The sequence below is a fragment of the Oncorhynchus mykiss genome, chromosome 2, assembly GCF_057628025.1.
Source record: "Oncorhynchus mykiss isolate SJ-2025 chromosome 2, ASM5762802v1, whole genome shotgun sequence".
NCBI classification, from domain to species: domain Eukaryota; kingdom Metazoa; phylum Chordata; class Actinopteri; order Salmoniformes; family Salmonidae; genus Oncorhynchus; species Oncorhynchus mykiss.
The window spans coordinates 94,984,449-95,128,627 of NC_143023.1; the positions used below are offsets into that span (position 1 = coordinate 94,984,449).

A 144,179-nucleotide genomic window follows, 5' to 3' on the forward strand; every position below is an offset into this window, starting at 1 on the left:
CTGCTGACACACTCCAGCCACATGGGGTCTAGCATTGTCTTGCATTAGGAGGAACCCAGGGCCAACCGCACCAGCATATGGTCTCACAAGGGGTCTGAGGATCTCATCTCGGTACCTAATGGCAGTCAGGCTACCTCTGGCGAGCACATGGAGGGCTGTGTGGCCCCCCAAAGAAATGCCACCCCACACCATGACTGACCCACCGCCAAACCGGTCATGCTGGAGGATGTTGCAGGCAGCAGAACGTTCTCCACGGCGTCTCCAGACTGTCACGTCTGTCACATGTGCTCAGTGTGAACCTGCTTTCATCTGTGAAGAGCACAGGGCGCCAGTGGCGAATTTGCCAATCTTGGTGTTCTCTGGCAAATGCCAAACATCCTGCACGGTGTTGGGCTGTAAGCACAACCCCCACCTGTGGACGTCGGGCCCTCATACCAGCCTCATTGGAGTCTGTTTCTGACTGTTTGAGCAGACACATGCACATTTGTGGCCTGCTGGAGGTCATTTTGCAGGGCTCTGGCAGTGCTCCTCCTGCTCCTCCTTGCACAAAGGCGGAGGTAGCGGTCCTGCTGCTGGGTTGCTGCCCTCCTACGGCCTCCTCCACGTATCCTGATGTACTGGCCTGTCTCCTGGTAGCGCCTCCATGCGCTGGACACTACGCTGACAGACACAGCAAACCTTCTTGCCACAGCTCGCATTGATGTACCATCCTGGATGAGCTGCACTACCTGAGCCACTTGTGTGGGTTGTAGACGCCGTCTCATGCTACCACTAGAGTGAAAGCACCGCCAGCATTCAAAAGTGACCAAAACATCAGCCAGGAAGCATAGGAACTGAGAAGTGGTCTGTGGTCACCACCTGCAGAACCACTCCTTTATTGGGGGTGTCTTGCTAAATGCCTATAATTTCCACCTGTTGTCTATTCCATTTGCACAACAGCATGTGAAATTTATTGTCAATCAGTGTTGCTTCCTAAGGGGACAGTTTGATTTCACAGAAGTGTGATTGACTTGGAGTTACATTGTGTTGTTTAAGTGTTCCCTTTATTTTTTTGTGCAGTGTATATACAAAGAGTGTTCTGTGTGGTGTGTTCCTCATCTTTCTCTTTTTAACTTTCTATTTCTGACACGTGTGTTTGTGTGACAGGCATATCCATATTCACCCTGAAGGAGGTTCAGCTGCAGAGAGATCCAGGCTATAGGAACTCTAACTATCCTGAGTCAGGTTAGTGGAGTCCGTCAGGGATCCAAATTAGTACCACTTATATTTATTATTATTATTATTATTATTATTATTATTATTATTATTATTTATTTATTTTTGGAAAATATATATTTTTTATATTTTTATATATTTTTTTACTAACACTCAAAAACACACCGGTCCCTGAAAATATATTTTATAGCGCCTCTAAATAGTCTCCATTGACCTACTTTATTAACATTCTATTCAGTTGACTTAGCCCTCTAATACGCTACTGCTTTAACATAAAAACAATAATAGTCTTGTAATTATTCATTTCTACTTTTCGTTTTGTTGTTTTTGCTACCTTCAGGCAACGGCAAGAACAGAAGGCAGAGCATGCTCTTCTAAAGACTCCTAGCGGTGGTGTGTTCAACAGATGAGGATGTTATACAGACAGAGATGGTTCAGTCTCAGAGATGGTTGTCTACAAGGGGCCACAGGGGGGTGGGGGGGTAGGAGGACCAGCCCTCTGTGCGTTCCCCCTTTCTGCCAGGGGCCCCTATCTACAGTACTGTTGGACCCCTGGGGGCCCAGGCCAATGTGAAACTGGCTAAAAATAGAGATGTTTATACATTTTATATTTATTGGGGATAAGAGAGAATTTGCTGCTACAAATCCAACTACTGTCTAGAAGATTCTAACTGGCTCAGTCACTTTAAAAGAAAACATGCAATGTGTATAGATGTTTTATTATTTGGAAGTGGTGGCATTGTGGTGGTTTTGTCCATTGATTTCCATTATTTCCACCTCAACACTCCAACTGTGACAAACAGACAAACCGAGATCTTTGCTGTAGCAGAGTCTGACGTTTTGGGATTTTCTCTGTTCTGTTGCCGTACGTGGTGCTGTATTCAAACACCAACCTCCCATATTTCTGGACCATTCAATACACATCACAAGATACTGTTGAGGCCAGTACAGCCCTAGTGGATGGTGACGTTCATAGCGATTGTTCTATCTCTATGGTGACCATATCCACCTGCTTCCAACCTGAAAGACTGTACCTCAATTTTGATAGAAGGTATGGGAGCAGTGATCGGCTTGGTGAAAAATGGTTCACATAGTTGTTAGTAGGTACAGTTGAAGTCAGAAATTTACATACACCTTAGCCAAATACATTTAAACTCAGTTTTTCACAATTCATGACATTTAATCCTAGTTAAAATGTCCTGTTTTAGGTCAGTTAGGATCACCACTTTTATTTTAAGAATGTGAAATGTCAGAATAATAGTAGAGACAATGATTTATTTCAGCTTTTATTTCTTTCATCACATTCCTAGTGGGTCAGAAGTTCACATACACTCAATTACTATTTGGTAGCATTGCCTTTAAATTGTTTAACGTGGGTAAAATGTTTTGGGTAGCCTTCCACAAGCTTCCCACAATAAATTGGGTGAATTTTCGCCCATTCCTCCTGACAGAGCTGTTGTAACTGAGTCAGGTTTGTAGGCCTCCTTGCTCGCATACGCTTTTTCAGTTCTGCCCACAAATTTTCTATAGGATTGAGGTCAGGGCTTTGTGATGGCCACTCCAATACCTTGACTTTGTTGTCCTTAAGCCATTTGCCACAACTTTGGAAGTATGCTTGGGATCATTGTCCATTTGGAAGACCCATTTGTGACCAAGCTTCAACTTCCTAACTGATGTCTTGAGATGTTGCTTCAATATATCCACATAATTGTCCTTCCTCATGACACCATCTATTTTGTGAAGTGCACCAGTCCCTCCTGCAGCAAAGCATCCCCCACAACATGATGCTGCCAACCCCCGTGCTTCACGGTTGGGATGGTGTTCTTTGGCTTGCAAGCCTCCCCCTTTTTCCTCCAAATGGCCAAACAGTTCTATTTTTGTTTCATCAGACCAGAGGACATTTCTCCAAAAAGTACAATCTTTGTCCCCATGTGCAGTTGCAAACCGTAGTCTGGCTTTTTTATGGTGGTTTTGGAGCAGTGACTTCTTCCTTGATGAGCGGCCTTTCAGGTTATGTCGATATAGGACTCGTTTTACTGTGGATATAGATACTTGATAATATATAGATAATTGTACCTGTTTCCTCCAGCATCTTCACAAGGTCCTTTGCTGTTGTTCTGGGATTGATTTGCACTTTTCGCACCAAAGTACGTTCATCTCTAGGAGACAGAACGCGTCTCCTTCCTGAGCGGTATGATGGCTGTGTGGTCCCATGGTGTTTATACCTCCATACTATTGTTTGTACAGATGAATGTGGTACCTTCAGGCATTTTGGAAATTGCTCCCAAGGATGAACCAGACTTTATATTTTTTTAGGTCTGATTTTGTCTGATTTCTTTTGATTGTCCCATGATGTCAAGCAAAGAGGCACTGAGTTTGAAGGTAGGCCTTGAAATACATCCACAGGTACACCTCCAATTGACTCAGATGATGTCAATTAGCTTTAGAAGCTTCTGATAAGCTATGTCATCATTTTCTGTAATTTTCCAAGCTGTTTAAAGGCACAGTTAACTTAGTGTATGTAAACTTCTGACTCACTGGAATTGTAATACAGTGAAATAATCTGTCTGTAAACAATTGTTGGAAAAATTATTTGTGTCATGCACAGAGTAGATGTCCTAAGCGACTTGCCAAAACTATAGTTCGTTAACAATAAATTTGTGGAGTGGTTGAAAAACGAGTTTTAATGACTCCAACCTAAGTGAATGTAAACTTCCCACTTCAACTGTATATGTAATGTAGTAGTGGAGCTTCTACCCTAATGCTCCCAACCAAGATTTAGAAACCCGTACTGGTCAGATCCAGAGGGGAGCCGTTAAGGAGAACATTGAGACTGGATGGTTCCTTTGTGACGTCAGATCATTCCGGAATGATGTGGCCTCTTATCATCATGACTCATGACCAATGAATGAACAAAAGCAGTATGTCAGAAACTTGGCTATGTGGAATTTATGATATGGACATTACAGGAAGATGTCAAATATCTGACTTGAATTTCTATTCTTCATAACACCCAGAGGCATTGGCCATGTTCCAGGTCACCTACATTGCGGTTGAGTTGCTCATGTTGTTAGATTATTAAGTTGTATTGAGGAGGGTTCTTGCAATATGAAATGCTACGTACTCATTTGCAGAGAACACATCCAATTGGTCATAGATGAGAAAGTAGTATATATATTTTTTAAATTGCAGTATATCTATAACTTAACAATCTGATTGTCTGTGCAACAGGACTGCACTGTAGGCGACCTGGAACATGGCCACTACCACCACCATGATGACAGTTTCCTCTTCTCCACTCTTCTCTATTGCACCAAGCTTCCTGTGTCTGTGGTGAAGAGTATGTGAGCGGAGATGAAATCTCACTGTCAAACCAGGCCAGATAGTGAAGGGGAGTGAAACCAGGCCAGATAGACTGAAGGGGTGTGAAACCAGGCCAGATAGACTGAAGGGGTGTGAAACCAGGCCAGATAGACTGAAGGGGTGTGAAACCAGGCCAGATAGACTGAAGGGGTGTGAAACCAGGCCAGATAGACTAAGGGGGTGTTAAACCAGGCCAGATAGACTGAAGGGGTGTGAATTACCGACCATTATGTTTCTACTCTGCCATCCATTCTCATCCTACCTTCAAACAACCAACTGGAAAACGGTTCCTTGTGTTGGATTGCTTGTATCATTGTGTTGCCTGCTGTGTATGGGGGAAAGAGGAACAGACAGTCACTGAAGCCCTCGGCCCATAATGGTACCCTATTCCTTATATCATTCCAGGAAATGAGTCCCTTCTAGGTAGTGTAACTTATTTTTAAAAAATAAACATTTTATTTCACCTAACTTTAACATTTTGTAATGAAGAGCACATGTTCAATTTAGGATTTAAAAAAATTATTATTATCTGTACCGGGGCTGATTGTACCGGGGCTGATTGTACCGGGGCTGACTGTACCGGGGCTGACTGTACCGGGGCTGACTGTACCAGGGCTGACTGTACCGGGGCTGGCAATTTAAACTTAAATCAGCCATAAACCCTTTGTGACAGGGGGAATGGAAGCTTGAGGTGTGCATCAATAAAAATTGATTTGTTAAAACATTTTTTGCCTATCTATGGATAATGACAGGGTTGACGTGGTACGCTCAACCCGCTTGGTTTTCCACCACAAAACACCAGAAAAATGGAGGGTTGACCTTTAAAATGAATCACCAGTCTCATTAAATCAATTATAGTCTTGATTTGTCAAAGCAAAAAAAAAAAAAACTAGTACCTGAACCTAGACCAGCACTCCTACTCTGAACTCCCTCATGATGTTATAGCAGTGCTGATCTTGGATCAAGTTTTACCTTTACAGGTAATATCCAAATGGGATTACGTGGAATGGGTGGACGTGGTCCTAGATCAGCACTCCTGCTCTGAACTGCCTCGTGAATACGGGGCCCAGCTCTCCTAGTGAACACAGTAGGGAGTCGGTCGATTTAACAGCGTTACATACCAGATGTTTGGTATGATATTATTACTTTGACGTTATTTGTGGATCATTATTATTAGTGTGGCATGTCATAAGGGATGCCCTCCTTTTATATTTGAGATTTTTTTTCAGAGTAAGAAAATTAAACTGAAGATTATATGTAAATGTCTGGTCTGTTAGGCTCCTGTTCCCTAGTGGGTCGGCAGGGTGGCCTAGTGGTTAGAGCGTTGGACTAGTAACCGGAAGGTTTCATGTTCAAATCCCCGAGCTGACAAGGTACAAATCTGTCGTTCTGCCCCTGAGCAAGACAGTTAACCCACTGTTCCTAGGCTGTCATTGAAAATAAGAATTTGTTCTTAACTGACTTGCCTTTCAATCCTTGCAACAAATTAAAATGACACACGATACACTCTGCTGTATAACTGAAGAAGGCAGCGTTACAGCATTCAATGCTTCAGTTTTATTCAAAACAAGACCAATATAACATTATACAGAATATATACTGTATAGATCCGCTCCAGTATAAACAAAGAACATTACAAAGAACATTACAAAGTGTTACAAAGAACATTACAAAGAACATTACAAAGAACATTACAAAGTGTTACAAAGAACATTACAAAGAACATTACAAAGAACATTACAAAGTGTTACAAAGAACATTACAAAGAACATTACAAAGAACATTACAAAGAACATTACAAAGTGTTACAAAGAACATTACAAAGAACATTACAAAGAACATTACAAAGTGTTACAAAGAACATTACAAAGAACATTACAAAGTGTTACAAAGAACATTACAAAGAACATTACAAAGAACATTACAAAGAACATTACAAAGTGTTACAAAGAACATTACAAAGAACATTACAAAGAACATTACAAAGTGTTACAAAGAACATTACAAAGAACATTACAAAGAACATTACAAAGTGTTACAAAGAACATTACAAAGAACATTACAAAGTGTTACAAAGAACATTACAAAGAACATTACAAAGAACATTACAAAGTGTTACAAAGAACATTACAAAGAACATTACAAAGAACATTACAAAGTGTTACAAAGAACATTACAAAGAACATTACAAAGAACATTACAAAGTGTTACAAAGAACATTACAAAGAACATTACAAAGAACATTACAAAGTGTTACAAAGAACATTACAAAGAACATTACAAAGTGTTACAAAGAACATTACAAAGAACATTACAAAGAACATTACAAAGAACATTACAAAGTGTTACAAAGAACATTACAAAGAACATTACAAAGAACATTACAAAGTGTTACAAAGAACATTACAAAGAACATTACAAAGAACATTACAAAGTGTTACAAAGAACATTACAAAGAACATTACAAAGAACATTACAAAGTGTTACAAAGAACATTACAAAGAACATTACAAAGAACATTACAAAGTGTTACAAAGAACATTACAAAGAACATTACAAAGTGTTACAAAGAACATTACAAAGAACATTACAAAGCTTTTTCATTGATTTTGGAACCCCGTCTTCATATATATATATATATTTTGGGGGGGGACAAAAAACACGTCAATGGTCTTTCATTTTCAAAAGGCACAGCCGGCGCTATTTGAAAAGCATAGTGCATTCAATACAATTCAATATCATACAATGAAAACAACAATGTTTCACATTCTGTAATGATGATCACAATTATACTTCTAGAGATGGGGGAGGGGGGTTCAGAGGGGGGTGAGATGGATGGAGGGGTAAAATGGGGGAGGCGGGTTCAGAGGCGGGGGGGGGTTGAGATGGCTGAGGGGGGAGGGGTGGGTTGAGACTCCAAATCATAAGCAAATTTGGAAGAAAATCAAGTGAAGGCTGATGGGAATTCACAATGAAGAGTTGCTGATGCAGGAGGCAGTTGGTCCAATGGGCTGGATTGGGTTTTTGAGAGCCTGAATCATGACTTGTGATTGGCAGGGGACAGGAGCAGGGGTGAGGGGGACCCGTCCAAGTTTGGCATGGGGAGGTGTCCATTCATTAGACTGGGGAACTGTGGACAGAGAGAGAAAGAGGTGTATGGGTTTAGCCAATGCTCCTGAATTTTCTAAATCTAGTGCTGGGCAATGAAGAAGAGACCTACACACTGCATATAATGCTGTCCCATAGTGTTTCAATCCTTGCAACAAATTCACAATGTTTCCAATTCCTAGAAGCCTTGTCCAGGGGTGTATTCATTAGTCAGACTCTGTTGTAAAACGTTTTGCGACGGAAACCATTTACTGTTTACTTTAGGAATCAAACTGAAAGGAAATGGGGAGGGACCTACCTGGAAAACGTTTTAAGTTTGGAGTAAACGCTTCCCGTTACAACCACCAAAAGGTTCTGCAGCCCAGGTCTCTGCTACCACCAGAGGAACTGTAATCCTGGTTTCCTGTTGCTCTATGGACTGTGCCTCTTCCCTCCCTCCTCCTCTCCCTCCCTCCTTCCTTCTCTTCCTCCCTCCTTCCTTCTCTTCCTCCCTCCTTCCTTCTCTTCCTCCCTCCTCCTTCTCTCCCTCCCTCCTCCTTCTCGCCCTCCCTCCTTCCTTCTCTCCCTCCTCCTTCTCTTCCTCCCTCCTCCTTCTCTTCCTCCCTCCTCCTTCTCTTCCTCCCTCCCTCCTTCTCTTCCTCCCTCCTTCCTTCTCTTCCTCCCTCCTTCCTTCTCTTCCTCCCTCCTTCCTTCTCTTCCTCCCTCCTCCTTCTCTTCCTCCCTCCTCCTTCTCTTCCTCCCTCCTTCTCTCCCTCCCTCCTAATCATTTCTACCACCCTAACAGGCTCTATAGAGGGTGAAGTGAGTGAACTATGCATTGTACACAAAGGGGCTGCTTAGGTGTGTGATGCTGGGAAGGGAGGAGGAAGAGGAGGGCTGGATAGCTGCAAAAAAAATGAGGAGCGGGTCTGTGTCCCACACTGCACCCTATTTCCTACAAAATGCACTAGTTAAAAGTAGTGCACTATATAGAGGATAGGGTGCCATTTGGGATGCGGCCCCAGGATCAGCCCTCGACGAAACCAGTTCAGACCGGCTCGGCTCCCCTGAGCTCAAACAGGAAGTATTCACAGGATATCTATCCCTCTCTGCCTATGTTAACACTGAAACTGGAGGTATACTGACATCGAGACGAAAGAGCTTCTCCTAATGTTACAAACCCAGCCAGGTCCGTCTCTGTTATTGCAGTCAAACTCACTTCATTCACACACTGAACATCTAAAACAAAATGACCTGGAATGTAGAATTACAGGTAAATGTACTTAAGATCAAATTGATAGAGAGGGATGTGATCGAGAGGGATGTGATCGAGAGGGATGTGATCGAGAGGGATGTGATCGAGAGGGATGTGATCGAGAGGGATGTGATCGAGGGGGATGTGATCGAGAGGGATGTGATCGAGGGGGATGTGATAGAGAGGGATGTGAAAAAAGGTTGTACATTTTACCAGGGCAGGTCAGGAGGTTGGAGAGCGGAAGACATGGAGAGAAATGCGAACATTGATTCTACCTGACACACATTAGCATACATGTGAACTGTTTGGTCATCGTTACAGATGAGTGGAATTTCAACAGTCTAAGAACTCCCTCACCTATCCATCCTCAGGGGGAAACCAACAGGATTCGGCGATCAACCCAACAAACACTGTCCATTCAGCACTTCTCTGTTCTTTAAGCAAATCTGTCTCTTCCTCCACTCCTGTCTCTCTCTCTCTCTCCATCCCTCTTTCTCTCCCTCCCTTGAACTCTCTCCTTCACTCCTGTCTCTCTCTCTCTCTCCATCCCTCTGTCTCTCCCTTTCTCTCTCCTTCACTCCTCCCTCTCTCTCTCATCCCTCTGTCTCTCCCTCCCTGAACTCCCTCCTCAACTACCCATCTTGGGGAGTAAACAAAAAGACACAGTCCATTCAGCACTTCTGTCTTTCACTCCCCCCCTCCAGTTTTTACCTGAAACAGTGATCCGTGTCCTTGAAGCCTGGCCGGGCTCAGAGGGGCTGCGGGACTTAGGCTGCTCCAGAAGTGGACACCTGATAACAGAGAGCTGTGGCCCAGCAGCAGACCAGATGGAGTCTAGGGAGGGAAAATGAAAAAGGGCAGAGAGAGCAGGGGGGCAGAGAGAGTGAGCAGAGGGGCAGAGAGAGCGAGAGAGCAGGGGGGCAGAGAGAGCGAGAGAGAGCAGGGGGGCAGAGAGAGCGAGAGAGAGCAGGGGGGCAGAGAGAGCGAGAGAGCAGGGGGGCAGAGAGAGCAGGGGGGCAGAGAGAGCAGGGGGGCAGAGAGAGCGAGCAGAGAGAGCGAGAGAGCAGGGGGGCAGAGAGAGCGAGAGAGAGCAGGAGGGCAGAGAGAGCGCAGGGGGGCAGAGAGAGCAGGGGGGCAGAGAGAGCGAGAGAGAGCAGGGGGGCAGAGAGCGAGAGAGCGCAGGGGGGCAGAGAGAGAGAGAGCGCAGGGGGGCAGAGAGCGAGAGAGCGCAGGGGGGCAGAGAGAGAGAGAGCGCAGGGGGGCAGAGAGAGAGAGAGAGCAGGGGGGCAGAGAGAGAGGGAGAGAGCAGGGGGGCAGAGAGAGCGAGAGAGCGCAGGGGGGCAGAGAGAGCGAGAGAGAGCAGGGGGGCAGAGAGAGCGAGAGAGCAGGGGGGCAGAGAGAGCAGGGGGGCAGAGAGAGCGAGCAGAGGGGCAGAGAGAGCGAGAGAGCAGGGGGCAGAGAGAGCGAGAGAGAGCAGGAGGGCAGAGAGAGCGCAGGGGGGCAGAGAGAGCGAGAGAGAGCAGGGGGGCAGAGAGCGAGAGAGCGCAGGGGGGCAGAGAGAGAGAGAGCGCAGGGGGGCAGAGAGAGAGAGAGAGCAGGGGGGCAGAGAGAGAGGGAGAGAGCAGGGGGGCAGAGAGAGCGAGAGAGCGCAGGGGGGCAGAGAGAGCAGGGGGGCAGAGAGAGCGAGAGCGAGCAGGGGGGCAGAGCGAGCGAGCAGGGGGGCAGAGAGAGCGAGCAGGGGGGCAGAGAGAGCGAGAGAGCAGGGGGGCAGAGAGAGCGAGAGAGAGCAGGGGGGCAGAGAGAGCGAGAGAGCGCAGGGGGGCAGAGAGAGCAGGGGGGCAGAGAGAGCGAGAGAGAGCAGGGGGGCAGAGAGAGCGAGAGAGAGCAGGGGGGCAGAGAGCGAGAGAGCAGGGGGGCAGAGAGAGAGGGAGAGAGCAGGGGGGCAGAGAGAGAGGGAGAGAGCAGAGGGGCAGAGAGAGAGGGAGAGCAGAGGGGCAGAGAGAGAGGGAGAGCAGGGGGGCAGAGAGAGAGAGAGAGGGAGAGCAGGGGGGCAGAGAGAGAGAGAGGGCGGGGGAGCAGAGAGAGGGAGAGCGGGGGGGGCAGAGAGAGAGAGCGGGGGAGCAGAGAGAGAGCGGGGGGCAGAGAGAGAGAGAGCGGGGGAGCAGAGAGAGAGCGGGGGGGCAGAGAGAGAGCGAGCGGGGGGGCAGAGAGAGAGAGCGGGGGGCAGAGAAAGAGAGCAGGGGGGCAGAGAGAGAGAGAGCAGGGGGACAGAGAGAGAGAGAGAGAGAGAGAGCAGGGGGACAGAGAGAGAGAGAGAGAGAGCAGGGGGCAGAGAGAGAGCAGGGGGGCAGAGAGAGAGAGAGCGGGGGGCAGAGAGAGAGAGAGCGGGGGCAGAGAGAAAGAGGGGGTAGAGAGAGCGATGGATAGGGGGGGCAGAGAGAGATGGAGAGTGGGAGGGCAGGGAGAGAGAGCAGGTGAGGTGGGGAGGGGAGGTGAGGTGTGGTGGAGAGGGGGATAATTGTTGTTAAGGTTTCACTGTTGTGGAGGGACCCAGCCCTGCATGACTGGTCTGCCTGCCTTTCCCTTCATATTAATGGAATGATTGGAGCATATGGTATCACTTAGCCCCCCACCTCATACCCTCTCTCCCTCTCTTTCATACCATCTCTCTCTCTCATTATCTCTCTCTCTCTCTCTCTCTCTCTCTTTCTCTCTCTCTCTCTCTCTCTCTCTCTCTCTCTCTCTCTCTCTCTCTCTCTCTCTCTCTCTCTCTCTCTCTCTGACTAGGACAGGATATGTGTAAATCTCTTGCTTTTCCTCTGATCTTCCTTTGCATCGCTGTAAACAGTGTTTCATTTGTTGTTTCTGTATAAGCTGTACCACTGTCTGTGGAGAAGTCAACGTCTTCTTTCTAATGATGAAAATGTGGTTCAGCGAAGCCTCATGATTTTTTTTACACACAAACTAAAACACACGCTGAAATATCTGTAGTTGGATGTGATTTTTTTGAATAGTGCTTGAGTTTGGATCGTGTGCTCCGTTACATTAGTACTGTAAAAATACCCATATCATCTAGAAGACTGGGTCCGATGTGGCTGAGCGGTCTGGGCCTGTGGCACGGCAGTGCCTTGCTGCTCTAGCTGGGCTTTGGGGACACTGACGTAATGGTCTGGATAGACTCCAGCCCCCATCTCCCCGTAACCAGGCAGGCCTCAGTACAGTTAGGAAGCAAAGAAAAACACTATTCTGCAACACTATTCTCTATCTCAGAGAAGATCAACTAGCATCACTCACGAGTGAGATGTCTTTCCACAACATCAACCAACCTGATATGGAGTGGAATCAGTTTACCTGACTTCTTCATGTTGTAAATAGGGTTTTATTAACGATGCTAGTGTTAAGTATTCCCTGGGGCTGTGTCATGTCAAGTAGTGGTATAGGTATAGGTATACCATACCTGTGCAGTGAAGAAGGCGTGGGTGAGGGATCCGGACGGTAGGGCGGGGCTATTGAGGGCTATCGAGCCGATGTCACTTCCTGTCAAGAGCAGGGAGGGGGCGGAGATCTCTAGGGCTTTGGGCTTATTGGTTTTGGGTGGGAGTCCATGACAACTGTCTCCATGACTACTACCACTAACTCTACTACCACCACTGGTCCTCTTCTCCGGAGGCTGCAGGGCCTGCTCTCTCTCTCTATGCCCAGAAGAGAGATTCAGAGGCTGGGCTCCCTGGTCTGAGTCCTCCCCCTCCTCCTCTTCTTCAGCCTCTGGGCTCCAGCCTCCTCGGCCTGGCCCTGGCTGGGGGTTATGGCTGTGGGGGGAGGAGGAGGGCGGGGAGTGGCGCTGGTGTTGGTGGTGGGTGTAATGGTGGAGAGGGGAGGGTTTGGATGGCCTGTGGGTGCTGAAGGATTGTGATGAAGGCTCAGGCTTGATGAGGGACGGTGAGGGTGGAGTACACTCGGTGGTACCCGTCCCAAATCGGATGACTCCGGAGCGGGCCTCGTCCTGCTGTCTCTCCCTCAGGGCCCGGAGCAGCTCCTCTGGAGGAGAATGGAGGGTGTTGATGCTGAAGGAGGAGTAGAGGCCAGAGCCGAAGTACTTGTTATGACACGCAGCCTGCTGGGCCGCCGCAGCCACCTCCAACGCCGCCCCCAGGGCCCTCCTCTGCTGCTGCACCTCCTCTTCTTCCTCCTCCTCCTCTACATCCAGGTCCTGGAAGTCCTGGTCTTCGTGGAGCGTCACCCGACCGGAAGCCAAGCCCATCTCTACTGCTGCTGGGTCCATCTTTAAGATTTCCGGGAACGAGACAAACTTGTAGACAAACTTCTGTCCGATCACCTTCTTGATAATGTTCTGGGGCACATGGAACATTATTATGAGATTAGTGTGCAGGTTCAACCGAAAAATGATTTTGTGAATTCCCTAATATTTTATTCATGGATGTAATTACACATAAAATATTTAATACACATTTATGAGCTGATAAGACAACATATATTTTCATTTTCTATTGTCAATAAATAAAATAACTCTAAATTATCAATGTTGAAGCAACCATTTTGATTTCAACATTTCATTCATAGAAAAATGAATTGCCACCAAAGCCATCGAAAATGATTACAAAATGTCTGAAATTCTAGTGTGTGTGGGTATGTGATGCATCATCGTCTCTGGGCTACGCTGTTTGTTAGGTGAAACAAGAGGAAGTGGAACTATGTGCCAGTGGGGATCTTCGTGTTGAAAAAGAAGAACAACAAACAACATGAAGTTACCATGAAATGTCACATCGACCGAAATGCCAAATAAACAGTGCAGAGATAATTGTCCGTGGGAGTATTCTAATTCAAGAGAGCTGTACCTTGAGTGAAGTAACATCAAAACCAAATGTCAAACAAACAAGAGGTCTGTACCTTGTCATAGTAGTATCTCAGGGCTCTGCTCAGCTTGTCGTAGTTCATATTAGTCTCATTTATTTCTAGTAGTATGTCTGGGTGAGTAATTGTACGTTGTGGTAGTAGTGTTTAGTTTACTGTCTGTGTAGTATGAATGTAGTACCTTGTCATAGTAGTATCTCAGGGCTCTGCTCAGCTTGTCGTAGTTCATATTAGTCTTGTTCTTGCGGAGCCCCCACAGCTTGGCCACCTCCTCAGACTTGAGCAGTTTAAACTCCCCGTCGTTCGACGTCCAGCAGATCAGGTGCTTGTGGCTCTGGTCCAACAACAGCTGCAACAGGAACTGCCACAACGTGATGGCACTGTCCATACCTAGAGGGTCACAGGCCATTGATGTTATCCACATGGAATCAGTGCAGTGGTGTAAAGTACTTCAGTAAAAATAATTTAAAGTACTACTTAAGTAGTTTATTTTTGTATCTATACTTTACTATTTATATTTTTGAAAACTTTTACTTCACTAGATTCCAAAAGAAAATATTGTACTTTTTACTCCATACATTTTCCCTGATACCTAGAAGTACTCGTTACATTTGAAATGCTTAGCAGGACAGGAAAATTGTCAAATTCACACAGTTATCCATCGAACATCCCTGTTCATCCCTACTGCCTCTGATCTGTCAGACTCACTAAACAGAGAACATCCCTGGTCATCCCTACTGCCTCTGATCTGTCAGACTCACTAAACAGAGAACATCCCTGGTCATCCCTACTGCCTCTGATCTGTCAGACTCACTAAACAGAGAACATCCCTGGTCATCTCTACTGCCTCTGATCTGTCAGACTCACTAAACAGAGAACATCCCTGGTCATCCCTACTGCCTCTGATCTGTCAGACTCACTAAACAGAGAACATCCCTGGTCATCCCTACTGCCTCTGATCTGTCAGACTCACTAAACAGAGAACATCCCTGGTCATCTCTACTGCCTCTGATCTGTCAGACTCACTAAACAGAGAACATCCCTGGTCATCCCTACTGCCTCTGATCTGTCAGACTCACTAAACAGAGAACATCCCTGGTCATCCATACTGCCTCTGATCTGTCAGACTCACTAAACAGAGAACATCCCTGGTCATCTCTACTGCCTCTGATCTGTCAGACTCACTAAACAGAGAACATCCCTGGTCATCCCTACTGCCTCTGATCTGTCAGACTCACTAAACAGAGAACATCCCTGGTCATCTCTACTGCCTCTGATCTGTCAGACTCACTAAACAGAGAACATCCCTGGTCATCCCTACTGCCTCTGATCTGTCAGACTCACTAAACAGAGAACATCCCTGGTCATCCCTACTGCCTCTGATCTGTCAGACTCACTAAACAGAGAACATCCCTGGTCATCTCTACTGCCTCTGATCTGTCAGACTCACTAAACAGAGAACATCCCTGGTCATCCCTACTGCCTCTGATCTGTCAGACTCACTAAACAGAGAACATCCCTGGTCATCCCTACTGCCTCTGATCTGTCAGACTCACTAAACAGAGAACATCCCTGGTCATCCCTACTGCCTCTGATCTGTCAGACTCACTAAACAGAGAACATCCCTGGTCATCTCTACTGCCTCTGATCTGTCAGACTCACTAAACAGAGAACATCCCTGGTCATCCCTACTGCCTCTGATCTGTCAGACTCACTAAACAGAGAACATCCCTGGTCATCCCTACTGCCTCTGATCTGTCAGACTCATTAAACAGAGAACATCCCTGGTCATCTCTACTGCCTCTGATCTGTCAGACTCACTAAACAGAGAACATCCCTGGTCATCTCTACTGCCTCTGATCTGTCAGACTCACTAAACAGAGAATATCCCTGTTCATCCCTACTGCCTCTGATCTGTCAGACTCACTAAACAGAGAATATCCCTGGTCATCCCTACTGCCTCTGATCTGTCAGACTCACTAGACACAAACGCTTTGTTTATAAATGATGTCTGGGTTTGCCGCTGGCTATCTGTAAATAACATTAAAAAAACAAGAAAATCGTGCCATCTGGTTTTGCTTAATATAAGGAATTTGAAATTATTTATACTTAAATATTTGAGCTATTCCATGTACTTTTAATACTTAAGTATATTTAAAATCAAATACTTTAAAACAATTTTTACTCAAGTAGTATTTTACTGGGTGACTCACTTTTACAATAGTTATTTTTTTATTAAGTTATCTTTACTTTGACTGACTTAAGCGTGAAAATGGGGTACTTTTTCCACCACTGAACCAGGGTTGTTGTCCTGTCCAGGAGCAGGCGGCAGCCTGGAGGATGGAGAACATGCCAGCCACCGGAGCGTGACCCTGGGCTGTTCCTAGCCTGTTGCCTGTGTTGCATGGTGTCTACATACAACACACAATGTTTCTATAATGTCTCAATCCAAATGTATTGTATACCTAGTATAACACTGTAGTAGCCTACACTGTGACGTGTGAAGACACGTCACAGTGTGAAATAGAAGCGTGCAGACTAGTATGTGTAATGTAAAGTAACAGAGGAGATGGTTGAAAAAGTAGGAACGACAGCTCAAGCCAGACGTATGCTGCGGTCCAACCTGGCTGAGGCTACAGGAAGTATGCTACGGTCTAACCTGGCTGAGGCTACAGGAAGTATGCTGCGGTCTAACCTGGCTGAGGCTACAGGAAGTATGCTGCGGTCCAACCTGGCTGAGGCTACAGGAAGTATAATACGGTCCAACCTGGCTGAGGCTACAGGAAGTATGCTGAGGCTACAGGAAGTATGCTGAGGCTACAGGAAGTATGCTGAGGCTACAGGAAGTATGCTGAGGCTACAGGAAGTATGATACGGTCCAACCTGGCTGAGGCTACAGGAAGTATGCTGCGGTCCAACCTGGCTGAGGCTACAGGAAGTATGCTGCGGTCCAACCTGGCTGAGGCTACAGGAAGTATGCTGCGGTCCAACCTGGCTGAGGCTACAGGAAGTATGCTGCGGTCTAACCTGGCTGAGGCTACAGGAAGTATGATACGTTCCAACCTGGCTGAGGCTACAGGAAGTATGATACGTTCCAACCTGGCTGAGGCTACAGGAAGTATGCTGCGGTCCAACCTGGCTGAGGCTACAGGAAGTATGCTGCGGTCTAACCTGGCTGAGGCTACAGGAAGTATGATACGTTCCAACCTGGCTGAGGCTACAGGAAGTATGATACGTTCCAACCTGGCTGAGGCTACAGGAAGTATGCTGCGGTCCAACCTGGCTGAGGCTACAGGAAGTATGCTGCGGTCTAACCTGGCTGAGGCTACAGGAAGTATGATACGTTCCAACCTGGCTGAGGCTACAGGAAGTATGATACGTTCCAACCTGGCTGAGGCTACAGGAAGTATGCTACGGTCCAACCTGGCTGAGGCTACAGGAAGTATGCTGCGGTCCAACCTGGCTGAGGCTACAGGAAGTATAATACGGTCCAACCTGGCTGAGGCTACAGGAAGTATGCTGCGGTCCAACCTGGCTGAGGCTACAGGAAGTATGCTGCGGTCCAACCTGGCTGAGGCTACAGGAAGTATGCTGCGGTCCAACCTGGCTGAGGCTACAGGAAGTATGCTGCGGTCCAACCTGGCTGAGGCTACAGGAAGTATGCTGCGGTCCAACCTGGCTGAGGCTACAGGAAGTATGCTGCGGTCCAACCTGGCTGAGGCTACAGGAAGTATGCTGCGGTCCAACCTGGCTGAGGCTACAGGAAGTATGCTGCGGTCCAACCTGGCTGAGGCTACAGGAAGTATGCTGCGGTCCAACCTGGCTGAGGCTACAGGAGGTATGCTGCGGTCCAACCTGGCTGAGGCTACAGGAAGTATGCTGCGGTCCAACCTGGCTGAGGCTACAGGAAGTATGATACGTTCCAACCTGGCTGAGGCTACAGGAAGTATGCTGCGGTCCAACCTGGCTGAGGCTACAGGAAGTATGATACGTTCCAACCTGGCTGAGGCTACAGGAAGTATGCTGCGGTCCAACCTGGCTGAGGCTACAGGAAGTATGATACGGTCCAACTTGGCTGAGGCTACAGGAAGTATGCTGCGGTCCAACCTGGCTGAGGCTACAGGAAGTATGCTGCGGTCTAACCTGGCTGAGGCTACAGGAAGTATGCTGCGGTCCAACCTGGCTGAGGCTACAGGAAGTATGCTGCGGTCCAACCTGGCTGAGGCTACAGGAAGTATGCTGGGGTCTAACCTGGCTGAGGCTACAGGAAGTATGACGGGCCGAGAGAGAGAGGGGGGGAGACTAGGAGGAGCGATCAGGGTGGGTTTTGTATTTTAATGGAGGAATGTGCAGTCCTATGAGTTCCTGTCTGCCTGGTTAATCACAGTCTACACACTAGCACACAGGCTGACTAGTCTTGTCTGAAGTAGTGCACTTCAGGGGAATAGTCTTGTCTAAAGTAGTGCACATCATTGGGAATAGTTTTGTCTAAAGTAGTGCACTTAATAGGGAATAGTCTTGGAAGCTGTTCACTGGCTCTGGTTTAATACGAGACACTCGGACAAACTCAATGATCGGTGTTCTGATGAGGAAAGTGAAATATTATTGACCCTGATCAATGAATACATTATCAAACCTACACACACATGCACCCACACGTACGTATGCACACACACACACACACACACATACGTACACACACGCACGGACACACACTTATGTAGTACACACACGTACACACACGTACAGACACACACTTACGTAGTACACACACACACATATGCACAAACATACTCACATATCGTCAGAACACATTTCCGGCACAAACTGTCCCTAGAGTTATCTATCTGTTTTGTCAAACCACAAAACTGTCAAAGTCAGGACTTCCTCCTATTCTACTGTCAAGGACACATTAGTAGAGAGAGGGGGGTGATCCAACACTATGGGTCGCATTTCCCCAATCCTGTTCCACTTTCAACTCACTGCCTGCCTGGGTCATGAGATCAAGTCAAACTGTCCCTCTCACACTCCCCCCCCCCCCCCCCCCTTGGACATATACTGGGACAAAAACAAATGACTGTTTTGAGAGGGAATTCTATGTTAATGGTTCCTAGTGGCCAGGGGACTTTAATGCAGAGAAACTTAAATCAGCTTAACCTAATTTCAATCAGCATGAGGGGGAAAAAAAACTTTAACTTTACTTCACACACAGAGATGTGTAGAAAGCTCTCCCTCACCCTCCATTTAGCAAATCTGACCATAACTCTATCCTCCTGATTCCTGCTTACATGCAAAAATTAAAGCAGGAAGCACCAGTGACTCGGTCTATAAAAAAGTGCTCAGAAGAAGCAGATGCTAAACTACAGGACTGGAATATGTTCCGGGATTCTTCCCGGAAGAATCAAGGACGTTGTCCCCACAGTGACTGTACGTACATACCCCAACCAGAAACCATGGGTTACAGGCAGCATTTACACTGAGCTAAACCCGGAAGCTGCCCTCCGACCATCAAACAGGCAAGCGTCAATACAGGACTAAGATCGAATCATACTACACCGGCTCCGACACTCGTCAGATGTGGCAGGGCTTGCAAACTATTACAGACTACAAAGGGAAGCACAGCCAAGAGCTGCCCAGTGACAAAATCCAACCAGACAAGTTCAATTACTTCTATGCTCGCTTCAAGGTAAGTAACCCTGAAACATGCATGAGAGCATCAGCTGTTCCGGACGACTGTGTGATCACGCTCTCCGCAGCCGATGTGAGTAAGACCTTGAAAAAGGTTAATATTCACAAGGCCGCAGGGCCAGATGGATTAAAAACCTATTCCCCCTCAGGAGACTGAAAAGATTTGGCATGGGTCCTCAGATCCTCGAAAGGTTTTACAGCTGCACCATTGAGAGCATCCTGACGGGTTGCATCCCTGCCTGGTATGGCAACTGCTTGGCCTCTGACCGCAAGGCACTACAGAGGGTAGTGCGAATAGCCCAGGACATCACCGGGGCCAAGCTTCCTGACATCCAGGTCCTTTATACCAGACGGTGTCAGAGGAAGACCCTAAAACTTGTCAAAGACTCCAGCCACCCTAGTCATAGACTGTTCTCTCTGCTACCGCACGGCAAGCGCAACCAGAGCGCCAAGTCTAGGTCCAAGAGGCTCCTAAACAGCTTCTACCCCCAAGCCATAAGACTCCTGAACAGCTAATCAAACTACCAGACTATTTGCATTGCCCCCCCCTTCCCCTTCTACACTGCTGGCACTCTGTTATTATCTATGCATAGTCACTTTAATGTAACCTACATGTACATATTACCTCAATTACCTCGACACCGATGCCCCCTCACATTGACTCTATACCGGTACCCCCTGTATGTAGCCTCGCTATTGTTATTTACTGCTGCTCTTTAATTACTTGTTATTCTTATCTCTTACTTTTTTTTTAGGTATTATCTCATAACTGTATTGTTGGTTAAGGGCTTGTATAAGTAAGAATTTCACCTGTTGTATTCGGCGCGTGTGACAAATAAAATTTGATTTGATTTAATTTAATTGAGTTCAACTTTCCACGTCACCTCAGCAATCATTTAAACACAGTTTTGTGCAAAAACATTTGTCACCTTTTGTAATATGAACCATGATCTTCCTGGTTATTCAGAGTTCACACAAAGCCATCCAGTGTTTTGGGGAACGGAAACTCCTAATGTGATTAGGTGCTGTGTGTGGAGACAACTTAACCATGACTAAATCTGCTCTCTTCCTGTTCACATTCACAGTCTGTCGCTCGCTGGAAAATCCAACCACCGATTTGCGAGTGAACCCCACAGTCGTGACATACGACCAGCTTCAGAAAGCCCAAGCGGTGTTTTGAGTTGAATCTGAATTTGCTCTGTATAATACCCATCTTCTTTTTGATGATCTATTAAACCCAACTGTCTGTCTCGTTCTCTTACTTTTGAATAGAATAGTATGACTGAAACACGATTCACACGGGAGATTATACAGAGTTGAAATAGACAGACTCCAATACTGTCTATTTCTTTTTCTGTCTCACTGACACAGTTTGAAGATGTTTTCTCTACCAGACAGATGCAAACCGGAAGCTCGTAGAAACGTTGTGTGGTCTACTGCAGACCAGACAAACTAGAAACTCTCTTGCTGAAAGATCCTATTCTATTCCTCTGTTATCACTGAGTTTACAGTAAAACGTGTGAATAAACAGCAACAATACATACAGCTTTATGTCTGTTGAACTTTGGTATAGACTAGAAAAAAAACAACCTGTCCACCTGTGGCCTACTCACACACATAATCTACAATAACTGAGATCGGGTTTACCTAATTCATCAACCTACCTTTCAAAATCCATGTTGACTTTTCACTATCAAAGAAACAATGAAAAACCATAATAACTTAACATAAAACACAGTCACTTGTTTTCACATTTACCTGCGATCTCTTGTTTGCCTTTCCTTCCACTCCTTGAAAACGTTTATGATGAAATGTGTATGACCCCTTGTTTTTCCATGCTGACTGACTGCCGTCTAGCTAGGCTACACGGCTCTGCTGGACTGAAATAGGATCCTGGCTTCTTTTTCTCTTTCTGAGCAGGAAGTTGGAGCAGGCAGACAGAGAGCCGGCTGGCTTCCTCTTCCCTACGATTCCCCAGGCGTTTTGCCGTCTATGTAAGCACGCAGTTCCTCCTCTCTCTTTCTCTCTCTCTCTCTCTCTCTCTCTCTCTCTCTTTCCCTCTCTCTCTCTCTCTCTCTCTCTCTCTCTCTCTCTCTCTTTCCCTCTCTCTCTCTCTCTCTCTCTCTCTACGCGCCGATTGCCAACATTGCTCTCGATTATAACACACATGGTAACTCTCCAACTTACTCAACAGTTAAGCTGACATCAAATAAAATACAATTGTATTTGCCACACGTGTCGTAAACAACAGGTGTAGACTAACAGTAGCGATGTTTCCATTAAGTTCAGTTATTTTTCTGTGGATATTTAGAAAGTTCTTGTGTCGATATATAAAAACAGCTGTAAAAAACTAAAAGTGTCCAATAAAGATGTAGTGGTTGAAGTATTTCCATTACCCATTTAGACAAATTACACGTGAATAATTTGGCCAACCCGTATGCCCTCCCATCTATCTGTTTCATGTCTCAGGTATACATAGTCGCAGGAAGTAGGGGTGCTGAGGGTGCTGCAGCACACCCTGAAAAATCGGAATAAAAAATATATATATAAAAAAAAAAAAAATCTCACAAAAGTGGTGCACAGAGCCTTTAATAGTTCTGTATTAGTGGATGATATAGCAGGCTGCAGCACCAGCATGGACAGAAAGATTTGTACGTGGTGACATGTGCCCTGCGTACCTTCAAAAATGATTCTGCAATCATCATTCATAAAAATAAAAAAAACACCATTTACCACATCATTTGTCGCATTAAATAAAGTAAAAAAAAAAAAAGGGTCAATGCAGATAGTCCGAGTGAGCTTAAATATTTAACTAAGTATTTTGCAATCTTATGGCTTGGGGGCAGAAGCTGTTCAGGGTCCTAATGGGTCCAGATTTGGTGCATCTGTACCGCTTGCCAAGTCAATGACTTGGGTGACTGGAGTGTTTTTAGGGCCTTCCTCTGGCACCGCCTGGTATAGAGGTCCTTGATGGCAGGGAGCTCGGCCTCAGTGATATACTGGGCCGTATGCACTACCCTCTATAGCGGTACATAGTCATAGTACATAGAACATACAGTATAAAACATAGAACATACAGTATAGAACATGGAACACATAACACAGAACCTACAGTATAGAGCATAGTCAAAGTTATGGCTTATTCTAAAGTAGAATAAGGGAGGGGGGGAGCAAGAGAGAGAGAGAGAGAGTTATTTAGCCAAAATAGGATAGTATCTAGTGAATAGATATTCTAGGTAACTCTTTACATAGTCCAGTTTAATTATATTTACATTGATATCAAAGGGGACACTAAAAGACATTGTCCACTGCTCAAGGTTGTGTGCACTATGGTGTGTCATTATTGGGGCCAGGTACATTGATTTTGGAACTAGCCTAGACCAGAGTGCGTACATGAGGTCAAATATCAATTTGACCTCTGTGCCAAACATCGATTTGAATACGGTGAAAGCAAACCTATTGAACACGAGAGCCAACTTTTGACAAGGTATTTATTTAGATATCGAACAAATCAAATGTTATTGGTCACATACACATGTTTAGCACATGTTATTGGGGGTGTAGCGAAATGCTTGTGTTGCCACAAAGTTGGAAGCACAGAATCGTTTGGTGGTAAATGAGGTTTGGAGTCAAAGACATAACAAATTTGCCTGCAGGACCTATGTGTAAATAACTGGATACAGGATATGTTAATTTAAATCTAGCAAGGATATATTCATTAAAGAACACGATTTAAAAATCAATAGGTTAGGCACAAACATTTAGGCACAAAAGAGAAAAATGGCCGAAATGCCTACAATTTCAATTGGCCTGTTGATAAAATGAACATGGTGGTTTTGTTATTACACATAGCCCTTAGTATTGACAGCACCATCCCACTGGGCACACACTGATTGAATCAATGTTGTTTATGAAGTTGAACCAACGTGGAATAGACGATGAAATGACGTCGGTGCCCAGTGAGGTACACTGCATGACCAAAAGTATGTGGATACCTGCTCGTCGCACATCTCATTCCAAAATCATGGGCATTAATATGGAGTTGGTCCCCCCCTTTGTTGCTATAACAGCCTTCAGTCTTCTGGGAAGGCTTTTCACTCGATGTCGGAACATTGCTGCGGGAACTTGGTTCCATTCAGCCACAAGAGCATTAGTGAGGTCGGGTACTGATGTTGGGTGATTAGGCTTGGCTCGAAGTCGGCATTCCAATTTATCCCAAAGGTGTTCGATGGGGTTGAGGTCAGGGCTCTGTGCATGCCCGTCAAGTTCTTCAATACCGATCTCGACAAATAATTTCTGTATGGACCTTGCTTTGTGCACTGGGGCATTGTCATGCTGAAACAGGAAAGGGTCTTCCCCAAACTGGTGCCACAAAGTTGGAAGCACAGAATCGTCTAGAACATCATTGTATTCTGTAGTGTTAATATTTCCCTTCACTGGAACTAAGGGACCTGAACCATGAAAAACAGCTCCAGACCATTATGCCTCCTCCACCAAAATGTACAGCTGGCACTATGCATTCGGACAGGTAGTGTTCTCCTGGCACCCGCCAAACACAGATTTGTCTGTCAGACTGCCAGATGGTGAAGCGTGATTCATCACTCCAGAGACGAGTTTCCACTGCTCCAGAGTCCTTTGTCGGCGATCTTTACACCACTCCAGCCAACACTTGGCATTGCGCATGGTGACCTTAGGCTTGTGTGGTGCTGCTCGGCCATGGAAACCCATTTCATGAAGCTCCCGACGAACAGTTCTTGTGCTGACTTTGCTTCCAGAGGCAGTTTGGAACTCGGTAGCAAGTGTTGCAACTGAGGACAGACAGTTTTTCCGCGCTTCAGCACTCGGAGGTCCCATTCTGTGAGCTTGTGTGGCCTACCACTTTGCGGCTGAGACGTTATTGCTCCTAAGACATTTCCACTTCACAATAACAGCACTTACAGTTGGCCGGGGCAGCTCTAGCAGGGCAGAATAACAGCACTTACAGTTGACGGGGGCAGCTCTAGCAGGGCAGAAATTTGACAAACTGACTTATTGGAAAGGTAGCATCCTAGAACGGTGCCATGTTGAAAGTCACTGAGCTCTTCAGCAAGGCCATTCTACTGCCAATGTTTGTCCATGGAGATTGCATGGCTGTGTGATCGATTTTATACACCTGTCAGCAACAGGTGTGGCTGAAATAGCCAAATCCATTCATTTTAAGGGGTGTCCACATACTTTTGTATATGGACTGTAGGACCTACACCACTAAGGTTTTCCATGAGTCCAGTAAATTCCACTGCACCTTGGAACAAGCTAAACAATGAGGCGTGGTTCCCGTGCACACCCCTGATTGGCTGTTGCCTGTTTGGCCCCTGAACCTGGTACCTTGGATAGCGAAAGAGCCGAGGGTCATTTTAGTACACTACACTAACCTAATCCTAACTGACGCGCCATGCCTCGCTATACGGTTCACATTCGGGATGAGTGGCTGGCCGTTCCCTGCCGCGACCCGACCTACACCATCCAGTGGCTGGGCTACGAGGCGCTCAAACGCTACACCAAGAACAAGCCGGACAACGGAGGCATCAACGCGGTGAAAGACATTCGTTTTGTCGCGAGGAGGTGCCAGGGACAGGGGCTGTTGGATGGTGATGACACCATAGAGGATGTCCTCGAGGACAATGACTTCGTCGAAATTGGTAATTAGTTTATATTCAATATATTTTATTTTGTACCACTTAGAAGGTAGCCAGAAGAACGTATTTTCTCCCTTGGAAAACTTCAGGAAACATGGCATGGTCTACAATAGAATAGGATTTTAGTGCGCAATACAATAGAAAGTCTATGTGTTTTTGTTGTTGGTAGAATGTCTATTAATATATTGATTTTATATAATCGATTTGTAGCCATCGAAGGGGATACCATGTCTCCAGACTTCATTCCGTACCAGCCTGGAGTTTCACACCTGTATCCTTCTTGTGTCACATTGAACTGCTCTTGTTAATGTCGGAATGGAATGTATTAACCAAAGTCACATTTGGATTATGAGTATAATTTGACTACAAATGTGTATCATAAAAATGCTAGAAATCTCATATTAGCTAGTCCTAAATGGAAGATAGGTAGTCATTATACCCATGTCAGAATATGTCCTAGTAGCCTGATTATGCCAGGTGAGTACTTAAGTTATTGATTGAGGCATTATGCTGTAGTCATCGGAGGGTTAGTAGAGCGTAAATTCTGGTCCATATCCCTAACCATTATCAAACAGGACAGCTGCGTACAGAGAATCCGACGATGTGAGTATTACTGACGTATAACACTGTCTCACATGCTATTTCATTCATATCTAATCAGTTCATAAGCAACACGCGCTTTCTTCTCTTCAGAACCTTTTCCTAGATGGCAACAGCCTGACTTCGACAGACCTGGTGAATTTAGGACGGGGTCTGTACAAGATTAAGGTCATTATTTATTTCAGATTTTCCCTGGTTATTAGATAGATATTAGATAGATATAACTATATATATAGAATAGCATATACATATATAAATAATATATGTATTTATTTTTCCATTTTGGGGCATTTCTTGGAAAAAGTAAGTTGTCTGTATTTACCCTTTTTGTAACTGTTTCAACAAAAAAAACAACTTATGAACAGTTGATCACCAAAAACAGATTTAAGGTAATGATCAACAAGCTTGTAGTCTAGTTGTGCTATCATGTCCATGATGTGCTGATCCTATCATTACTCAATCTTTCTCTTCCTGTCCTCTCCTTTCCTCCTGTACCTAACCTTTCAGCTGACCTCAGAAGCAGAGAATGGAGTTGTGAAATCCAGAGAGCTTCTGGACACCATCGTCAAGGAGAACAAAGGTGAGAGAAGTTAGAATCCTTAGAATCCAAGTTAGAATCCTTAGACTCCAAATTAGAATCCGAGTTACAATCCGAGTTAGAATCCAAGTTAGAATCCTTAGAATCCGAGTTAGAATTCAAGTTAGAATCCAATTTAGAATCCTTAGAATCCAAGTTGGAATCCTGTCATGATGATTATGGAACTATTCATGTATCCATAACAGAAGAAAGCTAATCGAAAAATAAATGTATAACACTGAATAACAGTATAACACACAAATGTAAAATTGGTTATAGAATAGCATATATTATCTGTGAACCATACTGTTGACAATCCACCACTATATAATGACATTTGCACTAATTTTAACATAATATGCAATAGACTGTGATGGGTAAACACCTGATTAAAGTTATCCTGGGTGCGAGAGTGCAACAAATTGTTCACTGTCATCAGAGAATTGACCTACATGCAACCATCTTTCACTCTCTCTAGTTGTCTATGGAATCACTACAGGGTTTGGTAAATTTGCCCGGACTGTCATTCCTGTCCACAAGCTCAAGTACAGTACTTTCTCTTTTTTCTCTGAATATTGTCTGATAAGGTGGATGCATTGTTTGCTTACAATGTGTCCATGTGTTGTATTCCCTTAGGGAGCTACAGGAAAATCTGGTGCGATCACACTCTGCAGGTTAGTGACCTAATGTATAACCGAGCTACAGGTACTAATATCTAACTGGCCCATGTGTTCCACTACCTAAAGCATATACCTAAAAAAACAGATTTTGATTCATGCAAGTCTGTCTTTTTGTCATACTTGTATATTCGCTATGAACATATCCATTCTTTTCTATTCACTGGTCTTGTTTTGGGGCTCATATTATACCATACCATATTATACCATTATACCAACTTTCCGATTACGCGCTGGTGTTTAGGTGTGGGCAACCCACTGAGCCCAGAAAGGACCAGGATGTTGTTGGCTCTGAGGATCAATGTCCTGGCTAAAGGATACAGTGGAATCTCCCTGGAAACCCTGCACAGAATGATCCAAGCCTTCAACGGTAAACTCATTAACCCTGACCTTCACCTGACCTTCACCTCAGCTTCACCTCAGCTTCACCTCAGCTTCACCTCAGGGATAGCCTACATTCCATTGATTCCATTGGTGCTTTTGGTTCTGTTGGTTCCATTAGTTATTTTGGTTCCATTGGTTTCCGTTGATTCCATTGGTGCTGTTGGTTCTGTTGGTTCCATTAGTTATTTTGGTTCCATTGGTTCCATTGATTCCATTGGTGCTGTTGGTTCTGTTGGTTCCATTAGTTATTTTGCTTACTTCGGTACAGCTGGTTCTATTAGTTATTTTGGTTCCATTGGTTCCGTTGATTCCATTACTTCTTTTGGTTCAATTTAGTTTAGTTTATTAGGATCCCCATTAGCTACTACACATGCAGCAGCTACACTTCCTGGGGTCCACTTAAAACGTGTAAATACATAAAGTACAGAACAGTAATAGACAACAACAACATAAGATAACATTACATTTAAAATAAATATATGTTCATAAACCCAATTTGAATTGATTACTCAGCCTGATACCCAGAATTTGTAGGAAACTGGTTGTAATGAATCAGACGGAGGCCCAGCTACAATTGTCAGGAATGTTTATTTAGAGAGCTCTGGTCATAATACCATGTACATTGGTTTATATACCTCACGTTTTGTCATAAATGTCCCTCCTTCTCTCAGATACAATGGCAATATATTTCACAAGCCTTCTCACATTGTCTGCCACCTGTTAACTTGTTATGGCTGCAATCCCGCTAACGGGATCGATATGACAACTACCAGTGAAAATAGAGGGCGCCAAATTCAAACCACAGAAATCTCATATTTACAATTCCTAAAACATACATGTGTCTCATATCATTTTAAAGTTAAACTTGTTGTTAATCCCACCAAAGTGTCCGATTTCAAATATGCTTTTCAGCAAAAGCACTACAAACGATTATGTTAGGTCTCCACCAAATTATTCACTAACCTTGAATTATCTTCATCAGATGACACTCATAGGACTTCATGTTACACAATACATGCATGTTTTGTTTGATAAAGTTCATATTTATATCAAAACATCTGAGTTTACATTGGCGTATTAGATTCACTAGTTCCAAAAACATCAAGTGATTTTGCATAGCCACATCGTTTCAACAGAAATACTCATCATAAATTTAGATGATAATTCAAGTTATACACATGGAATTATAGATATACCTCTCCTGAATGCAAGCGCTGTGTCAGATTTCAAAAAAAGTTTACGGAAAAAGCAACCCATGCAATAATCTGAGACGGCGCTCAGAACACAAGCCAAATTAGTCGCCATGTTGGAGTCAACAGAAACCAGAAAATACATGATAAATGTTTCCTTACCTTTGATGAACTTCATCAGAATGCAGTCCTAGGAATCCCAGATCCACAATAAATGATTTATTTGTTTGAAAATGTCCAATTAGCTACTTTGGTTAGCGCGTTTGGTAAACAATTCCAAAGTCACAAAGCGCATCCACTATAACGTGACAAAATGTCCAAAAGTTCCGTAACAGTCAGTAGAAACATGTCAAACGATGTATTGAATCAATCTTTAGAATGTTGTTTACGTAGATGTCGAATAACGTTCCAACCGGAGAATTGGAATGACTTCAGATGACCGGTGGAACGCAGGTCCTTCCCCTGTGGACGCGCATGGTGAAAGCATGGTCAACTCGTGGCAGTGGTGACTATTTCCTGTCTCATTCGACCCCCCTTCACATTAGTCATCAGACAAAGTTCTAATGACTGTTGACATCTAGTGGAAGGCGTAGGAAGTGAAAACTCATCCATATCTCGCTGTAATTTCAATGAGAGATTGGTTGAAAATCTGCCACCCCCAGAAAAAATACAAACAGGAAGTGGAATTTCTCAAGTTTTTGCCTGCAATATGAGTTCTGTTATACTCACAGACATAATTCAAACAGTTTTAGAATCTTCAGTATCTATCCAATACTAATACTAATATGCATATATTAGCAACTGAGACTGAGGCCGTTTACAATGGGCACCTTTTCATCCAAGCTACTCAATACGGGGCGCCAGGGTAGCCTAGTGGTTAGAGCGTTGGACTAGTAACCGGAAGGAATCCCCGAGCTGACGAGGTACAAATCTGTCGTTCTGCCCCTGAACAGGCAGTTAACCCACTGTTCCTAGGCCGTCATTGAAAATAAGAATTTGTTCTTAACTGACTTGCCTAGTTAAATAAAGGTAAAATAAATCAAATACTGCCCCTGCAGCCATAAAAAGTTAAACAATCTACTAGTCAAAGGTCTCTCACCTCCATGGGTAGGGACAGAATGTCCTGTAAGGAACACAGTATTCCAGCCGGTCTGACGATAGCTCCATTCGTTTCTAACAAGGAACAGAAAGTCCTTGTTCTAATTCTTGACTAATACTACACACATTATATTCAGTATTATGATTATAATAAGATTCATACATTCATACAGTAACAGAGTAGTATTCTGTTTAGTTATAGTTCTAAGTTAAATGTATACATAATTGAGTCATTATTCATAAAAATCCCATAACCCTATGGCTAAATATTATACATCCAATCACACATCTATTTTTATTAAAATATTAACCTGTTGCGACGAGCAAACCCATATCTGGGAGCGTAATTATAGCCTCAAGCTCATTACCTTTACGCAACGTTAACTATTCATGAAAATCGCAAATGAAATGAAATAAATATATTGGCTCACAAGCTTAGCCTTTTGTTAACAACACTGTCATCTCAGATTTTCAAAAAATGCTTTTCAACCATAGCTACACAAGCATTTGTGTAAGAGCATTGATAGCTAGCATAGCATTAAGCCTAGCATTCAGCAGGCAACATTTTCACAAAAACAAGAAAAGCATTCAAATAAAATCATTTACCTTTGAAGAACTTCGGATGTTTTCAATGAGGAGACTCTCAGTTAGATAGCAAATGTTCAGTTTTTCCAAAAATATTATTTGTGTAGGAGAAATCGCTCCGTTTTGTTCATCACGTTTGGCTGAGAAAACCCCCCGAAAATTCAGTCATTACAACGGCGAACTTTTTTCCAAATTAACTCCATAATATCGACAGAAACATGGCAAACGTAGTTTAGAATCAATCCTCAAGGTGTTTTTCACATATCTATTCGATGATAAATCACGCGTGGCCGTTTGGTTTCTCCTCTGAACTAAATGGTAAAATGCACGCACCTGGAGATTACGCAATAGTTTCGACGGAGGACACCCAGTGGATACCTGGTAAATGTAGTCTCTTATGGTCAATTTTCCAATGATATGCCTACAAATATGTCACAATGCTGCAAACACCTTGGGGAAACGACAGAAAGTGTAGGCTCATTCCTTGCGCATTCACAGCCATATAAGGAGACATTGGAACACAGCGCCTCAAATCTGGGGCATTTCCTGTTTGAAATTTCATCTTGGTTTCGCCTGTAACATCAGTTCTGTGGCGTCAGTTTTGGAAACGTCAGAGTGTTTTCTTTCCAAAGCTGTCAATTATATGCATAGTCGTGCCTCTTTTCGTGACAAAATATCTTGTTTAAAACGGGAACGTTTTTCATCCAAAAATGAAATACTGCCCACAGAGTTTCAAGAGGTTAAAAAGCACATCTATTTTTATTAAAACTATTTCTAGTTATCCAAATTCAACCCAGCAAAGACCAGTGTTTGTATTTACATTGACTGTTCAAGGCCTACATCAGAATCATAACTCTTCTTATCAGGATTTTCGTTATAATCTTCATAAAAAAACAGTCTAAACATCAAAACAAGAGAGAACCTAAACATTAAAAATGGTCTCATCCAACATAGGCTCCTCGTATGTGAAGGAGCCGGATCCATCTGCTTGGTCTAGAGTCATGTATTCCACTAGTCCACATATCATTCCACTGGTCAGAGCTCGGAATCGGCCCGTATCTCACTATCTGTTGTCTCATCAATTTCTCCAGAGTCCTGGAAATGAGAACCTTTCACAATAAGACAGCTCAGACCAACCAGCACTCCTGTAAAGCTCCACCCCCTCCAAGAGAACATATCACCAGCCAGAGGCCAGCCCACACTTTCACTGCAATGAACGCTCACAGTGGGGAAAAGACTGGGTCAGGGAATCTTCATTAGAGAGATGACCCCCGAACCCTGTTGGTTTCGGTTCTCCTCTCTAACACTGTGATTGTTCGACAGTGTCAGTGTGTCTTACCCTTTTGCAGTGTGTGATATGAACCCAGGTAGCTCTTACAGCTATTCTCACCGCAAAGGCTGTCACCAGGAGTACTTGGTATGGCCCCTCCCAACGGGGCTGCTTCCCATCTATTCTCCTCAGGGACTGGATTGAGTGAATCACCTTCTCCTGTAATTCACCTGTAAAATCTTGGACATACAGGTTTGGTTAACAAACAGTTTCTCATTTGTTCTATCTGATTATATCTTCAACTTCTATGCCTACTTGTTAGCAATATTGGTTTTATAAGTTTATTATCCAATAGGCCACAAAGTGTCCTATCCTAGGCCCCCCTAGGCCCCGTCCTATCCTAGGCCACAACTTACCCATCCCCCCTTTGATACCTGGCTCCGCCCAGGTAACAACCTTGCCGCATCTCTAAACAATGACTTAGGTAAGATTAGTAAATGATCCTTATGTCTGACAGTATCATGTAGGAGCGCCCCTTTCATTCTCCACATGTCCAATTCTCCCTTGGGCGTCCGTTCATGTCTATCCTGTATCAATTCTCTGTCAAGTGTCTTATCTACTTTAAGAGTTATCCGTGCTGCTTTGTATGTTCTTAGATGTATATGTGCTTGTCTATTTAAACAGTAACCCTTCAGTCTCATCAATAATTTAATATATGTTGCATAGTGTGGGATACCTTATCTACAGTAATTTACCATCCCTAAGAACTGCAACTTATTTCTTTTCATAAATAATTTTAATGCTTATAAAATCACTATTTTTCTATCTCAATGTATTTTCCTGCCCTATTTGCTTAAAATATGTCCTGTCCAAACCTCAAAGGACCATATCTTCCCCTATTTATTATCGATGATGAATAGGATTTCTGTTCCTGTTGTAATACCAAATCAATAGTAGCCAATTCTAAACCTTCACAGTCAGTGTTTATAACAGAATCCTGAACCTCTTTCTTATCCTCACTAGAGTCTATTCCCCCGCTCCCCATAATTTGTCCTGTCTCAATTCCACTTTCGCCTCTGTGGTTTAAACTACAATTATGTCCAAGAGCTATAAACTCCATCATAATTCATTTACCTTGAAATCAGTATCACAAATGACCACAAATTCATTATCCAAATGGCCATCCCCTAAGGCTGATCAAACCACAAGGGAAAGTCATGATAGAGGTCAAAGGTTATAAGACCCTTTTACAGTCGTGTTCCATACTATATTAGACATATTAAAGAACCCTTTATCTAAAGAATTCACGTGTTTAATTAAAACTGTTGTTGCTCCTAGACGTTTCCACTTCACAATAACAGCACTTAAAGCTCTAGCAGGGCAGAAATATGACGAACTGACTTCAGTGCCACGTTGAAGTTGACTGAGCTCTTCAGTAAGGCCATTCTACTGCCAATGTTTGGCTATGGAGATTGCATGGCTATGTGCTCGATTTTATAGACCTGTCAGCAACAAGTGTGGCTGAAATAGCAGAATCCACTAATTTGAACGTGTGTCCACATACTTTTGTATATATAGTGTACCTCTACCCATCTTCACAACAACTTTGTCAATATGACTTGACCATGATAACTGAGCATCCAATGTTACTCCTAGGAGTAACCATTGGTTTCATATGTTATTTTGGTTCCATTGGTTCCGTGAGTTATTTTCTTCCATTGCTTCCATTGGTTCTTTTGGTTCCATTAGTCATTTTGCTTCCATTACTTCCATTGAATTGAAAAAACAACCACAACGTTAAACAAACAGGGAAACGTTGACTGGGGTCTATCTCTCACATCTCTGATTGTCTTCTCCTTATAGCGTCCTGCCTGTCCTTCGTCCCTGAGAAGGGGACAGTAGGTGCCAGCGGAGACCTGGCCCCTCTCTCCCACCTGGCTCTGGGGCTGATGGGAGAAGGCAAGATGTGGTCGCCCAAGAGTGGATGGGCCGACGCCAAATACGTAAGCCATATCACTGCATTTATTTCATGTTCTATTTTACCTTTGTGTAACCAGGCAATTCAGGGCAAATTCTTATTTATAACGACAGCGTGTAACTGTATAACTAACAAACTGATGTCACTGGAACTCCTGGATGATCGGGACATTGCACAATATCCCCAGGGAAAATGTTGACATTGGAATCAACACAGTGGTAGACTGACTACTGAGAGGTCAGATGAGAAAACATGTTTGTTTTTCTTCAACCCTTGACCTTTTACATTTGCTTTCCCCCTCTTTTCCCCTTTCATCCCTCTGCCCAGGTACTAGAGGCTCATGGACTCAAGCCAATATCACTGAAGCCCAAGGAGGTAAAGCGAACACACTCATCTACTCTTTTGTTGTTCTTTGTCACTCCATGGAGCGGTTGATTTGAGTTCACACTGTGTATTTGTGTACCATTTACAACAAACCAACTTAAATCAGTTTGCAAGTGGCTGCTGATAAAACAGAATGTTCTCTGATTTTCCACAACAAAGGTGTTTAACTCCAGTCCTTGAGATAGTTGTTTTGATGGGATGAGACTCCTATATTTGGCATGTCACTGGGTTATGTTGGACCACCTCTTCTTCAGTTCAGCTCTCTGGACCACAGTTGTTCGGGCTAACCCTGGTTTCCAAGGGGATGTTTGTGTGGGGATTGGGTTAAAAGCCATCTCTCTCCCCTGCCCATAGGGCCTGGCGTTAATTAATGGTACCCAGATGATCACGTCGCTGGGGGCAGAGGCGGTGGAGAGAGCTCAGGCCATCGCCAGGCAGGCGGACATCATCGCTGCTATCACCCTGGAGGTGCTTAAGGGGACCTCCAAGGCCTTCGACAGTGGTGAGACGAGACGGAGGGATGCGTGTGTATGTGTGTGCTTTCACCCAATCACCCTGGTGGTTTTTCAAGGGGACTTTCCAAGCCTTTGAGCATGGAGGGTTAGTGTTCACTCTAAAGTTAGTGTTAGTTAACTGAGGCGCTCAAGGGGATCAGTGAGTGCATATAAGGACTCCCGAGTGGTGCAGCGGTCTAAGGCACCGCATCTCAGTGCTAGAGGCGTCACTACAGACACCCTGATTCGAATCCAGACTGTATCGCAACCGGCCGTGATTGGGAGCACAATTGGCCCAGCGTCATCCGGGGTTGGCTGGCGTAGGCCGTCATTGTAAATAAGAATTTGTTCTTAACTGACTTGCCTAGTTAAATAAAGGTTAAAATAAAAAATATATATATACTTTGTGTGTGTAGGTGATCACTGCGTGACATACAACCACACCTTTGTCATTTTCTAGCACTTTTACCAACTGCCGACCACCATGACCGATCTAAAACGTCATGATTGAGACTGATATAGCTACGCTATGCTAACTCAGTCCTCCATCATTCTAGATATCCACGCTCTGCGGCCCCATCCAGGACAGATAGAAGTGGCCATGAGGTTCCGCGCCTTACTGGACTCAGACCACCATCCCTCAGAGATCGCAGGTGAGTGAATGGATCAGGGTGCTGTACTACCACTCCAGTGTGTGTGTGTGTGTGTGTGTGTGTGTGTGTGTGTCTGTCTGTGTGTGTCTGTGTGTGTGTGCGCGCGTCCATGTGTGTGTGTGTGCCTGTCTTTTGGAGAAGTTGGGATAAAGTATTAATTGGACAATAAAAGTAATGTTCTGTTCTTGTTCTTCTACAGAGAGCCATCGGTTCTGTGACAGAGTCCAGGATGCCTACACAATGCGCTGCTGTCCTCAGGTGACTTAACATAGGGGTCAGAGGTCACAGAGTTTCATATTTAGTTCACAGAGAATCCCCTCCAGGTCAGGACTCAACTCAACCTTCTCTTTTCTTTTCATCCACAGGTCCACGGTATTGTGAACGACACAATAGATTTTACCCAGAAAATCATCAACACCGAGATTAACAGCGCCACCGACAACCCTGTATCCTTCACTGTGTGTGTGTGTATGTGTGACCAAATTATTCACCAACTATTCCCCCTGACCAAATTTGACCATTTCTACATTCTGTGCCAGTTTTATCCTTAAATGTCTGAAACAGATGGTGTTTGCAGAGAGAGGAGAGACCATCTCAGGAGGAAACTTCCATGGAGAATACCCAGCAAAGGTATCGAAAGCTTCTGGTGGTCTGAGTATTCCTGAGTTTTAGTACTATGTGAGACGATAAATGACATAGTATAACTAACTAGATTCAGCCGCGGGACAATTGTTTTCTGGAGCAGATGTTTGGTGGGCCGGAACATAATTACAAATAATTTATAGACTGCATATTGATATAATGTTTGACTAAAACATAATCATTTCAAACCTTGCTGACATTTGTATACGGTCATGTATCTCACTATTATGGGTGGGAATACTTGGGAAAGTTTGTGATCATACGCACATCCTTAAAAACATAGTAGATGCTGTGTTAATAAAGAATATTAAGGGCCTCCCGGGTGGCGCAGTGGTTGTGCCATCAGAGTCCCTGGGTTCGCGCCCAGGCTCTGTCGTAACCGGCCGCAACCGGGAGGTCCGTGGGGCGACGCACAATTGGCCTAGCGTGCGCTAACCAAGGTGGCCAGGTGCACGGTGTTTCCTCAGACACATTGGTGCGGCTGGCTTCCGGGTTGGATGCGTGCTGTGTTAAGAAGCAGTGCGGCTTGGTTGGGTTGTGTATCGGAGGACGCATGACTTTCAACCTTCGTCTCTCCCGAGCCCGTATGATAGATAGTAGCTACTACAACAATTGGATACCACGAAATTGGGGAGAAAAAGGGGTAAAATTCAAAAAAATAATATTAATATTATTTTTCTTTTTTTTTCTTTTTTTAATTTTACCCCTTTTTCTCCCCAATTTCGTGGTATCCAATTGTTGTCTCAACTCCCATACGGGCTCACAACGTCAGATCAAACAAACTGAGTGCTCAAAATATACAAATGTTTATACACATTTATAAAGTGGTGATCCTAACTGACCTAAGACAGGGAATTTTTAGTAGGATTAAATGGCTAAGGTGTATGTAAACTTCTGACTTCAACTGTATACAGTGGGGCAAAAAAGTATTTAGTCAGCCACCAATTGTGCAAGTTCTCCCACTTAAAAAGATGAGAGAGGCCTGTAATTTTCATCATAGGTACACTTCAACTATGACAGACAAAATGAGAAAAAAAATCCAGAAAATCACATTGTAGGATTTTTAATGAATTTATTTGCAAATTATGGTGCAAAATAAGTATTTGGTCAATAACAAAAGTTTATCTCAATACTTTGTTATATACCCTTCGTTGAAAATGACAGAGGTCAAACGTTTTCTGTAAGTCTTCACAAGGTTTTCACACACTGTTGCTGGTATTTTGGCCCATTCCTCCATGCAGATCTCCTCTAGAGCAGTGATGTTTTGGGGCTGTTGCTGGGCAACACGGACTTTCAATTCCCTCCAAAGATTTTCTATGGGGTTGAGATCTGGAGACTGGCTAGGCCACGCCAGGACCTTGAAATGCTTCTTACGAAGCCACTCCTTCGTTGCCCGGGCGGTGTGTTTGGGATCATTGTCATGCTGAAAGACCCAGCCACGTTTCATCTTCAATGCCCTTGCTGATGGTAGGCTTTGTTACTTTGGTCCCAGCTCTCTGCAGGTCATTCACTAGGTCCCCCCGTGTGGTTCTGGGATTTTTGCTCACCGTTCTTGTGATCCTTTTGACCCCACGGGGTGAAATCTTGCTTGGAGCCCCAGATCGAGGGAGATTATCAGTGGTCTTGTATGTCTTCCATTTCCTAATAATTGCTCCCACAGTTGATTTCTTCAAACCAAGCTGCTTACCTATTGCAGATTCAGTCTTCCCAGCCTGGTTCAGGTCTACAATTTTGTTTCTGGTGTCCTTTGACAGCTCTTTGGTCTTGGCCATAGTGGAGTTTGGAGTGTGACTGTTTGAGGTTGTGGACAGGTGTCTTTTATACTGATAACAAGTTCAAACAAACAGGTGCCATTAATAAAGGTAACGAGTGGAGGACAGAGGAGCCTCTTAAAGAAGAAGTTACATTCTGTGAGAGACAGAAATCTTGCCTGTTTGTATGTGACCAAATAATTATTTTGCACCATAATTTGCAAATAAATTCATAAAAAATCCTACAATGTGATTTTCTGGAATTGTTTTTCTCATTTTGTCTGCAATAGTTGAAGTGTATCTATGATGAAAATTACAGGCCTCTCTCATCTTTTATATATATATATATATATACATACAGTGGGGCAAAAAAAGTATTTAGTCAGCCACCAATTGTTGTTCTCCCACTTAAAAATATAAATATAAATCTGTGTACGTGACCAATAAACTTTGATTTGATATGACTCCTATACCTCTATTGTTCTCTCCTTCTTTCTGTCTCTAGGCCCTGGACTTCTTGGCTATAGGTGTCCATGAGCTGGCAGCCATCAGTGAGAGGAGGATTGAACGTCTGTGTAACCCGTCTCTCAGTGAGCTGCCAGCCTTCCTAGTCAACGAGGGAGGGCTCAACTCCGGATTCATGATCGCACACTGTACAGCTGCTTCCCTGGGTTAGTAAAGGATCAGCTCTGACTAACGTATGTCATTACGTCTTTGGGTGACCCAGGAGTAAACCCCATTGTGTGATAAAGAAGGCTATCACTGAGAAATAAAGTATTACTTAGATTTCAACACAGCCATCAACATGTATTGATCACATCTTTACTAATTCTGCAGAGGTTAGCTTGAAAGTAGTATCCAGATTCATCAGATGTAGTGATCATAGTATCCATATCCAAGCCAAAGTTCCAAAGGCTGGGTCTAATATAGTGGATAAGAGGTCATACAATAACTTTTGTAGTGATATTCCAATATTGTTGAATATTTGTTGGTCTGTGGTGTGTAATGACGAGCAATCAGACACTGCTGGGTCTGTGGTGTGTAATGACGACCAATCAGACACTGCTGGGTCTGTGGTGTGTAATGACGACCAATCAGACACTGCTGGGTCTGTGGTGTGTAATGACGACCAATCAGACACTGCACTTGACACATTTATGAAATTGCTTATTCCAGTTACTAATCAAATCAACCCAAATTTTATTGGTCACATACACACGGTTAGCAGATGTTATTGGTCACATACACACGGTTAGCAGATGTTATTGGTCACATACACACGGTTAGCAATTGTTATTGGTCACATGCACACGGTTGGCAGATGTTATTGGTCACATACACACGGTTAGCAATTGTTATTGGTCACATACACACGGTTAGCAATTGTTATTGGTCACATACACACGGTTAGCAGATGTTATTGGTCACATACACATGGTCAGCAGATGTTATTGGTCACATACACATGGTTAGCAGATGTTAATGCAAGTGTAGCGAAATACTTGTGCTTCTAGTTCCGACCGTGCAGTAATTTCTAACAAGTAATCTAACAATTTCACAGTGTAAAGGAATGTTTTATTTATTGTATTTTATTTTACCTTTATTTAACCAGGTAGGCTAGTTGAGAACAAGTTTTCATTTACAACTGCAACCTGGCCAAGATAAAGCAAAGCAGTGCAACACAATCAACAACACAGAGTTACACAATGAATAAACAAACATGCAATCAATAATACATTAGAAAAAGTCTATATACAGTGTGTGCAAATGAGGTAGGATAAGGCAATAAATAGGCCATAGTGGTGAAATAATTACAATATAGCAATTAAACACTGTAGTGATATAGATATGCAGAAGATGATATAACCAAGATGGCGTAGCAGTGCAGACGTGTTTTGTTCGTTCTCTCGTGTACTTTTGTATTTTTTCGTCCTTTTTTGTATATATTTCAATTTTATTTTCAATCTCTTTTCCATTTTAAATCAATTATACCTTCCGGTAACCTGACTCACCCAATGTGATACGGAACCGCTATTATTTTTAATTTTTAGACCCTATAGCCAGAACCACCTAGCCACCAGAAGCTAACCAGCTAATTAGCTACAAGCTATTTAGTAATTGTTAGCCACTGCTAGCGGCATTTACCTTCTGCACAGACAGATACCAGCCCTTTTTTTTGCCTGGATAATACTTGCCAGCCAACCAGTATCGGACTGTTTCTCCACTACAGCGTCGGATTCCTGCCGTAAACCCTGGACCATTACTCCTGATCTTCACAGCTAGCTAGCTAGCTAGCTGCCACCGAGTGACCCAGTACCGAAGCTATCCCTGAGGCCCACCTCCCGGGCCTACTCGGTTGTTCACCCGGACTCCACCCAAACACGGCTAGAATCCACTAGTCCACCGGATCCTTGCCATGAGCTCTGGTCCTTGGCACCGCTGCTACCGAGTGGCTATAGTGGCTAACGCTCCTGCCCCGAAGCTAGCACCAGTTAGCCGTGAGCCAGGCGCATCTCCCGGCTAGCAAACTAAATTACTACAACTACAATACCTCTTTCGCCATCTGGCTTGGATCCTTTGTTGACATGGTGCCCCGCCGCACCACCACGACTAGTCTGCCGATGAATACTCCATCTGCTGTGCCTTCAACCGGCATCCGTCGGAGCAGACGCTTCTACTAGTATTTTTGTTTATCTGTCGGCCCCAGCCGCGAACTCAGGCTCTGTGTGTAGTTAACCGACCCTCTCTGCCCATTCATCGCCATTTTACCTGTTGTTGTTTTTTTAGCTGATTGCTGTTGTTGTCTTACCCGTTGTTGTCTTATCTAGCTTTCCCAATCAACACCTGTGATTACTTTATGCCTCGTTGTATGTCTCTCTCAAATGTCAATATGCCTTGTATACTGTTGTCTAGGTTAGTTATCATTGTTTTAGTTTACAATGGAGCCCCTAGTTCCACTCATCATACCTCTGATACCTCCTTTGTCCCACCTCCCACACAAGCAGAGACTTCACCCATTATAACCAGCATGTCCAGAGATGCAACCTCTCTTATCATCACTCAGTGCCTAGGCTTACCTCTGCTGTACCCGCACCCCAGCATACCCCTGTCTGCACATTATGCCCTGAATTTATTCTACCACACCCAGAAATCTGCTCCTTTTATTCGTTGTCCCCAACGCTCTAGGCGACCAGTTTTGATAGCCTTTAGCCGTACCCTCATCCTACTCCTCCTCTGTTCCTCAGGTGATGTGGAGGTAAACCCAGGCCCTGCGTGTCCCCAGGCACCCTCATTTGTTGACTTCTGTGATCGAGAAAGCCTTGGTTTCATGCATGTTAACATCAGAAACCTCAATCCTAAGTTTGTTTTACTCACTGCTTTAGCACACTCCGCCAACCCTGATGTCCTAGCCGTGTCTGAATCCTGGCTTAGGAAGGCCACCAAAAATTCTGAGATTGCCATACCCAACTACAACATTTTCCATCAACATAGAACTGCCAAAGGGGGAGGAGTTGCAATCTACTGCAGAGATAGCCTACAAAGTTCTGTCATACTTTCCAGGTCTATACTCAAACAGTTCGAACTTCTAATTTTAAAAATGAATCTCTCCAGAAATAAGTCTCTCACTGTTGCCGTCTGCTATCGACCCCCCTCCGCTCCCAGCTATGCCCTGGACACCATATGTGAATTGATCGCCCCCCATCTAGCTTCAGAGTTCGTTCTGTTAGGTGACCTAAACTGGGATATGCTTAACACCCCGGCAGTCCTACAATCTAAGCTAGATGCCCTCAATCTCACACAAATCATCAAGGAACCCACCAGGTACAACCCTAAATCAGTAAACATGAGAACCCTCATAGACATTATCCTGACCAACTTTCAATCAGGATCTCAGCGATCACTGCCTCATTGCCTGTATCCGCTAAGGGTCCGCGGTCAAACGACCCCCCCATCATCACTGTCAAACGCTCACTAAAACACTTCTGCGAGCAGGCCTTTCTAATTGACTTGGCCCGGGTATCCTGGAAGGATATCGAACTCATCCCGTCAGTCGAGGATGCCTGGTCATTCTTTAAAAGTAATTTCCTCACCATCTTAGATAAGCACGCCCCTTTCAAAAAATGCAGAACTAAGAACAGATATAGCCCTTGGTTCATTCCAGACCTGACTGCCCTTGACCAGCACAAAAACATCCTGTGGCGGACTGCAATAGCATCGAATAGTCCCCGCGATATGCAACTGTTCAGGAAAGTCAGGAACCAATACACGCAGTCAGTCAACCAGGAAAGCAAAGCCTAGCTTTTTCAAACAGAAATTTGCATTCTGTAGCTCTAACTCCAAAAAGTTTTGGGACACTGTAAAGTCCATGGAGAACAAGAGCACCTCTTCCCAGCTGCCCACTGCACTGAGGCTAGGTAACACGGTCACCACCGATAAATCCATGATCCATGAGCCTCCCCAGCTTCTCCTTCACCCAAATCCAGATAGCAGATGTTCTGAAAGAGCTGTAAAACCTGGACCCGTACAAATCAGCTGGGCTAGACAATCTGGACCCTCTCTTTCTAAAACTATCCACCGCCATTGTTGCAACCCTTATTACCAGCCTGTTCAACCTCTCTTTCGTATCGTTCGAGATCCCTAAAGATGGGAAAGCTGCCGCGGTCATCCCCCTCTTCAAAGGGGGTGACACCCTAGACCCAAACTGTTATAGACCTATATCCATCCTTCCCTGCCTATCTAAAATCTTCGAAAGCCAAGTTAATAAACAGATCACTGACCATTTCGAATCCCACCGTACCTTCTCCGCTGTGCAATCCGGTTTCCGAGCTGGTCACGGGTGCACCTCAGCCACGCTCAAGGTACTAAATGATATCATAACCGCCATCGATAAAAGACAGTACTATGCAGCCGTCTTCGACCTGGCCAAGGCTTTCAACTCTGTCAATCACTGTATTCGTATCGGCAGACTCAATAGCCATGGTTTCTCTAGTGACTGCCTTGCCTGGTTCACTTTGCAGACAGAGTTCAGTGTGTCAAATCGGATGGCATGTTGTCCAGACCTCTGGCAATCTCTATGGGGGTACCACAGGGTTCAATTCTCGGGTCGACTCTTTTCTCTGTATATATCAATGATGTCACTCTTGCTGCGGGCGATTCCCTGATCCACCTCTACGCAGGCCTCCAACTGCTCTTAAAGGCTAGTAAAACCAAATGCATGCTTTTCAACCGTTCGCTGCCTGCACCCGCCCGCCCGACTAGCATCACCACCCTGGACGGTTCTGACCTAGAATATGAAGACAACTATAAATACCTAGGTGTCTGGCTAGACTGTAAACTCTTCATCCAGACTGATATTTAACATCTCCAATCCAAAATCAAATCTAGAATCAGCTTTCTATTTCGCAACAAAGCCTCCTTCACTCACGCCGCCAGACTTACCCTCGCAAAACTGACTATCCTACCGATCCTCGACTTCGGGGATGTCATCTACAAAATAGCTTCCAATACTTTACTCAGCAAACTGGATGCAGTCTACCACAGTGCCATCCGTTTTGTTACCAAATCACCTTATACCACCCACCACTGCGACCTGTATGCTCTAGTGGGCTGGCCCTCGCTACATATTCGTCGCCAGACCCACTGGCCCCAGGTTATCTATAAATCTATGCTAGGTAAAGCTCCGCCTTATCTCAGCTCACTGGTCACAATAACAACACCCACCCGTAGCACACGTTCCAGCAGGTATATCTCACTGATCATCCCCAACGCCAACACCTCATTTGGCCGCCTTTCCTTCCAGTTCTCTGTTGCCAGTGACTGGAACGAATTGCAAAAATCGCTGAAGTTGGAGACTTTTATTTCCCTCACCAACTTTAGTTGTCCACATATTCTAAGTCAGAACCGTCCAGAGTAGTGATGAATGAATAAGAATATGTACACATAAATATATGGATGAGTGATGGCCGTGCGGCATAGGCGAGATGCAGTAGATGGAAAAGAGTACAGTATATACATATGAGATGAGTAATGTAGGGTATGTAAACATTATATAAAGTGGCATTGTTTAAAGTGACTAGTGATACATTTATTACATCAAATGTTTTATTATTAAATTGACTAGAGATTGAGTCAGTATGTTGGCAGCAGCCACTCAATGTTAGTGATGGCTGTTTAACAGTCTGATCGCCTTGAGATAGAAGCTGTTTTTCAGTCTCTCGGTCCCAGCTTTGATGCACCTGTACTGACCTCGCCCTCTGGATGGTAGCGGGGTGAACAGGCAGTGGCTCAGGTGGTTGTTGTCCTTGATGATCTTTTTGGCCTTCCTGTGACTTCGGGTGCTGTAGGTGTCCTGGAGGGCAGGTAGTTTGGCCCCAGTGATGCGTTGTGCCTCACTACCCTCTGGAGACAGGATGCTCTCGATTGTGGATCTGTAAAAGTTTGTGAGTGTTTTAGGTGGCAAGCCAAATTTCTTCAACCTCTTGAGTTTGAAGTTGCGCCTTCTTCACCACGCTGTCTGTGTGGGTGGACCATTTAAGTTTGTCCGTGATGTGTATGCCGAGGAACTTAAAACTGTCCATCTCCTCTGCTACTGTCCCGTCGATGTGGATAGGGGGGTGCTCCCTCTGCTGTTTCCTGAAGTCCACAATAATCTCCTTTGTTTTGTTGATGTTGAGTGTGAGGTTATTTTTCTGACACCACACTCCATGTGCCCTCACCTCCTCCCTGTAGGCCGTCTCGTCATTGTTGGTAATCAAGCCTATCACTATAGTGTTGTCTGCAACTTGATGATTGAGTTGGAGGCGTGCATGGCCACACAGTCATGGGTGAACAGGGAGTACAGGAGAGGGCTGAGAACAAGATCAGCTGGGTGGAGATGTTGTTTCCTACCCTCACCACCTGGGAACGGCCTGTCAGAAAGTCCAGGACCCAGTTGCACAGGGCGAGGTCGAGATCCAGGGTCTCGAGCTTAATGACGAGTTTTGAGGGGTACTATGGTGTTAAGCATGCACCCATTAAGACAATTACTGTATAAACTGTTACATCCATGTGAATTGATGAGGAATTCAAAAATGGTATGGTTGAGAGGGATGAGGCAAAAGGAATCGTAAATAAGTCTGGCTGCACAACCAGATTGGCAAACGTATTGCAAATTGAGAAATCATGTGACCAAACTGCTTAAAAAGAGAGCTAATATGAATTATATTTATGTCAATCTCTCCTGGCTCAAAGTAGAGGAGAGATTGACTCCATCACTACTTGTATTTATGAGAGGTATTGACATGTTGAATGCACTGAGCTGTCTGTTTGAACTACTGGCGCACAGCTCGGACACCCATGCATACCCCACAAGACATGCCACAAGAGGTCTCTTCACAGTCCCCAAGTCCAGAACAGACTATGGGAGGCGAACAGTACTACATAGAACCATGACTACATGGAACTCTATTCCACAGTACCACATAGAACCATGACTACATGGAACTCTATTCCACAGTACCACATAGAACCATGACTACATGGAACTCTATTCCACAGTACCACATAGAACCATGACTACATGGAACTCTATTCCACAGTACCACATAGAACCATGACTACATGGAACTCTATTCCACAGTACTACATAGAGCCATGACTACATGGAACTCTATTCCACAGTACTACATAGAGCCATGACTACATGGAACTCTATTCCACAGTACTACATAGAGCCATGACTACATGGAACTCTATTCCACAGTACTACATAGAGCCATGACTACATGGAACTCTATTCCACAGTACCACATAGAACCAAGCAGCAGTAAAATTAGATTTAAAAAACTGATACAAATACACCTTAAGGAACAGCGGGGACTGTGAAGCAACACAAACATAGGCACAGACACATACATACACACACACACACGATAACATACGCACTATACACACACATACACATGGAGTTTGTACTGTAGATATGTGGTAGTGGTGGAGTAGGGGCCCGAGGGCACACAGTGTGTTGTGAATATATTGTAATATTTTTTTTAAATTGACTATATATTTTTTTTTAAATCAGCTTGATGGCTGAAACGTGTCTGAAACGTTACTCCTAAATGTATATCCTTATATCCTGTTTCACTTGTGTAGTATCAGAGAACAAGGTGCTGTGTCACCCGTCTTCAGTGGACTCCCTGTCCACCAGCGCAGCCACAGAGGACCATGTATCCATGGGAGGTTGGGCCGCCAGGAAAGCCCTGAGGGTGGTGGAACATGTGGAACAAGGTGGGAAACTAACCATTGATTTGGACTTGATACAGTAGATATTCATCTTTTGATTATTTGTTACTGTTGAAAAGAAGCAATATATTTTTTTAATTTACCCCATTTTCTTCCCAATTTCGTGGTATCCAATTGTTAGTAGTTACTATCTTGTCTCATCGCTACAACTCCCGTACGGGCGATGCAGTGCCTTAGACCACTGCGCCACCCGAGAGGCCCAAGAAGCAATATTTTGATACTAGATATGAATTAGATATGAATTTTTGGGCTGGGTTCACACACAAAGTGGCAAAAACAACAAACTAATTGAATTGGTTCTATCCTGGGGTGGTATTTGTCAGCGCAAGGTCGCAATTCATTGGTGAATAGTTTTTCTGACACGAGCTGTGTGTACTATATTGGTCACTAAACCTCAAAGTGATCTGCTTTTGAGCAACAGAAGGAAATAATGTATACTGATGTACGGTGCATTCGGAAAGTATTCAGACTCCTTGACATTTTCCACATTTAGTACGTTACAGCCTTATTCTAAAATTGATGAAATCGTTTTTTGCCCCCTCATCAATCTATACACAATACCCCATAATAACAAAGCAAAAATATAGTAAAAAAAAAAAAAAAATCACCTCTGTTGAACTTTGTTGAAGCACCTTTGGCAGCGAATACATCCTGGAGTCTTCTTGGGTATGACTCTACAAGCTTGGCACAAGCTGCCCAGTGACACGAGTCTACCAGACGAGCTAAATAACTTCTATGCTTCGAGGCAAATAACACTGAAACATGCATGAGAGCAACAGCTGTTCCGGATGACTGTGTGATAACGCTCTCCGCAGCTGATGTGAGTAAGACCTTCAAACAGGTCAACATTCACAAGGCCGCAGTGCCAGACGGATTACCAGGACGTGTACTCCGAGCATGTGCTGACCAACTGGCAAGTGTCTTCACTGACATTTTCAACCTCTCCCTATCTGAGTATGTAATACCAACATGTTTCAAGCTGACCACCACAGTCCCTGTGCCCAAGAACTCTAAGGTAACCTGCCTAAATGACTACCGACCCGTAGCATCACATCAACACCATTATCCCAGAAACCCTAGACCCACTCCAATTTGCATACCGCACCAACAGATCCACAGATGATGCAATCTCTATTGCACTCCACACTGCCCGTTCCCACCTGGACAAAAGGAAGACCTATGTGAGAATGCGCTTCATTGACTACAGCTCAGCGTTCAACACCATAGTTCCCACAAACCTCATCACTAAGCTAAGGACCCTGGGACTAAACACCCCCCTCTGCAACTGGATCCTGGACTACCTGACGGGCCGCCCCCAGGTGGTGAGGGTAGGTAACAACACATCCGCTACGCTGATCCTCAACACGGGGGCCCCTCAGGGGTGCGTGCTCAGCCCCCTCCTGTACTCCCTGTTCACTCATGAGGTACGACTCCAACACCATCATTAAGTTTGCGGATGACACAACAGTGGAATGCCTGATCAACGACAACGATGAGACAGCCTACAGGGAGGAGGCCAGAGACCTGATCGTGTGGTGGAAGGACAACAACCTATCCCTCAACGGGATCAAGACAAAGGAGATGATTGTGGACTACAGGGAAAGGAGGACCGAGCATGCCCCCATTCTCATTGACAGGGCTGTAGTGGAGCAGGTTGAGAGATTCAAGTTCCTTGGTGTCCACATCAACAATAAACTAACATGGTCCAAGCACACCAAGACAGTCGTGAAGAGGGCACGACAAAACCTATTCCCCCTCAGGAGACTGAAAAGATTTGGCATGGGTCCTCAGATCCTCAAAAGGTTTTACAGATGCACCATTGAGAGCATCCTGACGGGTTGCATCACTGCCTGGTACGGCAACTGCTCGGCCTCCAACCGCAAGGCACTACAGAGGGTAGTGCATACGGCCAATACATCACCGGGGCCAAGATTCCTGCCATCCATGACCTCTATACCAGGCGGTGTCAGAGGAAGGCCCTAAAAATTGTCAGACTCCAGCCACACTAGTCATAGACTGTTCTCCTTGCTACCGCACAGCAAGTGGTCCTGGAGCTCCAAGTCTAGGTCCAAGAGGCTCCTAAACAGCTTCTAGTCCCAAGCCATAAGACTCCTGAACAGCTAAGCTAATCAAATGGCTACCCAGACTATTTGCATTGCCCCCCCATAGTCACTTTAATAACTCTACCTACATGTACATATTACCTCAATTACCTCGAGACAGGGGCCCCGCACATTGACATTGACTCTGTACCGGTACTCCCTGTATATAACCCCGCTATTGTTATTTACTGCTGCTCTTATCTATTTTCTTAAAACTGCATTGTTGTTTAAGGGCTTGTAAGTAACCATTTAACTGTTGTAATCAGGGTTGTTCTTCTTAATCTAAATTGGGAAACATTTACCCAGTTACTGTGAAAATGTCCTACTTCAACTGACGGTGGGTATTCTGGGTAATATGTAAATAGATATTTTTCATGCAAGAATGTTGCTAGGATTTTCTGGGAGTGGTCTAAAACTGAAATCTAGCTATTATTGGTCTATAAAACTAATCTATAGACCAAACTCCATCCCACCAAAACAGGCTGAAATTTCAGGCGATCTTTTACAAACAGCTCTTACACTGAAAGGACATTATCATCCTTTTCACAATTTCAACCTCGTACTGTGGAAATATATATACAACACAGGAGAATCACGTGTTTTGTTGATGCATTGGACATTTAAAATACTTTTTACCTCTGTCAAAAAGGAGCTTTTGTTTTTTTTGGTCTCTATTTTGGTATATTTCTATGCATTGAACATTACTAAGAAACACAAGAAAAATGTTATTAGATTTTATCCTATATAATAACTTGTATAATACTGTTGTTGATGATTCTTTTCCAATCAGAAAAATTTGTTTATTTATGTGAATAACGTGTTATTCTGAGGGTCCACAATTGGTCCATAACCTGTCTCATTTCCTCTCCCCCTCGTCAGTCCTAGCAATCGAGCTACTAGCTGCCTGCCAGGGAATTGAGTTCCTCCGCCCCCTGCGTACAACAACACCATTGGAGAAGGTCTATGACCTTGTACGTAGCGTAGTCAAGTAAGTCAAACAGATCTGGGCAGTGTGTACACAATGTAACGCACACAACACATATCTCAGTCCCCTGAAATGATTGAGAAAGTTGGTTAATATTTATCCAATGTCCCTCTTCTTTCTGTGCCTCCTCTTCCCCTCATTATGTGCCTCCCACTGATTCGCTTCACTTCTCTGCCTCCCCCTGTTTCGCTTCCCTTCTCTGCCTCCCCCTCTTCTCCTCACCCTCTCTGCCTCGCCCTCTTCTCCTCACCCCCTCTGTCTACCCCTCTTCTCCTCACCCTCTCTGTCTCCCCCTCTTCTCCTCACCCTTTCTGCCTCCCCCTCTTTTCCTCACCCTCTCTGCCTCCCCCTCTTCTCCTCACCCTCTCTGCCTCCCCCTCTTCTCCTCACCCTCTCTGCCTCCCCCTCTTCTCCTCACCCTCTCTGCCTCCCCCTCTTCTCCTCACCCTCTTCTGCCTCCCCCTCTTCTCCTCACCCTATCTGCCTACCCCTCTTCTCCTCCCCTTCTCTGCCTACCCCTCTTCTCCTCACCATCTCTGCCTCCCCCTCTTCTCCTCACCCTTTCTGCCTCCCCCTCTTCTCCTCACCCTCTCTGTCTCCCCCTCTTCTCCTCACCCTCTCTGCCTCCCCCTCTTCTCCTCACCCTTTCTGCCTCCCCCTCTTCTCCTCACCCTCTCTGCCTCCCACCGATTCACTCCCCTTCTCTGCCTCCCCCTCTTCTCCTCACCCTCTCTGCCTCCCACCGATTTACTCCCCTTCTCTGCCTCCCTCTCTTCTCCTCACCCTCTCTTCCTCCACCTCTAATCCTCACCCTCTCTGCCTCCCCCTCTTCTCCTCACCCTCTCTGCCTCCCACCGATTCACTCCTCTTCTCTGCCTCCCCCTCTTTTCCTCACCCTCTCTGCCTCCCCCTCTTCTCCTCACCCTTTCTGCCTCCCCTGTTCCCAGGCCCTGGATCAAGGATAGGTTCATGTCTCCAGACATTGAGGCGGTCCATCGTCTTCTTCTAGACCAGAAGGCAAGTGTGGGGTCATAATAGTGTGGGGTCATAACTCTGAGCCTATATTCATTAAATAAACAAAATGTTTTAATTTAGCACATGCTTTTATCCAAGTTTGTGTATTTTGTGTGGTTATTCAGGTGTGGAACGTGGCTCAGCCATACATTGAGAAGTATAACATGGAGCTTCTTCCTGAGTCCCGCCCCATCTCTCCTACTGCCTTCTCATTGGATCCCCCAGCATCACCACGGAAACGCATCCGACTGGAGTGAAATCATCATTGTCTGACTAAATGTATACTTTTTGTCCTCCTGTTTTTCAGACAAATGTTTTCTTCCTTCCGCAGCCCCAGCCGCTTCAATAATGATGTATTCCATGCTAGTTTTGAACAAAGAGTTGTCGGATAACATTGATTGAGGCTAGACAGGAGATTTGTAATCTTATTCGTCACAGAAACTAGATAGAGCTTGATTTAATGTATTAAACTTTATTCACAAAAGCAATATGAATTTATTTTTCAATAAATTACAATAATTTCATGCCTTAGTTATTTCATATATTCATACTTTGTTTAATAGTAATTTGGGGTACTGATTGTACACATAAATTACTATGTACTGTAGAGTGAATATTGATTTAAAGCTACAATGTCCACCTGAATAATCTAAACAGTAAATACAGTCAGTCAGTCTAAGGAAGTGGTATTATGTGTTTTTACTGGAATTTACCAACGGAAGATTTTTCTAAACAAATGTAATTTATACAACATAAGGCCTACATGTACACACTGTATTCTGCATGTTTGTGCAAAATATGTTGCATCCTTTACATTGTAGCACTGAATAAAGTCCTAATAACATGGTCATAGTTATCGTGAAATAGACATTCAACTTTCAATTCAACTCCATTGAAATTCTACAATGAATTTCCAACAACTGAATTTTTTATCACGCCTTCGCTCAAGGGGATTTGGGAGTTGGTGGTATAACAAGCTAGCCTGGTTTACCAGTCTCTTTACCTAATCCACTCCCTGTACCCATGTGATGTGCCAAGGGACTGCTCTTAGTTTCTGCCATCTTCAAATAGAAACGTTATGTCATTAATGATGAGAACAGAGGATTTTGATACTGATTTGATCACTCACACAGCTATCGTCCCATCACAACGACTATGCAAATATTGAAACTCGCTTTTTCTCCACAGAAACATGTTGCTAAAACCAGTCTGTCCCAAATGTGCTAGCTCACTTCTAAATTCTCAAACTAAATACATACTGCAATTCCAACCACAAAACGTTTTTAGTTTCAAAATACAACAACGTGCCTAGCTAACAGCTAAATGTTTTGTTTTCGACTTTGTTATAAATTGCAATTATATTTTCGAGGCTCCACATGTCATGGAAAATATTCTCGTTATTAATGAGCAACTCCGCAGTAAATCCAGCGCGAGGACGTTGAGATTGCTAAAAGGTCAGTCTCTCTGGCAATGACAAGGAAGTGACCAGGAGTGAAACGTTCAGACTAAGAACATATAGGCCTACTTCAAAAGAAAAACTAGGGGCCAACTGTCAAACACAGAGGCTATGTAATGTATTTTCTGAGAAATGCAAAGGAACACAACGATACATTTCTGTATGCTGGTACTGTACAAGACATTGGAGAGACACTCTTTCTGATATAATCTAATACAAGGCTATGCCATTAGACGATTTGTGTACATACATTTTACTTATGGGTGGTCCATTTTGCCATGAACCCAACTGAGCTACAAAGGACTTGTTGAGGAAAAGCGTGCAAGTGAGCATTTCACTGCACCTGTTTACACCTGCTGTATCCTGTGTACGTGACATTTAAACGTCGATTGACGGCGGAGATAGAAGATTCAGTTGAAGTTAAACAATTCTGTAGACATTTTTTTTTTAAATGCATCTGTAAATAATCAAACATTATATAGGCCTATGTAAATAAATGTGTATCTGTAAATAATCAAACATTATATAAACCTATGTAAATAAATGTTTATCTGTAAATAATCAATCATTATATAAGCCTATGTAAATAAATGTTTATCTGTAAATAATCAAACATTATATAGGCCTATGTAAATAAATGTTTATCTGTAAATAATCAAACATTATATAAGCCTATGTATATATAAATAAACTAATGGATTGAAATACTTTACATCGAACATGTTGAAAGAAGCCACGAGTGAACTCGTGCTTCAGTAATGGAATCAATATTTCCCTGACATTCTTTTGTAATGAACTGCATAGCTACAGTGCGCAATATCGCGTGAGTTGTTTACATTTGAAACGCACACCACTCAATTTTAGCCCCATGTGCCCGGAGATCGGAACAAATCAGACATTCGACATTTCACCCCAGGAAGCTATTGAGAAAACATTTCAGGCAAGTGGACAGAGATAAGAACCAGGGATTCAGGCATTCAGACCTATTCTGTAAACAACAATAATAACGTACACTGAACATTTGTTTCTCTAACACTGTGATCTGAATAGCAACAAATGCCAAATTATAAGATGTAGGCTATAGATTATTTAGACTATAGAAGTAGTCACTATTTTTGACTGAAAACTCAAACGATTTGTTATTGCATTCCCTCAGATATTAATTATTGTAAGTCATAGTACCTATCCCGAACACAAACTGGAAATGGACATTCCCTCCCCTCTTCGCTCCCCTTTGAGCATGCCTGATATTAAGAAAGGTAAGCCTACATTTACACAGATGCTAGTTTTTATATATATAAGCTTTATTTTTTTTTGACATGTTATGATACCATTTATGTTCTTTCAGTGAAGATAAGTTCTCCCAAACACACTCCTGATGCCGAATACCTCTTAAGGAGAAGAGGTGGGATGGCAGGTATTTAATTTGAGGACAAATATACAATTTATGGGTGACTAAAACGTTTATTATGAATAACAAACAAATAAACCATCTGATTTCTTACAGAAAGTCTTGAGGAGACTGCAAAGCCAACATTGGATACAGTCTGGCTGAAATCAAGAAACAGTACAGGTAACGCTTGACAGATGCATGCTAATAATTGAACCGTGGCAAATGTCATTGTTCTTACTTTCATGATAATGTTATTATTTTTTATTTATTTGTATCTTGTTAAAAGCATTTTGATAGGATATTTGTTGAACTGTTGAATGTAGTGTTTCTCAAAACTCTCCTTAGGGACCCCCAGACATTTCACCATTTTGTTGTGGCCCTGAACTAGCTCACCTGATTGCTCTAGTCAAAAGGGCATGATGATTAGGTGACTAATTGAATCAGGTGTGCTAGCTCTGGAATAGATCCAATACATGGAATGGTTGGGTATCCCCGAGGAGAGGTTGGAGAACCACGGGTTTAATGGATATACACACACCAGCCACGGAGTCATGTTTTTCTTGTCTCTGATATGCAGATGACGACAGAAAATCTAACAACCCGTTTGTGCTTCCAATGGATCGTAACATCTTCAAAAAGAGAGAGATTGAATCTGTAATCAAACAACAAGTACGTAGGCTACTGTAATACCCTCGGGGACTTTTATGCATCCATCTCTAGACCATAATAGAAAATAATAAAAATAGAATAGAATCTTCAGATCGAGGCCTGTGAGCCTATCAAGTGATTACAGGAATACCATTTTGTAATTCTCGCTCTCGCTCTCTCTCAGGAGAAGAAGTTCTTCAGCAGCCTGCCGACCCAGATGAAGAGTACCTACCTGTCCCGACTCAGGTGCCGCTCTGCCCCCATGAGGAGTGCTGTGGAGGACACAATCCCAGAACCAGAGAAATGCAGACGGGAAAAAACGACATGGGCCACCGTGGTCACTAAAAGTACTGTATATGACAGACAACCGTCTAGAATCAAAATGTACATTTTAATGATCTAAATATGAATGTATTTGTATTGCTGTCTGGGTCCTATAATTAAGATGATTGTATAATAGGTAGACCTATAATAAAATTATATTCTACTGTATATTTTATTATAGAGGTATCTGTCATTATTTAAATTATTGGACTTTATTTTTTAAAATTTACCAGGCAAGTCAGTTAAGAACAAATTCTTATTTTCAATGACGGCTACCCTGCCGACTTAGACAGCAGTCACAATAAAGGCACATACATCGATGTTTTAACAGAGTGTTGACCAGGTTATCTCTTGTCGTTTTGCAGGTTGCAGTCAAGAGAGGGAGAACATTAGGGACTACTTGTCTAAACAGCGAGAAAAGTTTATGCAGCAGGTAAAACAATTATGGTCTGAAATGTAACAGAAGCTGTGGCTAGGTGTAATGAATGCAATCAAACCTGCAGTGCTGTAGTAATGCAAAGCCAATTTCAATTCAATATGATTTTTTTTTTTTTAAACAGCCATCATTTCTGATGTAGAAGAGACATAATCTCTACAGTAGGTTTTAAGGAATTCCAGGCTCTCTCTCTCTCTCTCTCTCTCTCTCTCTCTATCCATGTCTCTATAGTACTCTCTGTCAGTGAAGCAAGACACCATCAAGAAGCTGGAGAAGGACACGGTGATAGAGCTTCAGTTGATCAGACACGCTGAGAAACATCTGCAACAGGACTCGGCCGCCTTTGAAAAGTTCATCAAGGAAAACGACCAGAGCTCAGTGGAAGCTGTCAAGTTGTTAGTAAGCCTATCATTATTGCTACCAATGAATAGTAGCCTACACATGACTTTGTATTAGCTTTTAAAATATCTCTAGCTACCTGATTGACAAAATAACCAGTAGGTTACAGTAATAGTTACAGTAGTTAGTTAATTTATTCATGATAGGTCCACCACAGGTAGATCATGGTAAATGCACAATGTTACAATACGTTAATCATTACCCATCTCATATGAATATACTGTATTATATACTATTCTACTGTATCTTAGTCTATGCCGCTCTGACACTGCTTGTCCAAGTATTTATATATTCTTAATTACATTCCTTTACTTAGATGTGTGTGTATTGGGTATATGGTGTGAAATTGTTAGATACTACTGCACTGTCAAGGGCTAGAAACACAAGCATTACGCTACATCCGCAATAACGTCTGCTAAACACGTGTATGTGAACAATACATTTATTTTTATTTCATTTAAATAAAAACATCACATGTATATTCTGTTATATTTCTTTCCAGGGCAGAGAAAGAGACTATGCTGAAAATGGAGAAAACAGCAGAAATTAAAAAAGTAACAGTACAAATGATGGCGATGAAAAGGTACTGTATCATGTACGCTATATACTAGAAAGGAAAATATCAAAATGTGTCTCCTTCGAGCCGGATTTGAACCAGCGACCTAAGGATTTCCGCTTTGATTCCAACTACAGTCCTCCGCTCTACCAACTGAGCTATCGAAGGGACGCTGAATAACATGGAAAAAATAGGGCATTTAAAGATGCTATCTGAGGAACTCGACAGTTGTGAAATATTTAATATTTTCAGTATTTTTTCCCCCCAGTAACGCTGCACGGTCTTAACATATTTGACTACTGTAGCTAATATAGTAGTGAAAACTACCTAACCACGTTACGTTTTTTCAGAATGGATGAGCTAGTATGCGCGTTAGCTAGGCTACGTTTAGAGAACACGCCGCCGTGACGCTGAACTCATTATTTTCCATGGGGGAGTGGGGTGGAGTCGACATGTGTTTTTTTTCTTCAGTGGTAGTAAATGTCCTCCCACATAATGCAAGCATATCCCCTTTAGCGACATCTCAAAGTATCAAGAAATACTGAAGGAGTACCAGACCTACAAAACGTTTCTCATTGCCGTCGGACCCATGGAGTGGCGTGAGGAACAGAAACGCAAGAGGGAGGACAGGAGAGCAACCAAGCAGAAAGAGAATACAAACATTTTCTGTCTTCCTTCATCGGTCAAAGGTATGGGAGTTTAAATACTTTCCTTGGATTTATTTGAGATTGATAAAACAAATGTGTGCAATAGGAAATATGCAATAGTAGGCTAAAGGTGGGTTGCGGCAAAATGGTTTAAATTAATCTAGGATTAAAGTTCATCCACATTGGTGCAACGCACCCTAAATCTATTGACAGAAGTCTGACATTTTGTATTATTTTACTGATTCCAAGACGAAAATAAAAAAGGTCCAGCGTATGCCAGACGCAATTCAAGAGTCACAAAAAATTCTCAGATAAGACATCAAAGCAAAAGGTAAAGCGGATGGGGAACATATATATTTTTGTGTGTGTGGATTGATTTGATTTTATGATATAACGTAATTGACCAGTAACATTGAAAATAGTTCAGTGCTACTGTGTACATTTGATTGTACCCTGTCAGTGGCAAAGTCAGCAGCATACTTCACCACCAGGAGAGACAGGGGTCCACCATCCCTGAGGTGCCAGAGACCGCAGAGACCTCAGACAGTGACGAGGTATGGATTAAACCTTCCTGTTTTTTTATTAATGAACCTTCTTGAATATTGATGTGTTTTGTTGACATAATGTATGTAACCAACCAGGAAAGTGGTTAAAAAAATGGGGGTAAACCGGAGGTAAATTTAGCAAACCCCCCCAATGCAAAAAAACATACATAAATAATGTATCTAACTACCATAATAAGTGGGTAAACCCTATTCACAATTTAAGACAAGGAAACTGGGTTTATTTGGGTTGACCCCCAAGACAGCACAAACCGATCCGACTGGGACCAGACGTATGTGTTATCATTAGCTCTTCCATTTTGTTCTCTGCTGTGGCTCCTCTCCTCCAAGGAGCCAGAGTTGTGTTACTCCAACCCCAGGGACATGCTGAATTTGCTGACTGATCTGGAGGAGCAGAACCTGTCCTACATCCAGAACTTCCAGGAGACAGAGGAGGTCATGGATGAGATCCGCAAAACCATCCAGTTGACGCAGGAAAGAATGTAAGGAAGGGCATATTGTCTATGCTGTTATACTCCCTATTTGAATCAAATCCTCTCCAGGAATACAACAGTGCTGTGTTCCTCAAGAGTCTAGCCACTAGGTGGCAGGGTAGCCTAGTGGTTAGAGCGTTGGACTAGTAACCGAAAGGTTGCAAATTCATATCCCCGAGCTGACAAGGTACAATGCCTGTTCAGGGGCAGAACGACAGATGTCATTGAAAATAAGAATGTGTTCTTAACTGACTTGCCTAGTTAAATAAAGGATAAAATAATTGAAAATTAGTGTTATCAACGAGTCCAGGTTCTCCTTGGGCAACTTCACCTCTTTATTCAATTAATTTAATGCCTAATAAACACGAGCCAGGTGTCATCCCTAGCAGATGTGTGTGTGTGGGTTTATTTTACGTGTGTAATGTACAGGAACAGTGAGGCCCGGATCCTGCTGCAGCAGGTAGACATCCTGAAGAACACCATCCAGAGGGAGGAGGAGAAGACCTCAGAGCTGGAGCTCAAGTCCAGGATCTTCTCCTACGGAGAGTACAGAGCTGACAAACAGGTTAGTACTATTGTCCACGTCGTTGCTGCGGGCCCAATGGATGAGCGCGTTTGATGATCGACATCGCTCTCGATGACGAAATTGCAACTGCAGGTTCCATGAGCGCCTTCGATTGGCTGATTGACTGATTCATTGGTCTACTTCCTAAAATACATCAGAGAAGAAGATCCAAAGGTACCTCAATCTCCCCAGACCTTTTCCTCCCACTGCATTTTGAGAGGGAGACTAGGAAAGAGGAGACTAGGAAAGAGGATGCAAGAATTCAAAGGAAATAGATGGTGTTTGTAAATTCAATCTGGAGTGTGCCAGAATGCGCTCTGGGCGTTCGTAAACTCAGAGTGTTGTCAGATTGTCTATTAGTAAATTCAGAGCGTTTTGCTCTCGGAGCGTTCAGAGCCACACTGGACGCTCTGGTCGGGGAGTAGGGTTGATCCGAGCATTCTGACCTCACAACGGCAGTCAAGCACCCAAGCTAACTGGCTAACGTTGGCTAGCTTTCTAGCTACTTCCAGACACATGAGAGAACACCTCACTCTGACCATTTTACTCTCCCTAGCAGAGCTGGTTAGGCTGTTTTCATGTTATCCAGAGCGTTGGTAACTGTGCTGCTGGCAACAATTTCATTGTTCTTTTTTTACTAACAACAGCCATATTCAACGGGTGTTGAGCGTTCGTAAATTAATCTGTTATTCTGTGCTCTGGCACACTCAGACAAGTGCTCTGAAATCGGTGTAGAGTGAATTTACGAACGCACCCAAAATTTAGATTAAACCATTTCGTAGTCAATTTCACCTCCTTCCTTATCACAGGACGTGATGCTCAATGTGCTGCACAAGAAGGTGAAGGAAGTGTACAAGGTGTGTGTGGGAGAGGTGGACTCCAATATCAGCACTCTTCACATGCTTGCCAACATCGAGAGCAGAATGCAGGACGTTATGGACCGACTGGAGACGCTGCCCCCGGACAACATTGACACCGTCCGCACCCAGCGGGAGAAGGAGAAGAGGCTCAAGTATGTGTCCTTCCTCACAGCTCTTTGTGGTCATACACCGACCAGGAACCGTAAAAGCTCTTTAGCTGCGTTTACACAGGCAGCCCAATTCTGGTATTTTTCCCCCACGCTAATTGTTCTTTTGACCAATCATATCAGTTATTTTGCCAATAATTAGGTAAAACATCAGAATTGGTCTGCCTGAGTAGACGCAACCTTTTGTGAAAACTTCTGGTGTAAAAAGGTCTTTATAAAATAAATGTGATTGATTTAATTGTTGCCAACAACATACCACACTAATGCACATTCGGGATGAATGCTCTCAATTGTGCAGCCAGCGGTAGAAGTTGACCAGGGTATTTATTATCCCAAACTTCCTCAGCAGTCTCAGGAAGAAGGCTATTAAAGGGCTGTTGTGCCGTCTTGACAATAATGCTCCCTCACTCTAATCTCCTTTCAGGATGCGTGAGGAGAAGCTGTTGATGAAGAAACACCACCAAGAGGAGAGACTCCGAATGGCTCTGGAGAGAGCCACCTCTGACAGCAAGAAGAGGGTCAGTGTACCAAACTGTGCACAAACAGGACACATATCGATTGCTATAATACAGTTTGAGTAAATATAGACTGTTTTATAGACTGGTGGGCGTAGAGAATCAACCTAGAATACAATATCTACTTTTGCTACACTGTGTATTGATGAAACATGCTTCTCCAGGACCAAATGCCTTTGCAATGACACCTAATATTACAGAACTGTAACAGACAGTTTGATAAACAGCCAGTCCCTGTTTTCTCCGGCTTGTAGACGGGCAGAAGGCTGATGCCGCGATCGGAGCCATCGGAGATCAAGAAGAAGGACAAGACACATGCGTTGACCACTAGAGAGCAAGAAGACGCCTTGTACTTCTTTGCCTGATTATTTTAAACCATCAGTATTCACAGGCCATATAAGACAGTGACTGATTTTAAATGAGCTTTTGTATACAGTACCGATCAACAGTTTGGACCTGCCTACTCATTCAATGATTTTTCTTGTTTAAAAAAAACAAAACTATTTTCTGAAGACATCAAAACAATGAAATAACACATATGGAATCATGTAGTAACCAAAAGGTGTTAAACAAATCTATATTTTAGATTCTTCAAAGTAGCCACCCTTTGCCTTGACAGCTTTGTACACTCTTGGCATTCTCTCAACCAGCTTCACCTGGAATGCTGAGCATTTATTGGCTGCTTTTCCTTCACTCTGTGGTCCAACTCATCCCAAACCATCTCAATTGGGTTGAGGTCGGGTTATTGTGGAGGCCAAGTCATCGGATGCAGCACTCCCATCACTCTCCTTCTTGGTCAAATAGCCCTTACACAGCCTGGAGGTGTGTTGGGTCATTGTCCTGTTGAAAAACAAATGATACACCATCCCATCTGGTTTGCGCTATCGCTGCAGAATTCTGTGGTAGCCATGCTGGTTAAGTGTGCCTTGAATTCTAAATAAATCACTGACAGTGTTACCAGCAAAGCAACATCACACCTCTGTTTGACGGTGGGAACCACACTCTGCTTCTCACAAAGGCTCCGCCTTTTCTCAGCTCACTGGTCACAATAACAACACCCACCCGTAGCACACGTTCCAGCAGGTATATCTCACTGATCATCCCCAACGCCAACACCTCATTTGGCCATCTTTCCTTCCAGTTCTCTGCTGCCAGTGACTGGAACGAATTGCAAAAATCGCTGAAGCTGGAGACTTATATTTCACTCACTAACTTTAAACATCAGCTGTCTGAGCAGCTAACCGATCGATGCAGCTGTAAATAGCCCACCCATTCTACCTACCTCATCCCCATACTGTTTATTTACTTGTCTGTTCTTTTGCACACCAGTATCTCAACATCTGCTAATTTATCACTCATGTTATTCTTCGCTACTATTTCCTATTTATTGCCTATCTCCTCATGCCGGTCTAATGTCCATTGCATGTGTTTCTTGGCCCAAGCAAGTCTCCTCTTATTGGTGTCCTTTTAGTAGTGGTTTCTTTGCACAAATTCAACCATGAAGGCCTGATTCACACAGTCTCCTATGAACAGTTGATGTTGAGATGTGTCAGTTCTTGAACTCTGAAGCATTTATTTGGGCTGCAATTTCTGAGGCTGGTAACTAATGAGCTTATCCTCTGCAGCATTGGTAACTCTGGGCCTTCCTTTCCTGTGGCAGAGGCAGTTTTTTTTCATAGCGCTTAATGTTTTATTTGCAAATACACTTGAAGAAACTTTCAAAGTTCTTGAAATGTTCCGTATTGACTGACCTTCATGTCATAAAGTAATGGACTGTCGTTTCTCTGAGCTGTTCTTGCCATAATAAGGACTTGGTCTTTGACCAAATAGGGCTATCTTCTGTTTACCAACCCTAACTTGTCACAGCACAACTGATTGGCTCAAATGCATTAAGGAAAGACATTTCGCAAGGCACACCTGTTAATTGAAATGCCTTCCAGGTGACTACCTCATGAAACTGGTTGAGAGAATGCCAAGAGTGCACAAAGCAGTCAAGGCAAAAAGGGTGGCTACTTTGAAGAATCTAAAATATATTTTGATTTGTTTAACACTTCTTTGGTTACTACATGATTCCATGTGTTATTTCATTGTAGATTAATAGTGAAGACGGTGTAGATGTCCAAACTTTTGACTGGTACTGTACATTGTCTATATTTGTTAGCCCAGGCCACCAAGGAGCATTTAGATTCACTCACTGATTTGGCCTATACAACAGTTAGATTGTTAAAAATGTACTGTATACTTTGATTATAAATAAAAAATTAAATTGTTTTTACCTTAGTATATTCTGTTATTGTTTTCTAAATATGATAATTTACAGATAAAGTAGGTAAATTGCACAAAATAATGCCATACAAGATATTACTGAAAAGTGCAATATGCACAATTTTATTATCCTTGTGCTCAAAAGGGGCACAACAGCTTGCTTCATCATCATATAAAAAGACAACTACTTCTCAGATGTTTTCATAAAAAAATGGCAACAAATCAACAAACAAGATTAGCAACCAGACATCAAAAAGAAGCTTGCAGTAGCATGCATCTATCAAACGTCTTTCATTTCACCATCCTCCTCCTCCTCTTCTACCCCTCTAATGAACAAGACATTGTTGCATCTGTGTGGAGGGGAGAAAAAAAATAGTGTACTGTTAGCTCACCGTGGGCTGGTATGGCAGACGGGAAATTATTAAACGTTGTGCTAATTCTGCAATTAAAATGGAGATACAGGGCTATCAGAAAGTATTCACACCCTTTGACTTATTCCACATTTTGTTGTTACAGCCTGAATTCAACATATTTTTATCCTCACCCATCTACACACACTACCCCATGATGACAAAGTGAAAACATGTTTAAGAGATTTTTTTTTGCTAATTTAGTGAAAATTACATCTCTAATTTACATAAGTATTCACACCGAGGAGTCGATGCATGTTAGAATCACAGCTGTAATTGCTGCCAAAGGTGAGTCTTTCTGGGTAAGTCTAAGAGCTTTGCACACCTGGATTGTACAATATTTGCATATCATTTTTAAAAATTCTTCAAGCTCTGTCAAGTTGGTTGTTGATCATTGCTCGACAGCCATTTAAGTCATTTTTACAAGACGATTTAAGTCAAAACTGTAACTAGGCCACCCAGGAACATTCAATGTCTTGGAAAGCAACTCCAGTGTATATTTTGACCTTGTGTTTTAGGTTATTGTCCTGTTGAAAGGTGAATTGGTCTCCCAGTGTCTGTTGGAAAGTGGACTGAACCAGGTTTTCCTCTAGGATTTTTCCCTGTGCTTAGCTCTATTCCGTATATTTTATCCTAAAAAAAACTCCCTAGTCCTTGTCAATGACGAGCATACCCATGACAAGATGCATCTACCACCATGCTTGAAAGTATGAAGAGTGGTACTCAGTAATGTGTTGTCAGCCGCTAACATAAGGCTTTGTATTCAGGACATGAAGTACATTTCTTTGCCACATTTTTAGCTGTTTTACTTTAGTTCCTTATTGCAAACAGGATGCATGTTTTGGAATAGTTTTATTATGTACAGGCTTCCTTCTTTTCACTGTCATTTAGGTTATTATTGTGGAGCAACTTCAATGTTTTTCTCCTATTACTTGGTAACAGTTTTAGTCACCATTGGCCTCATGGTGAAATCCCTGAGCAGTTTCCTTCCTCTCCAGCAACTGAGTTAGGAAGGACGCCTGTATATTTGTAGTGACTGGGTGTATGGATACACCACCCAAAGTGTAATTAATAACTTCACCATGCTCAAAAAGACCTTCAATGTGTGCTTTTTTAGTTTTTACCCATCTACCAGGAGGTGCCCTTCTTTGCGAGGCATTGGAAAACCTCAGTGGTCTTTGTGGTTGAAATTCACTAAATCGACTGATGGACCTTACAGATAATTGTATGTGTGGGGGGGTACAGAGATGAGGTAGTCTTTCAAAGTCACATTTAACACTATTATTACACACAGAGTGAGTCCATGCAACTTTTTATGTGACTTGTTTAGCACATGTTTACCCCTGAACTAACTTAGGCTTGTCATAACCCAGAAGTTGAATACTTATTGACTCAAAACATTTCAGCTTGTCATTTTTTCCCTGTTTTTTCATAAAAAAAAAAAAAAAACAAGTCTACAAACATTTCACTTTGACATTATGGGGTATCGTGTGCAAGCCAGTGACATCATCTCAATGTAATACATGTTTTAATTCAGGCTGTAACAACAAAATGTGGAAAAAAAGTCGAGGGGTGTGAATACTTTCTCAAAGCCCTTTGTGTGTAAACTGGTCCCAGATCTGTTTGTGCGGTCTTGGAACTCATATGATAATCGTTACTCTAATCCATGACCATAGGAGTTGGCAAAGACAGCACAAACAGATCTGAGACCAGGCTAATGTGTTTAATCACGAACTCTGCGAAGTACAAGTAAACAAAAGAGAATTCCACTGAACTTACCTGACGAGCACTTCTCCTAGGTGACCGGCCAATGCTCCATCCACATACTCTTCAGTGTTGGCCAACTATAAAATCAGAGACAATATATTGTTAGATGTTATAAATTGATATGAATGCTGTACAAAATGTACACCTGTTTTTAATCAAACTAAATGAATGGCCCACAGAGATGCAACCAGAGCCATATAGCTTAGCTAGAGATTCAGATGGGCAAGCTCTCTCTAGATGCAAATGTGTGCACACGAGGGACTCCAGCTGTAGGGAATTATGCATTTCAGTGATGTTTTCACATATTTTACTGTATGCATCTTTCTGGTCCACACACACACACACCTGCATATTCATGTAGCTGTCCACGGACACCAGGTATCCTTTGTATTCCATGCCCCACTTCAGCTTCACCATCACGGGCTTGCCAGTCAGACCGTTCAGGAACGGTTTGGGATTCAGTGGTAAACTCTGAAATGACATTATGTGCCATTATCAAATAAAATGTTATTGGTCACATACATATATTTAGCAGATATTATTGGACAAAAGGAACACCTATGTGAGAATGCTCTTCATTGACTACAGCTCAGCGTTCAACACCATAGTGCCCACAAAGCTCATCACTAAGCAAAGGACCCTGGGACTGAACATCTCCCTCTGCAACTGGATCCTGGACTTCCTGATGGGCCACCCCAGGTGGTAAGGGTAGGCAAAAACACATCTGCCACGCTGATCCTCAACACGGGTGCCCCTCAGGGGTGTGCTTAGTCCCCTCCTGTATTCCTTGTTCACCCACGACTGCGTGGCCAAACAGGACTCCAAACATTAAGTTTGCTGACGACACAACAGTGGTAGGCCTGATCACCGACAACGATGAGACAGCATATAGGGAGGTGGTCAGATACCTGGCAGTGGTACCAGGACAACAACCTCTCCCTCGAGAGTTTCAAGTTCCTTGGTGTCCACATCACCAATGAACTATCATGGTCCAAACACACCAAGACAGTCGTGAATAGTGTACGACAACAGGAGACTGAAAAGATTTGGCACGGGTCCCCAGATCCTCAAAAAGTTCTACAGCTGCACTATCGAGAGCATCCTGATCGGTTGCATCACCACCTGGTATGGCAAGCGGTACCAGAGCGCCAAGTCTATGACCAAAAGGCTCCTTAACAGTTTCTACCTCCAAGCCATAAGACTGCTGAACAATTAATCAATTGGCCACCCAAACTATTTACATTGACCCCCCCCCCCATATTTGTTTTTACACTGCTGCTACTTGCTGTTATTATGTATGCATCATGGACATTCTTACTGACAGTTATGGCTGCAAATTACCTTGACTAAACTGTACATCGCACGTTGACTCTGTACTGGTATATAGCCTTTTTCAATTTTTTTTTAAACTTTAGTTTATTTGGTAAATATTTTCTTAACTCTTTTGTGAACTGCACTGTTGGTTAATTATTACGGGCTTGTAAGTAACCATTTCTTCACCTGTTGTAGTCGGCGCATGTGACAGTTTTCATTGATTTGGTATTTTAGCCATATATCACACCCCCTCGGACCTGATTGCTTAATTATAGTCATAATATTAACGATAATTAACTGGTTAAATTTAAGCAATAAGGCACGAGGGGATGTGGTATATGGCCAATATACCATGGCTAAGGGCTGTTCTTATGTACGACGCAACTGGTTACCAATGTAATTAGAGCATTAAATACACATTTTCTGTCATACCCATGGTATATGGTCTGTTATAAACTGGGTGGTTCAAGCCCTGAATGCTGATTGGCTGACAGCCATTGTATATCAGACTGTATACCACGGGTTTGACAAAACGTTTATTTTTACTTCTCTAATTACATTGGTAACCAGTTTATAATAGCAATAAGGCACATCTGGGGTTTGTGGTATATGGCCAATATACCACGACTAGGGGCTGTGTCCAGGCACTCCTCGTTGGGTCGTGCGGGGGGACAGCCCTTAGCTATATACCACACCTCCTCGGGCCTTATTGCTTAAATATACCAATCAGCAATCAGGGCTCAAACCACCCAATTTATAATGTTTATAACAGGTATGACAAAACATTTATTTTTACAGTTCTGATTACGTTGGTAGTCAGTTTATAATAGAAATAAGGCCGTGGCATATCGGCTATATGCCACAGCCCCTCGGGCCTTATTGCTTAAATATCCCATGGCTTTCAGACAACCAGCATCCAGGACCGAAACACATTACAACTGCATCTCACAACTAGCTATCTAGATAATCAAACTAGCATTTCACATACAGTGCAAAGCACAACAAAGTACATCTTACCACCCTAACTAGTTACCGTAGCTAGCTAGTTGGATAATCACAACAAAGGCGAATGTATGATATTTGAGAATGTTATGATATTTGAGAATTTGAGTAGTTAGCTATGATAGCCTGGACGTTCACTACATATATTACCAATCCTCATCAAACACCTAATAATATTGAATATTTACCATTTTGATTCTGTATGAGCTTCAACGACGATTTGCACGCCGTTATTGGATACAGGAAGTAGTGGTGAACTCTGAACTCTGATCCGTACAAAACAGCACTGTGATTGGTTCAGTTTTTGTCATTGTTCATCCTGATTGGCCACAAAACCGGAGAGAAGAACAGACGGGCATTTTCTACTCCAGTCAAGTCTCTTCTCCGTGCGGAGCCCAAATTTGCGGGAAAGATTCGATGTAGCCAAGATATTTATCGTCGAACTTGTTACATTGTTGCAATTTTAATGAAACAGTTTCAGTCACAGTGTTACAATCAGATACGTGATACAATATAGTCTCTTGCTCGCCGGGCTAGACAACAACAGTTGCAGATTCAGTTGTGACCACTAGGAGGTAATGTTCTCACATGGATTGAAGTAGCCAACACTCCCAACCATTGTGAGTGAATTGCATAATTTAAGATAAACTTTAATGGAAACTTGTATCTCCTTTTTGTAAGATGTCAATTATATTATGATAATCGATATTGGCAGCCACATAGTAGCCTAAAGAATGTTGGTTATTTTGGAATGTTTATTTAAATGTAAATTGAAATTCACAGCAGATTGTTGCTTGTGCTATTGCTGTACTGTAGTTCATTGTGAATGTTATGCAATTTTTTTGACACAAGATAGATCAAATTCTCTCTCTATGTCTCTGGCCATGTTCGAGCGGATCACTTTTGTCAATCTCCATCTTTCAAAGTGTGTTGCATTATGGGGATAGAAGTTGTCCGACTTACATGTCTACCTTGCATGAACTTGATAAAAATCAAGATATCAAAGTTAATGAAGTTTTGACTGCAGTCGAAGGCAAGCTTCTGCAGTTGCTCTTCACCAACGTCCTCCAGAGTCATGGCCTGCATTGTGGAAGGCTCTATTGTATTTATTTAACCTTTAATTTAACTAGGCAAATCAGTTAAGAACAAAGTCTTATTTGCCATGACGGCCTACCAAAAGTCAAAAGGCCTCCTGTGACGGGGCTGGGATAAAAAATATAGGAGAAAACACACATCATTAGAAGGACAACAGTATAACATGGCAGCAACACATGACAACACAGAATGGTAGCAACACCACATGACAACACAGAATGGTAGCAACACCACATGACAACAACATGGTAGCAACACCACATGACAACACAGAATGGTAGCAACACCACATGACAACAACATGGTAGCAACACCACATGACAACACAGAATGGTAGCAACACCACATGACAACACAGAATGGTAGCAACACCACATGACAACACAGAATGGTAGCAACACCACATGACAGTACAACATGGTAGCAACACCACATGGCAGCAGCACAAAACATGGTATAAACATTATTGGGCACAGACAACAGCACAAAGAGCAAGAAGGTAGAGACAACAATACATCATGCAAAGCAGCCACAACTGTCAGCAAGAGTGTCCATGATTGAGTCTTTGAATGAAGAGATGGAGATAAAACTGTCCAGTTTGAGTGTTTGTTGCAGCTCGTTCCAGTCGCTAGTTGCAGCGAACTGAAAAGAGGAGCGACCCAGGGATGTGTGTGCTTTGGGGATCTTTAACAGAATGTGACTGGCAGAACGGGTGTTGTATGTGGAGGATGAGGGCTGCAGTAGGTATCTCAGATAGGGTGGGAGTGAGGCCTTACAGGGTTTTATAAATAAGCATCTTGCGACGGGTATACAGAGATGACCAGTTTATAGAGGAGTATAGAGTGCAGTGATGTGTCCTATAAGGAGCATTGGTTGCCAATCTGATGGCCGAATGGTAAAGAACACCTAGCTGCTTGAGAGCACCCTTGATGATTAGGGTGTTTTTGTTTGTCCCATACAAACGTGACCAAAGACGTGACTGAAACAGGAACCAACTTTGCCGCAATTCATGCATACAGTGGATATGTACAAATGAATGTGATATTTGAGGCTCTCTCTCACCAGGGGCGAACTGGGACAAAAATTCAGCCTTGGCAACACTCTAACCACTAGGCTACCCCCTCTGAATCAGAGAGGTGCCCATGGAGCAGTTGTTGGGGGTTAACTGCCTTGCTCTATGGCAGAACAGCAGTAAGTCCCTTCCTCTCTCTCTCTCTGTCTCTCTCTGTCTCTCTCTCTCTCTCTCTCATTGGCTTATAACAGGGCTACTCCAGTACTATTTGAGAAGGTCCGTGATCACAATGGGAGACAGAGAGCTGCTTTCAAGGGGCAGGCAGAAGGTCATACACAGGAGGAGGCAGGTAGCTGGGTCCAGGGGCAGGCAGAAGGTCATACACAGGAGGAGGCAGGTAGCTGGGTCCAGGGGCAGGCAGAAGGTCATACACAGTAGGAGGCAGGTAGCTGGGTCCAGGGGCAGGCAGAAGGTCATACACAGGGGGTCCAAAAAGGCAACAGTACAGGCAGGGAAAAGGATAGTAACGTTGTCCGGGAGATCAGACAATAGGTTGATAAGAGGAAACCCGATAGGCTTCAAGTACAGGCAGGGAATAGGCAAAAGGTTGTTGTTAGTTCTTGCCTGCCTCACTATCATACGGGGAAAAACAGCACTCCAAAATAGAAGTGTGTCACAAAACAAACAATATCTCACAATGATGGGGTGCAAAGAATTGAATAGTGTGTGATAATGACATGCAGGTGTGTAAACAGGTGACCAGATTGGGAACTGGAGAGTGAGCTGCATTTAGGGGATCTGCGTGTTTCAGAGTGTGAGTTAGAAGCAGACGTTATGGTTCAGTCACACAAATTTCCTAGGTGGCAAAGGTCCAGATAGATATTGTCTTTTTATTTTACCTTTATTTAACTAGGCAAGTCAGTTAAGAACAAGTTCTTATTTTCAATGACGGCCCTGTTCTGGACTGTGGACCGCCAGTTGAGTATAGGGGCTTATATAATAATTACATGTTTCATGTGTTACCCCTAGCCACTTAGCTAAGTGTTTAAATATTAGGCTACATATAATTCAATAGAATAAAACAGGGAGAGGAGAGAGACTGCCTGTCCCCTAATGTTTTGGCTGTATAATACATTAATGCATTCTCTCTCTCTCTCTCTCTCTTCCTCTCTCTGTTTTATTCTATTTCATTCAATATACAGCCTTCTGTGTTTATCAAAGAACGATGCCGGGACTAGTTTATGTGGATGCGGATAGATTTCCAGCGTTGTGCTTCGTTTGACAGTGCCCCACGCATATGCATATCTTTCTGCCAAGAAGTGACAGGCCTTTCAGTGAATTAAATAAGTTGTAGATAGGTAGGACTTTTCAGCCTTCAGTGGTGGTAGCTATGTAATGTAATAAGATACCAGAGTCACTCCTTAATTCAGCTCGTAAACTCATGGGCTGGGCTGAAGAGACTTGAGATTCAGAAGCGAATAAACATTGATAAAGCAATTAAAATACAGACTGTTACGCCCTGACCATAGAGAGCTGTTTATTCTCTATGTTGGTAGGGGCGTGACAGTGACTAGGGTGGGTTATCTAGGTGATTTAATGATCTATGTTTGCCTGGTATGGTTCCCAATCAGAGGCAGCTGTTTATTGTTGTCTCTAATTGGGGATCATATTTAGGCAGCCATTTCCCCATTGTGTTTTGTGGGATCTTGTCAAGGTATAGTTGCCTGCGAGCACTTAATTGAGCTTCACATTTCGTTTAACGCTATATTTGCTTTTTCTTTGAGTTTCTTTTCCTAATAAAGAGGATGGGGAAACATACCACGCTACATCTTGGTCCACTCCTTATAACGAACGTGACAGAAGATCCCACCACAAACGGACCAAGCAGTGTGGCCAGGAGGAGCAGACATCCTGGACATGGGAGGAGATCATCTTGGTCCACTACTTATAACGATCGTGACACAGACAGTCCCTGAATTGACCTTTTTCTTTGTTTTGGCCGGGTATGGTTCTCAATCAGGGACAGCTGTCTATCGTTGTCTCTGATTGGGAACCATACTTAGGTACCTTTTTCCCACATGGTTTCTGTGGATAGTTCATTTCTGTTTAGTGTTTTACACCTTACAGGACAGTGTTGGTTATTCTCTTTGTTATTTCTGTTATAGTGTTCAGTTCTAATAAAAAGCATGAACACTTACCACGCTGCGCTGTGGTCCGATGATTCCTCTTCCTCTTCTTCAGACGACGAATACCGTTACAAATGCTCACGTCAACAAGGCCGTGTTTCTATAAAGTTTTTCTTTATAATGCCCGAAATAAACATGGCTTCAACCCCCATATCAAACACTCACAGGCTGAAATCATATGTGTGTACATTGTACAATCAATCAATGAGAGAGAGCATCAAATATCACATTAATTTGTATATATCCACTGTATACATGAATCGTCGCAAAGTTGGTTCCCTAATGATTGGCTGGTAATAGATCCTCACCATGGAGAATGATAGGGGCCTCTAGTGGCCAAAAGGCCATTTTAGCATGGGCAGCGCCATTGAGGGCTTCCACCATGCTTCCGCCATTTTAAAGTAGTCAAGTGAGTGTAGATTTGTATGGGTTGTGGCCTTAATATCACTGTCCATGCTGTCACAGACGCTATAATGGCACAGATATAAAGACGAGTCCTGTGTCTATCTATCTCTATGATTCTCCAACAAGGCAGGCCATGGCTGCAGTCCTCTATCTATCTCTATGATCCTCCCCAGGATGAAGCTGGTAAAGAGCAACTGCAGTCAAAACTTCGTCACCTTTGATCACATGATATTTGTAAAGTCCATGCAGTCGACATGTAGGCGCAAGTCACACATTTTTTTTTATCCCATAATGCAACAGGCATTGAAAGGCAGTGACCATCCAAAAAAACTAAACAAAAACATCATAAATGTGCAATAGCCATCGATCATGTGACACCATTCATTCCTATGTGAAGACTCAATAGCGCATTGAAGTCAAATCAAGTCGGGTAAGATGGCCTCTTATTGAAAGGTAACACACGCTCAGTTTGAGCTACTCCTAGGAGTAACGTTGCAAGCTAGATCAGTGGCTACCCCTTTCATTGAGTAACTCAATTTGAAGGCTGCCCGAGGTACTTCTCCTGTGTGCGATTTTTAAATAATCGTTTTAAGGACATGCATCTGGTGTATAAGAAGCAATTATTGTTACCATGATTGTCTTTGAAACGTGTTTTTATTCACACGAAGATTGACCACAAAGATTGGCATTTTTTCAGTAGCTGTTTTCCACTAACAATGGCTTCAGTGAGAGGGGGCAGTCGTTCTCCCCTGGATGCAACCTAGGCTATATATCTTTGGCTGTGACACAAAATCATACCTGTGTTAGGATCCAAGATATGGGTACAGACAATTATTGGATAGTCTCAATGCTCCACTGGGTGGGTTGTTGATTACATTTTTTAACCTATCAAATGATGTGCCTGAGGACCAGGAATCTAACAAATGAACCGCAACTTCAAGCCAAACAAACCACAAACACACTACACGGACAGGGTGATGAGTGATGGGATTTACAAGTTGATAAACAGCCAGGGCACGGACATGGAATAGGGTAGAATTCCTGTATAAGGAGTCTAAAAAGACAGTTACAACAATTATAGACCATCTCTGGTGTCTATGCTTTGGACAGAAACCAATCCGTTTTCAGTTACAATGAAGGAAGGTCCCTTATAAGAGACATAGCCAAAGGCTTTGGTAGTGGTATTTCATTGCAATGATGTTTTCCTCCAGCTGCTGTTGATGGTATTATTGTCTGTGTATGTCTATTGTTCATCAGTGAACCATATGAAACGTGTGAACTATATGAACTATATAAAACGTGTGAACCATATGAACCGTGTGAACCGTATGAACCGTGTGAACCATATGAACTGTGTGAACCGTATGAACTGTGTGAACCATATGAACTGTGTGAACCGTATGAACTGTGTGAACCATATGAACCGTATGAACCGTGTGAACCGTGTGAACCGTGTGAACCATATGAACTGTGTGAACCGTATGAACCGTGTGAACCATATGAACTGTGTGAACCATATGATCCGTGTGAACCGTATGAACCGTGTGAACCATATGAACTGTGTGAACCGTATGAACTGTGTGAACCATATGAACCGTATGAACCGTGTGAACCGTATGAACTGTGTGAACCGTGTGAACCATCTGAACCGTGTGAACCATCTGAACCGTGTGAACCATATGAACTGTGTGAACCATATGAACTGTGTGAACCGTATGAACTGTGTGAACCGTGTGAACCATATGAACCGTGTGAACCATCTGAACCGTGTGAACCATCTGAACCGTGTGAACCATCTGAACCGTGTGAACCATCTGAACCGTGTGAACCATCTGAACCGTGTGAACCATCTGAACCGTGTGAACCATCTGAACCGTGTGAACCATCTGAACCGTGTGAACCATCTGAACCGTGTGAACCATCTGAACCGTGTGAACCATCTGAACCGTGTGAACCATCTGAACCGTGTGAACCATCTGAACCGTGTGAACCATATGAACTGTGTGAACCATATGAACTGTGTGAACCGTATGAACCATATGAACCGTGTGAACCATATGAGTATGTGTTGTGTGTTGTCCTCCATGATTTAACAATGGAAATAAGTCCCAGACTGTGTTGTGTGTTATCCTCCATGATTTAACAATGGAAATAAGTCCCAGACTGTATTGTGTGTTATCCTCCATGATTTAACAATGGAAATAAGTCCCAGGCTGTGTTGTGTGTTATCCTCCATGATTTAACAATGGAAATAAGTCCCAGACTTTATTGTGTGTTATCCTTTATGATTCTGCTGATGTGCATGTATGGGTTTTGCAGGTTTTGTGAACTGTGTAAACCACCACAAACACGTGATAGATCCTGGTTTACTTATAAAGACTCAAAAAAAAACATTTATTGTGTTCAAATTTCCCTAGGCAACAGATTCAGTTACAGTACACGCAATCTCAGCTATGACAAGCTTGGCAGCAGTCCTGCAATACTTGACAATTCCCACCAGACCACCAGGCTCAAATACTTTTCAACTCTTTACAATTCTTTGAGAGTTTTCTCTAGCCTGCCTGGAGTGACAGAGTGAAAGGGTTTGTAACTTCTGGGACTTTTCTAGTGGTTCAATTAAAGCAGGCAACAGGAATACGTCACAGATAACAAATTTGAATTGATTTAAAATAGCATTTGAACCCAAGTCTGATTCCCTCCCAAACACAGGATATGTCTCAGCAGCATTGATCCCCATTGTTAGGACATGTTTCTACTACAGTCAGTAATCCTATTGTACATTCATCATCTACCAGGGGAAAGTACAATCTGAGAAATGAGCTGTATCATTAAAGAGCTATGTAGTAAAGATACAGTAACACACTGAAACCCATCCCTGAACTGCACCTGTTGTTGATGGAGAGACCAATCTGTTAAGACAACACTCTGTTCAGCTGGAACAGTCTGGCAGCATCCCAGTAGAACTCTGCCAGAGGCAGCCTGGTGCACACAGACCAGTGAGCAAGATTTTTACTTTCAGCAATAATTAACACTTAACTTTCCTGAGCGAGATGTAACACTTTAAAAATAACTCCCGAAATGTTTTCATACAGCCTTGATTCTGGACTACTCAGTGGGTGCTGCAGGTGTTGACTTTCCAAGTATAGTGGTTGTACCAATGTACCCCCCCCCCCCCCCCCGCACACACACACAGCACCCAGGTGTTACTTTACTCTACACACTACCTCACACAGACAGACAGACAGACAGACAGACAGACAGACAGACAGACAGACAGACAGACAGACAGACAGACAGACAGACAGACAGACAGACAGACAGACAGACACACAGACAGACACACAGACACACAGACACACCGACAGACACATGCAGACAGACAGACAGACAGACAGACAGACAGACGGAGACAGACAGACAGACAGACAGGGAGACAGACAGACACACGCAGACACACGCAGACACAGAGACAGACAGACAGACACAGAGACAGACAGACAGACAGACAGGGAGACAGACACAGAGACAGACAGACAGACAGCGAGACAGACAGACAGGCAGACAGACAGACAGACAGGGAGGCAGACGTGGAGTCTAAAACAGGATCACTGCGTCGGGGCAGTAGACATTCCGATCATAACACACGCTCCGATCCCAGCTCCTGCCCCATCCTTAACCGAGATTATCCTTCTGTTTGGTCCTTCGTGTCCTCTGTGCAGGGTCCAAGAGAAGCTCTGATTACCCCCTGTCCTGTCTGCCTGAGGGTAGGGGGGGACGAGATGGGAAGTGATGGTATGGGGTCTGAGACATCATTCATCAAACAAACAGATGCCCTCAATGTGCTACAGTAACAGTTAGTTACTCTCACATCATCATTACACATCAGCAGTTTTTTTTGTCGTTGTGTTTCCCTCAGTAACTGCCAGCAGCCAATCACTTACAATCTTTTTTTCTTGCTTTCTTTTTTTGTTTATTTTATTTTGATACTCCAGCATCCTGGAGTCGCCTCTTCACTGTTGACGTTGAGACTGGTGTTTTGCGGGTACTATTTAATGAAGCTGTCAGTTGAGAACTTGTGAGGCGTCTGTTTCTCAAACTAAAACACTCTAATGTACTTGTTCTCTTGCTTAGTTGTGCACCGGGGCCTCCCACTCCTCTTTCTATTCTGGTTAGAGACAGTTTGTGCTGTTCTGTGAAGGGAATAGTACACAGCGTTGTACGAGATCTTCAGTTTCTTGGCAATTTCTCACATGGAATAACCTTCATTTCTCAGAACAAGAATAGACTGACGAGTTTCAGAAGAAAGTTATTTGTTTCTGGCCATTTTGAGCCTGCAATCGAACCCACAGATGCTGATGCTTCAGATACTCAACTAGTCTAAAGAAAGACAGTTTCATTGCTTCTTTAATCAGAACAATATATATGTATATACAGTGCCTTGCGAAAGTATTCGGCCCCCTTGAACTTTGCGACCTTTTGCCACATTTCAGGCTTCAAACATAAAGATATAAAACTGTATTTGTTTGTGAAGAATCAACCACAAGTGGGACACAATCATGAAGTGGAACGACATTTATTGGATATTTCAAACTTTTTTAACAAATCAAAAACTGAAAAATTGGGCGTGCAAAATTATTCAGCCCCTTTACTTTCAGTGCAGCAAACTCTCTCCAGAAGTTCAGTGAGGATCTCTGAATGATCCAATGTTGACCTAAATGACTAATGATGATAAATACAATCCACCTGTGTGTAATCAAGTCTCCGTATAAATGCACCTGCACTGTGATAGTCTCAGAGGTCCGTTAAAAGCGCAGAGAGCATCATGAAGAACAAGGAACACACCAGGCAAGTCCGAGATACTGTTGTGAAAAAGTTTAAAGCCAGATTTGGATACAAAAAGATTTCCCAAGCTTTAAACATCCCAAGGAGCACTGTGCAAGCGATAATATTGAAATGGAAGGAGTATCAGACCACTGCAAATCTACCAAGACCTGGCCATCCCTCTAAACTTTCAGCTCATACAAGGAGAAGACTGATCAGAGATGCAGCCAAGAGGCCCATGATCACTCTGGATGAACTGCAGAGATCTACAGCTGAGGTGGGAGACTCTGTCCATAGGACAACAATCAGTCGTATATTGCACAAATCTGGCCTTTATGGAAGAGTGGCAAGAAGAAAGCCATTTCTTAAAGATATCCATAAAAAGTGTTGTTTAAAGTTTGTCACAAGCCACCTGGGAGACACACCAAACATGTGGAAGAAGGTGCTCTGGTCAGATGAAACCAAAATTGAACTTTTTGGCAACAATGCAAAATGTTATGTTTGGCGTAAAAGCAACACAGCTCATCACCCTGAACACACCATCCCCACTGTCAAACATGGTGGTGGCAGCATCATGGTTTGGGCCTGCTTTTCTTCAGCAGGGACAGGGAAGATGGTTAAAATTGATGGGAAGATGGATGGAGCCAAATTCAGGACCATTCTGGAAGAACCTGATGGAGTCTGCAAAAGACCTGAGACTGGGACGGAGATTTGTCTTCCAACAAGACAATGATCCAAAACATAAAGCAAAATCTACAATGGAATGGTTCAAAAATAAACATATCCAGGTGTTAGAATGGCCAAGTCAAAGTCCAGACCTGAATCCAATCGAGAACCTGTGGAAAGAACTGAAAACTGCTGTTCACAAATGCTCTCCATCCAACCTCACTGAGCTCGAGCTGTTTTGCAAGGAGGAATGGGAAAAAATGTCAGTCTCTCGATGTGCAAAACTGATAGAGACATACCCCAAGCGACTTACAGCTGTAATCGCAGCAAAAGGTGGCGCTACAAAGTATTAACTTAAGGGGGCTGAATAATTTTGCACGCCCAATTTTTCAGTTTTTGATTTGTTAAAAAAGTTTTAAATATCCAATAAATGTCGTTCCACTTCATGATTGTGTCCCACTTGTTGTTGATTCTTCACAAAAAAATACAGTTTTATATCTTTATGTTTGAAGCCTGAAATGTGGCAAAAGGTCGCAAAGTTCAAGGGGGCCGAATACTTTCGCAAGGCACTGTATATATATTTTTTATCACTTACCATCTCTATACCTAAATATTATCATTATGTTTTTTTCAGTTTACATACCTTATTTTTTTGCTCTACAAGGTTACTAGCTCTGTCACATCCGCATGCAGTGTGTGGCCCGTTGAAAGACAAACACACCCTGAAGTACAGTTCTGGGTAAATATCCGCTGAACTGAAAAGGCCACTTTGCTTTTTTCTACCTGCCTGCAGACTTCTCTCTCCCTCTGTCTCTCTCTTTCTCGCTCTCTCTGTCTCTCTCTCTCTGTCTCTCTCTTCTCTCTCTCTCTCCCTCTGTCTCTCTCTCCCTCTTTATCTCGCTCTCTCTGTCTCTCTCTCCCTCTCTCTCTCTCTCTCCCTCTGTCTCTCTCTCTCCCTCTGTCTCTCTCTCTCCCTCTTTATCTCGCTCTCTCTGTCTCTCTCTCTCTCTCTCTCCCTCTGTCTCTCTCTCTCTCTCTCTCCCTCTGTCTCTCTCTCTCTCTGTCTCTCTCTCTCTCTCTCTCTCTCTCTCTCTCTCGCTCTCTCTGGCTCTCTCAGTCTCTCTCTCTCTCTCTCACTCTCTCTGTCTCTCTCTCTCTCTCTCGCGCTCTCACTCTCTCTGTCTCTCTCTCTGTCTCTCTCTCTCACGTGACCCTTTCACCTTGTAATTGGTTCCTAATTTAGTGATACTGTACTTTCATTTATTCACTCTGTTTTCAAGTTTCCTCATTAACAATCAATACTCCCCTTTAACCCACAGACTGCCACAGTGCTCCTTCTACCTCGTTACTAATGATTTCTGTCCCCATTAAGAAACGTAACGGACACTGGATCGAAGAAAATGTCTGGGGAAAAAGTGAGTTCAGTAAAGAGAAAGACAGAGATGTTCTGCCTGTCTGCTGCCTCTTACAGTCTAGAGGTGAAACTGTGCCCATAAAAAGCCACGGCCTCTGGGCAGAGGCAAAAGAAAACACTCACATACGTCATGTTACACTGGAAACCAACCTGATTCAATCAACCTTCTCATTTCTACTCCAAAAATACAGTATACTTCTTTGGGGACCAAAAGCTGTGTTCTGTAGCTTTTGATGAAGTGTCTAATATTAAGTATATCTGATACAAAAGGGAGGAAACTATGAAGATGATTTATACAATAAAGTGTCTATGAAAAGAAGCAGACCATTCTCTCTGTCCCCCATATCCTCTCTTTAATAATCCTGTATCATATACTATTATCTCTGTCCCCCATATCCTCTCCTTAATAATCCTGTATAATATACTATCTTCTCCTTAATAATCCTGTATAATATACTATCCTCTCCTTAATAATCCTGTATAATATACTATCCTCTCCTTAATAATCCTGTATAATATACTATCCTCTCCTTAATAATCCTGTATAATATACTATCCTCTCCTTAATAATCCTGTATAATATACTATCCTCTCCTTAATAATCCTATATAATATACTATCCTCTCCTTAATAATCCTGTATAATATACTATCCTCTCCTTAATAATCCTGTATAATATACTATCCTCTCTTTAATAATCCTGTATCATATACTATTATCTCTGTCCCCCATATCCTCTCCTTAATAATCCTGTATAATATACTATCCTCTCCTTAATAATCCTGTATAATATACTATCCTCTCCTTAATAATCCTGTATAATATACTATCCTCTCTTTAATAATCCTGTATCATATACTATTATCTCTGTCCCCCATATCCTCTCCTTAATAATCCTGTATAATATACTATCCTCTCCTTAATAATCCTGTATAATATACTATCCTCTCCTTAATAATCCTGTATAATATACTATCCTCTCCTTAATAATCCTGTATAATATACTATCCTATCTTTAATAATCCTGTATAATATACTATTCTCTCTGTCCCCCATATCCTCTCCTTAATAATCCTGTATAATATACTATTCTCTCTGTCCCCCATATCCTCTCCTTAATAATCCTGTATAATATACTATTCTCTCTGTCCCCCATATCCTCTCCTTAATAGTCCTGTATAATATACTATCCTCTCCTCAATAATCCTGTATAATATACTATCCTCTCCTTAATAATCCTGTATAATATACTATCCTCTCCTTAATAATCCTGTATAATATACTATCCTATCTTTAATAATCCTGTATAATATACTATTCTCTCTGTCCCCCATATCCTCTCCTTAATAATCCTATATAATATACTATCCTCTCCTTAATAATCCTGTATAATATACTATCCTCTCCTTAATAATCCTGTATAATATACTATCCTCTCCTTAATAATCCTGTATAATATACTATCCTCTCCTTAATAATCATGTATAATATACTATCCTCTCTGTCCCCCATATCCTCTCCTTAATAATCCTGTATAATATACTATCCTCTCCTTAATAATCCTGTATAATATACTATCCTCTCCTTAATAATCCTGTATAATATACTATCCTCTCCTTAATAATCCTGTATATTATACTATCCTCTCCTTAATAATCCTGTATAATATACTATCCTCTCCTTAATAATCCTGTATAATATACTATCCTCTCCTTAATAATCCTGTATAATATACTATCCTCTCCTTAATAATCCTGTATAATATACTATCCTCTCCTTAATAATCCTGTATAATATACTATCCTCTCCTTAATAATCCTGTATAATATACTATCCTATCTTTAATAATCCTGTATAATATACTATCCTCTCCTTAATGATCCTGTATAATATACTATCCTCTCCTTAATAATCCTGTATAATATACTATCCTATCTTTAATAATCCTGTATAATATACTATTCTCTCCTTAATAATCCTGTATAATATACTATCCTCTCCTTAATGATCCTGTATAATATACTATCCTCTCCTTAATAATCCTGTATAATATACTATCCTCTCCTTAATAATCCTGTATAATATACTATCCTCTCCTTAATAATCCTGTATAATATACTATCCTCTCCTTAATAATCCTGTATAATATACTATCCTCTCCTTAATAATCCTGTATAATATACTATCCTCTCCTTAATAATCCTGTATAATATACTATCCTCTCCTTAATAATCCTGTATAATATACTATCCTCTCCTTAATAATCCTGTATAATATACTATCCTCTCCTTAATAATCCTGTATAATATACTATCCTCTCCTTAATAATCCTGTATAATATACTATCCTCTCCTTAATAATCCTGTATAATATACTATCCTCTCTTTAATAATCCTGTATAATATACTATCCTCTCCTTAATAATCCTGTATAATATACTATCCTCTCCTTAATAATCCTGTATAATATACTATCCTCTCCTTAATAATCCTGTATAATATACTATCCTCTCCTCAATAATCCTGTATAATATACTATCCTCTCTTTAACAATCCTGTATAATATACTATCCTCTCCTTAATAATCCTGTATAATATACTATCCTCTCCTTAATAATCCTGTATAATATACTATCCTCTCCTTAATAATCCTGTATAATATACTATCCTCTCCTTAATAATCCTGTATAATATACTATCCTCTCCTTAATAATCCTGTATAATATACTATCCTCTCCTTCATAATCCTGTATAATATACTATCCTCTCCTTAATAATCCTGTATAATATACTATCCTCTCCTTAATAATCCTGTATAATATACTATCCTCTCCTTAATAATCCTGTATAATATACTATCCTCTCCTTAATAATCCTGTATAATATACTATCCTCTCCTTAATAATCCTGTATAATATACTATTCTCTCCTTAATAATCCTGTATAATATACTATCCTCTCCTTAATAATCCTGTATAATATACTATCCTCTCCTTAATAATCCTGTATAATATACTATCCTCTCTTTAATAATCCTGTATAATATACTATCCTCTCCTTAATAATCCTGTATAATATACTATCCTATCTTTAACAATCTTGTATAATATACTATCCTCTCCTTAATAATCCTGTATAATATACTATCCTCTCCTTAATAATCCTGTATAATATACTATCCTCTCCTTAATAATCCTGTATAATATACTATCCTCTCCTTAATAATCCTGTATAATATACTATCCTCTCCTTAATAATCCTGTATAATATACTATTCTCTCTGTCCCCCATATCCTCTCCTTAATAATCCTGTATAATATACTATCCTCTCCTTAATAATCCTGTATAATATACTATCTTCTCCTTAATAATCCTGTATAATATACTATCCTCTCCTTAATAATCCTGTATAATATACTATCCTCTCCTTAATAATCCTGTATAATATACTATCTTCTCCTTAATAATCCTGTATAATATACTATCCTCTCCTTAATAATCCTGTATAATATACTATCCTCTCCTTAATAATCCTGTATAATATACTATCCTCTCCTTAATAATCCTGTATAATATACTATCCTATCTTTAATAATCCTGTATAATATACTATCCTATCTTTAATAATCCTGTATAATATACTATCCTCTCTTTAATAATCCTGTATAATATACTATTCTCTCTGTCCCCCATATCCTCTCCTTAATAATCCTGTATAATATACTATCCTCTCCTTAATAATCCTGTATAATATACTATCCTCTCCTTAATAATCCTGTATAATATACTATCCTCTCCTTAATAATCCTGTATAATATACTATCCTCTCCTTAATAATCCTGTATAATATACTATCCTCTCCTTAATAATCCTGTATAATATACTATCCTCTCCTTAATAATCCTGTATAATATACTATCCTCTCCTTAATAATCCTGTATAATATACTATCCTCTCCTTAATAATCCTGTATAATATACTATCCTCTCCTTAATAATCCTGTATAATATACTATCCTATCTTTAATAATCCTGTATAATATACTATCCTCTCCTTAATAATCCTGTATAATATACTATCCTCTCTTTAATAATCCTGTATAATATACTATCCTCTCCTTAATAATCCTGTATAATATACTATCCTCTCCTTAATAATCATGTATAATATACTATCCTCTCCTTAATAATCCTGTATAATATACTATCCTCTCCTTAATAATCCTGTATAATATACTATTCTCTCTGTCCCCCATATCCTCTCCTTAATAATCCTGTATAATATACTATCCTCTCCTTAATAATCCTGTATAATATACTATCCTCTCCTTAATAATCCTGTATAATATACTATCCTATCTTTAATAATCCTGTATAATATACTATCCTCTCCTTAATGATCCTGTATAATATACTATCCTCTCCTTAATAATCCTGTATAATATACTATCCTCTCCTTAATAATCCTGTATAATATACTATCCTCTCCTTAATAATCCTGTATAATATACTATCCTCTCTTTAATAATCCTGTATAATATACTATCCTCTCCTTAATGATCCTGTATAATATACTATCCTCTCCTTAATAATCCTGTATAATATACTATCCTCTCCTTAATAATCATGTATAATATACTATCCTCTCCTTAATAATCCTGTATAATATACTATCCTCTCCTTAATAATCCTGTATAATATACTATCCTCTCCTTAATAATCCTGTATAATATACTATCCTCTCCTTAATAATCCTGTATAATATACTATCTTCTCCTTAATAATCCTGTATAATATACTATCCTCTCCTTAATAATCCTGTATAATATACTATCCTCTCCTTAATAATCCTGTATAATATACTATCCTCTCCTTAATAATCCTGTATAATATACTATCCTCTCCTTAATAATCCTGTATAATATACTATCCTCTCTTTAATAATCCTGTATAATATACTATCCTCTCCTTAATAATCCTGTATAATATACTATCCTATCTTTAATAATCCTATATAATATACTATCCTCTCCTTAATAATCCTGTATAATATACTATCCTCTCTTTAATAATCCTGTATAATATACTATCCTCTCCTTAATGATCCTGTATAATATACTATCCTCTCCTTAATAATCCTGTATAATATACTATCCTCTCTTTAATAATCCTGTATAATATACTATCCTCTCCTTAATGATCCTGTATAATATACTATCCTCTCCTTAATAATCCTGTATAATATACTATCCTCTCCTTAATAATCCTGTATAATATACTATCCTCTCCTTAATAATCCTGTATAATATACTATCCTCTCCTTAATAATCCTGTATAATATACTATCCTATCTGTCCCCCATATCCTCTCCTTAATAATCCTATATAATATACTATCCTCTCCTTAATAATCCTGTATAATATACTATCCTCTCCTTAATGATCCTGTATTATATACTATCCTCTCCTTAATAATCCTGTATAATATACTATCCTCTCCTTAATAATCCTGTATAATATACTATCCTATCTTTAATAATCCTATATAATATACTATCCTCTCCTTAATAATCCTGTATAATATACTATCCTATCTTTAATAATCCTGTATAATATACTATCCTCTCCTTAATGATCCTGTATAATATACTATCCTCTCCTTAATAATCCTGTATAATATACTATCCTCTCCTTAATAATCCTGTATAATATACTATCCTCTCCTTAATAATCCTGTATAATATACTATCCTCTCCTTAATAATCCTGTATAATATACTATCCTCTCCTTAATAATCCTGTATAATATACTATCCTCTCCTTAATAATCCTGTATAATATACTATCCTATCTTTAATAATCCTGTATAATATACTATCCTATCTTTAATAATCCTGTATAATATACTATCCTCTCTGTCCCCCATATCCTCTCCTTAATAATCCTGTATAATATACTATCCTCTCCTTAATAATCCTGTATAATATACTATCCTCTCCTTAATAATCCTGTATAATATACTATCCTCTCCTTAATAATCCTGTATAATATACTATCCTCTCCTTAATAATCCTGTATAATATACTATCCTCTCCTTAATAATCCTGTATAATATACTATCCTCTCTTTAATAATCCTGTATAATATACTATCCTCTCCTTAATAATCCTGTATAATATACTATCCTATCTTTAATAATCCTATATAATATACTATCCTCTCCTTAATAATCCTGTATAATATACTATCCTCTCTTTAATAATCCTGTATAATGTACTATCCTCTCCTTAATGATCCTGTATAATATACTATCCTCTCCTTAATAATCCTGTATAATATACTATCCTCTCTTTAATAATCCTGTATAATATACTATCCTCTCCTTAATGATCCTGTATAATATACTATCCTCTCCTTAATAATCCTGTATAATATACTATCCTCTCTTTAATAATCCTGTATAATATACTATCCTCTCCTTAATAATCCTGTATAATATACTATCCTCTCCTTAATGATCCTGTATAATATACTATCCTCTCCTTAATAATCCTGTATAATATACTATCCTCTCTTTAATAATCCTGTATAATATACTATCCTCTCCTTAATGATCCTGTATAATATACTATCCTCTCCTTAATAATCCTGTATAATATACTATCCTCTCCTTAATGATCCTGTATAATATACTATCCTCTCCTTAATGATCCTGTATAATATACTATCCTCTCCTTAATAATCCTGTATAATATACTATCCTCTCCTTAATAATCCTGTATAATATACTATCCTCTCCTTAATAATCCTGTATAATATACTATCCTATCTGTCCCCCATATCCTCTCCTTAATAATCCTATATAATATACTATCCTCTCCTTAATAATCCTGTATAATATACTATCCTCTCCTTAATGATCCTGTATAATATACTATCCTCTCTTTAATAATCCTGTATAATATACTATCCTCTCCTTAATAATCCTGTATAATATACTATCCTCTCCTTAATAATCCTGTATAATATACTATCCTCTCCTTAATAATCCTGTATAATATACTATCCTCTCCTTAATAATCCTGTATAATATACTATCCTCTCCTTAATAATCCTGTATAATATACTATCCTCTCCTTAATAATCCTATATAATATACTATCCTCTCCTTAATAATCCTGTATAATATACTATCCTCTCCTTAATAATCCTGTATAATATACTATCCTATCTTTAATAATCCTGTATAATATACTATCCTCTCCTTAATAATCCTGTATAATATACTATCCTCTCCTTAATAATCCTGTATAATATACTATCCTCTCCTTAATAATCCTGTATAATATACTATCCTATCTTTAATAATCCTGTATAATATACTATCCTCTCCTTAATAATCCTGTATAATATACTATCCTCTCTTTAATAATCCTGTATAATATACTATCCTCTCCTTAATAATCCTGTATAATATACTATCCTCTCCTTAATAATCCTGTATAATATACTATCCTCTCCTTAATAATCCTGTATAATATACTATCCTCTCCTTAATAATCCTGTATAATATACTATTCTCTCTGTCCCCCATATCCTCTCCTTAACAATCCTGTATAATATACTATCCTCTCCTTAATAATCCTGTATAATATACTATCCTCTCCTTAATAATCCTGTATAATATACTATCCTATCTTTAATAATCCTGTATAATATACTATCCTCTCCTTAATGATCCTGTATAATATACTATCCTCTCCTTAATAATCCTGTATAATATACTATCCTCTCCTTAATAATCCTGTATAATATACTATCCTCTCCTTAATAATCCTGTATAATATACTATCCTCTCTTTAATGATCCTGTATAATATACTATCCTCTCCTTAATGATCCTGTATAATATACTATCCTCTCCTTAATAATCCTGTATAATATACTATCCTCTCCTTAATAATCATGTATAATATACTATCCTCTCCTTAATAATCCTGTATAATATACTATCCTATCCTTAATAATCCTGTATAATATACTATCCTCTCCTTAATAATCCTGTATAATATACTATCCTCTCCTTAATAATCCTGTATAATATACTATCTTCTCCTTAATAATCCTGTATAATATACTATCCTCTCCTTAATAATCCTGTATAATATACTATCCTCTCCTTAATAATCCTGTATAATATACTATCCTCAACTTAATAATCATGTATAATATACTATCCTCTCCTTAATAATCCTGTATAATATACTATCCTCTCTTTAATAATCCTGTATAATATACTATCCTCTCCTTAATAATCCTGTATAATATACTATCCTATCTTTAATAATCCTATATAATATACTATCCTCTCCTTAATAATCCTGTATAATATACTATCCTCTCTTTAATAATCCTGTATAATATACTATCCTCTCCTTAATGATCCTGTATAATATACTATCCTCTCCTTAATAATCCTGTATAATATACTATCCTCTCCTTAATAATCCTGTATAATATACTATCCTCTCCTTAATAATCCTGTATAATATACTATCCTCTCCTTAATAATCCTGTATAATATACTATCCTATCTGTCCCCCATATCCTCTCCTTAATAATCCTATATAATATACTATCCTCTCCTTAATAATCCTGTATAATATACTATCCTCTCCTTAATGATCCTGTATAATATACTATCCTCTCCTTAATAATCCTGTATAATATACTATCCTCTCCTTAATAATCCTGTATAATATACTATCCTATCTTTAATAATCCTATATAATATACTATCCTCTCCTTAATAATCCTGTATAATATACTATCCTATCTTTAATAATCCTGTATAATATACTATCCTCTCCTTAATGATCCTGTATAATATACTATCCTCTCCTTAATAATCCTGTATAATATACTATCCTCTCCTTAATAATCCTGTATAATATACTATCCTCTCCTTAATAATCCTGTATAATATACTATCCTCTCTTTAATAATCCTGTATAATATACTATCCTCTCCTTAATGATCCTGTATAATATACTATCCTCTCCTTAATAATCCTGTATAATATACTATCCTCTCCTTAATAATCATGTATAATATACTATCCTCTCCTTAATAATCCTGTATAATATACTATCCTATCCTTAATAATCCTGTATAATATACTATCCTCTCCTTAATAATCCTGTATAATATACTATCCTCTCCTTAATAATCCTGTATAATATACTATCTTCTCCTTAATAATCCTGTATAATATACTATCCTCTCCTTAATAATCCTGTATAATATACTATCCTCTCCTTAATAATCCTGTATAATATACTATCCTCTCCTTAATAATCCTGTATAATATACTATCCTCTACTTAATAATCCTGTATAATATACTATCCTCTCTTTAATAATCCTGTATAATATACTATCCTCTCCTTAATAATCCTGTATAATATACTATCCTATCTTTAATAATCCTATATAATATACTATCCTCTCCTTAATAATCCTGTATAATATACTATCCTCTCTTTAATAATCCTGTATAATATACTATCCTCTCCTTAATGATCCTGTATAATATACTATCCTCTCCTTAATAATCCTGTATAATATACTATCCTCTCCTTAATAATCCTGTATAATATACTATCCTCTCCTTAATAATCCTGTATAATATACTATCCTCTCCTTAATAATCCTGTATAATATACTATCCTATCTGTCCCCCATATCCTCTCCTTAATAATCCTATATAATATACTATCCTCTCCTTAATAATCCTGTATAATATACTATCCTCTCCTTAATGATCCTGTATAATATACTATCCTCTCCTTAATAATCCTGTATAATATACTATCCTCTCCTTAATAATCCTGTATAATATACTATCCTATCTTTAATAATCCTATATAATATACTATCCTCTCCTTAATAATCCTGTATAATATACTATCCTATCTTTAATAATCCTGTATAATATACTATCCTCTCCTTAATGATCCTGTATAATATACTATCCTCTCCTTAATAATCCTGTATAATATACTATCCTCTCCTTAATAATCCTGTATAATATACTATCCTCTCCTTAATAATCCTGTATAATATACTATCCTCTCTTTAATAATCCTGTATAATATACTATCCTCTCCTTAATGATCCTGTATAATATACTATCCTCTCCTTAATAATCCTGTATAATATACTATCCTCTCCTTAATAATCATGTATAATATACTATCCTCTCCTTAATAATCCTGTATAATATACTATCCTCTCCTTAATAATCCTGTATAATATACTATCCTCTCCTTAATAATCCTGTATAATATACTATCCTCTCCTTAATAATCCTGTATAATATACTATCCTCTCTTTAATAATCCTGTATAATATACTATCCTCTCCTTAATAATCCTGTATAATATACTATCCTATCTTTAATAATCCTATATAATATACTATCCTCTCCTTAATAATCCTGTATAATATACTATCCTCTCCTTAATAATCCTGTATAATATACTATCCTCTCTTTAATAATCCTGTATAATATACTATCCTCTCCTTAATAATCCTGTATAATATACTATCCTCTCCTTAATGATCCTGTATAATATACTATCCTCTCCTTAATAATCCTGTATAATATACTATCCTCTCTTTAATAATCCTGTATAATATACTATCCTCTCCTTAATGATCCTGTATAATATACTATCCTCTCCTTAATAATCCTGTATAATATACTATCCTCTCCTTAATGATCCTGTATAATATACTATCCTCTCCTTAATGATCCTGTATAATATACTATCCTCTCCTTAATAATCCTGTATAATATACTATCCTCTCCTTAATAATCCTGTATAATATACTATCCTCTCCTTAATAATCCTGTATAATATACTATCCTATCTGTCCCCCATATCCTCTCCTTAATAATCCTATATAATATACTATCCTCTCCTTAATAATCCTGTATAATATACTATCCTCTCCTTAATGATCCTGTATAATATATTATCCTCTCCTTAATAATCCTGTATAATATACTATCCTCTCCTTAATAATCCTGTATAATATACTATCCTCTCCTTAATAATCCTGTATAATATACTATCCTCTCTTTAATAATCCTGTATAATATACTATTCTCTCCTTAATAATCCTGTATAATATACTATTCTCTCCTTAATAATCCTGTATAATATACTATCCTCTCTTTAATAATCCTGTATAATATACTATCCTCTCCTTAATAATCCTGTATAATATACTATCCTCTCTTTAATAATCCTGTATAATATACTATCCTCTCCTTAATAATCCTGTATAATATACTATCCTCTCCTTAATAATCCTGTATAATATACTATCCTCTCTTTAATAATCCTGTATAATATACTATCCTCTCCTTAATAATCCTGTATAATATACTATCCTCTCCTTAATAATCCTGTATAATATACTATCCTCTCCTTAATAATCCTGTATAATATACTATCCTCTCCTTAATAATCCTGTATAATATACTATCCTCTCCTTAATAATCCTGTATAATATACTATCCTCTCCTTAATAATCCTGTATAATATACTATCCTCTCCTTAATAATCCTGTATAATATACTATCCTCTCCTTAATAATCCTGTATAATATACTATCCTCTCCTTAATAATCCTGTATAATATACTATCCTCTCCTTAATAATCCTGTATAATATACTATCCTCTCCTTAATAATCCTGTATAATATACTATCCTCTCCTTAATAATCCTGTATAATATACTATCCTCTCCTTAATAATCCTGTATAATATACTATCCTCTCCTTAATAATCCTGTATAATATACTATCCTCTCCTTAATAATCCTGTATAATATACTATCCTCTCCTTAATAATCCTGTATAATATACTATCCTCTCCTTAATAATCCTGTATAATATACTATCCTCTCCTTAATAATCCTGTATAATATACTATCCTCTCCTTAATAATCCTATATAATATACTATCCTCTCCTTAATAATCCTATATAATATACTATCCTCTCCTTAATAATCCTGTATAATATACTATCCTCTCCTTAATAATCCTGTATAATATACTATCCTCTCTTTAATAATCCTGTATAATATACTATCCTCTCCTTAATAATCATGTATAATATACTATCCTCTCCTCAATAATCCTGTATAATATACTATCCTCTCCTCAATAATCCTGTATAATATACTATCCTCTCCTTAATAATCCTGTATAATATACTATCCTCTCCTTAATAATCCTGTATAATATACTATCCTCTCCTTAATAATCCTGTATAATATACTATCCTCTCCTTAATAATCCTGTATAATATACTATCCTCTCCTTAATAATCCTGTATAATATACTATCCTCTCCTTAATAATCCTGTATAATATACTATCCTCTCCTTAATAATCCTGTATAATATACTATCCTATCTTTAATAATCCTATATAATATACTATCCTCTCCTTAATAATCCTGTATAATATACTACCCTCTCCTTAATAATCCTGTATAATATACTATCCTATCTTTAATAATCCTGTATAATATACTATCCTCTCCTTAATAATCCTGTATAATATACTATCCTCTCCTTAATAATCCTGTATAATATACTATCCTCTCCTTAATAATCCTGTATAATATACTATCCTCTCCTTAATAATACTGTATAATATACTATTATCTCCTTAATAATCCTGTATAATATACTATCCTCTCCTTAATAATCCTGTATAATATACTATCCTCTCCTTAATAATCCTGTATAATATACTATCCTCTCCTTAATAATCCTGTATAATATACTATCCTCTCCTTAATAATCCTGTATAATATACTATCCTCTCCTTAATAATCCTGTATAATATACTATCCTCTCTTTAATAATCCTGTATAATATACTATCCTCTCCTTAATAATCCTGTATAATATACAATCCTCTCCTTAATAATCCTGTATAATATACTATCCTATCTTTAATAATCCTGTATAATATACTATCCTCTCCTTAATAATCCTGTATAATATACTATCCTCTCCTTAATAATCCTGTATAATATACTATCCTCTCCTTAATAATCCTGTATAATATACTATCCTCTCCTTAATAATCCTGTATAATATACTATTCTCTCCTTAATAATCCTGTATAATATACTATCCTCTCCTTAATAATCCTGTATAATATACTATCCTCTCCTTAATAATCCTGTATAATATACTATCCTCTCCTTAATAATCCTGTATAATATACTATCCTCTCCTTAATAATCCTGTATAATATACTATCCTCTCCTTAATAATCCTGTATAATATACTATCCTCTCCTTAATAATCCTGTATAATATACTATCCTCTCCTTAATAATCCTGTATAATATACTATCCTCTCTTTAATAATCCTGTATAATATACTATCCTCTCCTTAATAATCCTGTATAATATACTATCCTCTCCTTAATAATCCTGTATAATATACTATCCTCTCTTTAATAATCCTGTATAATATACTATCCTATCTTTAATAATCCTGTATAATATACTATCCTCTCTTTAATAATCCTGTATAATATACTATCCTATCTTTAATAATCCTGTATAATATACTATCCTCTCTGTCCCCCATATCCTCTCCTTAATAATCCTGTATAATATACTATCCTATCTTTAATAATCCTGTATAATATACTATCCTCTCTGTCCCCCATATCCTCTCCTTAATAATCCTGTATAATATACTATCCTCTCCTTAATGATCCTGTATAATATACTATCCTCTCCTTAATAATCCTGTATAATATACTATCCTCTCCTTAATAATCCTGTATAATATACTATCCTCTCCTTAATAATCCTGTATAATATACTATCCTCTCCTTAATAATCCTGTATAATATACTATCCTCTCCTTAATAATCCTGTATAATATACTATCCTCTCTGTCCCCCATATCCTCTCCTTAATAATCCTGTATAATATACTATCCTCTCCTTAATAATCCTGTATAATATACTATCCTCTCCTTAATAATCCTGTATAATATACTATCCTCTCCTTAATAATCCTGTATAATATACTATCCTCTCCTTAATAATCCTGTATAATATACTATCCTCTCCTTAATAATCCTGTATAATATACTATCCTCTCCTTAATAATCCTATATAATATACTATCCTCTCTTTAATAATCCTGTATAATATACTATCCTCTCCTTAATAATCCTGTATAATATACTATCCTCTCCTTAATAACCCTGTATAATATACTATCCTCTCCTTAATAATCCTGTATAATATACTATCCTCTCCTTAATAATCCTGTATAATATACTATCCTCTCCTTAATAATCCTGTATAATATACTATCCTCTCCTTAATAATCCTGTATAATATACTATCCTCTCCTTAATAATCCTGTATAATATACTATCCTCTCCTTAATAATCCTATATAATATACTATCCTCTCTTTAATAATCCTGTATAATATACTATCCTCTCCTTAATAATCCTGTATAATATACTATCCTCTCCTTAATAATCCTGTATAATATACTATCCTCTCCTTAATAATCCTGTATAATATACTATCCTCTCCTTAATAATCCTGTATAATATACTATCCTCTCCTTAATAATCCTGTATAATATACTATCCTCTCCTTAATAATCCTGTATAATATACTATCCTCTCCTTAATAATCCTGTATAATATACTATCCTCTCCTTAATAATCCTGTATAATATACTATCCTCTCCTTAATAATCCTGTATAATATACTATCCTCTCCTTAATAATCCTGTATAATATACTATCCTCTCCTTAATAATCCTATATAATATACTATCCTATCTTTAATAATCCTGTATAATATACTATCCTATATTTAATAATCCTGTATAATATAATATTCTCTCTGTCCCCCATATCCTCTCCTTAATAATCCTGTATAATATACTATCCTATCTTTAATAATCCAAAATATAGAACAGATCTGTGCCGCGGGTCTGGCTTTCTTGAAGGTGAAACTCTTTACTAGTATTCCCTTGTCTCTACCTCGCTCGCTTGTTGCTAATTTAGGCCAGCGCTCAGTCATGTGAACGGCCAATCTTTCCTGGGCACCAAGAGAGGAAGTCACAAGGTGAAGAGAAAAAAGAAACGAGTGTAAACATCCAGAACTGTCTGTACTGTTCCACGCAATGCCTGTTTGAAATATTATGCAGAAGAGAAGGCGACTAGGAGCGATACAGGCCAGAGGGGTAAGAGGAAAGACAGGAAAATGGAAAAAGAGAGGTGAGGGATGACAGATAGAAGGATACAGCAGGGGTATATGGGCAGTGGTGTAAAGTACTTAAGTAAAAAATACTTTAAAGTATTACTTAAGTAGTTTTTTGGGGGGTATCTGTACTTTAAAGGTAAAAGTGAAAGTCACCCAGTAAAATACTACTTGAGTAAAAGTCTAAAAGTATTTGGGTTTAATAAGCTATATTTACTTTTACTCAAGTATGACAATTGGGTACTTTTTCCACCACTGCATATGGGGGTCATTTCAAGTTTCCTATAGCATTCGTCTTATAGCATTATAGAGGGATATACATCCCAGCCTAGCCTCCTAGCATGTCTGGCTGTAGGTCTGGTTTCTACAAGGAGGTAGACAGATTCCCTCCAAAGGTCTCTCCCGTTCAGTAAGCATGAGGTACTAGGTGACATGTACTGCCGGGGGAGGGAGGGAAAGGGGAGGGAGGGAGGGAAAGGGGAGGGAGGGAGGGAGGGAAAGGGGGAGCGATATCCTTTTACAGTCTGGAAATAAAGCAAACCAGTGATGGTGGAGGAACTGTCTGTCTGTCTGTCTGCCTGCCTGCCTGCCTGCCTGCCTGCCTGCCTGTCTGTGTCTGTCCCATCTGTCTATCCTGTCTGTCCCGTCTGTCTGTCATTTATGTCTGTCCCGCCTGTCTGTCCCGTCTCTCTGTCTGTCTGTCTGCCAGTTTTACATGCTTTGGGAATTTGCTCTTGGGATTTGTGGTGCATCGCCCCTGACCTAACCTGTCTAATCATTAAAGGTGCATCACCCCTGACCTGCCTAATCATTAAAGGTGCATCACCCCTGCCATTACCTGTCTAATCATTAAAGGTGCATCACCCCTGACCTGCCTAATCATTAAAGGTGCATCGCCCCTGACCTGTCTAATCATTAAAGGTGCATCGCCCCTGCCATTACCTGTCTAATCATTAAAGGTGCATCACCCCTGACCTGTCCTGTCTAATCATTAAAGGTGCATCACCCCTGACCTGTCTAATCATTAAAGGTGCATCACCCCTGCCATTACCTGTCTAATCATTAAAGGTGCATCACCCCTGCCATTACCTGTCTAATCATTAAAGGTGCATCGCCCCTGACCTGTCTAATCATTAAAGGTGCATCACTCCTGCCATTACCTGTCTAATCATTAAAGCTGCATCACTCCTGCCATTACCTGTCTAATCATTAAAGGTGCATCGCCCCTGACCCGTCTAATCATTAAAGGTGCATCACTCCTGCCATTACCTGTCTAATCATTAAAGGTGCATCACTCCTGACCTGTCCTGTCTAATCATTAAAGGTGCATCACTCCTGCCATTACCTGTCTAATCATTAAAGGTGCATTGCCCCTGACCTGTCTAATCATTAAAGGTGCATCACCCCTGACATGTCTAATCATTAAAGGTGCATCACCCCTGACATGTCTAATCATTAAAGGTGCATCACCCCTGACCTGTCCTGTCTAATCATTAAAGGTGCATCACCCCTGACCTGTCTAATCATTAAAGGTGCATTGCCCCTGACCTGTCTAATCATTAAAGGTGCATCACTCCTGACATGTCTAATCATTAAAGGTGCATCACCCCTGACCTGTCCTGTCTAATCATTAAAGGTGCATCACCCCTGACCTGTCTAATCATTAAAGGTGCATCACTCCTGCCATTACCTGTCTAATCATTAAAGGTGCATCACCCCTGACCTGTCCTGTCTAATCATTAAAGGTGCATTACCCCTGACCTGTCTAATCATTAAAGGTGCATCACCCCTGCCATTACCTGTCTAATCATTAAAGGTGCATCACCCCTGCCATTACCTGTCTAATCATTAAAGGTGCATCGCCCCTGACCTGTCTAATCATTAAAGGTGCATCACCCCTGCCATTATCTGTCTAATCATTAAAGGTGCATCACCCCTGACCTGTCCTGTCTAATCATTAAAGGTGCATCGCCCCTGACCTGTCTAATCATTAAAGGTGCATCACCCCTGACCTGTCTAATCATTAAAGGTGCATCACTCCTGCCATTACCTGTCTAATCATTAAAGGTGCATCACCCCTGACCTGTCCTGTCTAATCATTAAAGGTGCATTGCCCCTGACCTGTCTAATCATTAAAGGTGCATCACCCCTGCCATTACCTGTCTAATCATTAAAGGTGCATCACTCCTGCCATTACCTGTCTAATCATTAAAGGTGCATCACCCCTGACCTGTCCTGTCTAATCATTAAAGGTGCATTGCCCCTGACCTGTCTAATCATTAAAGATACATCATCCCTGACCTGTCCTGTCTAATCATTAAAGGTGCATTGCCCCTGACCTGTCTAATCATTAAAGATACATCATCCCTGCCATTACCTGTCTAATCATTAAAGGTGCATTGCCCCTGACCTGTCTAATCATTAAAGGTGCATTGCCCCTGACCTGTCTAATCATTAAAGGTGCATCACCCCTGCCATTACCTGTCTAATCATTAAATGACTCTGAAAATAACACAGACATAACCCCTGTTCCCCCGAGACGTCAAACAGAAGCCTGTCAGTCACAAGAGTCACAACATTCTAAGAATGTCCTGATCCTGATCTGCTTGGGACGGGATGCCTAGGGGAGAGACAGCGAATGCTCCTGCCAACACATACACATACACACCAACATTGGATAGACAATATCGCTGACTTTTGTAACAAAACAAATTGTGGATGGAGACGAGCATGGAGACGAGACTGGCACAGTGTTACATAGCCTACACACAAGGGGAGGAAACAGAGAAGCAGAGAATGATTCAGTGTGACAGTGACAGGTCATGCTCACAGAGTGAATCATTCACTGACACACTACAACATACAACACTACTGTTCAAAAGTTTGAGGTCACTTAGAAATGTCCTTGTTTTTGAAAGAAAAACACATTTTTTGTCCATTAAAATAACATCAAATTAATCAGAAATACAGTGTAGACATTGTTAATGTTGTAAATGACTATTGTAGCTGGAAACGGCTGATTTTTAATGGAATATCTACATAGGCATACAGAGGCCCATTATCAGCAACCATCACTCCTGTGTTCCAATGGCATGTTGTGTTAGCTAATCATTTTAAAAGGCTAATTGATCATTAGAAAACCCTTTTGCAATTCTGTAAGCACAGCTGAAAACTGTTGTTCTGATTAAAGAAGCAATAAAACTGGCCTTCTTTAGACTAGTTGAGTATCTGGAGCATCAGCATGTGGGTTCGATTACAGGCTCAAAATGGCCAGAAACAAATCACTTTCTTCTGAAACTCGTCAGTCTATTCCTGTTCTGAGAAATGAAGGCTATTCCATGCGAGAAATTTCCAAGAAACTGAAGATCTCGTAGTTTGAGAAACACCGCAAAACACCAGTCTCAACGTCAACAGTGAAGAGGCGACTCCGGGATGCTGACCTTCTAGGCAGAGTTGCAAATAAAAAGCCATATCTCAGACTGGCCAATAAAAATAAAAGATTAAGGTGGGCAAAAGAACACAGACACTGGACAGAGGAATTCTGCCTAGATGGCCAGCATCCCAGAGTCACCTCTTCACTGTTGACGTTGAGTCATTTACAACATTAACAATGTCTACACTGTATTTCTGATCAATTCGATGTTATTTTAATTGACAAAAAAAAAATTGCTTTTCTTTCAAAAACAAGGACATTTCTAAGTGACTACAAACTTTTGAACAGTGGTGTATGTGCTAACTACACAGTCAGGCAAGAGTGAGAGAACAGAGAAACAGAGAGAGAGAATGATTCAGTAAGAAATGTGACAGGTTATGTTCACAGTGAGAAGTGACTACTCCTAATGTGCTGTATTTACAGCATGACATGACCTTTCAGACAACCTCACCTGTTCATCTTGTCACCCAGTAACCACTCCTTCCTTCCTTCCTTTCTTTCTTTCTTTCTTTCTTTCTTTCTTTCTCTCTCTCTCTCTTTCTCTCTCTCTCTTTCTCTCTCTCTGTCTCTCTTTTTCTCTCTCTGTCTCTCTTTTTCTCTTTCTTTCTCTTTCTTTCTCCTTCTCTCTCTCTAACCCTCACCTATTCATTTTAGCCTATCAGGCACTCTCATCATAATTTTGATTTCATTTGTTTTGATTTATTAGAATCCTCATTACCAAACATCAATGGCGACAGCTAGTCTTACTGGGGTCAAACACATTACAAAAAATTAATTCCAGACAAAATAATGTACAACTTACATAGATTTAAAAACATTAAAATGTAGTGTTTGTGTACATCTATCAGTTACACATACCTGTCAGTACATACACACAACAAGTAGGTCACATGGGGGAGAGGTGTTGTGCCGTGAGGCTTTGCTTTATTAGTTTTTTTTAAACCAGGCTTGCTGTTCACTTGCGCTATATGAGATAAAACTAGAGCCTGTAGGACTTGATTTGTGGAGTGTGGTGTCAAAAAAGCAGAGCATCTCTTTAATAGGGACAGATCTCTCCCCAACTTTACAACCATTTAATCTATATGTTTTGACCATGACAGTTTACAATCTAAGATAACACCAAGTAATTTAGTCTCCTCAACTTGTTCAACAGCCACACCGTTCATTCATTACCAGATTGAGCAGAGGTCTAGAATTTAGGGAATGATTTGTACCAAATACAATGCTCTTAGTTTGGGCTCTCGAGTGACGCAGCAGTCTAAGGCACTGCATCTCAGTGTTAGAGGTGTCATTACAGACACCCTGGTTCAAATCCAGGCTGTATCACAACTGGCTGTGATTGGGGGTCCCGTAGGGCGGCGCACAATTGGCCAAGCGTTGTCTGTGTTTGGCCGGTGTAGGCCGTCATTGTAAATAAGAATTTGTTCTTAACTGACTTATCCAGTTAAATTAAGGGTACATTGTTTTAGAGATGTTCTGGACCAGTTTATTACAGGCCACCCATTCCAAAACAGACTGCAACTCTTTGTTAAGGGTTTCAGTGACTTCATTAGCTGTGGTTGCTAATACGTATATGGTTGAATCATCAGCATACATTGACACACAAGAGTAGAGGGCCTTGAGAGCTGCCCTGCGGTACACCACACTTTACATGTTTGACATTAGAGAAGCTTCCATTAAGAAAACCCTCCACAATATGGCAGAGGTTGAAAAGCCAAAACACAAAGGTTTTCTCAACAACAGGTTATGGTCAATAATATCAAAGGCTGCACTGAAATCTAACAGTACAGCTTCAACAGTACAACAGTATCATCTATATGTGTTATGATACATCAAAGTCGTAGCTTATTCGTAACAGTGCAGATTAATTTATGCAAACACACACAGTGTATCTATCACCTCTTGCTGAAATCTCTATTTTTCTCTATTTCATCCCCTCTCTCTGTTGACGCTCTCTGGTGATGTCATCATGAGGTAAAGAACTGGCTCACAAATGGCTGATTATTGGGGTCAAGGGTCAGACGACCCCAGGTCCAGGGTTGTATACCTGACAACTGGCAGGTGGTGTGTGTGTGTTTTAAATGAGTGACAGTTGGTAATAAGCGGTGACAGGAATGCACTTGAAAGACACGCTGGCCTGTTAGTTAAATGGCTGCGGTCCAAACACTTAAAAGACACACCCTATCCCCTCAGCCCTCAAATTAAGTGAACACTTCTGATGACGTATCATGATGTCTGACGAGTATACACTTGCAGGGCAAGGGGCGAGGGATGAAGGAACGATTTTTAAATGTACCACCGTTGGCCGGAAATTCATCACTCGTTCATCCCACGATGATTGTATTTTCAGCCACCGGTAGCTTGTGGGTGCTTTATATGCGCTCCGTTCAATTATGATTGCATGTCTACTTATATTAAATATATCATTATTAATATACACCTGCTGTATGATAGCTAGCAAATGAATTAGCTAACTAACGTTAGCTTGCCTAGCTGGAACTTCTGAATAAATTTTTATTTCTACAATTTCCAACAGATAACCAAACCAAAACATATTGACTTTTTACGTAGTAGCAAAATTTCTAACTTATTTGCATTCGTTTTTGCTTAAACTTGTATGTTGACTTCTCCATTGATGTTGTTTAAAAGTTTTCGCTGACTTCTCTTAGCGGATGTGCAATCGTCGCAAATTGAATTATGGGGAGTTTCAGGCCGGAGAGAACATAATTGTACACTCGCAAAGCCGACTAAAAACCAGGGCTGAGGGGCTTACGTTGCAAACTTCACTTGCTTGGCTAATCATTTGGACCACCCTCCAAGATGGCGACGGGGATTCCCCCAAGGACATAAGGCGAGGGTAAGTGGACGAGGGTGTGTCTTTTAACTGTTTGGACCACAGCCACTGAAAACTTGTTTTTTAAAACAAAGACTTCAAATCAAATTCTAGTTGAGGTAATATGTACATGAAGGTAGAGTTATTAAAGTGACTATACATAGATAATAACAACAGAGAGTATCAGCAGTGTAAAAGAGGGGAGGGGCAACGAAAATAGTTTGGGTAGCTATTTGATTAGGTGTTCAAGAGTCTTTTGGGATAGAAGCTGTTTAGAAGCCTCTTGGACCTAGACTTGGCGCTCCGGTACCGCTTGCCGTGTGGTAGCAGAGAGAACAGTCTATGACTAGGGTGGCTGGAGTCTTTGACAATTTTTAGGGCCTTCCTCCATCACCGCCTGGCCCCAGTACTGGGCCGTTTGCACTACCCTCTGTAGTGCCTGGCGGTCGGAGGCCGAGCAGTTGCCATACCAGGCAGTGATGCAACCAGTCAGGATGCTCTTGATGATGCAGCTGTAGAACCTTTTGTTGATGAGAATGGGAGCGTGTTCCATCCTATTTTTCCAGTAGTCTACAATCATCTCCTTTGTCTTGATCATGTTGAAGGAGCAGCTGTTATCCTTGCACCACATGACCAGGTCTCTGACCTCCTCCATATAGGCTGTCTCGTCATTGTCTGTGATCAGGCCTACCACTGTTGTCTCATCGGCAATCTCAATGATGGTGTTGAAGTCATGCCTGGTCGTGCACTCATGAGTGAACAGGGAGTACAGGAGGGGACTGAGCACGCACCCCTGAGGGGCCGCTGTGTTGAAGATCAGCATGGCGGATGTGTTGTTACCTACCCTTACCACCTGGGGGCGGCCCGTCAGGAAGTCCAGGATCCAGTTGCACAGGGAGATGTTTAGTCCCAGGGTCCTTAGTTTATTGATGAGCTTTGAGGGTACTATGGTGTTGAACACTGAGCAGTAGTCAATGAATAGCATTCTATCATAGGTGTTCCTTTTCTCCAGGTGGGAAACAGCTGTGTGGGGTGCAATAGAGATTGCATTATCTGATTGCATCATCTGTGGATCTGTTGGGGCAGTATGTAAATTGGAGTGGTTCTAGGGATTCTGGGATAATGGTGATGATGTGAGCCATGATCACCCTTTCAAAGCACTTCATGGCTACAGACGTGAGTGCTACGGGTCGGTAGTCGTTTAGGCAGGTTACCTTAGTGTTCTTGGGCACAGGCACTATGGTGGTCTGCTTAAAACATTAGTATTACAGTAGTTAGTATTACAGTATTGGACATGGAGAGGTTGAAAATGTCAGTGAAGACACTTTAAAAAACTATATATATATATTTTTTACCTTTATTTAACCAGGCAAGTCAGTTAAGAACAAATTCTTATTTTCAATGACGGCCTGGGAACAGTGGGTTAACTGCCTGTTCAGGGGCAGAACGACAGATTTGTACCTTGTCAGCTTGGTTATTCGAACTTGCAACCTTTAAGTTACGAGTCCAATGCTCTAACCACTAGGCTACCCTGCCGCCCACTTGCCAGTTGGTCAGCGCATGCTTGCAGTACTTGCAGTACATGTCCTGGTAATCTGTCTGGCCCTGTGCCTTGTGAATGTTGACCTGTTTAAAGGTCTTACTCACATCGGCTGTGGCGAGCGTGATCACACAGTTTTCCAGAACAGCTGGCGCTTTCATGCATGTTTCAATGTTATTTGCATCGAAGCGAGCATAGAAGTAGTTTAGCTCGTCTGGTAGGCTCGTGTCACTGGGCAGCTCTCAGCTGTGGTTCCCTTTGTAGTCCATAATTATTTGCAAACCCTGCCACAACTGACGAGCGTCAGAGCCGGTGTAGTACGATTCGATCTTAAGCCTGTATTGACGCTTTGCTTGTTTGATGGTTTGTCGCAGGGCATAGTGGGATTTCCTATAAGCTTCCGGGTTAGAGTCCCGCTCCTTGAAAGCGGCAGCTCTATCCTTTAGCTCGATGCGGATGTTGCCTGTAATTCATGGCTTCTGGTTTGGGTATGTTCTAGAGGTCGACCGATTATGATTCTTCAACGCCGATACCGATTATTGGAGGACCAAAAAAAAAAGCTGATACCGATTAATCGGCCGATTTTTAAAAATGTATTTGTAATAATGACAATTACAACAATACTGAATGAACACTTATTTTAACTTAATATAATACATCAATAAAATAAATTTAGCCTCAAATAAATAATGAAACATGTTCAATTTGGTTTAAATAATACAAAAACAAAGTGTTGGAGAAGAAAGTAAAAGTGCAATATGTGCCATGTAAGAAAGCTAACGTTTATGTTTCATGGAGAGGTAAACCTGTGTGTTTAATATGGATATTTTGAAAAATACTTTTTTACCGAAACGAAAAGAAACAAACAAAAGTATATACGTTTATACATGTAGATTTTTTCGTTAACGAGAACAGTAGAAGATGAAGAACGTGGTACTACTTCCGAACATGTAAGAAAGCTAACGTTTAAGTTCCTTGCTCAGAACATGAGAACATATGAAAGCTGGTGGTTTCTTTTAACATGAGTCTTCACTGACCCCTCCTGTCTCAGCCTCCAGTATTTATGCTGCAGTAGTTTATGTGTCGGGGGGCTAGGGTCAGTTTGTTATATCTGGAGTACTTCTCCTGTCCTATCCGGTGTCCTGTGTGAATTTACGTATGCTCTCTAATTCTCTCTTTCTTTCTCTCTCTCGGAGGACCTGAGCCCTAGGACCATGCCTCAGGACTACCTGACACGATGACTCCTTGCTGTCCCCAGTCCACCTGGCCGTGCTGCTGCTCCAGTTTCAACTGTTCTGCCTGTGATTATTATTATTTGACCATGCTGGTCATTTATGAACATTTGAACATCTTGGCCATGTTCTGTTATAATCTCCACCCGGCACAGCCAGAAGAGGACTGGCCACCCCACATAGCCTGGTTCCTCTCTAGGTTTCGGCCTTTCTAGGGAGTTTTTCCTAGCCACCGTGCTTCTACAACTGCATTGCTTGCTGTTTGGGGTTTTAGGCTGGGTTTCTGTACAGCACTTTGAGATATCAGCTGATGTACGAAGGGCTATATAAATAAATGTGATTTGATTTGATGTCACGCCCTGGCCATAGAGAGGCTTTTTATTCTCTATTTTGGTTAGGCCAGGTTGTGACTAGGGTGGGCATTTTATGTCCCCTTTTCTAAGTTTTGTATGTCTATGTCTTGGCCTGGTATGGTTCTCAATCAGGGACAGCTGTCTATCGTTGTCTCTGATTGAGAACCATACTTAGGTACCCTTTTCCCCCACCTGTTTTGCGGGAAGTTAACTTTGTCTTTGTTCAGGGCACATAGCCCAAAGCTTCACGGTTGTTTTTTTTGTTATTCGTTTTGTCGGCGTCATTTTTAAATAAAGTTCAAATGTACGCTTACCATGATGCACCTTGGTCCTCACCTTCTTCCACCAACAACGGCCGTGACAGAACTTCCCAACACCAACGGAACAAGCAGCATGGTAAGGTGGACTCCTGGACATGGGAGGACGTTCTGGACGGCAAGGGAGTCTACACATGGGAGGAGATCCTGGCGGGAAGGGATCGGCCGGTTGTGATACAGCCTGAGATCGAACCCGTGTCTGTAGTGACACCTCTAGCACTGTGATGCAGTGCCTTAGACTACTGCGCCACTCGGTAGCCCAAACTAAGAGCATTTATTTGGTAAAAATCATTACAGACATATTCTAAAATGAATTAAATAAAACTTTTTCCTCAGCAATCTACACATAATGACAAAGCGAAAACAGGTTTTTCCAAATTTCAGCAAATTTATACAAAATTAAAAACTGAAATACCTTATTTACAGAAGTATTCAGACTCTTTGCTATGAGACTCGAAATTGAGCTCAGCTGCATCCTGTTTCCATTGATCGTCCTTGAGATGTTTCAACAACTTGATTGGAGTCCACCTGTGGTAAATTCAATTGATTGGACATGCTTTGTAAAGGCACACACCTGTCTATATAAGGTCACACAGTTGACAGTGCATGTCAGAGGAAAAACCAAGCCATGAGGTCAAAAGGAATTGTCCATAGAGATCCGAGACAGGATAGTGTCGAGGCACAGATCTGGGGAAGGGTACCAAAAAATGTCTGCAGCATTGAAGGTCCCCAAGAACACAGTGGCCTCCGTCATTCTTAAATTTAAGAAGTTTGGAACCACCAAGACTCTTCCTAGAGCTGGCCTCCCGGCCAAACTGAGCAATCGGGGGAAATGGGCCTTGGTCAAGGAGGTGACCGCTGGTCACTCTGACAGAGCTCTAGAGTTCCTCTGTGGAGATGGGATAAACTATCAGAAGTACAACCATCTCTGCAGCACTCCACCAATCAGGCCTTTATGGTAGAGTGGACAGACGGAAGCCACTACTCAGTAAAAGGCACATGACAGACCTCTTGGAGTTTGCCAAAAGGCACCCAAAGACTCAGAGCATGATGAACAAGATTCTCTGGTCTGATGAAACCAAGATTGAACTCTTTGGCCTGAATGCCAAGTGTCACGTCTGGAGGAAACCTGGCACCATCCCTATGGTGAAGCATGGTGGTGGCAGCATCATGCTTTGGGGATGTTTTTGAGGGACAGGGACTGGGAGACTAGTCAGGATTGAGGCAAAGATGAACGGAGCAAAGTACAGAGAGATCCTTGATGAAAACCTGCTGCAGAGTGCTCAGGACCTCAGACTGGGGCGAAGGTTCACCTTCCAACAGGACAACGACCCTAAGCTCACAGCCAAGACAACGCAGGAGTGGCTTCGGGACAAGTCTCTGAATGTCCTTGAGTGGCTCAGCCAGAGCCCGGACTTGAACCCAATCGAACATCTCTGGAGAGACCTGAAAATAGCTGTGCAGCGACGCTCCCCATCCAACCTGAGCTTGAGAGGATCTTCTGAGAATATTGGGAGAAACTTCCCAAATACAGGTGTGCCAAGCTCGTAGCGTCATACCCCCAAAAAACTCAAGACTGTAATTGCTGCCAAAGGTGCTTCAACAAAGTACTGATTAAAGGGTCTGAATACTAATGCATATTTCATATTTTATTTTAAATAAATTAGCAAAAAAATATATTTGTCATTATGGGGTATTTTGTTTAGATTGATGAAGGAAAATAATAATTTAATACATTTTAGAATAAGGTTGTAACGTATCAAAATGTGGAACAAGTCAAGGGGTCTAAGTAGGGTAATTCCCAAATGGCACCCTATTCCCTATAGTGCGCTATACTTTTGACAAGAGAGAATAGGGTGCCATTTGAGATTGAACTATATTTAGAGGGCTGAGGGCGGGGATAAGGTTAGCATTTGGGAAATAACCATACAGTTGTTGGGGAAGACTATTAAATGCCTAGGCTTTCAACCTTTCCATATGTATTTTTAATTTTTCAAACATTGATGATGTATTTGAGTACTCAGGAATGCTCAACCTTTACAATCGATATTGGACACTTGAACAAGCCTGAAGACGGTGACGCGCACCTGTAGCCTAGATTAATGCACAGTGATGACTTCGTTATAACTGAATGATATTCGATAGGTAGCAGACATCGTTTATGATCGACATCCAATCGACGGTGAGTGTTTTATTCTTCAATAGGCCTAATTATCGCTTCGGTTTGTTAATGCTGGAGGCGTCGTGCCGCTTCGGAGACAGCTCACTTGGCTAAAGTCAATCGTCTTGAGGAAACGTGCCTTCACTTGTTGTCACTATAAAAACAGACCTTCATCGCTGTTCTCTCTCAACTGTTCACACAAGAAGCAGCTAGGCTACCCGACTGTCTCAGTATGTTCTAGAACAGTCTTCAGGGATGTTCAAGATGAGACGGTGGACTTTACTTGTCGTGATTGCTCTTTGTGCGTCTCCGCTTCTTTTGGCTGGTAAGTAAAGGAATAGTAAAGTTTATTTTTTCTCATCCTTGTGCGGGCTTGGATTGAGATGGTACTCGCAAACTTTAGCGCGAGTCTGTCCATGTACAGATGCAGGCATTGAGGATGATTTGATTATTGCGTAGAGTATGTTGCTTTGACATGTTTGTTGGCTATCGTGCATCTCTCCCATCTAAAAAAAAAACGCTTTAATGTCTGTACAATAGATCATTTTAAAATGTCAATGTAATATTGGATATTGTTTTGGCTAATCAGGCTGGTATCGTAATCTGTGAAGATTAATTTAAATTGGAACAGTGAATTTTGTGTTAGATACAAATACATTTATCCCCCCAAAATATATTCTCTCTCTCTCTCTATCCCCCCCAGGTCCTTCCAGCTCTTCAGGTCCAGTCTCAGAGACCCAGAACCGCTGTGCTGGCCGGGCCTGTAACCCTCCCATGGGGAACCTCGCCTTGGGCCGAGGACTACTCACCCAGTCAGTGTGTGGAGTCAACTCCACTGAGCCCTACTGCTCCTACCAGCAGATGTTTAGCTCTACCCCTTCCTTCCACAGAGACACTTCCTGTCCAGCAGCACCCAAATGCAGCAAGTGCAACGCAGCTCTCCCCCACCAGGCTCACCTAGCCTCTGCCATGACCGATTCCTCATTCCGATACCCAGATACCTGGTGGCAGTCTGCCGAGGGGGTGGAGACAGAAACACTCCAACTAAACCTGGAGACAGAGTTCTACTTGACGCATCTGATCCTGGTGTTCCGCTCCCCCCGGCCCGCCGCCATGTTGCTGGAGCGTTCTCAGGACCACGGGAGGACCTGGAAGACCCTCAGGTACCATCGAGGACCACTTTGGAAATGACTGTTTTAATTGATGTATTAACCTCTGCGGTCAAATACACATCGTATTGATGGATGTAATTGTTTTATACCCAGGTACTTTGCGAGGGACTGTGAGGACACCTTCGGCCTGGCAGAGGAGGCTCGTGTGAAGGAGAAAGGAGAGAGCGGGGCGGCCTGCACCTCCAAATACTCAGGAGCGTTCCCATGTACCCGAGGAGAGGTTAGAGTTGTGTATGGTGGGGTCTCTGATTGCACTTACCTATCCTCTTCATGCCTGCTGACACATAAAGGCAGAGACCTATACCACTTCTGACTGTCTAACGCCTGTTTTCAAGCTTAGCTTAAGTTCCTTGTGGCTACTAAGATTGTTGAGAGCCCAGACACACAGCCTTTAGACACAGGTGAAGGCAACATCCAGCTGGACGTTGTGGTTGCAGGGAAGATGGAGGACAGGACACAGGTGAAGGCAACATCCAGCTGGACGTTGTGGTTGAGGGAAGATGGAGGACAGGACACAGGTGAAGGCAACATCCAGCTGGACACTGTGGTTGCAGGGAAGATGGAGGACAGGACACAGGTGAAGGCAACGTCCAGCTGGACGTTGTGGTTGCAGGGAAGATGGAGGACAGGACACAGGTGAAGGCAACATCCAGCTGGACGTTGTGGTTGCAGGGAAGATGGAGGACAGGACACAGGTGAAGGCAACGTCCAGCTGGACGTTGTGGTTGCAGGGAAGATGGAGGACAGGACACAGGTGAAGGCAACATCCAGCTGGACGTTGTGGTTGCAGGGAAGATGGAGGACAGGACACAGGTGAAGGCAACGTCCAGCTGGACGTTGTGGTTGCAGGGAAGATGGAGGACAGGACACAGGTGAAGGCAACATCCAGCTGGACGTTGTGGTTGCAGGGAAGATGGAGGACAGGACACAGGAGGTTGAATAGAACAGAGCTGTGACAGATTTCAAAGTGACCCGTTCGAAACAACCTGTTAACAATCTCAATGCTTCACAGCGGTAATTCATAACATCTCTGCCCTCTAATTGTTTGCTGTGGTGCTCAAACACATCATTGCTTGTGTGTGTGTGGGTGTGTGTGGGTGTGTGTGTGTGGGTGTGGGACAAGCGTTGAACAAACAGACTAAGCTGTGTGTTTAAAGTAAACAGATCTAAACGGAGGTTTTTCAGATCGCATTTCTCAGCTCCACAAAGCCCATGACGACATCCATGCATCAATAGAATATCAATGTTCACCTTATTCCTCTGATGAGGCGCCCTGAGGTCTTTTTTTTTTTTTTAGACGTGCCGTATCATCGGACAGAGGAAAGTTTGAGCCAGAGAGCAACAGGCCTTGTTGGTTTATTCATGAGCATCGTGATTTTCATTCCTCATCAGTCCTAGGGACTCGCAGCAAAAGAATCTGCTTTTTAATTTTCACTACTTCAATGTATCTGCATGTCCAGCTGTTATATTTTTCCTCACAATGAAGTTTTTTACCATTTTATTTTCAGGGCAGCCAGGGATACAAGTAGAACACAAAACAAACATGTTGACATAAACCGTTGTATTGATGAGTTTTATTAACACATGTCAATAATTGAATAAGGTCTGCCAAGAAAAACCTAATAAGAAATGTATTTATGAGAACGCTGTAAGTACAGGAGTGGTTTGCTCAGTGTTAATGAATACACAACTAGTCAGTGACAACTGTTTGGAGTTTGTGACAGCAACTATGTCACCTTATTATAGTATTATAGACACTATGTCCTGGTATTTACTATGATCGTCTATGTAGAAGAACCCCTTACAGTATTATAGACACTATGTCCTGGGATTTACTATGATTACTATGTCCTGGGATTTACAGATTACATGTGCACATTCGTGGGGTCATAATAGTTTGTAGCTCAAACCATTCAGACTTTACATAACTTTTTATGAGAAAGAACCGTTTTCACGATCCGCCCTTGTCTCACAAACACCGCTCTAGCTCAGCGTACGTTAATTGCACAAAAGTCTGTAGCTCAAACACACAATGTTTAAAAGGGTTTGGAAGCCCTAAATCATGTTGGCCTGATTGTGGGACTCAAATAGATGAGATGATGAGATGATGAGAGAGAGATGGTGAAGAGAGAGAGAGGTGGTAGAGAGAGAGGAGAGACAAAGGGGAGAAAGAAAGGTAAAGAGAGAGAGAGGTGGTAGAGAGAGAGGAGAGACAGAGGGGAGAAAGAAAGGTAGAGAGAGAGGTGGTAGAGAGAGAGAGAGAGAGGTGGTAGAGAGAGGTGGTAGAGAGAGAGAGGTGGTAGAGAGAGAGAGAGAGGTGGTAGAGAGAGAGAGGTGGTAGAGAGAGAGAGAGAGAGGTGGTAGAGAGAGAGAGAGAGGTAGTAGAGAGAGAGAGAGAGAGGTAGTAGAGAGAGAGAGAGAGAGGTGGTAGAGAGAGAGAGAGAGAGAGGTGGTAGAGAGAGGTGGTAGAGAGAGAGAGAGAGAGAGAGAGAGGTGGTAGAGAGAGAGAGAGAGGTGGTAGAGAGAGAGAGAGAGAGGTAGGAGAGAGAGAGAGAGGTAGTAGAGAGAGAGAGAGAGAGGTGGTAGAGAGAGAGAGAGAGAGAGAGAGAGAGAGAGGTGGTAGAGAGAGAGAGAGAGAGAGGTGGTAGAGAGAGAGAGAGAGAGAGAGAGAGGTGGTAGAGAGAGAGAGAGAGAGAGAGAGAGGTGGTAGAGAGAGAGAGAGAGAGAGAGAGAGAGAGGTGGTAGAGAGAGAGAGAGAGAGAGAGAGAGAGGTGGTAGAGAGAGAGAGAGAGAGAGGTGGTAGAGAGAGAGAGAGAGAGAGGTGGTAGAGAGAGAGAGAGAGAGAGAGGTGGTAGAGAGAGAGAGAGAGAGAGAGAGAGAGAGAGGTGGTAGAGAGAGAGAGAGAGAGAGGTGGTAGAGAGAGGTGGTAGAGAGAGAGAGAGAGAGAGAGAGAGGTGGTAGAGAGAGAGAGAGAGAGAGAGGTGGTAGAGAGAGAGAGAGAGAGAGAGAGGTGGTAGAGAGAGAGAGAGACAGAGGAATGTATTTTGTAGTGTTCCAATAGGGCTCTGGACCAAGTTAGGATGGGAGACGTTTAAATGTCATGAAATTGAAAATGGTTTATCTGAACTCATCATAATTGTAGTGCATCTGCTGTGTGTTAGGCTGTGTCAGGTCATGCTGTGTGTTGGGCTGTGTCAGGTCATGCTGTGTGTCGGGCTGTGTCAGGTCATGCTGTGTGTTGGGCTGTGTCAGGTCATGCTGTGTGTTGGGCTGTGTCAGGTCATGCTGTGTGTTGGGCTGTGTCAGGTCATGCTGTTGGGCTGTGTGTTGGGCTGTGTCAGGTCATGCTGTGTGTTGGGCTGTGTCAGGTCATGCTGTGTGTTGGGCTGTGTCAGGTCATGCTGTGTGTTGGGCTGTGTCAGGTTATGCTGTGTGTTGGGCTGTGTCAGGTTATGCTGTGTGTTGGGCTGTGTGTTGGGCTGTGTCAGGTCATGCTATGTGTTGGGCTGTGTCAGGTTATGCTGTGTCAGGTTATGCTGTGTCAGGTCATGCTGTGTGTTGGGCTGTGTCAGGTCATGCTGTGTGTTGGGCTGTGTGTTGGGCTGTGTCAGGTCATGCTGTGTGTTGGGCTGTGTGTTGGGCTGTGTCAGGTCATGCTGTGTGTTGGGCTGTGTGTTGGGCTGTGTGTTGGGCTGTGTGTTGGGCTGTGTCAGGTTATGCTGTGTCAGGTCATGCTGTGTGTTGGGCTGTGTCAGGTCATGCTGTGTGTTGGGCTGTGTGTTGGGCTGTGTGTTGGGCTGTGTGTTGGGCTGTGTCAGGTTATGCTGTGTCAGGTTATGCTGTGTGTTGGGCTGTGTGTTGGGCTGTGTCAGTTCATGCTGTGTGTTGGGCTGTGTCAGGTCATGCTCTGTGTTGGGCTGTGTCAGGTTATGCTGTGTGTTGGGCTGTGTGTTGGGCTGTGTCAGTTCGGGCTGTGTGTTGGGCTGTGTCAGTTCATGCTGTGTTTTGGGCTGTGTCAGGTCATGCTCTGTGTTGGGCTGTGTCAGGTCATGCTGTGTGTTGGGCTGTGTCAGGTCATGCTGTGTGTTGGGCTGTGTGTTGGGCTGTGTCAGTTCATGCTGTGTGTTGGGCTGTGTCAGGTCATGCTGTGTGTTGGGCTGTGTCAGGTTATGCTGTGTCAGGTCATGCTGTGTGTTGGGCTGTGTCAGGTCATGCTGTGTGTTGGGCTGTGTGTTGGGCTGTGTCAGTTCATGCTGTGTGTTGGGCTGTGGACATTCCTGCAGTCAGCATGCCAGTTGTACGCTCCCTCAAAATTTGAGACATCTGTGGCATTGTGTTGTGTGACAAAACTGCACATTTTAGGGTGTCCTTTTATTGTCCCCAGCACAAGGTGCACCTCTGTAATGACCATGGTGTTTAATCAGCTTCTTGATATGCCATACCTGTCAGGTGGCTGGATTGTTTTGCAAAGGAGAAATGCTCACTAACAGGGATTAGAGAGAGAGAGAGAGAGAGCGAGACCGTCCCTGTCCTAGATTTCACACGTGGACTTTATTTAATTAACTAATTATGTGACTTCTGAAGGTAATTGGTTTCACCAGATCTTACTTAAGGGTTTCATAGCAAACTTTGTTTTTAAATTTTCCATTTCACTTCACCAAGATGGACTATTTTGTGTATGTCCATGACATGAAATCCAAACAAATATCAATTTAAATTACAGGCTGTAATGCAACACAATAGGAAAAACGTCAAGCGGGATGAATACTTTTGCCAGGCACAGTACCACCACAGAATGATGCTGGCACTAGGACCGCACTCAACCAAATATATAAGGCCATAAGCAAACAAGAAAATGCTAACCCAGAAGCAGCGCTCCTAGTGGCCAGGGACTTTAATGCAGGCAAACGTAAATCAGTTTTACCTAATTTCTATCAGCATGTTAAATGTGCAACCAGAGGGAATAAAACTATAGACCACATTCACTCCACACACAGAGATGCATACAAAGCTCTCCCCTTCCCTCCATTTGGCAAATCTGACCATAATTCTATCCTCCTGATTCCTGCTTACAAGCAATTAAAGCAGGAAGTACCAGTGACTCGCTCAATACGGAAGTGGTCAGATAAAGCGGATGCTACGCTACAGGACCGTTTTGCAGCACAGACTGGAAAATGTTCCGGGATTCATCCAATGGCGTTGAGGAATATACCACCTCAGTCATCAGCTTCATCAATAAATGCATCGATGACATCGTCCCCACAGTGACCGTACGTACATACCCCAAACAGGAGCCATGGATTACAGGCAACATCCACATCAAGCTAAAGACTAGAGTTGTTGCTTTCAAGGAGCGGGACACTAATCAGGACTCCTATAAGCAATCCCGCTATGCCCTCAGACGAAAAATCAAACAAGCAAAGCGTCAATACAGGATTAAGACTGCACCGGGTCTGACGCTTGTTGGATGTGGCATTGCTTGAAAACTATTACAGACTACAAAGGGAAACCCAGACGCGAGCTGCCCAGTGACACGAGCCTACCAGACGAGCTAAATGCCATTTATGCTTGCTTCGAGGCAAGCAACACTGAAGCATGCATGAGAGCACCAGCTGTTCTGGATGACTGTGTGATAACGCTCGACGTAGTCGATGTGAGCAAGACCTTTAAACAGGTCAACATTCACAAAGCTGCGGGACCAGATGGATTACCAGGACATGTAAATCAGCTGGCAAGTGTCTTCACTGACATTTTCAAGCTCTCCCTGACTGAGTCTGTAATACCTACATGTGTCAAGCAGACCACCATAGTCCCTGTGCCCAAGGAAGCGAAGGTAACCTGTAGCACTTACGTCGGTAGCCATGAAGTACTTTGAAAGGCTGGTCATGGCTCACATCAACAGCATCCTCCCAGATACCCTAGACCCACTCCAATTTGCCTACTGCCCCAACAGATCCACAGATGACACAATCTCAATCGCACTCCACACTGCTCTTTCCCACCTGGACAAAAGCAACACCTATGTGAGAATGCTGTTCACTGACTACAGCTCAGCGTTCAAAACCATAGTGCCCACGAAGCTCATCACTAAGCCAAGGACCCTGGGACTCAACACCTCCCTCTGCAACTGGATCCTGGACTTCCTGATGGGCCGCCCCCAGGTGGTAAGAGTAGGCAACAAAACTTCTGCCACGCTGATCCTCAACACTGGGGCCCCTCAGGGGTGTGTACTTACTCCCTCTCTTGTACTCCCTGTTCACCCACTACTGCATGGCCAAACACGACTCTACAACTCTACTTTTAAAAATCCACCTTTCCAGAAACAAGTCTCTCACTCACACCCCCTTCAGCCCCCGGCTGTTAATTGATTGCCCCCCATCTATCTTCAGAGTTCGTACTGTTAGGTGACCTAAACTGGGACATGCTTATGTAACAGTATAACTTCAAACCATCCCCTCGCCCATACCCGGGCGTGAACCACATCAACAACAGTCACCCTCGAAGCATCGTTACCCATCGCTCCACAAAAGCCGCGGCCCCGGTCAACAGCACTGGACACCCCCCACAGCAACGCGCCCAAGCCTTCCCCATTTCTCCTTCTCCCAAATCCAGTCAGCTGATGATCTGAAAAAGCTGCAAAAAATGGACCCCTACAAATCAGCTGGGCTAGACAATCTGGACACTTTCTTTTCAAAGATTATCTGCCGAAATTGTTGCCACCCCTATTACTAGCCTGTTCAACCTCTCTTTCATGTCGTCTTAGATTCCCAAAGATTGGAAAGCAGCTGCGGTCATCCCCCTCTTCAAAGTGGGGGACACTCTTGGCCCAAACTGCTACAGACCTATATCTATCCTACCCTGCCTTTTCTAAGGTCTTCGAAAGCCAAGTCAACAAACAGATTACCGACCATTTCGAATCTCACCATACCTTCTCTGCTATGCAATCTGGTTTCAGAGCTGGTCATGGGTGCACCTCAGCCACGCTCAAGGTCCCTAACCGCCATCGAGAAGAAACATTACTGTGCAGCCGTATTCATTGATCTGGCCAAGGCTTTCGACTCTGTCAATCACCACATCCTCATCGGCAGACTTGACAGCCTTGGTTTCTCAAATGATTGCCTCGCCTGGTTAACCAACTACTTCTCTGATAGAGTTCAGTGTGTCCAATCGGAGGGTTTGCTGTCCGGACCTCTGGCAGTCTCTATGGGGGTGCCACAGGGTTCAATTCTTGGACCGACTCTCTTCTCTGTATACATCAATGATGTCGCTCTTGCTGCTGGTGAGTCTCTGATCCACCTCTACACAGGAGACACCATTCTGTATACTTCTGGCCCTTCTTTGGACACTGTGTTAACAACCCTCCAGGCAAGCTTCAATGCCATACAACTCTCCTTCCGTGGCCTCCAATTGCTCTTAAATACAAGTTAATCTAAATGCATGCTCTTCAACCGATCGCTGCCTGCACCTGCCCGCCTGTCCAACATCACTACTCTGGACGGATCTGACTTAGAATACGTGGACAACTACAAATACCTAGGTGTCTGGTTAGACTGTAAACTCTCCTTCCAGACCCACATCAAACATCTCCAATCCGAAGTTAAATCTAGAATTGGCTTCCTATTTCGCAACAAAGCATCCTTCACTCATGCTGCCAAACATACCCTTGTAAAACTGACCATCCTACCAATCCTCGACTTCGGCGATGTAATTTACAAAAAAGCCTCCAATACCCTACTCAACAAATTAGATGCAGTCTATCACAGTGCAATCCGTTTTGTCACCAAAGCCCCATATACTACACACCATTGCGACCTGTACGCTCTCGTTGTCCGGCCCTCGCTTCATACTCGTCGCCAAACCCACTGGCTCCATGTCATCTACAAGACCCTGCTAGGTAAAGTCCCCCCTTATCTCAGCTCGCTGGTCACCATAGCATCACCCACCTGTAGCACGCACTCCAGCAGGTATATCTCTCTGGTCACCCCCAAAACCAATTATTTCTTTGGCCGCCTCTCCTTCCAGTTCTCTGCTGCCAATGACTGGAACTAACTAAAAAAATCTCTGAAACTGGAAACACTTATCTCCCTCACTAGCTTTAAGCACCAACTGTCAGAGCAGCTCACAGATTACTGCACCTGCACATAGCCCACCTATAATTTAGCCCAAACAACTACCTCTTTCCCTACTGTATTTATTTTATTTTGCTCCTTTGCACCCCATTATTTTTTCTACTTTGCACATTCTTCCACTGCAAATCTACCATTCCAGTGTTTTACTTGCTATATTGTATTTACTTTGCCACCATGGCCTTTTTTTGCCTTTACCTCCCTTATCTCACCTCATTTGCTCACATCGTATATAGACTTGTTTATACTGTATTATTGACTGTATGTTTGTTTTACTCCATGTGTAACTCTGTGTAGTTGTGTGTGTTGACCTGCCTTGCTTTATGTTGGCCAGTTCGTAATTGTAAATGAGAACTTGTTCTCAACTTGCCTACCTGGTTAAATAAAGGTGAAATAAAAAAAATTAAAAACGGACTCTTATCGATTCTTGATTTCGGCGATGTCATTTACAAAATAACCTTCCAACACTACTCAGTCTCTATCCAATTTGCTATCACAGTGCCACCCGTTTTGTCACCAAAGCCCCATATACTACCCAACGCTGCGACCTGTATGCTCTCGTTGGCTGGCCCTCACTACATATTCATTGCCAAACCCACTGCCTCCAGGTCATCTAAAAGCTAGGTAAAGCCCCGCCTTATCTCAGCTCAATGGTCACCATAGCAACACCAACCCGTAGCACGCGCTCCAACAGGTATATTTCACTGGTCATCCCCAAAGCCAACACTTCCTTTGACCGCCTTTCCTTCCAGTTCTGGGATGAATTGCAAACATCACTGAAGCTGGAGTCTTATATCTCCCTCTCTAACTTTAAGCATCAGCTGTCAGAGCAGCTTTCCGATCACTGTATCTGTACACATCCAATCTGTAAATAGCAAACCCAGCTACCTTATCCCCATATTGTTACTTATCCTCTTGCTCTTTTACACCCCAGTATCTCTACTTGCACATCATCATCTGCACATCTCACTACAGTGTTAATGCTAAATTGTAATTATTTCACCTCCATTTGCCTATGTATTGCCTTACCTCCCTACTCTTCTACATTTGCACACACTGTACATAGAGTTTTCTCCAAGTCTAGGACCAAAAGGCTCCTTAACAGCTTCTACCCCCAAGCCATAAAACTGCTGGACAATTAATAAAATGGCCACCGGACTATTTACATTGACCCCCCCCCTCCATTTATTTTGTACACTGCTGTTATCATGTTATTGTGTTACTTTTTATTATTTTTTTACTTTAGTTTATGTGGTAAATATTTTCTTAACTCTTCTTGAACTGCACTGTTGGCTAAGGGCTTGTAAGTAGGCATTTCACGGTAAGGTCTACACACGTGACAAATAAAGTTTGATTTGATCTGCCAGATTTTGTTACCGGGAACTCTGACCCACTCTTCTCCCCTCTCTAGGTGATCTATCGCGCCCTGTCCCCCTGGTACTCATTGGACCCCTACGGCCCAGCAGCCCAGACTCAGTTGATGGTCACCAACCTGCGGGTGCGTCTGCTGCAGCGCCAGCCTTGCCCCTGCCAGGCTAAAGACCCAGATATCCAGGCACTGCCCACGAACCATTATGCCATCTATGACTTCATCGTCAAGGGCAGCTGCCTCTGCAACGGGCACGCCGAGCACTGTGTGCCAGCCAATGGGTACCGCCCCGCCAGGCAGAGGATCAATCACGTGGTGAGTAAGGGTGAAGAGCAGCACGAACAACCAATCACAACTGATCACTTATCTCTGTGTCTATTAGCGCTTCTCCAAAAGACTGCAATCACCATGTCACTCTGTTAACAAAAACAGTCAGACATGTTGTGTATTTGTGTGTGTGTGTGTGTGTGTGTGTGTGTGTAAATGTGTTATTGTTTCTGGCACTCTCCATTCCCACCACCACTTGGGTTCTACATCTGTGTAGTGGTGCTTTAATGCGGAGCCTCTAGGCTTTACTGAAGACTATATTTACCCACAGATTTACCTTCCATTACGGGATTATGACTATGAGGAAACCTTAATTATAGTGTAAAATATAGTAGCTTCAACATATTTTTCCCACTGAGAGTAGAAACTGCCAGTGGAATTACATCAGCATTTCTCATATAGTAAACATTGGAGGCTTTAGTCAAACAGTGGTGGGAAGATAACTAAGAGTGTTCCACACTTCACTGTGCAATCCACATGTACTGCAAAGTAGAAAGATAACTAAGAGTGTTCCACACTTCACTGTGCAATCCACATGTACTGCAAAGTAGAAAGATAACTAAGAGTGTTCCACACTTCACTGTGCAATCCACATGTACTGCAAAGTAGAAAGATAACTAAGAGTGTTCCACACTTCACTGTGCAATCCACATGTACTGCAAAGTAGAAAGATAACTAAGAGTGTTCCACACTTCACTGTGCAATCCACATGTACTGCAAAGTAGAAAATACACTGCTGCACTTGCTATTTTAGCATGTAGATCTTGGTGGGTCAAAAATCATTTTTTTTGTTTTTTTAGAAGCATGCTAGTAAAGCCACTACAACAATACTAAACAATACATTCATTGCACTATAACGGCGACAAGCAGTGCCCACAAATGTTTTAAGGTCGACACAAAAGCTGTCCCAACAGCAGAGCTTTCTTTTCAGCACCATGGAGTGAATCCTGACACCTGGCTATCACCTGGCTATCAGAGGAGCCTTGTCTGGCAGCGAAAACATGAATTCAGCCGGCTATCACCTGGCTATCACCTGGCTATCAGCGGAGTCTTGTCTGGCAGCCTCGTTTTACTGCCTCTTTAAAAAACATAGCTGATGTGGCTGACCATATCTCCCATCTTCCTATCATTTATGCAGCAGCAGATAAGACATGGTTTGGACTCACCGTGCGGAGGTCATCAAAGAAAAAGATGTTCAACTCCGAGTTGGATGACCGTCTGACTTCCCAGTTGCGATGCTTGCAGTTAGCCACTGTCACCGATTCCTTCCAAACAACTCATTGTTGAATTTGCGATTTTCGAACTTGTTGTGTAATGTTTATATCCAGTGGCCGATGAGCACCGATATGTTTTATCTATCATTTATCTTCATTATCTATCTTCATATGACAAGGATTAAAAAGGATTTTCCAGTAGATTGTCTACTTTATTTATGACGATGACTGCTAGCTAAGATTTTAGAAAGTAAGACGTTGACAGTCCAATCAAAGCTACTGTAGATATGTCATTTGACGTCATTTTATCGGACCTTGAGCCTTCTTGGAAGGGAACTTCTAATGTAACTCTATGGCAGTAGCCAAACGGCTTCTTGATGTCTACCCATACTCAAGGTTGGTGACAGTGTCCCCATGAGTGACAGAACACTGAACCAATCACGGTGCAATGCTGCTATTTTTTGCTGGCCTGCCCCATCATCACAGAAAGCACTGAGCTAGGCTGAAACACCTGCATTTTGGAGCTGCCTGTTTGTATGCAGCTTTATTAGCTCAATGATATATATATATATATATATATATATATATATATATATATATATATATATATATATATATATATATATATATATATATATATATATATATATATATATATAAAAAATTACATTGTTTGCAAACTGATATGTATTAATGCCAAAATAACACGCAATACAGGCAAGCCCGCCCACATTTTTTAAATTATATATATTTATTTAGGGGGGGGGGGCTTACCTGTTTTGCATGTTATTTTGGCATTGATACGTGTCACATATCAATTTGCAAACAATATACATATATTTTTTGGGGGTGCAAAATATTTGTGTGTATCTATCTGTGTTCCCTATTACAGTAAATATTGCTTTCTCTCTCCCCTGCGGCAGGTCCATGGGAGATGTGGGTGTGACTGTGTGTAACCGTAATTCAGTAATACATACATAATACACTGCTCTCTCCCCTGCGGCAGGTCCATGGGAAATGTGTGTGTAAACACAACACTGCCGGCGACCACTGTGAGCACTGTGTTCCCCTCTACAACGACCAACCCTGGCAAGCTGCCAACGGCATCATAGGAGCACCTCGTGAATGCAAGAGTGAGTCTTGCAAGGCCAGGAAGGTCAACCAGCAGAACCGCGTACACAACAAGTACATTACCCGATACACACAGCCGGATGTCTTTTTTTTGAATTAGTAGTAGTTGTAGAATTCAGTAGGTATATCTTCTTTTACCTATTCAATGCTCTCAAAGGGATCTGTCTTGTTTTGTTGTTGTTGAAACAGTCACATTCAGAAATGACCCCTTGGTGCACATGTCAATGAAACCTAGTATCTTTACTTTACCTTTGAGAGAAAGTGTAACGGTTCTCTTGTGGTGAAGGAGAGGCGGACCAAAACGCAGCGTGGTGGTTATTCATTGTATTTTAATGAAGACACTATACATGAATAAACGAACGAAAACAAGAAACGTGAAAACTCAAAACAGCCCTATCTGGTGCAGGTACAAAGACAGGAACAATCACCCACAAACACACAGTGAAACCCAGGCTACCTAAGTATGATTCTCAATCAGAGACAACTAATGACACCTGCCTCTGATTGAGAACCATACTAGGCCGAAAACATAGAAAAACAAACAGACTGCCCACCCAACTCACGCCCTGACCATACTAAATAAATACACAACAAAGGAAATAAAGGTCAGAACGTGACAGAAAGGAAGCAATGGGAAAACAGAAATGCTTTTAAGGTGGTATTCTGACTAGAGACCTTTGCTCTTAACTCAAATTGTGTTGTACAAGTCTCCCATTGACGTCAATAATGATTTACATGAAAGTCAAGAGTTTTGCACGATTATCTTAGGCGCTTCCTCTTTTCTTTTACAGAGTGCAAGTGTAACAGCCATGCAGATAGCTGTCACTTTGACCGTGGTGTGTGGCTGGCGTCGGGACGGCGTAGTGGGACTGTGTGTGACGTCTGCCACCACAACACAGAGGGCAGACACTGCCAGAGCTGCCGTAGAGGGTTCTACAGACACCCCAGCAGACCTAGCTCTGCCGCTGACTCCTGCACACGTAAGAGGACAAAACATACCCTCTGCCTGTCCAGATAGCAGGGAACAGAGGTCAAAACATACCTTCTGCCTGTCCGGATAGCAGGGAACAGAGGTCAAATCATTCAGATAGCAGGGAACAGAGGTCAAATCATTCAGATAGCAGGGAACAGAGGTCAAATCATTCAGATAGCAGGGAACAGAGGTCAAATCATTCAGATAGCAGGGAACAGAGGTCAAATCATTCAGATAGCAGGGAACAGAGGTCAAATCATTCAGATAGCAGGGAACAGAGGTCAAATCATTCAGATAGCAGGGAACAGAGGTCAAATCATTCAGATAGCAGGGAACAGAGGTCAAATCATCCAGATAGCAGGGAACAGCGGTCAAGTCATCCAGATAGCAGGGAACAGAGGTCAAATCATAGATATGCGTTTATGGTTGTGCAATCAATTAGACCATGCCCATCTTATTTTGGCCAACTTCCTGATCCTGCTTTGTAGTATACCCCTCAGACCATGGTAACAACATAGTAACAACGTAGTAACAACGTAGTAACAACACACTAACAACGTAGTAACAACGTAGTAACAACACACTAACAACGTAGTAACAACAATGTAAAAACATAGTAATACCATAGTATCAACAAAGTAATGTAGTAACAACATAGTAATAACATAGTAATAACATAGTAACAACAAAGTAATGTAGTAACAACATAGTAATAACATAGTAATAACATAGTAACAACAAAGTAATGTAGTAACAACATAGTAATAACATAGTAATAACATAGTAACAACAAAGTAATGTAGTAACAACATAGTAACAATGTAGTAATAACATAGTAACAACAAAGTAATGTAGTAACAACATAGTAATAACATAGTAATAACATAGTAACAACAAAGTAACAACATAGTAATGTAGTAACAACATAGTAACGACTAACTAGCAACGTAGTAACAACAAACTATCAACGTAGTAACAACGTAGTAAAAACATTAACAACAAACTAACATTGTAGTAACAACAAACTAACAACGTAGTAACAACAAACTAACAACATAGTAACAACGTAGTAAAAACATAGTGACAATGTAGTAACAACGTAATAACAACGTAATAACAACGTAATAACAACGTAACAACGTAGTAACAACGTAATACCATAGTAACAACGTAGTAACAACGTAATAACATAGTAATAACATAGTAACAACAAAGTAATGTAGTAACAACATAGTAATAACATAGTAATAACATAGTAACAACAAAGTAATGTAGTAACAACATAGTAATAACATAGTAATAACATAGTAACAACAAAGTAACAACATAGTAATGTAGTAACAACATAGTAACGACTAACTAGCAACGTAGTAACAACAAACTATCAACGTAGTAACAACGTAGTAAAAACATTAACAACAAACTAACATTGTAGTAACAACAAACTAACAACGTAGTAACAACAAACTAACAACATAGTAACAACGTAGTAAAAACATAGTGACAATGTAGTAACAACGTAGTACCAATGTAGTAACAATGTAGTAACAACGTAATAACAACGTAATAACAACGTAACAACGTAGTAACAACGTAATACCATAGTAACAACGTAGTAACAACGTAATAACATAGTAATACCATAGTAACAATGTAGTAACAACGTAATAACATAGTAACAATGTAGTAACAACATAGTAACAATGTAGTAACAACAAACTAACAATGTAGTAACAACGTAATAACATAGTAACAACGTAATAACATAGTGACTACGTAGTAACATAGTAATAACGTAGTAACGGCGTAGTAATGGCGTAGTAACAACGTAGTGACAACGTAATAGCGTAGTAACAACGTAGTAACAATATAGTAACAGCGTAGTAACAACATAGTAACGATGTAGTAACAACGTAGTAGCAACGTAGTAACAACGTAGTAGCAACGTAGTAACAATATAGTAACAACGTAGTAACAATATAGTAACAACATAGTAACAACGTAGTAACAACGTAGTAACAATATAGTAACAGCGTAGTAACAATGTAGTAACAACGTAGTAACAACGTAGTAACAGCGTAGTAACAACGCAGTAACAACGTAGTAACAATATAGTAACAGCGTAGTAACAGCGGAGTAACAATATAGTAACAACGTAGTAACAATGCAGTAACAACGTAGTAGCAACGTAGTAACAATATGGTAACAACGTAGTAACAATATAGTAACAACGTAGTAACAACATAGTAACAACGTAGTAACAACGTAGTAACAACGTAGTAACGACGTAGTAACGACGTAGTAACAGCGTAGTAACAACGCAGTAACAACGTAGTAACAATATAGTAACAACGGAGTAACAATATAGTAACAACGTAGTAACAATGTAGTAACAACGTAGTAGCAACGTAGTAACAATATAGTAGCAACGTAGTAACAATATAGTAACAACGTAGTAACAACGTAGTAACAACGTAGTAACAACGTAGTAACAACATAGTAACAACATAGTAACAACGTAGTAACAACGTAGTAACAACGTAGTAACAACGTAGTAACGATGTAGTAACAACAAGTCAGACATTGTCTACAGCAGTGATAGTCATTAATGCTCTTGAGGAGGTGCAGCACCGCAGGTCTGCACTCCTGCTCAGCAGTGAAACACCTGATTCAGGTGTCATCAGGGTGTTGAAGAGCAGTTGATTAGTTGAATCAGGTGTGATGACGGCACTAAGCTGAAACTAAAACATGCAGTAGTGGAAGGTTAGTGGTAGGTAGTCTGGCGGTTAGAGCGTTGGGGGCCAGCCACTGAAAGGACTTGTACCCGAAAGATTGCATCCCTGAGCTGACAAGGTAAAAATCTGTCGTTCTGCCCCTGAACAAGGCAGTTAACCCACTGTTCTTAGGCCGTCATTGAAAATATGAATTTGACTTGCCTAGTTAAATAAAAGGTAAATAATATAGAACCACTGCGACCACAATGTTATTGCCAACTTATACAATACTGACAATACGAGTACTTTTCAGTGCGGTTCTAGAAGATCAACCACATCTTTGAGGAATGTGACAGTAATTGAAAACAATAGATGAGTTTCCCATAGTCCATGCCCGGCACATTTTTCCCATTCCTGTCCTTTTCCCCAGGCATGCTCTTTCGCTTCGGTCTTTTAAAGAACAAACCAACTGTGTTTGAGAGAAAGAGAAACACAAGTGTGCTCACACACTTGCACGCATACACACACACATACATGCATACATACACACACAGATACTGTACACACACACACACACACATATACATACATGCATGCACACATACATACATACATACATACATACAGATACATACATACATACATACATACAGACACATACACACACACACATACATACACACATACATACGTACACACAGGCACGCAAACGCACACATGCACACACACATTCACACACACACACTAAAAACCTATCCTTCACCAGGAGAGTCATCAACCAGTAAAAATGTCAGTGTGGAGGGAGAATTATTTACTTTTTGCTTTTACAGTAGTGTGTTTTTACAGTAGTAGTGTGTTTTTACAGTAGTAGTGTGTTTTTACAGTAGTAGTGTGTTTTTACAGTGGTGTGATGTATCCTCAGGGTTAAATACATACTCCCGTGCGTGCGTGTGCTGTTGTATGGAATTAAGTATATTTTTTCTGAATAAAGTCAAGAAACCTATCCCGAGGGCCACACTATTAAAGACATGAATAAATGAGCTCCGTATGTTGGATATAATGGTAGGAATGTGCTAAACTCTCCCTCTCTGATCTGTTCTGTTTGTCCCTCCTCTCACCCCATACCAACAGCATGTGCCTGCCACCCTGTAGGGTCTAGACCCGCGATCTCAGGTGGCCAGGACCTCTGTAACCCTAGCAACGGGGCATGCACCTGCAGATCGGGCGTGGGCGGACCTCTCTGTGACAGATGCATTGTAGGGTTCTGGGGCTTCCATGGTTACGGGTGCAGACCGTGTGACTGTACAGGTGGGGACTGTGACCCCTACACCGGGGACTGCTTGTCTGGGTAAGTGTCTATGGATTCATATAGTAGGCTGCGTTCCAAATAGCACCCTATATTCTCTATTGGCCCTGTTCAAATGTATAGTGAACAGGGAGCCATTTGAGACAGAGACTATGCATATTCACTAGTGCTTTTAGTATACTGTAACTCACCTGAAAGTCTCTCATTGACATCAATGAATAATTAATCAGACGCTTATCCCGAACCTGAATCAGACCCTTAATGAAGTAGTCTCCTCTACCCAGACGTCTCTCTCTGTGGTGTATTCTCCTCTCTCTGTGGTGTAGTCTCCTCTCTCTGTGGTGTACTCTCCTCTACCCAGACGGCTCTCTCTGTGGTGTAGTCTCTACCCAGATGGCTCTTTCTGTGGTGTAGTCTCCTCCCTCTGTGGTGTAGTCTCCTCCCTCTGTGGTATAGTCTCCTCTCTCTGTGGTGTAGTCTCCTCTACCCAGACGGCTCTCTCTGTGGTGTAATCTCCTCTACCCAGACGGCTCTCTCTGTGGTGTAGTCTCCTCTACCCAGACGGCTCTCTCTGTGGTGTAGTCTCCTCTACCCAGACGGCTCTCTCTGTGGTGTAGTCTCCTCTACCCAGACGGCTCTCTCTGTGGTGTAGTCTCCTCTACCCAGACGGCTCTCTCTGCGGTTTAGTCTCCTCTACCCAGACGGCTCTCTCTGTGGTGTAATCTCCTCTACCCAGACGGCTCTCTCTGTGGTGTAGTCTCCTCTACCCAGACGGCTCTCTCTGTGGTGTAGTCTCCTCTACCCAGACTGCTCTCTCTGTGGTGTAGTCTCCTCTACCCAGACGGCTCTCTCTGTGGTGTAGTCTCCTCTACCCAGACGGCTCTCTCTGCGGTTTAGTCTCCTCTACCCAGATGGCTCTCTCTGTGGTGTAGTCTCCTCTACCCAGACGGCTCTCTCTGCGGTTTAGTCTCCTCTACCCAGACGGCTCTCTCTGTGGTGTAGTCGCTACCCAGGCGATTCTCTCTGTGGCGTAGTCTCCTCTCTCTGCGGTGGAGTCTCTACCCAGGCGGCTCTCTCTGTGGTGTAGTCTCCTCTACCCAGACGGCTCTCTCTGTGTAGTCTCCTCTACCCAGACGGCTCTCTCTGTGGTGTAGTCTCCTCTACCCAGAATGCTCTCTCTGTGGTGTAGTCTCTACCCAGGCGATTCTCTCTGTGGTGTAGTCTCCTCTTTCTGTGGTGGAGTCTCTACACAGGCGGCTCTCTCTGTGGTGTAGTCTCCTCTCTCTCTGGTGGAGTCTCTACACAGGCAGCTCTCTCTATGTTGTAGTCTCTACCCAGGCGGCTCTCTGTGGTGTAGTCTCCTCTCTCTGTGGTGTAGTCTCTACCCAGACGGCTCTCTCTGTGGTGTAGTCTCCTCTCTCAGTGGTGTCGTCTCCTCTACCCAGACGGCTCTCTTTGTGGTGTCGTCTCCTCTACCCCGACGGCTCTCTCAGTGGTGTCGTCTCCTCTCTCTGTGGTGTAGTCTCTACCCAGACGGCTCTCTCTGTGGTGTAGTCTCTATCCAGACGGCTCTCTTTGTGGTGTAGTCTCCTCTCTCTGTGGTGTAGTCTCCTCTATCCAGACGACTCTCTCTGTGGTGTAGTCTCCTCCCTCTGTGGTGTAGTCTCCTCTATCCAGACGGCTCTCTCTGCCATAGCAATTGAACCTGGGGATGACGTTATTAATGGAGTAGTCTTTATCTTAATGCAAAGTAAGTATGTAGAGGTGTATTCATGGATTGTATGGCTAGCAGGCAGTGCTATGTTTGACCAGAGTTTCCTCTGTGGTGTTTTGTGTTGTGATGTGATGTGTTGTGTTCCAGCTCAGATCTGGACGTGTACTATACAGGAGGTGACAGCCACATACACAGAGGACCTAGCAGTAGTGAGCTAGCAACACTGTTTAGGGTGGAGGAGCTGTTCTCTGCACTGCACCACTCTGGTGAGTCATGGGTTATACACAAAAGCATGGGCACGCATGTAGGCACGCACACATGCAAGAAAGCAGACACACTCACACACATCTATACACACACACACATCTATACACCCACACGGAAATATAATTTATAAGCGTAATGTAATGTACAGTACATGTTATTGTTTTCCCTGTCTTTCCAGAGAAATGTCAGTGTAAGGTGGTGCCTATAGGCAGCCCCAAACTCTTCTGTGCCAACGAGTATGACTACGGTAGGTGGGACATACAGTAATATTAAGAAAGATACGCGTGGGAAAAGTTCCTGGGAAAAACAATAATATTAATCTTAGCATTGTCCATGCATGCTAAAAAGCCAAATGTCTTAATTTGTCTCCTGTGGATCCACCTGGTGTTGTGCTCTTTCTTTTGTCTGAGAACTTTACAAGATATGAAAAGACTTAAACAATAGGAGAACATAAAGCAGAGTTGGTTGTAGATCAAAAGGAGATGTTTGAGGTTAACCACTCCTATGTTAGCCAACTCCCACGGGCCTGATATGCATAACAACGACCATAGAAGTTGGCTATAAAGCACAAACAAATCTGGGACCAGACTGTAGTGAACGATGCCAGCAGAATGGAAAAGGAACCCCCCCCCCCCCCTCCTGTTTGTAGTGGCAATTGAACCGCTTGCAGAACGAATTAGACAGGACCCAAACGTAACAGGTATCAGTGTTGGTAAACATGAATATCAATTTTACTTATTTGCCGATGATCTACTGGCAAGATGGCGGTGACAGACATGGCAGCTTTGCTTCTAACTCTTAAGCAACTTTGCAGTATTTTGTTTTTGGGGTGTTATTTCTTACATTATTAGCCCAGAATGTTTTTTGTGTTATTACATACAGCCGGAAAGAACATTTTGATATCAGAGCGGCGGCATTACGAACCAGGAACACGACTTTCCCGAATTGGATCCTTTGTTCGTACCCCCAGGGCAATTTAATTTATCCCAGAAGCTGCTCCAAGACGCCACCGGCGGAGAGAGGTATTTGGAGTGGACTTGTAGTCTGGCTCAGGAGGCGTGCACGCCATCCACAGCTTCCTAGTATATTAATTGCTAATGTTCAGTCTCTGGACAATAAAGTGGACAAGCTCAGGGCGAGGATCTCCTTCCAGAGAGACATCAGGGACTGTAACATACTCTGTTTCATGGAATAATGGCTCTCTCTGGAAATACTGTCCCCGTCCATACAGCCAGCTGGGTTCTCAGTACATCGCACAGACAGGAATAAAGAACTCTCCGGGAAGAGGAAGGGCAGTGGTATGTTTCATGATTAACCACTCAGGGTGTGATTGTGATAACATACAGAAACTCAAGTCCTTTTGTTCACCCAACCTAGAATACCTCACAATCAAATGCTGACCGTATTACCTTCCAAGAGATTTCTCTTCAGTTATAGTCACAGCCGTGTACACTACTGTTCAAAAGTTTGGGGTCTCTTAGAAATGTCCTTGTTTTCCATGACAACATACATGAAATTAGTTGCAAAATGGATAGGAAATATAGTCAAGATGTTGACAAGGTTATAATAATGATTTTTAATAAAAAATAAAAATGTTGTACTTCAAACTTTTCTTTTGTCAAAGAATCCACCATTTGCAGCAATTACAGCCTTGCAAACCTTTGGCAATCAAGTATTCTAGTAATCTGAATAGATTTCCCCCCATGCTTCCTGAAGCACCTCCCTCAAGTTGGATTGGCTTGATGGGCACTTCTACCATACGGTCAAGCTGCTCCCACAACAGCTCAATAGGGTAGAGATCCGGTGACTATGCTGGCCACTCCATTATAGACAGAATACCAGCTGACTGCTTCTTCCCTAAATAGTTATTGCATCGTTTGGAGCTTTGCTTTGGGTCATTGTCCTGTTCTAGGAGGAAATTAGCTCCGATTAAGCACCGTCCACAGGGTATGGCATGGTGTTGCAAAATGGAGTGATAGCCTTCCTTCTTCAAGATCCCTTTTACCCTGTACAAATCGCCCAACTTTACCACCACCAAAGCACCCCCAGGCCCTGTTAAGAACTCTTTTTATTTTTTTAAATATTTTTTTATATATATTAACTTTCAATGTGATATTGCCTCCACCATGCTTCACAGAGGGCGTCAAGCACTCCTACAGCATCTTTTCAGTTTTTCTGTGTCTCACGAATGTTCTTCTATGTGATCCGAACACCTCAAATTTAGATTTCTCTGTCCATAACACTTTCTTCCAATCTTCCTCTGTCCAGTGTCTGTGTTCTTTTCTTTTTATTGGTCAGTCTGAGATATGGTGTTTTCTTTGCAACTCTGCCTAGAAGGCCAGCATCCCGGAGTAACCTCTTCACTGTTGACATTGAGACTGGTGTTTTGTGGGTACTATTTAATGAAGCTGCCAGTTGAGGACTTGTGAGGCATCTGTTTCTCAAACTAGACACTCTAATGTATTTGTCCTCTTGCTCAGTTGTGCACCGGGATCTCCCACTCCTCTTTCTATTCTGGTTAGAGCCAGTTTGCGTGGTTTCTTAACATGCTGACCAGACCGGACACGTCGCGTGCGCGAGCGTTGCAAAATACCTTTAGAAATCCATGTTATTCAATTATTGCACCCAAACTGCTGGCAGACGCCAACGAGCATCAACGAGCGTTGAAAGAAGCTGTTTTGCAGGTTGTGTGGTAATACTATGAGAGTGTAGATGCCAATCACCATATAAGTTCAAAGATGAAAAAGCCTGGAAGGAGGAGAGATGACTAGAAACGATTCGGTTGACCATTTTATGTGTGGATTAATTGTCTGAGTAAAGGACCTTGTGCATTTTAGGTAAAATAACAACTCAATGTTTATATCACAGGACAAATTAGCTAGCAACAGCAAGATAGCTAAATGTGACAAGTTATCTAGCAAGTGCAAGCTAACTAGCTAAATTGCCATACATGTTTAATGCTTTTCGACCTGTCCACAAATTAATGTAATTGGTTCAGAGTTTGTTTTGATATTTTAACCTGTGTGTCGTGATCGTGTTTGGTGTAGGGGGACAAAATAAATGTATGCACGATAGCGCACGATGGGCGCAGCCGGTTTGGGTTCCGTGTAAGGGAGTAGTTTCAATTTCTCACACGGAATAGTCTTCACTTCTCAGAACAAGAATAGACTGTATAGACTTAATCAGATGTCCTTACATAAACGCTTGGTATGCTTTCGCCGAAACATTTTTGTGAAATCTGACACGCCAGGTCGATTAACAACAAGCTAAGCTGTGTTTTGCTATATTGCACTTGTGATTTCATGAAAATCATTTTTTTTTTTGTAATTTAAGTTGAATTTGGTGCGCTGCAATTCAGTGGATGTTGACGAAAATGATCCCGCTAACGGGATGGGTGCATCAAGAAGTTAACAAAGCAAATTTGAGGAAAATGCTACCGAAGTACTATCAACACATTGACTGTAGTACCAACGCTGCTAAAATGCTCGACCATTGCTACTCCCCCTTCCGGGATGCCTACAAGGCCCTCCCCCGCCCATCGGCAAATCAGATCACGGCTCCATTTTTCTCCTCCCTTCCTATAGGCAGAAACTCATACAGGAAGTACCCGTGCTAAGGTCTATTCAACGCTGGTCTGACCAATCAGAATGCATGCTTCAAGATTATTTAGATCACGCGGACTGGGTAGCCGGGTAGCCTCTGAGAATAACATTGACGTTTACACGGACACGATTTCATCAGGAAATGTATAAGGGATGTTCCCACTGTGACTATTAAAATCTACCCAAACCAGAAACCGTGGGTGGATGGTAGCATTCGTGCAAAACTAAAAGCGAGAACCACCTCATTTAACCATGGCAAGGTGACAGGGAACATGGTTGAATACAAACAGTGTAGATATTCCATCCGTAAGGCAATGAAACAGGCCAAATGTCAGTACAGAGAAAAAGTGGAGTTGCAATTCAACGTCTCAGACACAAGACATATGTGGCAGACAATCATGGATTACAAAAGGAAAACCAGCCACATGGCGGACACCGAAGTCTTGCTTCTGGACAATTTGAACACCTTCTTCACCCGTTTTAAGAATAACACCGTGCCTCCGACGCGGCCCACTCCCAAGGGCTATTGTTCTCTGTGGCCGACGTAAGACATTTAAGTGTGTTAACCCTCGCAAGGCTGCCAGCCCAGATGGCCTCCCTAGCTGCATCCTCAGAGCATGCGGAGACCAGCTGGCTGGAGTGTTTACCGACATATTCAATCATTAAGCTCGGGGCACTGGGTCTGAACCCCACCCTGTGCAACTGGGTCCTGGACTTCCTGACGGGCCACCCCCAGGTGGTGAAGGTAGGAAACAACACCTCCAATTTGCTGATCCTCAACACAGGGGCCCCACAAGGGTGCGTGCTCAGTCCCCTCCTGTACTCCCTGCTCACCCATGACTGCGTGGCCACGCACTCCTCCAACTCTATCATCTAGTTTGCAGACGACACAACAGTAGTAAGCCTGATTACCAACAATGATGAGACAGTCTACAGGGAGGAGATGAGGGCCCGGGTGGAGTGGTGCCAGGAAATAATTTCTCCCTCAACGTCAACAAAATGAAGGAGCTGATCATGGACTTCAGGAAACACATCAACGGGACCGCTTCAAGTTCCCTCGGCGTACACATCACAGACAATCCGATATTGTCCACCCACAGAGACAGTGTGGTGAAAAAGGCGCAACAGCCACGGCCTGTTCACCCCACAACAGCGTTTATAGATGCACAATTGAGGGCAAAAAAAATAAATCACCATTTACAGCAATCCTTTAAGTGGACCATAAAAAATATGAAATATTTAGGATGCTTAATAAGTGACAACAAATCAATCAATCAATCAAATGTATTTTATATAGCCCTTCGTACATCAGCTGATATCTCAAAGTGCTGTACAGATATAGACAACAAATATATAAAGATAACTTTATTTAATTACTCAACAATATGAAAGCAGATCTAATTAATTTGAATAGTCTTACAGGTAGAATAAATGTTTGGAATGGCTAAAGTTTGCTAAATGTTTGAATAGTTTTTCTAGGTAATACCAATTACCCCACCGGAGACATTCTTTAAACAAGTATACTTGGTCACAACAGACTTTATTTGGCCAAATAAAATGTATATACTAAAAAGGAACGTTTTACATCTTCCTTAGTCTATGGTTGGTTAAAACCATCCAGACTTGGAATTGTATCAACTCGCCACCCAAGGCTTTTACGACAGACAGATAGTTAAATGCACTAAAGAGGAACAATGGGTACATATTGAAGATGTGCATGCTCATCCCCAGAATCATTTTTTGTCTGTTTTCAAAGAACAAAGCTAAAAACATTAACAACTTCATCGTTAAGAAAATTCAACGTATTCTAAAACAACCAATATCACTTCATAAAGTACAACCTTATGAAACAATCCTTAGATAGCTTTTCAGAATTCACTGATAAAATGGTCCTCATGGAAAGCTAAAGGCATAGAATCCGTAATTGACTTGGTAACAGGAAATACATTTATTTCCACGACAGAATTATTAAAAAGTCATTTTTTGGGGCGGCAGGGTAGCCTAGTGGTTAGAGCGTTGGACTAGTAACCTGAAGGTTGCGAGTTCAAACCCCCGAGCTGACAAGGTACAAATCTGTCGTTCTACCCCTGAACAGGCAGTTAACCCACTGTTCCTAGGCCGTCATTGAAATAAGAATTTGTTCTTAACTGACTTGCCTGGGTAAATAAAGGTAAAATAAAAAAAATTTGGACTGACCAATGTAGAAAAAGTTACATATCACCACATTTCTATTTGAAGTCTTTTGGACATCAGAGAAACCTTAAGGGAATCTTATTTGAGTCAGAAAATGATATCCATGTGATAGGTAAGATATACAATACCTTGCAGAGAGTCTATCCAACTGACAATCTCTTAGAAAAAAATATATAAACCATTAGAACCAAGACTTAAAAATAACTGATGTTGACTCAAGACGGAAGGAAAGTGGGAGCATAACTAACAAAATGACAGTTAACAAAAATGTAGGCTTAATCCAGTATAAACTAATGTATAGAATTGACTATACAAGAGACAAAATTCACAAATTCTACAGCACAACAGCAGAGTCATGTGTAAAACTAACAATGACTCAATAATTCATGCCTTCCGGGAATGCTAGAATGTCCAAAAGTTATGGGTGGAGCTAGAAAGTCAGTTGTCAGAAGTATTACAATATAAACATACTTCTAACCCGCCTGTCTGCATATTTCAGGACATGGCTTATGGGGGTGTAAGTGAGAGACCCAATTGGTTGGACGAAAAAACGTATATGCAAATGATATGGACGCTGGAGATGACAGTGTGTGCTAGTGGGTCTGGGCAGGGTTGATGTAGTTGATGTTTCTATGACTTTGTCGTTTGTATGTGTATGTTTTGTATTGTTCATAAAATATAAAATTAAATCTTACAAAAAAAATTGGTAATAATACAGAATTGAACAGGAAATGCTAACAGGAAATGCTAACTCACTGCATGTTTCAGTAGTAAATGGTGCCAGCAGAATTGATTGATTGATCTGTGTGTGTGTGTGTGTGTGTGTGTGTTCACAGTGCTGATGGTGAGGATCATGGCGGCCCGTGATCAGGGCTCCCATGCTGAGGTGGAGGTTAAGGTAAAGAAGGTCCTGTACCACGGCAGCCAGGTGAATATCAAGAAAGGTCACATCACCCTCTACCCAGAATCCTGGACCACCCGAGGGTGCACCTGCCCCCTCCTTAACCCAGGTGAGCTCTTACGTTTTGGCCAGGCAACTGGACCTCGACTGCTTCTTGCCCCAATAGTTATTTTCTCTGACGTCTCTGGATGCATACCTGCCTTGTAGGTAGGTAGGTATGAAAACTCTGAAGGTATGAAAACTCTGAACACCTTAAGCAGATAGGTAACCCCATATATGGGTAAATAGGCCTCACACTACCTTAAGCAGATGGGTAACCCCATATATGAGTAAATAGGCCTCACACTACATAAGCAGATGGGTGACTCCATATATGGGTAAATAGGCCTCCCACTACCTTAAGCAGATGGGTAACTCCATAAATGGGTAAATAGGCCTCACACTACCTTAAGCAGATGGGTAACTCCATATATGGGTAAATAGGCCTCACACTACCTTAAGCAGATGGGTAACTCCATATATGGGTAAATAGGCCTCACACTACCTTACCCATCTGCTTAACTCCATATATGGGTAAATAGGCCTCACACTACCTTAAGCAGAATTGACCCTGCTCTCTCTATTCTACTCCCCCAGGATCAGAGTATCTGGTGGGGGGCCACGAGGACCGGAGGACGGGTCGTCTGCTGGTGAACACCAAGAGCCTGGTCAAACCCTGGAGGCCCAGCCTGGGACGCAAGCTCCTGCACCTCCTCAACAAACACTGTAGCTCCTCCTCCTCCTCTTCAAGGAAGACTGCAACAGAGAGACTGCAGAATGCAAACGTCTTTAGTCTGCAGAAGAAAAACTAGAGCCATGGAACAAGATGAAGAGAGGGATGGAGAGTTCAAAGTTATCCATGTTTTGGTGGATTGCATGAGAAGGACGATGAGCCGAATATAAAGACGCGTGTGAGAGTGTATTTTTGGACGAATGTGGGCTGGACATGGGGATACAGCCGCAGCTTGGGCAATATGGGGAAAGCAGAACTCTTTTGCCATTCAGGGCCTCATTTGCCTGTTTCATCCACAGACGAACGGAACACATTTCTGAAACGATGACCTCCACGGCAGAACCATGATGGATAGTGTTCTGTGCTGAATGGCACTGTGTGGCTCAGTTGGAAAGAGCGTGGCGCTGGCAACTCTGAGGTTGTGGGTTCAATTCCTGCAGGGATCATAAACAAAAACATATGCAACAAAAATGTATGCACTCACTGTATTGCAAGTCACTTTGGTTAAACACGTGTGAGTCTGCTTAGTGGTATATATTGGATGATATAATATGATGACAGGCAGCTGCACAGAGACAGAGTACAGACTCTCATCTCCTTCTTTACAGGAAGAGGAAAATAAATTTCCAAAGGGAAGACCAGATATCCTGAGTGAAGGTTTACTGTCTGAGGAAGATCGATTGATCTGACTTCTCATTCTCATCTTGGATGTTCCAGTCCCAAAGACATAAGAGCCACTGGGCTGGTGTTTAAATCCACTTTAGATTTGTCTCCGACTATAGTTGAAACCAAGACAAATATAGAACCAAGAGGATATTATTAATGAATGTTTTATTAAATGACTGAGATCTCTATGTTCTATCATTAGCCTTCTGATCTATCCAAGGTTTTATGGTTGGAGTCCTGACGTTTGTATCCTCAGTTCCTGGAGTTATTGGCAGTAAACCTGCAGAAGCATCATCGTGTGTGTGTGTGTGTGTGTTGTGTGTGTGTTGTGTGTGTTGTGTGTGTGTGTGTGTGTGTGTGTCCACAAACTCGCTGTCCTTGGCTCGAAGGGACTGAGCAGGCCTTAACAAGTAGTATCTCCTGGAGCGGAAGAAGAGTAGAGAGAGAACAGAAAGTCTGTCTGGACCCCTCTGGGACTAAGTTAGAATTGAACTGACTTCACGTCTTCCCTCACTCTCAGTCTGATTTCAATGACTCTTTGTCAGGTTTATGTCAAAACATGAAACGATGATGTTGTCTACTTACTCACATGGTTTGGTGTCCTCACTTCTATTGCACTCAGGGATGTGGTGGTAAAAACCTCTGAACACCTTAAACAGATGGGTAACCCCATATACGGGGGAAATAGGACTCTATTTTATTTAATTGGGCATAAGTGTGATCTAATCACATTGGTTCACCAGGAATTAATCCTACAGATCATGTGGCAAAGTCAGGAGATGTCCGTGTACTCAGATCTAGAATGGTGAACAGAGTATACTTTAATTTATTTAAATGGGCAAGTCAGTTAAAAACCGATTCTTATTTACAATGACAGCCTACCCCAGACAACACTGTGCACCACACTATGGTACTCCCAATGACAGCCCACCCCAGACAACACTGTGCACCACCCTATGGTACTCCCGATGACAGCCTACCCACCACACTATGGTACTCCCAATGACAGCCCACCCCAGACAACACTGTGCACCACACTATGGTACTCCCAATGACAGCCCACCCCAGACAACACTGTGCACCACCCTATGGTACTCCCGATGACAGCCTACCCCAGACAACACTGTGCACCACACTATGGTACTCCCGATGACAGCCTACCCCAGACAACACTGTGCACCACACTATGGTACTCCCAATGACAGCCCACCCCAGACAACACTGTGCACCACACTATGGTACTCCCGATGACAGCCTACCCCAGACAACACTGTGCACCACACTATGGTACTCCCAATGACAGCCCACCCCAGACAACACTGTGCACCACACTATGGTACTCCCAATGACAGCCTACCCCAGACAACACTGTGCACCACCCTATGGTACTCCCGATGACAGCCTACCCCAGACAACACTGTGCACCACACTATGGTACTCCCAATGACAGCCCACCCCAGACAACACTGTGCACCACCCTATGGTACTCCCAATGACAGCCCACCCCAGACAACACTGTGCACCACCCTATGGTACTCCCGATGACAGCCCACCCCAGACAACACTGTGCACCACACTATGGTACTCCCGATGACAGCCCACCCCAGACAACACTGTGCACCACACTATGGTACTCCCGATGACAGCCCACCCCAGACAACACTGTGCACCACACTATGGTACTCCCGATGACAGCCCACCCCAGACAACACTGTGCACCACCCTATGGTACTCCCAATGACAGCCTACCCCAGACAACACTGTGCACCACACTATGGTACTCCCGATGACAGCCCACCCCAGACAACACTGTGCACCACCCTATGGTACTCCCGATGACAGCCTACCCCAGACAACACTGTGCACCACCCTATGGTACTCCCGATGACAGCCCACCCCAGACAACACTGTGCACCACCCTATGGTACTCCCGATGACAGCCCACCCCAGACAACACTGTGCACCACCCTATGGTACTCCCGATGACAGCCTACCCCAGACAACACTGTGCACCACACTATGGTACTCCCAATGACAGCCCACCCCAGACAACACTGTGCACCACACTATGGTACTCCCAATGACAGCCCACCCCAGACAACACTGTGCACCACCCTATGGTACTCCCAATGACAGCCCACCCCAGACAACACTGTGCACCACCCTATGGTACTCCCAATGACAGCCAGATGTGATTCAGCCTGGATTTGAACCAGGGACTATAGTGACACCTCTTGCACTGAGATGCAGTGCTTTAGACCGCTGCGACACTCAGGAGAATGAGTTTATCCTTCACTATGTAAACATGAGTTTATCCTTCACCATGTAAACATGAGTTTATCCTTCACTGCAGCGCCGATTCCACTCTATACCAGGTTGTTGTTGTTGTTGTTGTTGTTGTTGTTAGGGAAGACGGAAAATAACCCCATGTGTGTTTCTCTCATTAGTAAACGACCCAACAATCCATGAATCCCAAAATAAACATGGAGCTACTTAGCTAAGAAAGGAAGGGATGAATTGACGTCACTGTGTCAGATCTGTATCTGGAGAGGCTCGGTACATATTTGACCCAGACCTAGCATGCTTCCCAAATGGCACCCTATTCCCTACATAGTGCGCTACTTTTGACCAGAGCCCTATAGAACTCTATTCACTATATAGTGCACTACTTTTGACCAGAGCCCTATAGAACTCTATTCACTATATAGTGCACTACTTTTGACCAGAGCCCTATAGAACTCTATTCCCTATATAGTGCACTACTTTTGACCAGAGCCCTATAGAACTCTATTCCCTATATAGTGCACTACTTTAGACCAGAGAGCCCTGGTTAAGAATAGGTCTGTGTTGCTGTCTCTTTTTTCTTTCAGATTTGCTCTGAAAAAAGTTAGCATATTGGGTCTGTCTGTGTAACACTGCCTAAGGAGTAGCTAGGTCAGTGCCTGGGCTGAAGAGACATGATGCATTCCTGCACTGTGACATCATCCGAATGCTTCGCCCTTGTCCCAAAGACTTTATTACAAAGGAGTTTACAAGTGGTGAATGGAGCAGAGCTATGAGATCACGAATGAAAAGGGACGTGTAACATATCATCACAATCATTTCACCTGTGTAGCTACATACTGTAACTGTAAGTATTAGTTGTTATTAAAAAAATACAGATTTTTTTTATTTAACTTGGCAAGTCACTAAAGAACATACTCTTATTTTACAATGACGGCCTAAGAACAGTGGGTTAACTGCCTTGTTCAGGGGCAGAACAACAGATTTGTACCTTGTCAGCTCGGGGATTCGATCTAGCAACCTTTCGGTTACTGGCCCAACGCTCTAATTACTAGGCTACCTGATTTGTTTACGGCTTACATTTTCATTAGAATTTACATAAATGAGCTACGATTTGCATTTGATGGCGAATGCACAGATATCATGTGGAATCCATGAACTCCGCCTTTTTAAAAGGACATCTGTATGTCTGCCTATATGTGATACCTGACGTGCATGCATGCATTACACTTAATAAATAAGTCAATGGTTTTTATTGTCCTACATGTTGTAGGAATTAGTTTCTGACATGGTTCAGTACATCTTTCAAGCTCAATTTGAATGTGTATTCCTGTTAATAAGTTGTCTTGTCACTGAAACCACTGAAGTACATATTTTAGTACATACCACTGGAGTACATACATACTTTATGTACTTTATGTATGTACTAATATCGCCCTCCTTTGGTTAAAAGTGAGAATGGAACACTTCTACTCCGGATTTGGAATTGTTGGCTTAGGCATGATCCCTGTACATTCAACATGAATACAATATCCCTGTACATTCAAACATGAATACAATATCACTTTACATTCAAACATGAATACAATATCACTTTACATTCAAACATGAATACAAATATACAAAAAAACGAACAGATTTAAAGATGTGCAACAATTCAATTTATTTTTTTTAAATCACCTCAAAATAAATAGGGACAGAGAAACAAAATATAGAAATATAAATAATTTCATAGCATTATTATAGTCATATCACAGGTTATTTTCAAGGCATTGAATATGCTTTGAATGATTAAATAATACATTGGAGGTGCCCACCCAAAACACAGGCAGTCATTTTTGCATATTTAATTTCATTCTAAATAAACAATACAGGAATCAGGTAAGTATAATAAAGAAAATGACGATTATATTTCTTGTTTTTTATTTGCCCTTATTTATTGGCTTGATCCTTTGAAATAATACTTATATTAATGCACGTGGTAAGTAATCATTAACGGTCTCTTGCTAAAACACTTGAAAGGTAGGATTCAAGCAACTTAAAATGACATCACAATAAATAACGTTGCATAAATGTCATCGTCAGTCGAGGACATATTTCAGGGATCGTGTTCATTAGGCACCAAACTGAAAGAGAACGCACGGAAACACAGAAGGACTACCTAGACTTGTCCAATAAGAAACGTTATTAAAGGGACATAACCGGAGTGGAATTTGCATGTGGTGAATAGATCCGTGTTATGGCATCCAATGAACGTGACCCCGATTTACAGTATATCACAAAAGTGAGTACACCCCTCACATTTTTGTAAATATTTGAGTATATCTTTTCATGTGACAACACTGAAGAAATGACACTTTGCTACAATGTAAAGTAGTGAGTGTACAGCTTGTTTAACAGTGTAAATTTGCTGTCCCCTCAAAATAACTCAACACACAGCCATTAATGTCTAAACCGCTGGCAACAAAAGTGAATACACCCCTAAGTGAAAATGTCCAAATTGGGCTCAAAGTGTCAATATTTTGTGTGGCCACCATCATTTCCAGCACTGCCTTTAAACCTCTTGGGCATGGAGTTCACCAGAGCTTCACAGGTTGCCACTGGAGTCCTCTTCCACTCCTCCATGACGACATCACGGAGCTGGTGGATGTTAGAGACCTTGCACTCCTCCACCTTCAGTTTGAGGATGCCCCACAGATGCTCAATAGGGTTTAGGTCTGGAGACATGCTTGGCCAGTCCATCACCTTTAACCTCAGCTTCTTTAGCAAGGCAGTGGTCGTCTTGGTGTGTTTGGGGTCGTTATCATGTTGGAATACTGCCCTGCGGCCCAGTCTCCGAAGGGAGGGGGATCATGCTCTGCTTCAGTATGTCACAGTACATGTTGGCATTCATGGTTCCCTCAATGAACTGTAGCTCCCCAGTGCCGGCAGCACTCATGCAGCCCCAGACCGTGACACTCCCACCACCATGCTTGACTGTAGACAAGAGACACTTGTCTTTGTACTCCTCACCTGGTTGCCGCCACACACGCTTGACACCATCTGAACCAAATAAGTTTATCTTGGTCTCATCAGACCACAGGACATGGTTCCAGTAATCCATGTCCTTAGTCTGCTTGTCTTCAGCAAACTGTTTGCGGGCTTTCTTGTGCATCATCTTTAGAAGAGGCTTCCTTCTGGGACGACAGCCATGCAGACCAATTTGATGCAGTGTACGGCGTATGGTCTGAGCACTGACAGGCTGACCCCCCCACCCCTTAAACCTCTACAGCAATGCTGGCAGCACTCATACGTCTATTTCCCAAAGACAACCTCTGGATATGACGCTGAGCACGTGCACTCAACTTCTTTGGCCTGTTCTGAGTGGAACCTGTCCAGTTAAACTGCTGTATGGTCTTGGCCACCGTGCTGCAGCTCAGTTTCAGGGTCTTGGCAATCTTCTTATAGCCCAGGCCATCTTTATGTAGAGCAACAATTCCTTTTTTTCAGATCCTCAGAGAGTTCTTTGCCATGAGGTGCCATGTTGAACTTCCAGTGACTAGTCAGTATGAGGGAGTGTGAGAGCGATGACACCAAATTTAACACACCTGTTCCCCATTCACACCTGAGACCTTGTAACACTAACGAGTCACATGACACCGGGGAGGGAAAATGGCTAATTGGGCCCAATTTGGACATTTTCACTTAGGGGTGTACTCACTTCTGTTGCCAGCGGTTTAGACATTAATGGCTGCGTGTTGAGTTATTTTGAGGGGACAGCACATTTACACTGTTATACAAGCTGTACACTCACTACTTTACATTGTAGCAAAGTGTCATTTCTTCAGTGTTGTCACATGAAAAGATATACTCAAATATTTACAAAAATGTGAGGGGTGTACTCACTTTTCTGATATACTGTATCTTCTCTCATTCTTTGTCTTCCTGTTCTTCCTGGTTCGAGGCCAGCTGGCCCACGGGAACGTACTCAGTAGTCATCACCCCTGCTCACCACTTCCTTACAGGTGGGCCTGAGAAGGATGGTGTGTTCGTATTGGGCAGTGTAGGAGCCCTTGGTGTCACAGAGAGGAGGGTACGGGTCTATGATGCCCAGGTCACACAGGTTCTTCAGGGCCATCAGGTACTTGCTCTCTCCCTGCCGGTCCAACCAGCGGCGGCAAAACGCCAACGTCCCGAAGTTGTCGTTGATCACGTTGAGCAGATGCTTAGCTCTGGGGAGCCTGCGACAGGGACACACACAGCACAATGGGAGGAGGCGGGGACACAGAGGGGAGGAGGCGGGGACACAGAGGGGAGGAGGGGAGAGCGATAAGGATTATGAGAGCAGTGCAGTAGGATAATCCACATTGATCAACATATCTGTAAAAATGCCAGATTTAGCCAGCTGGCTAATTTGTGTCTGTAGTTTATGGGTTCATTGTCGTATTAGTACAGTAGTATTCAGTTCAGGTGTATACAGTAAGAATCAGCGCGTTGGAAGGGATCAGACTGAACAGGGTCATTCGCCCTCGATTGTCCTCGGTGGTGAATAGAATGACATCTACAGTATAGATTTCTACTTAGCATCGATGTTCAGTATTATCATTCAGCATTAAAATCAGTTGAGGCTCGCACTCAGTGAGCGCCGAGCGAACCCGAGCGACCGACCTTATTGGCACGTGTCCAACGTTGAAGTTTTTCATGTAATGCGAGCAGTCCATGTCACCGTGAACAGCTCCCCTCCCAGTGCTGCCAAACGTCTCGATTGCGTACACCTCACCTTCCTGTAGAGCAGAAGGGTAGAGGAGGACACCGAAAACTCAGCAGATCCTAGAAACAACTGATTGACCGTAATCCATCTGCAACTTACATAAGACCAAAGTCCTTGAAACTGAAAGCCTTTATTGGCAGAAGGAAAAGGGAGAGAAACTCACAGCATTTTTTTATGTCATTGAAATCCTTCTGGTAACGAATGTAGATGTTAAGAGATTATATTTTTCCTTTTTACAAGAATCAACATCACAGATGAGCAATTGGTTTTCCAGAGGATTCTATAAATGCTGATGTCATTACAGTAACTATTTCATCTCTTATAGTATTCATTACAGTAACTCATCTCTTATAGTGTTCATTACAGTAACTCTTTATCTCTTATAGTGTTCATTACAGTAACTCATCTCTTATAGTGTTCGTTACAGTAACTCATCTCTTATAGTGTTCATTACAGTAACTCATCTCTTATTGTGTTCATTACAGTAACTCTTTATCTCTTATAGTGTTCATTACAGTAACTCATCTCTTATAGTGTTCATTACAGTAACTCATCTCTTATAGTGTTCATTACAGTAACTCATCTCTTATAGTGTTCATTACAGTAACTCATCTCTTATAGTGTTCATTACAGTAACTCATCTCTTATAGTGTTCATTACAGTAACTCATCTCTTATAGTGTTCATTACAGTAACTATTTCATATCTTATAGTGTTCATTACAGTAACTCTTTATCTCTTATAGTGTTCATTACAGTAACTCATCTCTTATAGTGTTCATTACAGTAACTCATCTCTTATAGTGTTCATTACAGTAACTCATCTCTTATAGTGTTCATTACAGTAACTCATCTCTTATAGTGTTCATTACAGTAACTCATCTATTATAGTGTTCATTACAGTAACTCATCTCTTATTGTGTTCATTACAGTAACTATTTCATATCTTATAGTGTTCATTACAGTAACTCATCTCTTATAGTGTTCATTACAGTAACTCATCTCTTATTGTGTTCATTACAGTAACTATTTCATATCTTATAGTGTTCATTACAGTAACTCATCTCTTATAGTGTTCATTACAGTAACTCATCTCTTATAGTGTTCATTACAGTAACTATTTCATATCTTATAGTGTTCATTACAGTAACTCATCTCTTATAGTGTTCTTATAGTGTACCATTAAGCAATGGTAAGTCCGACCCGACCCACTGGTGTGGGGGTAAGTCTCAATGGAAAAGCACCATACCAGGTGGTGGTGATTCAAGACCCTGTGGTATTAGCTGATAACACTGACACCCTTCCTCTCTGCTCAGATAATCACTCAGTGAGAGCAGCCTCTCGGCACGCCCTACTGACACTCCACCCCAGTGAGAGCGGCCTCTCGGCACGCCCTACTGACACTCCACCCCAGTGAGAGCAGCCTCTCGGCACGCCCTACTGACACTCCACTCCAGTGAGAGCAGCCTCTCGGCACGCCCTGCTGACACTCCACCCCAGTGAGAGCAGCCTCTCGGCACGCTCTGCTGACACCACTCCACTCCAGTGAGAGCAGCCTCGCAGTACGCCCTGCTGACACTCCACTCCAGTGAGAGCAGCCTCTCGTCACGCCCTGCTGAACAGAGAGCACTATGATCACACACACACATGCTGGCAAGCAAGCCTGCACACACAAAGACACACACACACACACACACACACACATACAAAGAGGGTAATGGCCCTAACCCAACACCACTCACTCCAGCTAAATATAAAACCTTCTAACCTGGCACATCAGCAACTTCATCCATCCCTTCCTGGCTTAGCTGACAAACATCAGCAACTCCATCCATCCCTTCCTGGCTTAGCTGAAAACATCAGCAACTCCATCCATCCCTTCCTGGTTTAGCTGACAAACATCAGCAACTCCATCCATCCCTTCCTGGCTTAGCTGAAAACATCAGCAACTCCATCCATCCCTTCCTGGCTTAGCTGAAAACATCAGCAACTCCATCCATCCCTTCCTGGCTTAGCTGACAAACATCAGCAACTCCATCCATTCCTTCCTGGCTTAGCTGAAAACATCAGCAACTCCCTCCATCCCTTCCTGGCTTAGCTGAAAACATCAGCAACTCCCTCCATCCCTTCCTGGCTTAGCTGAAAACATCAGCAACTCCCTCCATCCCTTCCTGGCTTAGCTGAAAACATCAGCAACTCCATCCATCCCTTCCTGGCTTAGCTGACAAACATCAGCAACTCCATCCATCCCTTCCTGGCTTAGCTGAAAACATCAGCAAAACGTACCACTCAGCAGCCCGCCAATTAAAATGTCCAATTCTGTCCAAACGGAGTTAAGCATTGCAGCTGTGTGTGTCAGGGTGGGTGGTTAATAAACTACGGACCTTTAGCCTGAAACCCCGGATCTGTTTGTGCTGTCTTACCAACAAATGTGGTCATTCTCACACCTTAGGAGTTGGCAAAACAGCACAGACAAATCTGGTACCAGGCTAATTGACCTCTGTGACCTCACCAATATGGTCCTTACCTGGGCAATATATTTAGATCCTCAGGTATCTAGGTATTTCTAAAGATATGTAGCAGGTATCTAGGTATCTCTAAAGATATGTAGCAGGTATCTAGGTATCTCTAAAGATATGTAGCAGGTATCTAGGTATCTCTAAAGATATGTAGCAGGTATCTCTAAAGATATGTGACAGGTGTCTAGGCGATATCTCCTTTAGTGAGTGAACTGGTCATTAATTGACTTTGAGTGGTGAGAACTCGAGGTGTTTAGAGATATAATTGCTACTTGATGCTTCCAGGTGGTAATGTGCTTATAAGTGTAATAATGTGATTTTAAAGGTGCAATAATGTGACTAAAGGTGTAATTAAAGAACTGAAGGAGGTGACTAAGGAGGTGTTGGAGTGTGTGCGTGCGTGCGTGCGTGCGTGCATGCGTGTGTGTGTGTGTGTGCGCGTGCGTGCGTGCGTGTGTGCGTGCGTGCGTGTGTGCGTGCGTGTGTGTGTGCGCGTGCGTGCGTGTGTGCGTGCGTGTGTGTGTTTATACGTGTGAGATGTTAATCTGAGCTGATCTCGACACCTTGTAACTCTATAGAGATGTTCTCGCTATAACACTTGTATTTATAGGCTACTCTAGGATTTTATTATTTGTATATATAATTTAACTTGAACAGAATGAACCTGCAAGAGAGGAGATGTGTACCTTGAGTATGTTGTTGCGGACATGATGGAAAAAAAGAAGAAAATAAGAAGTTTAACAACATTGTACTGAGGTAACATCTGAAAAGGCCTCTGTTCAAATGAGCAAAAGACGCCACCAGTCAGTACTCAGTCTTTTTTTGAACCTTTATTTAGTCAGTTAAGAACAAATTCTTATTTACAATGACGGCCGACCCCGGCCAAACCAGGACGACACTGGGCATATTGTGCGCCGCCCTATGGGACTCCCAATCATGACCGGATGTGATGCAGCCTGGATTCGAACCAGGTACTGCAGTGACGCCTCTTACATTGAGATGCAGTGTCTTAGACCACTGCGTCACTCGGGAGCCCTAATTATCAGTCAGTCTCCAGTCATTCTCTAGTCAGTCGCTAGACAGTACCCAGACAGTACCCAGACAGTCGCCAGTCAGTACTCAGTCACCAGACAGTACCCAGACAGTACCCAGTCAGTACTCAGTCACCAGACAGTCGCCAGACAGTACCCTGTCAGTCACCAGTCAGTACCCAGACAGTACTCAGTCACCAGACAGTACCCGGTCAGTCACCAGACAGTACCCAGACAGTACCCAGACAGTACTCAGTCACCAGACAGTCACCAGACAGTACCCAGACAGTACCCAGTCAGTACCCAGACAGTACCCAGTCAGTACCCAGACAGTACCCAGTCAGTACCCAGACAGTACTCAGTCACCAGACAGTACCCAGACAGTACCCAGTCAGTACCCAGACAGTACTCAGTCACCAGACAGTACCCAGTCAGTACCCAGACAGTACTCAGTCACCAGACAGTCACCAGACAGTACCCAGACAGTACCCAGTCAGTACCCAGACAGTACCCAGTCAGTACTCAGTCACCAGACAGTACCCGGTCAGTCACCAGACAGTACCCAGACAGTACCCAGACAGTACTCAGTCACCAGACAGTACCCGGTCAGTCGCCAGACAGTACCCAGACAGTACCCAGACAGTACTCAGTCACCAGACAGTCACCAGACAGTACCCAGACAGTACCCAGTCAGTACCCAGACAGTACCCAGTCAGTACCCAGACAGTACCCAGTCAGTACCCAGACAGTACTCAGTCACCAGACAGTACCCAGA

The 144,179-nt window shown here is 42.2% G+C and overlaps 7 protein-coding genes and 1 non-coding gene across 13 annotated transcripts in view; 4 read left to right on the plus strand and 4 right to left on the minus strand.

The window, feature by feature from the left end:
- Positions 1-5,300, plus strand: part of LOC110500336 (cyclin-dependent kinase 17) — a 106,203-nt gene extending 100,903 nt beyond the window's left edge. For 3 of the 4 annotated variants that reach the window (XM_090213228.1, XM_090213230.1, XM_090213229.1), the window contains exons 15-16: positions 1,147-1,224; positions 1,556-5,300. In XM_090213228.1, the coding sequence (XP_090069354.1) occupies positions 1,147-1,224; positions 1,556-1,593 (116 nt within the window). In that variant the 3' untranslated portion in view covers positions 1,594-5,300. The remainder of the gene's footprint in view (positions 1-1,146; positions 1,225-1,555) is intronic. The other variant, XR_016489652.1, reaches the window with a different exon arrangement.
- Positions 5,301-6,120: 820 nt separating this feature from the next.
- On the minus strand, positions 6,121-28,891 carry LOC110500345 (ETS domain-containing protein Elk-3). 3 transcript variants are annotated; one of them, XM_036959842.2, is made up of 5 exons: positions 21,239-21,557; positions 13,974-14,182; positions 12,378-13,271; positions 9,632-9,754; positions 6,121-7,708 (listed from the first exon to the last, which is right to left on the minus strand). In XM_036959842.2, exons 2-5 carry the CDS (start codon positions 14,178-14,180, stop codon positions 7,616-7,618), a joined length of 1,317 nt encoding a protein of 438 aa, XP_036815737.2. In that variant the 5' UTR covers positions 14,181-14,182; positions 21,239-21,557; the 3' UTR covers positions 6,121-7,615. The 3 variants fall into 3 exon arrangements, with proteins under 3 accessions (XP_036815737.2, XP_090069357.1, XP_036815746.2); XM_090213231.1 differs by lacking the exon at positions 21,239-21,557 and adding an exon at positions 28,746-28,891 and having other exon boundaries at positions 7,450-7,708; XM_036959851.2 differs by lacking the exons at positions 13,974-14,182; positions 21,239-21,557 and adding an exon at positions 13,829-13,908 and having other exon boundaries at positions 7,450-7,708.
- On the plus strand, positions 24,816-50,498 carry hal (histidine ammonia-lyase). Its single transcript, XM_021577677.3, has 20 exons — positions 24,816-25,158; positions 25,366-25,426; positions 25,731-25,758; positions 25,849-25,923; positions 26,263-26,335; positions 26,811-26,877; positions 26,969-27,006; positions 27,254-27,379; positions 33,400-33,539; positions 33,842-33,889; positions 34,253-34,400; positions 34,950-35,045; positions 35,245-35,303; positions 35,411-35,491; positions 35,610-35,675; positions 37,944-38,109; positions 45,569-45,703; positions 48,700-48,808; positions 49,753-49,822; positions 49,945-50,498. The coding sequence occupies exons 1-20, from the start codon at positions 24,912-24,914 to the stop codon at positions 50,074-50,076; spliced, it is 1,965 nt and encodes a 654-aa protein (XP_021433352.1). The 5' UTR covers positions 24,816-24,911; the 3' UTR covers positions 50,077-50,498.
- Positions 50,499-52,143: 1,645 nt separating this feature from the next.
- On the plus strand, positions 52,144-61,096 carry LOC110500357 (coiled-coil domain-containing protein 38). The gene is made up of 16 exons (XM_021577687.3): positions 52,144-52,215; positions 52,417-52,534; positions 52,783-52,848; positions 53,246-53,337; positions 53,501-53,663; positions 54,006-54,073; positions 54,308-54,471; positions 54,978-55,058; positions 55,548-55,720; positions 55,928-56,009; positions 56,139-56,232; positions 56,572-56,723; positions 57,144-57,279; positions 58,089-58,291; positions 58,731-58,824; positions 59,076-61,096. The coding sequence occupies exons 1-16, from the start codon at positions 52,144-52,146 to the stop codon at positions 59,184-59,186; spliced, it is 1,869 nt and encodes a 622-aa protein (XP_021433362.3). The 3' UTR covers positions 59,187-61,096.
- On the minus strand, positions 55,110-55,199 carry trnay-gua (transfer RNA tyrosine (anticodon GUA)). The gene is given in 2 exon segments: positions 55,110-55,145; positions 55,163-55,199. It is a non-coding gene; the product is annotated as a tRNA-Tyr (tRNA).
- Positions 61,097-61,182: 86 nt separating the features above from the next.
- On the minus strand, positions 61,183-66,128 carry LOC110500368 (small nuclear ribonucleoprotein F). The gene is made up of 4 exons (XM_021577703.3): positions 65,768-66,128; positions 63,609-63,734; positions 63,276-63,340; positions 61,183-61,436 (listed from the first exon to the last, which is right to left on the minus strand). Exons 1-4 carry the CDS (start codon positions 65,768-65,770, stop codon positions 61,367-61,369), a joined length of 264 nt encoding a protein of 87 aa, XP_021433378.1. The 5' UTR covers positions 65,771-66,128; the 3' UTR covers positions 61,183-61,366.
- Positions 66,129-104,077: 37,949 nt separating this feature from the next.
- LOC110502411 (netrin-4) lies at positions 104,078-133,021 on the plus strand. Its single transcript, XM_036959892.2, has 11 exons — positions 104,078-104,701; positions 105,080-105,539; positions 105,642-105,768; positions 115,086-115,358; positions 117,591-117,717; positions 118,507-118,695; positions 122,534-122,750; positions 124,570-124,688; positions 124,868-124,936; positions 131,321-131,494; positions 132,022-133,021. Exons 1-11 carry the CDS (start codon positions 104,632-104,634, stop codon positions 132,234-132,236), a joined length of 2,040 nt encoding a protein of 679 aa, XP_036815787.2. The 5' UTR covers positions 104,078-104,631; the 3' UTR covers positions 132,237-133,021.
- A 3,722-nt stretch (positions 133,022-136,743) lies between these two features.
- Positions 136,744-144,179, minus strand: part of LOC110502417 (methionine aminopeptidase 2-like) — a 34,384-nt gene continuing 26,948 nt past the window's right edge. Inside the window, exons 10-11 of the mRNA XM_036959906.2 lie at positions 139,754-139,869; positions 136,744-139,326 (exon numbers count right to left, since the gene is read on the minus strand). Of these exons, the coding sequence (XP_036815801.2) occupies positions 139,074-139,326; positions 139,754-139,869 (369 nt within the window). The 3' untranslated portion in view covers positions 136,744-139,073. The remainder of the gene's footprint in view (positions 139,327-139,753; positions 139,870-144,179) is intronic.

What these genes read in the sequence shown, in the direction of transcription:
- LOC110500345 (XM_090213231.1), bottom strand. An exon ending in TGAGATACTACTATGACAAG is followed by an intron (nt 13,272 to 13,973) that starts GTACTACATTCA and finishes CATGTGCCCCAG; the next exon opens with AACATTATCAAGAAGGTGAT. An exon ending in ACGCCTTCTTCACTGCACAG is followed by an intron (nt 9,755 to 12,377) that starts GTATGGTATACC and finishes TTCCCTCCCTAG; the next exon opens with ACTCCATCTGGTCTGCTGCT.
- LOC110500368 (XM_021577703.3), bottom strand. An exon ending in ACAGCTACATGAATATGCAG is followed by an intron (nt 63,341 to 63,608) that starts GTGTGTGTGTGT and finishes CTGATTTTATAG; the next exon opens with TTGGCCAACACTGAAGAGTA. An exon ending in CTAGGAGAAGTGCTCGTCAG is followed by an intron (nt 61,437 to 63,275) that starts GTAAGTTCAGTG and finishes CCCTCCACACAG; the next exon opens with ATGCAACAATGTCTTGTTCA.
- LOC110500357 (XM_021577687.3), top strand. Translation starts at nt 52,144, where the DNA reads ATGTGCCCGGAGATCGGAACAAATCAGACATTCGACATTTCACCCCAG. An exon ending in AATCTGTAATCAAACAACAA is followed by an intron (nt 53,338 to 53,500) that starts GTACGTAGGCTA and finishes GCTCTCTCTCAG; the next exon opens with GAGAAGAAGTTCTTCAGCAG. An exon ending in CCTCTGACAGCAAGAAGAGG is followed by an intron (nt 58,825 to 59,075) that starts GTCAGTGTACCA and finishes TCCGGCTTGTAG; the next exon opens with ACGGGCAGAAGGCTGATGCC.
- LOC110502411 (XM_036959892.2), top strand. Translation starts at nt 104,632, where the DNA reads ATGTTCAAGATGAGACGGTGGACTTTACTTGTCGTGATTGCTCTTTGT. An exon ending in CTCTGCACTGCACCACTCTG is followed by an intron (nt 124,689 to 124,867) that starts GTGAGTCATGGG and finishes CTGTCTTTCCAG; the next exon opens with AGAAATGTCAGTGTAAGGTG. An exon ending in TGCCAACGAGTATGACTACG is followed by an intron (nt 124,937 to 131,320) that starts GTAGGTGGGACA and finishes GTGTGTTCACAG; the next exon opens with TGCTGATGGTGAGGATCATG.
- hal (XM_021577677.3), top strand. Translation starts at nt 24,912, where the DNA reads ATGCCTCGCTATACGGTTCACATTCGGGATGAGTGGCTGGCCGTTCCC. An exon ending in GATGGGCCGACGCCAAATAC is followed by an intron (nt 33,540 to 33,841) that starts GTAAGCCATATC and finishes CCCTCTGCCCAG; the next exon opens with GTACTAGAGGCTCATGGACT. An exon ending in CTTGTACGTAGCGTAGTCAA is followed by an intron (nt 48,809 to 49,752) that starts GTAAGTCAAACA and finishes CCCTGTTCCCAG; the next exon opens with GCCCTGGATCAAGGATAGGT.